The 144,179-nt window shown below is 39.6% G+C and overlaps 2 protein-coding genes and 1 long non-coding RNA gene across 16 annotated transcripts; 1 reads left to right on the forward strand and 2 right to left on the reverse strand.

Annotated features, from left to right (window-relative positions):
• Nucleotides 1–17,677: 17,677 nt before the first annotated feature.
• ISCA1 (iron-sulfur cluster assembly 1) lies at nt 17,678–30,963 on the reverse strand. 2 transcript variants are annotated; one of them, XM_040245023.1, is made up of 5 exons: nt 30,739–30,922; nt 27,206–27,310; nt 24,370–24,423; nt 20,623–20,728; nt 17,678–19,512 (listed from the first exon to the last, which is right to left on the reverse strand). In XM_040245023.1, exons 2-5 carry the CDS (start codon nt 27,224–27,226, stop codon nt 19,364–19,366), a joined length of 330 nt encoding a protein of 109 aa, XP_040100957.1. In that variant the 5' UTR covers nt 27,227–27,310; nt 30,739–30,922; the 3' UTR covers nt 17,678–19,363. The 2 variants fall into 2 exon arrangements, with proteins under 2 accessions (XP_040100957.1, XP_040100948.1); XM_040245014.1 differs by lacking the exon at nt 27,206–27,310 and having other exon boundaries at nt 30,739–30,963.
• A 670-nt stretch (nt 30,964–31,633) lies between these two features.
• Nucleotides 31,634–36,684, forward strand: LOC120866958. Its single transcript, XR_005721778.1, has 2 exons — nt 31,634–31,842; nt 32,262–36,684. It is a non-coding gene; the product is annotated as an uncharacterized LOC120866958 (long non-coding RNA).
• A 1-nt stretch (nt 36,685) lies between these two features.
• TUT7 (terminal uridylyl transferase 7) lies at nt 36,686–94,914 on the reverse strand. 13 transcript variants are annotated; one of them, XM_040244862.1, is made up of 30 exons: nt 94,727–94,914; nt 93,025–93,575; nt 88,656–88,837; nt 88,178–88,294; nt 87,509–87,686; nt 85,728–85,816; nt 83,877–83,928; nt 82,843–82,912; nt 81,944–82,070; nt 80,461–80,580; nt 72,872–73,024; nt 69,930–70,110; nt 67,406–68,505; nt 66,907–67,057; nt 65,734–65,820; nt 65,083–65,183; nt 63,248–63,305; nt 59,091–59,194; nt 58,381–58,470; nt 57,485–57,598; nt 57,233–57,310; nt 56,435–56,612; nt 53,841–53,888; nt 53,664–53,755; nt 52,346–52,461; nt 50,578–50,903; nt 47,842–47,891; nt 47,438–47,501; nt 46,212–46,298; nt 36,686–37,477 (listed from the first exon to the last, which is right to left on the reverse strand). In XM_040244862.1, exons 2-29 carry the CDS (start codon nt 93,542–93,544, stop codon nt 46,216–46,218), a joined length of 4,629 nt encoding a protein of 1,542 aa, XP_040100796.1. In that variant the 5' UTR covers nt 93,545–93,575; nt 94,727–94,914; the 3' UTR covers nt 36,686–37,477; nt 46,212–46,215. The 13 variants fall into 13 exon arrangements, with proteins under 13 accessions (XP_040100796.1, XP_040100759.1, XP_040100779.1 ...); XM_040244825.1 differs by having other exon boundaries at nt 47,842–47,906; XM_040244845.1 differs by having other exon boundaries at nt 47,842–47,906; nt 94,616–94,821.
• Between the last annotated feature and the right edge of the window lie 49,265 nt (nt 94,915–144,179).

A 144,179-nucleotide genomic window follows, 5' to 3' on the forward strand; every position in this document is an offset into this window, starting at 1 on the left:
CAATTAAATAAATTATAATTTTTTAAAAAAAGAAAAAATGATCTCTTTTTAAAAAATGGTACTTAATTTTTTTTTTTACTTTGAACTGTTTTTTTCTTCTGGCATTTGATTTCTGATGATGTGAACTGAATGATTATAGATTTACCTAGTTTTCCCTTGGGGAATTTGTAACAATATGTTGACATTTTATCTTGCACACATTGTCTCCATTAAAATTTATCTTATGATTAAAAAAAAAAAGAGCCTGAAGCCTGATTTGCCCTGACTGGTACCTAGAATCAGCCAAACCCGAATTCATTAACAATGGAATATATTATTCAGCCTTAAAAAGTAAGGAAATTCTGACTCAATGCTACAACATGGATGAACCTTGAAGACCCCATGCTAAGCGAAATAAACCTGTCACAAAAGGACAAACGAAGGGATGGAGCCAAAGCAAAAACAGTCGTGGATGTGACTGGTGATAGAAGCCAGGTCTGATGCTGTAAAGAGCAATATTGCATAAGAACCTGGAATGTTAAGTCCATGAATCAAGGCAAATTGCAAGTGTCAAACAGGAGATGGCAAGAGAGAACATCGACATTCTAGGAATCTGCGAACTAAAATGGACTGGAAAGCGTGAATTTAACTCAGATGACCATTATATCTACTACTGCGGGCAGGAATCCATTAGAAGAAATGGAGTAGCCATCATGGTCAACAAAAGCCCAAAATGCAGTACTTGGATGCAGTCTCAAAAACGACAGAATGATCTCTGTTCATTTCCAAGGCAAACCATTCATTACCACGGTGATCCAAGCCTATGCCCTAACCAGTAACACTGAAGAAGCTGAAATTGAATGGTTCTATGAAGACCTACAAGACCTTTTAGAACTAACGTCCCCCAAAAGATGTCTTTTTCATTATAGGGGACTGGAATGCAAAGGAGGAAGTCAAGAAACACCTGCAATAATAGGCAAATTTGGCCTTGGAGTACGGAATGAAGCAGGGCAAAGGCTAATAAAGTTCTGCCAAGAGAACGGGCTGGTCATAGCAAACACCCTCTTCCAACAACACAAGAGAAGACTCTACACAGGGATATCACCAGATGGCCAACACCAGAATCAGATTGATTATACTCTTTGCAGCCAAAGATGGAGAAGCTTTATACAGTCAGCAAAAACAAGACCGGGAGCTGACTGTGGCTCAGATCATGAACTCCTTATTGCTAAATTCAGACTTAAATTGAAGAAAGTAGGGAAAACCACTAGACCATTCAGGTATGACCTATATCAAATCCCTTATGATTATACAGTGGAAGTGAGAAATAGATTAAGGGACTAGATCTGATAGAGTGCCTGATGAGCTATGGACGGAGGTTTGTGACATTGTACAGGAGACAGGGATCAAGACCATCCCCATGGAAAAGAAATGCAAAAAGGCAAAATGGTTGTCTGAGGAGGCCTTACAAATAGCTGTGAAAAGAAGAGAAGTGAAAAGCAAAGGAGAAAAGGAAAGATATAAGCATCTGAATGCAGAGTTCCACAGAATAGCAAGAAGAGATAAGAAAGCCTTCCTCAGCAATCAATGCAGACAAATAGAGGAAAAGAACAGAATGGGAAAGACTAGAGATCTCTTCAAGAAAATTAGAGATACCAAGGGAACATTTCATGCAAAGATGGGCTCGACAAAGGACAGAAATGGTCTGGACCTGACAGAAGCAGAAGATATTAAGAAGAGGTGGCAAGAATACACAGAAGAACTGTACAAAAAAGATCTTCATGACCCAGATAATCACGATGGTGTGATCACTCACCTAGAGCCAGACATCCTGGAATGTGAAGTCAAGTGGGCCTTAGGAACATCACTACGAACAAAGCTAGTGGAGGTGATGGAATTCAAGTTGAGCTATTTCAAATCCTGAAAGATGATGTTGTGAAAGTGCTGCACTCAATATGCCAGCAAATTTGGAAAACTCAGCAGTGGCCACAGGACTGGAAAAGGTCAGTGTTCATTCCAATCCCTAAAAAAGGCAATGCCAAAGAATGTTCAAACTACCATACAATTGCACTCATCTCACACACTAGCAAAGTGATGCTCAAAATTCTCCAAGCTAGGTTTCAGGAATACTTGAACCATGAACTTCCAGATGTTCAAGCTGGATTTAGAAAAGTCAGAGGAACCAGAGATCAAATTGCCAACATCTGCTGGATCATCGAAAAAGCAAGAGAGTTCCAGAAATACATCTATTTCTGCTTTATTGATGATACCAAAGCCTTTGACTGTGTGGATCACAATAAACTGTGGAAAATTCTGAAAGAGATGGGAATACCAGACCACCTGAGCTGCCTCTTGAAAAATCTGTACACAGGTCAGGAAGCAACAGTTAGAACTGGACATGGAACAACAGACTGGTTCCAAATAGGACAAGGAGTATGTCAAGGCTCTATATTGTCACCCTGCTTATTTAACTTACATGCAGACTACATCATGAGAAACGCTGGGCTGGAAGAAGCACAAGCGGGAATCAAGATTGCTGGGAGAAATATCAATCACCTCAGATATGCAGATGACACCACACTTATGGCAGAAAGTGAAGAACTAAAGAGCCTCTTGATGAAAGTGAAAGAGGAGAGTGACAAAGTTGGCTTACAGCTCAACATTCAGAAAACTAAGATCATGGCATTTGGTCCCATCACTTCATGGCAAATAGATGGGGAAACAGTGGGAACAGTGGCTGACTTTATTTTTCTGGGCTCCAAAATCACTGCAGATGGTGACTGCAGCCATGAAATTAAAAGATGCTTACTCCTTGGAAGGAAAGTTCTGACCAACCTAGACAGCATATTAAAAAGCAGAGACATTACTTTGCCAACAAAGGTCCATCTAGTCAAGGCTATGGTTTTTCCAGTAGTCTTGTATGGATGTGAGTTTGGACTATAAAGAAAGCTGAGCATTGAAGAATTGATGCTTTTGAACTGTGATGTTGGAGAAGACTCTTGAGAGTCCCTCAGACAGCAGGGAGATCCAATCACTCCATCTGAAAGGAGATCAGTCCTGGGTGTTCATTGGAAGGACTGATGTTGAAGGTGAAACTCCAATACTTTCGCCACCTGATGCAAAGAGCTGACTCATTGGGAAAGACCCTGATGCTGGGAAAGATTGAGGGCAGGAGGAAAAGGGGACGACAGAGGATGAGATGGTTGGATGGCATCACCGACTCAATGGACATGAATTTGGGTAAACTCCAGGAGTTGGTGATGGACAGGGAGGCCTGGAGTGCTGCACTCCATGAGGTTGCAGAGTTGGACACACCTGAGCAACTGAACTCAACTGAAATAAATGCTATCTTTGTACCCTGAAAAGTTCACCTTTTAGCATGAAATTTTGAAATTATAGACTCTCAAGTTGGCAGGCAGAGAGAAACCTGTCTCATCTTACTTTTTTGTCATGTATAAGTGCCAGTCATTCAGTTGTGTCTGACACTTTGGAACCCCAGGGACTATACAGTCCATAGAATTCTCCAGGCCAGAATATTGGAGTGGGTAACCTTTCCCTGCTTCAGGGGATCTCCCCAACCCAGGGATCAAATCCAGATCTCCCACATTGCAGGCAGATTCTTTACCAGCTGAGCCACATGGGAAGCCCCATCATGTACAGACGTCTTCTGAAATATTGGAGGAGACATACTTTCCTCCTTCAGTACCTGGGGCTGCCCCCCTCCCCTGTGGAGGGGAAGCCTCCACAACTGTTACAACCTTCTCTGCCTGCTTTCAGAGGACACACACCATGTTTAACTCATTTTTACACAACACGTTTTACTTGCTTTTAGTGAATTACATGTGTAGGCTCTGGGGACCACATAGGTTTTGTCAACTCTGGAATTTCTAGGGCCTCAAAAAGTCCTAGCATAGTATAGGCACAGAATAAGTTTTTGTTTATTGATGGAATGAATGAATAAAGAGATTGAATACTGGAGAATAAGGAACAAGAAAACATTTGTTGGAGCACCAAATTAGTCTACTGACAATTTCTGCATGAGTGAGGGAAGTCTCACATATATAAATTGTTATACTTGATCAGGTTTCTGCTCATGAAGAATTTCACCTAGGTCAGTGGATTATATCATCTTTTGATGCTTCTCTTAAAATGACCCTAATTATTCATAAATAACCATCAACAGGCATACCATCAAAGGACAATTTCATAGGTAGAGAACTAAGAATTTATCATCATGGCTTAAAGAGCAACAGTAATAACTGGTCAATATGTTTAGGCCATCGAATCTTGATAAAGGAGATTAAAAAACATCACCAGACAAGAACAAATGGATTCCATTTATATGAGGTGCTCGCCTGGGTGCTAAGTTGCACCCATGTGTCCTGTCCAGCTGCTTTGCGGCCCCACAGTCTGTAGCTTGCCAGGCTCCTCTGTCCATGCCATTCTCCAGGCAAGAATACTGGGGTGGGTTGCTGTGCCCTCCTCCAGGGGCTCTTCCCAGCCCAGAAATGGAAACTGCATCTGTTGTTATGTCTACTAGTTATGGGCAGATGGGTTCTTTACCACTAGTGCCACCTGCGAAACCCTAATGTCACTGCACTTTACACTGAAAAATGGTTAAAATGGTAAATTTTATGTTATGTATATTTTACCACAAAACCTACCTCCTGTACCATCTCATGTGGCCATTCAAAGGACCACACAAGACTTTCCCAGGTTCTAGGTCAAGTGCATTAGGATAAGAATAACTTGTGGACCCTCCATGTTGCCTGGTTCTGCTGGTTAGGCAGGGGTGGCCAAGTCAGGGACCCCAGCTACCAAGGAAGCTACTAAGAAGAAATGAGGCTGGGTCCCCAAGATAGTGTTAGTATCTCAGAATACCTTAACGAAATCATAGTCAGCAGTTACAGAGTTAAAACTGTCAGGTGACTGTCCTGGCCTTTGAGTTCTGTCACTTCATGGGTATTTCACGCTAATCAGAAACGCTGAGCACAATGGTGAGTGTTTAATAAAGACAAACATGGGCACAAATGATCACTTAATACAGCCAGGTTCTTCCAGAGAGAATTGAAGTTTAAAACTTGGCACTCAAAGGTGGTCTGGGAGCAATAGCATGGCCTCCTCTTGGCAGGACTTCAGACCTTTGGAATTAGGGCTGTGTTCTGACAGATTCCCAGGTGACTTACAACCTTAAAGCTTGAGAGGAATTGCTTCAAGACACGAACTCCACGGAGAACAACAAAACAGGTACTTTCCAGTGAACAGTTTGGGGATTACTTGTTTATGGAAGTAAAACCATGAAGTAAACCTCTAAGCTATCAAAAACATAGCTTGAAGCTGGGAGAACAACTGCTGGACTGGTCCCTTGCCTTGGGGAAGGCTGAGTTCCACCCTATCAGCTAAGATTCTGTGGGAGTGAGGGAGGAAGTGGATATCACATATCCTGCAGTATCTTAATCCCCCACATGGGCTGTGTGTCTCCAAAGAGGCTGAGGGTAGGGTGGACCTCCAGCCCTACTCTCCCTCTGAATCCGCTGTGGCCTGCAGGGTCCAGGGGCTTCAGCTGCTACTCGATTAAAGCAGATTTCTCTCTACCTAGGAAGTCTCTTTAGAGCTAAATCAGCTACTTCCCAACTCAGGGATTGAACCCTGGTCTCCTACATTGCAGGCAGAGTCTTTACCATCTGTACCACCAGATGAATTCAGTTCAGTCGCTCAGTCGTGTCCGACTCTTCGTGACCCCATGAATCGCAGCACGCAGCCTCCCTGTCCATCACCAACTCCTGGAGTTCACTCAGGCTCACATCCATCGAGTAGTGATGCCATCCAGCCATCTCATCCTCTGTCGTCCCCTTCTTCTCCTGACCCCAATCCCTTCCAGCATTAGGGTATTTTCCAATGAGTCAACTCTTCGCATCATGTGGCCAAAGTACTGGAGTTTCAGCTTCAGCATCATTCCTTCCAAAGAAATCCCAGGGCTGATCTCCTTCAGATTGGACTGGTTGGATCTCCTTGCAGTCCAAGGGACTCTCAAGAATTTTCTCCAACATCACAGTTCAAAAGCATCAATTCTTCGGCACTCAGCTTTCTTCACAGTCCAACTCTCACATCCATCCATGACCACAGGAAAAACCATAGCCTTGACTAGACGGACCTTTGTTGGCAAAGTAGTCTCTGCTTTTGAATATGCTATCTAGGTTGGTCATAACTTTTCTTCCAAGGAGTAAGTGTCTTTTAATTTCATGGCTGCAGTCACCATCTGCAGTGATTTTGGAGTCCCAAAAAATAAAGTCTGCCACTGTTTCCACTGTTTCCCCATCTATTTCCAATGAAGTGATGGGACCGGATGCCATGATCTTTGGTTTCTGAATGTTGAGCTTTAAGCCAACTTTTTCACTCTCCTCTTTCACTTTCATCAAGAGGCTCTTTAGTTCTTCACTTTCTGCCATAAGGGTGGTGTCATCTGCATATCTGAGGTGATTGATATTTCTCCTGGCAATCTTGATTCCCGCTTGTGCTTCTTCCAGTCCAGCGTTTCTCATGATGTACTCTGCATATAAGTTAAATAAGCAGGGTGACAATATAGAGCCTTGATGTACCCCTTGTCCTATTTGGAACCAGTCTGTTGTTCCATGTCCAGTTCTAACTGTTGCTTCCTGACCTGCATACAGATTTCTCAAGAGGCAAGTCAGGTGGTCTGGTGTTCTCAACTCTCTTGGAATTTTCCACAGTTTATTGTGATCCACACAGTCAAAGGCTTTGGTATAGTCAATAAAGGAGAAATAGATGTATTTCTGGAACTCTCTTGCTTTTTTGATGATATAGCAGATGTTGGCAATTTGTACTCTGGTTCCTCTGCCTTTTCTAAAACCAGCTTGAACATCAGGAAGTTCACGGTTCACATATTGCTGAAGCCTGGCTTGGAGAATTTTGAGCATTGCTTTACTAGCATGTGAGATGAGTGCAATTGTGCGGTAGTTTGAGCATTCTTTGGCATTGCCTGTCTTTGGGATTGGAATGAAAACTGACCTTTTCCAGTCCTGTGGCCACTGCTGAGTTTTCCAAATTTGCTTGCATATTGAGTGTAGCACTTTCACAGCATCATCTTTCAGGATTTGAAACAGCTCAACTGGAATTCCATCACCTCCACTAGCTTTGATCATAGTGATGCTTTCTAAGGCCCACTTGACTTCACATTCCAGGATATCTGGCTCTAGATGAGTGATCATGCCATTGTGATTATCCGGGTTGTGAAAATCTTTTTGTATAGCTCTGTGTATTCTTGCCACCTCTTCTTAATATCTTTGGCTTCTCTTAGGTCCATATAATTTCTGTCCTTTATCAAGCCCATCTTTGCATGAAATGTTCCCTTGGTATCTCTAATTTTCTTGAAGAAATCTCTAGTCTTTCCCATTCTATTGTTTTCCTCTATTTCTTTGCATTGATCGCTGAAGAAAGCTTTCTTATGTCTTCTTGCTATTCTGTGGAACTCTGCATTCAGATGCTTATCTCTTTCCTTTTCTCCTTTGCTTTTTGCTTCTCTTCTTTTCACAGCTATTTGTAAGGCCTCCCCAGACAGCCATTTTGCTTTTTTGCATTTCTTTTCCATGGGGATGGTCTTGATCCCTGTCTCCTGTACAATGTCACGAACCTCATTCCATAGTTCATCAGGCACTCTATCTATCAGATCTAAGCCCTTAAATCTGTTTCTCACTTCCACTGTATAATCATAAGGGATTTGATTTAGGTCATACCTGAATGGTCTAGTGGTTTTCCCTACTTTCTTCAATTTAAGTCTGAATTTGGTAATAAGGAGTTCATGATCTGAGCCACAGTCAGCTCCTGGTCTTGTTTTTGTTGACTGTATAGGGCTTCTCCATCTTTGGCTGCAAAGAATATAATCAATCTTATTTTGGTGTTGGCCATCTGGTGATGTCCATGTGTAGAGTCTTCTCTTGTGTTGTTGGAAGAGGGTGTTTGCTATGACCAGTGCATTCTCTTGGCAAAACTCTATTAGTCTTTGCCCTGCTTTCATTCCGCATTCCAAGGCCAAATTTGATTATTATTGCAGGTGTTTCTTGACTTCCTACTTTTGCTTTCCAGTCCCCTATAATGAAAAGGACATCTTTTTTGGGTGTTTAGTTCTAAAAGGTCTTGTAGGTCTTCATAGAACTGTTCAACTTCAGCTTCTTCATTGTTACTGGTTGGGCATAGACTTGGATTACCGTGATATTGAATGGTTTGCCTTGGAAATGAACAGAGATCATTCTGTTGTTTTTGAGATTTCATCCAAGTACTGCATTTCGGACTCTTTTGTTGACCATGATGGCTACTCCATTTCTTCTAAGGGATTCCTGTCCACAATAGTAGATATAATGGTCATCTGAGTTAAATTCACGCTTTCCAGTCCATTTTAGTTTGCAGATTCCTAGAATGCCGACGTTCACTCTTGCCATCTCTTGTTTGACCATTTCCAATTTGCCTTGATTCATGGACTTAACATTCCAGGTTCCTATGCAATATTGCTCTTTACAGCATTGGACCTTGCTTCTATCACCAGTCACATCCACAACTGGGTATTGTTTTTGCTTTGGCACCATCCCTTTATTCTTTCTGGAGTTATTTCTCCACTGATCTCCAGTAGTATATTGGGCACCTACTGACCTGGGGAGTTCCTCTTTCAGTATCCTATTATTTTGCCTTTTCATACTGTTCATGGGGTTCTCAAGGCAAGAATACTGAAGTGGTTTGCCATTCCCTTCTCCAGTGGACCACATTCTGTCATCTGTACCACCAGGCAAGTGCAATCAGCTAATAAGAGAATACAATTTCTCTGTATTATTATATTTTTTGTTCTTTTCAAACAAGTTACTATGGTCCTTTGAGAGAAACACAGAAAATTTCCCCCAGATTTTAATGTGGGACCATAACCCCTTTCCTGATAGGAGAGACTGACTAGGGGGAGGGTCTTGTTCTGATGGGTGGGGCCATGCTTAGTAAATCTTTAATCCAGTTTTATGTTGAGGGGCTGGGCTGTGTTCCCTTCCTGTTGTTTGACCTGAGGCCAAACTATTATGGATGTAATGAAGATAATGGCAACTTCCTTCAAAAGGTCCCGTGCAGGCACTGCCGCACTCAGTGCCTCTGACGCTGCAGCAGGCCACTGCCAACCCACGCCTCCTCCAGAGACTCCTGGACATTCAGGAGCAAGTCTGGGTCAGTCTCTTGTGGGGTCACTGCTCTTTCTCCTGGGTCCTGGTGTGCACAAAGTTTTGTTTGTGCCCTCCAAGAGCCTGTTTCCCTAGTTTTGTGTAAGTTCTGGCGGCTCTTTGGAGGGGTTAATGGTGACCTCCTCCAAGAGGGCTTTTGCCATACCTAGTTCTACTGCACCCAGAGCTCCTGTCTCTGCAGCAGTCCACTGTTGACCCATTTTTCTGCAGGAGACACTCAAACACAGTTCTCTCTCAGCCTCTGTGGAGCCTGTGGGTCCTGGTGTGCACAAGGTTTCTTTGAGCCCTCTGAGCGTCTCTGGTGGGTGTGGGGGTTTGATTTTAAACATGATTTTGCCCCTCCTAAAGTCTTGCTGGGGCTTCTCCTTCACCCTTGGATGTGGGGTATCTCCTCATAGTCGCTTTGGTCTCTTTTGTTTGTTAAGGTGCTTTCCTCCAAGGAGTTGAGGATGTTCTATAGTAACGTTAGCAACAAGGTCAACTAGGATTTAGGAAGGAGGATCATTTGTTGTTGTTCAGTTGATCAGTCATGTCCAACTCTTTGCGATCCCATGGACTGCAGCACACCAGGCTTCTCCATCAGAGGGCAGGCGGAATGAAAACCACAATCACAGGAAACTAACCAATCTGATCACATGGACCACAGCCTTGTCTAACTCAATGAAACTATGAGCCATGCCATATAGGGCCACCTAAGACGGACAGGTCATGGTGGAGAGTTCTGACAAAACGTGGTCCACTGGAGAAGGGAATGGCAAATCACTTCAGTATTCTTGCCTTGAGAATCCCAAGCATGAAAAGGCAAAAAGATAGGGTACTGAAAGATGAACTCCCCAGGTCGGTAGGTACTCAATACGCTACTGGAGATAAGTGGATAAATAACTTCAGAAAGAATGAAGAGACAGAGCCAAGCAAAAACAACACCCAGTTGTGGATGTGACTGGTGATAGAAGTTGAGTCCGATGTTGTAAAGAGCAATATTGCATATGAACCTGGAATGTTAGGTCCATGAATCAAGGCAAATTGGAAATGGTCAAACAGGAGATGGCAAGAGTGAACATCGACATTCTAGGAATCAGCGAACTAAAATGGACTGGAAAGCGTGAATTTAACTCAGATGACCATTATATCTATTACTGCGGGCAGGAATCCCTTAGAAGAAATGGAATAGCCATCATGGTCAACAAAAGAGTCTGAAATGCAGTACTTGGATGCAATCTCAAAAACGACAGAATGATCTCTGTTCGTTTCCAAGGCAAACCATTCAATATCATGGTAATCCAAGTCTATGCCCAACCAGTAACGCTGAAGAAGCTGAAGTTGAATGGTTCTATGAAGACCTGCAAGACCTTCTAGAACTAACGCCTGAAAAAGATGTCCTTTTCATTATAAGGGTCTGGAATGCAAAGTAGGAGGTCAAGAGATAACTGGAGTAACAGGCAACTTTTACCTTGGAGTACAGAATGAAGCAGGGAAAAGGCTAATACAGTTTTGCCAAGAGAATGCACTGGTCATAGCAACACACCCTCTTCCAACAACACAAGAGAAGAATCTATACATGGACATCACCAGATGGCCAACACCCAAATCAGATTGATTATATTCTTTGCAGCCAAAGATGGAGAAGCTCTATACAGTCAGTAAAAACAAGACTGGGAGCTGACTTATTGCCAAATTCAGACTTAAATTGAAGAAAGTAAGGGAAACCACTATATCATTCAGGTATGACCTGAATCAAATCCCTTATGTTTATACAGTGGAAGTGAGAAATAGATTTAAGGGCCTAGATCTGATAGACAGATGCCTGACGAACTATGGACGGAGGTTCGCGACACTGTACAGGAGGGAAGGATCAAGACCATCCCCATGGAAAAGAAATGCAAAAAGACAAAATGGTTGTCTGAGGAGGGCTTACAAATAGCTGTGAAAAGAAGTGAAAAGCAAAGGAGAAAGGGAAAGATAAACCCATCTGAATGCAGAGTTCCAAAGAATACCAAGGAGAGATAAGAAAGCCTTCCTCAGTGATCCGTGCAAAGAAATAGAGGAAAACAATAGAAAGGGAAAGACTGGTTATCTTTTCAAGAAAATCAGAGACACCAAGGGAACATTTCATGCAAAGATGGGCTTGATAAAGGACAGAAATGGTCTGGACCTAACAGAAGCAGAAGATATTAAGAAGAGGTTGTAAGAATACACAGAAAAACTACAAAAAAGATCTTCATGACACAGAAAATCACGATGGTGTGATCACTCACCTAGAGCCAGACATCCTGGAATGTGAAGTCAAGTGGGCCTTAGGAATCATCACTATGAACAAAGCTAGTGGAGGTGATGGAATTCCAGTTGAGCTGTTTCAAATCCTGAAAGATGATGCTGTGAAAGTGCTACACTCAATATACCAGCAAATTTGGAAAACTCAGCAGTGGCCACAGGACTGGAAAAGGTCAGTTTTCATTCCAATCCCTAAGAAAGGCAAAGCTAGAGAATGCTCAAACTACCCCACAATTGCACTCATCTCACACACTAGTAAAGTAATGCTCAAAATTCTCCAAGCCAGGCTTCAACAATACATGAACTGTGAACTTCCAGATGTTCATGCTGGTTTTAGAAAAGGCAGAGGAACCAGAGCACAAATTGCCAACATCTGTTGGATCATCGAAAAAGCGAGAGAGTTCCAGAAAGACATCTATTTCTGCTTTATTGACTACGCCAAAGCCTTTGACTGTGTGGATCACAATAAACTGTAGAAAATTCTTCAAGAGATGGGAATACCAGACCATCTCACCTGCCTCCAGAGAAATCTGTATGCAGGTCAAGAAGCAACAATTAGAACTGGACATGGAACAACAGACTGTTTCCAAATTGCAAAAGGAGCACGTCAAGGCTGTATGTTGTCACCCTGCTTATTTAACTTCTATGCAGAGTACATCATGCGAAATGCTGGACTGGATGAATCACAAGTTGAATCAAGATTGCTGGGAGAAATATCAATAACCTCAGATATGCAGATGATACCACACTTATGACAGAAAGTGAAGAACTAAAGAGCCTTGATGAAAGTGAAAGAGGAGAGTGAAAAAGTTGGCTTAAACCTCAACATTCAGAAAACTAAGATCATGACATCTGGTCCCATCACTTCATGGCAAATAGATGGGGTAACAGTGGAAACAGTGACAAAATTTGTTTGGGCTCCAAAATCACTGCAGATGGTGATTGCAGCCATGAAATTAAAAGATGATTACTCCTTAGAAAAAAAGCTATGACCAACCTAGACAGCATATTAAAAAGCAGAGACATTACTTTGCCAACAAATATCTGTCTAGTCAAGGCTATGGTTTTTCCAGTAGTCATGTATGGATGTGAGATTTGGACTATGAAAAAGCTCAGTGCCAAAGAAATGATGAACTGCGGTGTTGGAGAAGATTCTTAAAAGTCTCTTGGACCACAAGGAGATCAAACGAGTCCATTCTAAAGGAGATCAGTCCTGGGTGTTCATTGGAAGGACTGATGCTGAAGCTGAAACTCTAATACTTTGGCCACCTGATGCAAAAAACTGAGTCATTGGAAAAGACCCTGATGCTGGGAATGATTGAAGGCAGAGAAGGGGATGAGAGAGGATGAGATGGTTGGATGGCATTACTGACTCAATGGACATGAGCTTGAGTATGCTTCGGGTTTGGTGATGGACAGTGAGACTTGGCATGCTACAGTCCATGGGGTCAGAGTTGGACAAGGCTGAGTGACTGAGGTGAACTGATAACCCCCTAATTGGGGGTTATATTTCCATAAACTCTTTCTTTGACTGATAATCCATGGGCTTATCTTGTGGCTCCATTGGTAAAGAATCTGCCTGCACAAAAGTATACAATGGAAAAAGACAATTTCTTAACAAGTGGTGCTGAGAAAACTGGTCAACCACTTGTAAAAGAATGAAACTAGAAAACTTTCTAACACCATACACAAAAATAAACTCAAAATGGATTAAAGATCTAAATTAAGATCAGAAACTATAAACTCCTATAGGAAAACATAGGCAAAACACTCTGACATAAATCACAGCAAGATCCTCTATGATCCACCTCCCAGAGTAAAGGAAATAAAAGCAAAAATAAACAAATGGGACTTAATTAAACTTCAAAGCTTTTGCCCAATGAAGGAAACTATAAGCAAGGTGAAAAGACAGCTTTCAGAGTGGGAGAAAATAATAGCAAATAAAGCAACTGACAAAGAATTAATCTAAAAAATACACAAGCAGCTCATACAGCTCAATACCAGAAAAATAAAAGACTCAATTAAAAAATGGCCAAAGAACTGAACAGAAATTTCTCCAAAGAAGACATACAGATGAAACACATGAAAAAATGCTCAACATCACTCATTATCAGAGAAATGCAAATCAAAACCACAATGAGGGACCATCTCATGCCAGTCAGAATGGCTGCTATCAAAAACTCTGCAAGCAATAAATACTGGAGAGGGTGTGGAGAAAAGGGCACCCTTTTACACTGTTGGTGGGAATGTAAACTAGTACAGCCACTATAGAGAACAGTGTGGAGATTCCTTAAAAAACTGGAAATAGAGCTGCCATATGACCCAGCAATCTCACAGCTGGTGATACACACCGAGGAAACCAGAATTGAAAGAAACACATGTACCCCAACATTCATTGCAGCACTGTTTACAATAGCCAGGACATGGAAGCAACCTAGATGTCCATCAGCAGATGAATGGATAAGAAAGCTGTGGTACATATACACAATGGAATATTACTCAGCCATTAAAAATAATGCATTTGAATCAGTTCTAATGAGGTGGATGAAACTGGAGCCCATTATACAAAGTGAAGTAAGTCAGAAAGAAAAACGCCAATACACACTATATTAATGCATATATATGGAATTTAGAAAGATGGTAATGAAGACCCTACACGTGATGGTAGAGACACAGATAAAAAGAACAGAATTTTGAACTCTGTGGGAGAAGGCAAGGGTAGGATGATTTGAGAGAATAGCATTGAAACATGTATATTACCATATGTGAAATAGATGGCTCGATGCATGTTCAGTGTATCCATTGAACAGTTCAAGTTTGATGCATGAAACAGGGCACTCAAAGCCGGTACACCAGGACAACCCAGAGGGATGGGATGGGAAAGGAGGTGGGAGGGGTGTTTGGGATGGGGGACGCAAGTACACCCATGGCTGATTCATGTCAATGTATGGCAAAAACCACCACAATATTGTAATTAGCCTCCAATTAAAATAAATAAATGAAAAAAGAAAGAATCCACCTGTAATGCAGAAGACCTGGGTCTGATCCATGGGTTGGGAAGATCCCTTGGAGAAGGGAAAGGCTACCCACTCAAGTATTCTGGCCTGGAGAATTCCATGGACTGTGTAGTACATAGGGTCACAAAGAGTTGGACATGACTGAACCAATTTCACTTTTTCACTTTCCCATGGGTGAGAGGGGCTAGGACTGTAATGCACTGAGCATGCACTCTAAGCTGATGCTGCTTATCTGCAGTTAGCTCAGCTGCTGCTGTGCTGCTGTGTCCCTTCAGTCATGTCCAACTCTGTGCAACCCCATAGAAGGCAGCCCACCAGGCTTCGCTGTCCCTGGGATCCTCCAGGCAAGAACACTGGAGTGGGTTGCCATTTCCTTCTCCAATGCATGAAAGTGAAAGGTGAAAGTGCAGTTGCTCAGTCGTGTCTGACTCCTTGCGACCCCATGGACTGTAGCTTACCAGGCTCCTCCGTCCATGGGATTTTCCAGGCAAGAGTACTGGAGTGGGCTGCCACTGCCTCCTCAGCTCAGCAACTCACCCCAGTTCTGAGCTTGTTCTAGAGAAGGGAAACAGGCTGAGAGAAGTTACTTACCCTGTGCTAGGTCTCAAGACTACAAAATGACAGAACTCATGATTCAATCCAGGTGTATCTCACTCCTGACGTATGTGCACACCAGCCTCCCACAAATAGCACAAACTAAGCATCAGTATCACGTTTGTGTTTATTCCACCCTGAAGCTGTCTCTCTGGCCCGAGGCGTGTCTGTCTGAGGCACAAATCTGATGCTGGTAGTTAAAGATGGTAGTTAAACAGCTTTGCAGGCAGTGAGTGTCCTTACAGCTGTTAGATGGCAGGGGAATTATCCAGCGCTTAACATCACAGGCTTCTGCATTTCTTGATCTCAGCCTCCAAAACAAGAAAGGCTGTTTTTTTCAAGATATGTCTTGCTAGTGAAATCTAGGAAGTTCTGGAAACCTAAGGGACATCTGATCTTGCAGGGATTCTTCCAACCCTATTCTACCCTTTCCTCCTTGAGAGGGGAAAAAGAAACCATTCTTGTTGGTCCAGAGACAGAAGGAATTCCTCAAGGGGTATTTTAGACACAGTGGCTTGAGCCCCACAGTTAACCTCTTGTTCTGGAAGACTGACTGGGCTTCTAAACTTGATCTTCTAACCATGATCAACCATCAGCTCTGCCTCCCAGTGAAGCTCCCCCCATAACAGCTGATGACCTATGTGTCACACAGGGTGCTACCAAGTGACCACACAGGACGCCCAGGGGCTGAAGCAGCGCTGGGATGAATAGGATGCAGGAGAGACAGGACAAGATATGGCTGTAGGAGTTATTCTGCCAAAAACCATGTGCTTGGTGCTAAGTGAATATCAAAGAAAATGGCAGTACTCCTGTCTTCCAGAACCTTTCATTACCGTGCAAGCAACAAACCAAAACTCAGACACCAGCACAAACACTGCTAATGTGATTGCCCAAGTCACCAAATGATAGCCTGTTGGGCTTGGTGTTAGTGGAGTGCCTCCCACTGCCTTCCTCACACTGGCCCCACCCTCAGGTCTCATTTGGGGTTTAGCAGTAGCTTCCTCCTGCCTGCCTTCCTCATGTAGCCTTCTCCATCTCCACAGGGCAGCCACGGTGACGCTTCACAATGTAGTCATTTTCATGACCCCCTTGGGAACGCCTTAGCAGCTCCCAACACCCAGAGAATCTGGTCAGTCCCAGGTCCTGGGGCCCCCTGCCTGTCTCCTGCACCTTGTGCCTCACAGTCTTCTAAGTGCTTAGTTTCCTAGTGTGCTTTTAACCCTTTACTTTTGTTCATTCTCTTCTCTCTTTCCCCTCTAAGACTCAGCTCAGGTGTCATAACCTCTTAGATACCTTTTTATAAGTGTACCCGCAATCTTGGTTCTTATCACGTGTGAAAAAGTGGAAGTGTTAGTTGCTCAGTCATGTCTTTGAGACCCCATGGACTACAGCCTGCCAGGCTCCTCTGTCCATGGAATTCTACAGGCAAGAATATTGGAGTGAAAAAAAAAAAATACTGGAGTGCGTAGCTATTCCCTTCTCTAGGGATCTTCCTGACCTCGAACCCAGGTCACCTGCATGGCAGACAGATTCTTTACTGTCTGAAGTAAAGTGAAGTTGCTCAGTCGTGTCCGACTGTGACCCCATGGACTGTAGCCTACCAGGCTTCTCCGTCCATGGGATGCTCCAGGCAAGAATACTGGAGTGGGTTACCATTTCCTTCTGCAGGAGATCTTCCCGACCCAGGGATCGAACCCGGGTCTCCCGCATTGGAGGCAGATGCTTTAACCTCTGAGCCATATCCTTAAATACCTTTTTAGAAGTGCATCTACAATCTCAGTTATCATGTGTAGCATGACCTAACTGTGGGGGTCATGGGGTTATGGGGTTGGAGTCAGATTGCTGTGGCTTGTGGTCCTGACTCAACTACTTACCATGTGACCTTAGGTCAACTATCAATATTTTATCCATGCTATACTTCAATTTCTCATTTATGAAAAGACAGTCATCAGAGTTACTTTACTGGGCTGTTGTGAAGAGTATGCTAATCAGAACAGTTTCTGGCAAGTATGGAATAAATACTATTAGCCTTTATCTACTATTTTACTTACCCTATTCATTGGTGTCTGTCCAATTTGTCAATGCTGAGATCTTTGCGATCAGACAGGTTATCTGTGAAGTTTCAGGGATGGGAGAGACCAGGGGCTTACAAATATGTCTGAAGGTAACTGCTAAGCAGCTTTGTGTAGGAGATGAACATAAAGCTCAAATGACAGAGTTGGAAAAAGCATTCCATATCAGGAGTAATACCACATGAGAAAGTAAGGAACAAATCTGCGTGGGAGGGTGTAGGCAGCAGTTTGGATGAAGCGAATGACCCTTATAATGAAAAGGGGAGAAAGACAATGCAGAAGAGAGGATGAGGATGAGGACTCGAGTCCAGAGCAGTCTGAAGCGGTCTGTCAACAGCCTTGCACAAGGAACCCAGCTACTGAAAGAGTGGATGGAACAGAATTGGGTGGGGAAAATCCTGGAGGCAGGGAGACTGGTTAGAAAAATCCAGCGTTACTTACTAGTAGCAACAATGGCTCTACTCCCAAATCCTGCTGTCTTAAAAGAAAAGGCAACTTTATGATCACAAAGAGGCTACTTTTCTTTTTTTTATTGGCAATTCAATCTCTACATATATACAGTATTGCATAAATTATAAGTGGGTTGACAATTATAGTAACAATACGAAATCATAAGCAGTTACATGAAGCTGCTGCTCTAGGTTTCGGTGCATTCTGCGCCAGGTACCCTAGTAAATATGACAAACAGAAAGGAACACGGCTGCTTCAAGCATAAAACGGGCTTTCAAAAGCGGCAAGTATGTCATCTCATAGAACACTCATTAAGTCAAATCCAGGAAAATCGATAACTAAAGGACAAAAAGAACACTGTTTAAGAAAGGGTGGCGATAAAAATGTTAGGTTAAAATATCAGGCTTAAACTTTTAACAACTGGACTTAGGATCCACAAAGTGTACACGTGCTGGGAATGACAAGAAAAGATCCCTGTGTTCTGCTTCACAATCACTACCGCATTCCAAAAGCACAATTCTGGGTTGCTACGGTGTCCTCTTCCCTGCTAGTATGAACTACTAGTTCCAAGTCCTAGTGAAATAAGATGGTAATTCACACAAATGGGTTTTAAAATAAGACTCTTCTCACCCCAAATAAAATAAAGCTAAATATGCTCTCCAAATTACAAGGAAATCTAATCAAAATGCTGACCAGATAAAGAAGCTATATCACCCATTTACCTCCACTGACTGCCTCGGAGCACAGAGCTGGTGTGGCACCTCCGAGAGAGGAGATGTGGGTGGTCCCCGCTCTGCCCCAGTCCGGCCTGCAGTGCTGGGGGACAAAGCCCATCAGCATCCCTGGGGTTTTATTCCCCAGATAAGGAATTGAGTGAGTGGGTTAGATGGCTTTTCAGAGAACTTTCTGCTACTTTTTTTTGGCCTTGCCATGCAGCATTTTGGGATCTTGTTTCCCTGATCAGGGATGGAACCCATGCCCCCTGCAGTGGGAGTGGGGAATCTTAACCACTGGACCACCAGGGAAGCCCCTTAAAGAGACTTCAAGAGAAAGGATCTAAGTCAGCTTGAGGTCTCACCTCTGGGCAGACACTTAAGAGTGGCAAAAGAAAGGGACTTAAAAACAGGTGGGTGAAGTATTTACCTTCTGATTTCATCACTGGGAACTATTCGGCACTATAGTTCACGGAAAGCTTTGTCCAGTATTTTAATCTAATGGCTGGGGATGCTATAGGGTGATAAGCAAATGAGGCATCTGACGCTGAAATTCTGGATAAAAAATGTAGGAACACGATGCCAAGTCTGGGTAGGAAAACAGTGCACCATCACAGGATGCCAGCAGTCTAGACTTCTTGCCTCTGAATTTCTAGTCATCAGTCTTGGTGGGAAATGAAAGATCCACCAAGGCACAGCTGTTAAGAATATGTTTTCTGAAATCCTCCCAGGAAGGCCACTTCTATGGGACCAGTTCTAACAGAAAGGATGCAGGAAGGAGAATTTAACTTTTTCTTTACAGATCAGAAAGATGACCCAAAGAGAGCAATGGATTCTCATTTTCTGTCCCGTATAAAGAACAAAAGTATCAGTTCTTCTGGAATCTAACACACTGGCTTCATTTTCAAATGCATCACTTTATTTTTCTTGGAAGGCAGCCATGCATTACACACCTTAAGCACGTGTCAGTCACATGGTTTCTTCAATAAGCCCCAGAGCTTCCACAGCTCTCCTGGGGCCCGAGCAGTCCTGAGGAGTCAAATGTTAAAGCTTTCTCCACAGCCACATGTTCCTTTGATGTTTGGGTTATTGAACACAAACTCACTGGATAATTTGTCTTCAACAAAGTCCATTTCTGTTCCTAACAGTGTTAGCTGTGCTTTCTTCTCGATGAACACTCTGACTCCTGAGGGAGAAGAAAACGTTGAGTCATAGAACATGAGTCATGCCCACCCTGGAACCTGCTGATTCAAAGCACAACTGAACTGTAAATAGTAACCACGAACAGAAGTCACATAAGACGCTTTTGAATCTGTCTCATTTCCTTTAAGGAATGCAGTGCTCAGTTTCCTGTCTGTCCCCTTTCCTACACAATAATTTATGTCAAAAACAATTGTATTAGGCTAGACAGCTGTACACAAGCTAATTCCATGACAATTCTATGTAAAACTGGAATTTGCCACATGATGAAAATCTGTATATTCTCAGTAAGAGTGCTGTAAAGATGCAGTCAATAAAATTAATGAAAATCCTGAAATGACATCTGTGCACACAAAAAACTGCCAAGCCTTGAGAAACACAAAGGACTATGATACAATGGACTGATTTAATAAGATGAAATCAGAGTGATCAGGACAAGTAGTTCTGTTTTTCTACTTATGGATTGGAAAACTGATAATAACATAACTTCCTAGTTACTATGTAGGTGGAGGTGGGTATCCTCATAAATACAAATGGGTTAAAAAAGCTGTCTTCCTTATAAGAAACTGAGTCAGATACAAGATTACAGGATTAAGACACTTTTATGCATTGATTTTAAAAATAATATTTACTTATTTGACATAGATGCTTCATACCAAAGTGGTCGGTTCATTCAAGTGGTTGAAGTTTTATCATCTTAAAATCTTTAGGCACACAATGATAACCTTTCATAACTGAAACAAGTAAGTTTATCTAATAATCTATCAACTGGTTACTAAGAGCACAGCTCTGGGGTAAACTTGATTGGGTTCAAATGTTCACAAGGCCATTTCCTAGCTGTGTGACCTTACGCAAACATATTTAACCTCTTGGTGCCTCAGTTTCTTCATCTGCCAAATGGGGGGTAATATAGAACTATTCTCATTTAGTTGCTGTGTATAAAACAGTTAACATATGAAAGCTTATCAAACCACGTCTCCCTCCTAGTGAGCATTAGACACCATTCTTACTATCATCATCATTACTCTTCTGGCTTCAGAAGGCTAACCATTTTAGGTAGAACAAAGTGCCCAGAAAAAGTTTGTTTAAAGCTCACCATCTTGAATAACTTCTTCATCAGAGTCTCCTTTTGTCTTTGTATATTCTAAAGTGTAGGAAAGGCCATTACAACCCCTGGTTCGGACACCAACTTTCACACCAACCTGAAAAGGCATTGTAAAAATAAACTTGGTTTTGAAGTAGCACAGATTAAACAATTATATTAATGAAAGCCCTATCTGACATTCATTTCTTCAACAGCGAAAGATAAATATTAGATTTCTGTTATAAAATGTCCCTTTAGGAAGCAGAATGAGAAGCTAGCATATAAAAATCTCAATTATCTACACATATCACTACAATGTTGGCAGGGATCTGAAAAAGAATAAAAACCAATTATATACAAAGAAAAAATACAAAGGGAAAACTGCCCCCCCAAATTACAGTCATCACTACCACAAAAATGAGCTATGTGTTTCTTCCTGTTTTCTTTCAGCCTATGTCATATAAAATCTAATTTTTTTTTTTTTGCTACACCATACAGCTTGTAGGATCTTACTTCCTTGATCAGGGACTGAACCTGCACCATTGGCAGTGAAAGCCCAAGGTCCTAACCAGTGGAGTTCCAGGGAATTCCCTAAGCATAGCTTTTATTAGAAGTAGAAACAAAAGATTTTATTCTGTTTTTTTTTTCCACTTAAAACATTTCTCCATGTAATTAACTTGTATAATTACCATTTGCAATTAATGCCTTTATAATATTCCACTATACCTAAACCCAAGTTTACTACTTAACGATTACTATTAGCCATTTGGTCTGGGAATGACCATTTTTAAGGGAAGAATTTTAATTCCAAAAAGGAATAATCACCTTTGCTTTTTTAAAGGAAAAAAATATCCAATGGCAGAGATGACTATCTAAGAAAATTGGACTTTCTCAAAAATGTTTTTGCTCCACCTCATCAAGTGAGCTGCTCCCAGAAGCTTCCCTGTGGTTGGGTTCACCAGTGTTCAGAGGCCACCACCTGGCAATCTCACTTTGCCCCTATGTGACATGGGGCCGTAATTCTGTAAACATTCTCGACTACCAGAAAGCAAAAGATTGCAGTCAACACAGACAAAAGAAATTTAAAAAGTGATCAAAGAGCACTTTTAAAATACTAATGTCTGCTTCTATGTAATTTTCTAGCATTTCCCCAATTTCTATTCTGGGGTCCCATCTTCTTTTTCATGTGTGTTTATAGCATTATTATAAGAAGTATCATTTCAGTAAGCTGATCTTGTTTCCCTGAAAAGCAGTAACATGTGCTTGCTCCAGTAAAGTAACTATAACGTGGGAAGACATCTGGTGAAGAGCGTGAGTTAGATGCTAAGCCAGCTGGGGGTTCTGATGAACCACACCGTTCAGAGCACTCTCTCCTGTCTTCAAACAAGGAGACAGCAGCCTTACTCATACCTTCAGAGTGACAGCTTTGAGAATCTGTGAGGAAATTTCACATACTCAACATGATAAATAAATCGCCTGACTGAAATTCTGGAGCACGTGTCATAAATATTTAACTTAGCTTTTATCTTTACAACAGGAAGACTCAAAGTAGCAGGAAGTTCAACCATCAGGAATAGATTCAGGCACTTTAGGTAACTGGAGTTTGGAAAAGGAACTGTTTATGCCACAAATAAAAGGGTTGAGCAGACACTTTTCAAGTCTGCTCAACCCTTTTCACGTCATGAACAAACATTCCTCAACACTACAAAGCAAAATTGTGTCAACTGGTCAATTTATGCTCTGGTCTTTAGTCTACCCAAATTGAGCTGGAACACTGATACACTTTAGATTTAATAATTCTTAGGAGGAACATGCTAGAATTGCCATTACACTGTAACACAGATTGTGCAAAAGAACCCAGAAATTACTCTGGTGTCTAATCACCAAATATTAATTGTCTTGGAAGTCATATCCCTTAGATAATTAATGATGCACTAAGATGATATGCATACCCCTTGTTGAACAATTCTACATCTAAGAATATAGTCTACACAGATGAACTAAGCTGCACCTACAGGTCTAGAGCAATGGGCATGCTACAGACAGCAAATATATGCTGAATAATATTTGTGGCAGCATCGAAAGAGAAGAACCCCAAAGACCTTTTATATGAGAGCCTGGCTAAATAAACTTGTTCAGTGGAATATTCTGGTCTATGCAGCCATGAAAAAGAATGAGGACCTTTACATAAGGACAGGGAAGGATCTTCAAGCTGTATCATCAGGGGCAAAGCAAAGTGTTACCACAGCCTGCATGGTATGTTTTCACCTAGGTAGGAAAAGACACACATGCAAACGTAAGAAGCAAAGCCCAGGCTGGTGGCTCCCCTCAGGGAATTACTCAGTAATTCTGGCAGAGGCTGCTTAACATCCTGCAATTCACTCTCAACAAAGAACTACCCAGTCCAAAACATCACCGGTGCTGAGGCTGAGAAACCCTGGTCGAGGTATAAATAAACTACAGATGTCTCTGTAAGGACACAAAGAGGCTGCCTCTTAGAAGGGAGACTGAACAAAGAATGTGGGGTGAGAGAGTGACTTCCTTTTCATAATGACCTGTGTTATTTGCATTTAATAATCATGAGCATATTTCACTTTTTAAATAAAAACCCCTAATTAATGAAAGTATACTGTTTATCACTTTCATCAAGAGGCTTTTTAGTTCCTCTTCACTTTCTGCCATAAGGTGGTGTCATCTGCATATCTGAGGTTATTGATATTTCTCCCAGCAATCTTGATTCCAGCTTCTGCTTCTTCCAGCCCAGCGTTTCTCATTATGTACTCTGCATATAAGTTAAATAAGCAGGGTGACAATATACAGCCTTTACATACTCCTTTTGCGTTTGGAACCAGTCTGTTGTTCCATGTCCAGTTCTAACTGTTGCTTCCTGACCTGCATATAGGTTTCTCAAGGGGCAGGTCAGGTGGTCTAGTATTCCCATCTCTTTCAGAATTTTCCACAGTTTATTGTGATCCACACAGTCAAAGGCTTTGGCATAGTCAATAAAGCATAAATAGACTTAAAGCTCAACATTCAGAAAACGAAGATCATGGCATCTGGGAAACAGTGGAAGACTTTATCTTTTTGGGCTCCAAAATCACTGCAGATGGTGACCGCAGCCATGAAATTAAAAGACGCTTACTCCTTGGAAGAAAAGTTATGACCATCCTAGACAGCATATTCAAAAGCAGAGACATTACTTTGCCAACAAAGGTCCGTCTAGTCAAGGCTATGGTTTTTCCAGCAGTCATGTACGGATGTGAGAGTTGGACTGTGAAGAAAGCTGAGCGCCAAAGAATTGATGCTTTTGAACTGTGGTGTTGGAGAAGACTTTTGAGAGTCCCTTGGACTGCAAGCAGATCCAACCAGTGCATTCTGAAGATTAGCCCTGGGATTTCTTCGGAAGGAATGACTCTAAAGCTGAAACTCCAGTACTTTGGCCACCTGATGCGAAGAGTTGACTCACTGGAAAAGACTCTGATGCTGGGAGGGATTGGGGGCAGGAGGAGAAGGGGACGACAGAGGATGAGAGGGCTGGATGGCATCACTGACTCGATGAACGTGAGTTTGAGTGAACTCCAGGAGTTGGTGATGGACAGGGAGGCCTGGAGTGCTGGCGTCCTGGATTCATGGGGTTGCAAAGAGTGGGACACGACTGAGCGACTGAACTGAACTGATACTGTTTATCTCAAGATAAAATTATTGTGGAAACACAACTTCAATTTGTTAGTAAACATTTGTCTGATTGGTTTTACTTACATGTTCAGGCTTATCTTTAAGAAGTTGTTTTATCTTGTTTACTGCTGAAGGTGTCTGAAAAAAGAAAAGGTTATTAAGTTGTAAGTTACAAATTTTATGTTCTTCAAAGCATTGTATTGCCTAAGCTTTAAGAATTCAGGACTAATCTTTAACAAATTCATGTGATGAATTTATGTTCCATTCTTGCCAAAGTACCTTTTGGATTTTATAGAGGCAGATGAACTCTACTCAATAAAAAGCACTTTAAAATTTAAATAAAATATCTACTAGCAACATCCTCTTCATCCCTCCTTCCTCTAGTCTGGTCAAGGAGGGCTCCCTGTCATAATCTCTATGGTACTATCTACCTAGATCACAAACTTAATTTTTCTGGTCAGCATATACTTTGTATTTCTACATTATGCTCAGCAAAAGGCACTCTGCCTGACACACAGAAGGCACTCAATACGCAATGAATGACATTAAGCACTGCACTGGGAGAGACAACTTTCAGGCATTTTCCCTGTTGATCATCATTAACTCTGTTGCTCATTCTGCTTACCCTAAACCTATTCAGAGCCAACACATGCATACTTAGAGAAAAAAAGTAACACAGAATAATAACATATCAAATAACATAGAGTATGCCTCTCATGCCAGTCCCACCAAATGTTCAGAGATACCTAAATCAGCATCTCAGGTATCTAAACGACCAGAACTACGCTAGTCAAAGATACAAAGAAGGACACCCAAGTTTTCAGGAGAAATGCTGCTTAACTGAGCCTAGTTTTCTCAAAATAAGAAAATGTCTCGATGTCCTTACTACATGTGTATAGATAAACTTCCTTGAGGAAAAAACTTTTCCAGGGAGAAAGCCTGTCCCAGGGCATTCTTGGTCTACTTCTTAGCTGTGTCTTAGCTCAGTACTTGGCTTAAACAGGGATAAAAGTCCCTCTTCCTCAGGATTGTGAAGAGTAAATGAGCAAATTAATGAAGAGCATCTAGAACAGTGCCAGGAACAAAGAGCTCAACATAAGCCAGCTGATACTACAATGATGAGAGTATGTCATCGTGAAGAGACCTCTTTCCTGCTTTTTGTTTTCCTAGCTCCTCCAGTGGCCATGCTGTGCTGGTTCTCTGATTTCCTACACATGCACTTCCCTTGTTTATGAAATTGAGTGGACATTATGACCATCACCGTGGCCATAACTCAGGCCTGTGCTGGGGGAGCAGACTCGATGGATGGCCCGGGACGGGGCTAGACCAGAAATGAAGATGCTGAAGCAGAGTCTGGACCCAAGAAAACTCATGAAACCAATTTAGAAGGTTGAGACTAGCATTAAAAAAGCAACCCCCTCTCTCCCCACCAAAATAGAAGATAAACCAATGCACTGCACTTGATTCCGTTTGTGAAACTTTGACTTCAGTTAATATATGCTGTGTACATATTTCTTACTGTGTGTCATTGAGAAAAAAAGTTAAGTTAATCACAGTGGGTTAAGGTTTAAAAAGGCCATTTCCCACGGTTCTATCAGAACAGGAGCCAACAGAGCAACAACTTGGGATGGAATGGGGGTGGGGGAAAGAAGGAAATGCTGAAGAATTATGGATTTTTTTTTTGAGATTACAGTATGTCAGCTTCAAATAGTTACAGAAATAGTAGTGAAAAAAATTTTAAGTGCTTATTTACCCTTCTAAATGACTGCCAGTAAAAACTAGCTTTCCAAAACTTTCTGGTCAAATTTCCCATGTGAGAGAAATTAACCTAATTACTATCAAATTACAATCAACAGATTTTCAGAAATTAAAAAAAAAAATGGCACAGCCACAGGAAAATATTTGCTGCAAGTCCAAACTGCTGTGAAATCTTGGTTTATAGCTGGTGGCTTGGAGGTGTGCCGCTGTGTGATATAAGATCGTGGCTTGGAGGTGTGCCGCTGTGTGATATAAGATCCGGGCATACACACTACGCTGCCCCTACACCCTCTGGTGTTTCTCTTCATCCCAACCAGAGACTGGACCTGGGCCAGTCTTTGGCAGTGAAAGGACCAAACCCTGACCACTGGAGAACCAGGCAACTCCTGAGGCCTGTACCTAACTTTCTCACTTGTCTAATTTGGCTTTACAAAAGTAACAGGTTTCCTTTTTTTCTCAACTCCTGGTAGAAAACACTTAAGCAGCAAACAAAAACAATTCAGAGACAGTGGTTCACTTATCACAAAGTGGCTGATGTTCAACATCTCATACTGAAAGGAGCTTGAGGGAAAAATAACCTGTGTGTTGGGGAACTGTTGTTACAGGAATCAAAACGTGTCTTAACTGTCTAGCGTCAGGCAGAAACCAAATGTACCCCATTGGGAGGAGTGTTACTAATGAGGATGGATAACCTTGCTGAGTACTCAATTCAGGGGAAAGAATCTTCCAAGTGATAGATTTTCAGAACAAGTTGGAATGTCTAAACAGGAAACATTTGGGACTTAAGATCCTTCCAGGAAATAATATAAAAACTTCAGAACAACATGCTGCATGCCTAATGGCTCTCCAATTTCAACATACTCCCCCAAACAATTAAGAAACCCACACCTGTCCAAGAAATTTATGTATAATTAATGAGTCTAATTCACCTGAGATTTGGTCAGTGAATTAAAATCTAAGCAGCCCCTGAAACTCAATGAAATATAATGATGTCTTTCATACGTGTATCACAGAACAAAACATTCTTTCAAGTGAGAGTATCTTTGAGTGAGATATTTTGGCCTTAAAAAAATAAGAGAGTTCCAGTCTGTTTTTGTTGTCGAAATTACGGGAAAAAGCACTGTAGATGAAAAAACTTTTTAACCACTTCATAGCAACATACTTTTACTTTATCCAATGCCATAGGGTTTCTATTCCTTGTAGCAGAAACTTTCCATCCTCAATACTGTATTTCCTTAGTCATTCCCCAGGCAATTTTCATTTTTTGCTGTTTAAGGAAACAAGATTAAAACCCAAAGTTAACTCCATACGTATACTACATATGAGCCAACAGCTACAACCTATTTTAGTTTCATAATAAATCTGACATTTTACAGTTTAAAAGATGGCAGATAAGGGGTAGCCAATGAATATATTACAGTATACTCTGTTTAATTCATTTTTTAACAGCTATGGCATTATGGTGCTGTTTCCCTTTTGCTTTTTACTATTCCTGTGTCTGCAGGTAATCATTGTATCTATTCACAATTTGTAGCCTACTTTTGAAAGTTTAACATGCTTATTTGACACATAGTATAATAACATACATATATTCACTGTTTGCTGAGTACTTTCCAGATGCTTAATGGTTTATATGCATCGTTTTATTGTTCCGATTTTGTGATTTATGTATTAAAGTTTAAATATTCAAAAAGTTGCACAGGACTACCAAGTCAAGAATGAAGAATTATGACTCCCAAACCTTAAAAAAAAAAAAATCATGATTTACAAATCTCACCAACAGGATTTACCCTAATGTAACTGACCTTTCATTGATATTCAGGCTACTTCCAATTGTTTCCTGTGTAATGCCCCTTAAACTATCTCCATATACAAGTCCCATAGCCACTGTTCCAAAGGACTTTTGGGCTAGTCCTTCAGTGAACAGTTCCTTGAGCCCCCAGTGTATTTAACTTATATTGTTTCCATGCCCTTCTCAACCAGGTGCAGCTAAAAATTAAGCCTTAAGACACTCACTGTATATAATAAATTAACCTCTCTCCGGAGCATCAAGAATGACGCTATCTATGTGCCATTAATCTTTACAGCTTTAGCTGAGCTTTAGGCCAGCTGTGGGTATATCTCTAACAGTAAATTAGAGCTGCAATGATTCTAATTTGTATAATGGAAATAAAGGGCTCTGCCAGCAGTGGGGGTTTCTCAGGTGGCACTAGTGGTGAAGAACCTGCCTGCCAATGGAGGAGATGTAAGAGACGTGTTTTCGATCCCTGGGTTGGGAGGATCCTCTGGAGGAGGGCCTGGCAACCCGCTCTAGTATTCTTGCCTGGAGAATCCCATGGACAGAGGAGCCTGAGGGCTACAGTTCATAGGGTCGCAGAGTCAGTCACGACTGAAGTAACTGAGCATGTACGCATGCCAACAGTGGAATGTTAAAATCTTCAAGTTCTTTGGTTAGCCAGAGTAAAATTACTCTGGCTCCTGTATGTTCAATACCTTTCAATTCCTGGGTCTGCGGGAAAGTAGGGGAAGGGGACATCATCCGCCCTGGATGTTCTCTGCAGGTGTCAAGGGTACTGCCTTTGATGTGGTGGGTTGAAATCTTACGGTATTCTATCAAAGACCTACCCTGGGCTGCATAAAAGTGCCTGGGACTAGTCTTTTAAGTCCTTCTCCAGCAAATGGCCAACTTCTGGATTAACATCAGTTACTGCTGATAATTTGGCGCTGAAAACACGGAATCATACTTGCTGACCCGTATAGCACTTCTCCAAGGTTGCAATACATCTAATTCTTGTCAAAAATACATCTACGTTCAAAACTTACATATTTAGCTAACATTTCTGTCTTCTTACCAGTTTTATTATCTCATTAAATTTGCTCTTATCTCTCACTTGTTAGTCCTTTGATGATTTCATCCCTTTTGCACTTAAATGAACATGGTGTTAAATGTTTGCAAAAACACTTGAAAATTAGGCAGACATTAATACATGTGTTAAGGCCAGTGTGTTAAGACTAGGCAACACATGCCAGGATTAAAATGACTGCAAGCCTGCTACCACAGACCTCTGGTGGAAAGCAACAGGGGTGTGCTTTGGCACCAGATAAGATCACTGGGAAAGGGACTGAAGTGTACTAGAGAGTTAAGTCGGATAAATTCACACAATGGACTCCTGCGTGCTAACTGGAAATGTTGATATAAGGCAACAGAGTCCTTGTGAACTGAACACTGATATGATAAAGCAGTGCTGGTGACAGAACTGGCCTGGTAAGCTAGAACAAGTAATCGGGTATAAAGGAGCAAGCATGGACTGTGAGCTAGGTTATCATTCCCAGTCATTTCTAGAGGTGCCATAGGCCTGGCCCACGACTGTGTCCCCGGAGGGTGGGAAATGTAGGTCTTAGACTTAATGGCGTATCCTTCAGAAATGAAAATGGGCTGGTGGCACAGAAAAAATGAATGTAGAATACAGGATCACCTCTTTACGGAGCTAAAACAGTGACCCATTATGAAAACAAATTCTCCCACCTGATCGTGACTTTATTGTTTCGCTAAATCCTAATTTTCCGGCAGCAAGCCTTCTTATGGCATCAGATTGAACGAAATCCATGATTCATTCTCATCTTTTTTCCCAGTCTTCAGGACATGCTTGCGCAAAGGCTTCTTAACCAAGAGTTGTGTGTGTGTGTGTGTGTGTGTGTGTGTGTGTGTGTGTGTGTGTGAGAGAAGAATGCTGAGTATAAGTTTTCTTATGAAATTAATCTTTTAAAACCTCAAATAGTGACTGCTTAACGGGAAAGGAGTTTTCCTTTGGGGCCAGGTGTGTGTAGGAACTACGGTTCCATAATACTGTAAATGTATTAAACGTCACCGAATCGAACGCTTAAGAATGGTTAATTTTCTGTGAATTTTCCCTCAGTTAAAACAAAACTGGGCAGTACGTCAAGGAACCTGCATGCACAGTTAATTCTGTTAAGGAGCTACAGCACGTACTCTGGTCCCCTTTGAGTGTGTTTGACCTTTCACCCTGAGTACGTTGGAAACTCACTCAGGGTAGAAACGTATCCTTTTTTGTTCTTTCTGAGTCACCACGACCTAGGACTGCTGGAGGCACAGAATATCTCAAAGCCTCTTCCACCCCAGACATCAGGAAGGAACCCTTTGTGCACTGCAGCCTAGATCTCCGCAAGGGGGGTGGGCTTTGTTGTCTGCGCTCTCACCGGCGCTCACGCACACCACTGAGGTCCTCAGGCTGGGCTCGACTCGGCTCCTCCATAAGGGCCTCAAGCTGATTCATTCACCCGTTACGCCTGGAACCTGGCACATCAACCTCTAAACCACCCGCGACCCCCAGCAATGCAGCCCTTGCAAGAACCTGCGCGGCCCCAGGGTCCCGGAAAGCCGCGCTGGACGGCCGGTGGCCACGCTCACACCGCCCCTCCCCCCTCCGCACGCGGCAGCGCGCGGCCTGCTGGGAAACGTAGTTCCCGGGCCTAGGTTCCCGGAGCCGCGCCCGCCCGCGCTTGTTTATCTCAGCAGCAGGGACGAGTAGGCGGTGAGGGCGATGCGGCGGCTGCGGGCCGGGTCTAGGGCGCAGTCGTCGGGCCGTGCAGAGCCCCGCCACCCTGACTTCCCACCTTGTGGGGGGCAGAGGTGAACCAATGTCACCGGCCCGGCCACGCGCCCCAGCCACTCACCAGGGTGAGGGCGGCCCGGGTGGGCTGCAGCTTCCTCTTGCTCACAGCCCGGACAGTGGCCCGGACTAACGAAGCCGACATCCCGCCGTCCTGCCGCCCCGGTGTTTAAGGCTGGAGGTCGGCCATCTCAACCTCTCTCCATGGACACCGCGGGCGCTCTGACGCCACAAGCTCCGGCGCGCGGAGCCCTAGGCTCCGCCCCTCGAGGGCCCGCCCTCGCGATCGCTATTGGGCGGTCCGTGTGAGTGACGGGCGGGGGGCGGGGCGCGATGCTAGGGCCTCGGTCACGTGACGCGGGGCGCAGGGGTCAAAAGAAAGGTCGTCACTTTGCCAGCCGGGTGTCTTTGCTCGCAGTCTCTAGCAGCCCTGGGGCAAGTGGAATGAGCTCCGCCTTGTGGACTCTGGGGGCGCGCGGTACCTCGCCCTGCCCTCTGGACAAGGTGCGGCGCCGCGGATTAAGAGCTCAGAGAAGTCCACAGGCCGGGGAGCTGCAGTTTTCAAGGACAGAATGGATCCGAGACCCGGGCAGCTCCACACATTCCCGTCTTCCTTTTTGGTTCAGCAAGGCAGTTTTTAGGAGCGTAGGATTACTGCAGATCAATAAACAACAACCCTTCCGCCTTCCCCAAGCTGCTCGGGAGGTTGAAAGATGGTACTAATGCAAAGTTCGCTTTAGGCTGGAATCCAGTCTTACTGTAAGATGTGACTGGGCAGCTCGGGGGATACTCTTTTATAGCGAGTATCAGTCGATAACTTTATTGAATACCTGTTGCTTGTCAGATTTTGTGGCTCCCTTTTAATCCACAAATATTTCCCGAGCCCCAGGGACTATGCTGCTGCTGCTAAGTCGCTTCAGTCGTGTCCGACTCTATGCGACCCCATAGATGGCAGCCCACCAGGCTCCCCCGTCCATGGGATTTTCCAGGCAAGAGTACTGGAGTGGGTTGCCATTGCCTTCTCCACCCCAGGCACTATACCCGGGCATTATTAACAGGAAGCCGGGTAATCGGAAGAAGGAGAGAGATCGTGGTAGGAAGTGCAGCAGCGGTTGCAGACGGGAGGAAACCACCGGGTAAGGAGGCATTTCTCGTGGAAGTGCTAGAGGTAAAGGGGGAAAGGAGGGTGTGTGGAGTGGTGCTGGGGAGGATGGATTCTTGAGCAGCGTTGTTTTTTTTAACTTAAAAATGCCGGGCCAGGGCTGGAGTTTGGGCTAGGAGAGGGCTCCCGCTCGTCCCTCACTGTGCGCACCACCGCGAGTGGAGTGTGACGTGTTTATTAGAGCCCAGTTATATTTCATCCTTTAGATCCTACAGAATTGGCTAGTTAAGAATTCATTAAGCGATTGTCTCTCTACTATTGAGATGCAATCGCACTGGCCATAAGAGGATGGTTATTTTTCCAAGCCCCGCTATACACAGAAGAAACTGGGATTAGGCAATGGTAGCGTGGAATTTTGGCTCATCTTTGACTAGGTGGGTGATCTAGGTCAAGGCATGTTCCTTCTCATCCCCTTTCTCCTACAGGTATGGTGAAAATTAAACGAAAAGCTCTTGGAGGAGTACAGGGCATACAGCAGCACTCCATAAACTGTGCTAATGGGTAATGCATACTGGAAGATGCCATAAATACTTTATATTGTACAATACCATTATACATTTGTCTAAACCCACAGAATGTGCTATGCCAAGAATGAATCTTAAACAATGGACTCTGGGTGATAATGATGTGCCCGTGTGGGTTCGTGGATTGTTAACAAATGTCCCACTCGGGTACAGCATGTGGACAGTGGTGGAGGTTGGGGCACTGCACCACACTTAAGGGAACTCTGCTTTCTGCTCAGTTTTACCGTGAACCTAAACCTGCTCTAAAAAGTAAAGTTGGTTAATAAAAAAGTTAAAAAAAAAAAAAAAAAAAAAGCCTTGCCATGCTCTCCTCCAGGGGATCTTCCTAACCCAGGGATCAAAGTCCCATCTCTTATGTCTTCTCCTGTATTTGCAAGTGGTTCTTTAACACTAGTGCCAACTGGGAAGCTTTTTTAGGTTGGTGCAAAAGTGTTTGTGGTTTTGTATTATTGAAATCTGCCATTTGATATTGGGATACATTCTTAAATAAATGTGGTTATGTTACATACCATTTTAATGTGCATTTCTCAATTTATGTTTTTTGCTAATGACTTACTTCTTGCTGATTTTAGACTATGGAAATGATGTTAGGCAAAAAGCAAATCTGACTTTCTTGAGTTCAAAATGGGTCGTAAAGCAGTAGAGACAACTCGCAGCATCAATACCACCTTTGGCTCAGGAACTGCTAATGAACATACAGGGCAGTGGTGGGTCAAGAAGTTTTGCAAAGGAGACCAGAGCCTTGAAGATAAGGAATGCAGTGGCCAGCAATCAGAAGCTGACAACGACCAATTGAGAGCATTATCGAAGCTGATCCTCTTACAATTACATGAGAAGTTGCCCAAGAACTCAACATCAATCATTCTATGGTCGTTTTGCATTGAAACAAATTGGAAAGGTGAAAAGGCTCAGTAAGTGGATGCCACAGGAGCTGACTGCAAATAAAAAAAAATCGTCTTTTTGAAGTGTCGTCTTCTCTTACTCTATGCAACTGTACCGAACCATTTCTGGATCAGACTGTGACGTGCGATGAAAAGTGGATTTTATACAACCAGCGGTGACTAGCTCAGTGGTTGGACCTAGAAGCTCCAAAGCAAGCTTGCACCAAAAAAAGCGTCATGGTCTGTTTGGTGGTCTGCTGTCAGTCTAATCCACTATAGCTTTCTGAATCCTGGTGAAACCATTTCATCTGAGAAATATACTCAGCAAACTGATGAGAGGCACTGAAAACTGCTACATCTGCAGCCACTTGCAGCCAGCACTGGTCAACAGAAAGCACCCAGTTCTTCTCCATGACAATTTATGTCACACAGCCAATACTTCAAAAGTTGAACAAACTGGGCTATGACGTTTTGCCTCACTGACCATATTCACCTGACCTCTCAGCAACCAACTACGTCTTCAAGTATCATGACAACTTTTTGCAGGGAAAACACAACCCGCAGGATGCAGGGAATGCTTTGCAAGAGTTCATTGAATCCCAAAGGATGGATTTTTATGCTACAGGAGTAAACAAACTTATTTGTTGGCAAAACTGTGTTGATTGTAATGGTTCCTATTCTGATTAATTAAGATGTTTGAGCCTAGTTATAATAACTTAAAATTCAAGGTCCAAAATCACAATTACTTTTCCACCAACCTAATATTTAATACATTACTCAGTTTTTATATACTATCACCAACTCAATGGACATGAATTTGTGCAATCTCTGGGAGGTAGTGAAGGACAGGGGAGCTTGGTGTGCTACAGTTCATGGGGTCACAAAGTGAGACAGAACTTAGCAACTGGACTGAACAGCTCAGTTTTTAACTTGTTGGCTGTTTTGCATGTACATACTCAATCACATAATCTACTTGTCAGTGGATGAGGTATACCTCATGTTATTTGAAACTGCTGCAGATCCCTGAAAGAAACTGACACGTTAGAAGAGTGTCTTCATGACTATGTAAAAACTGTGTGCTTATCTCAGAGCAGCAGCTGTTCTGTGGGGTCAAAATAAGGCATGTGTTTGGAAGTGGTTGCAAGGTATAACCACGTCTAGATTTCCACTAATAGGTTAAAAACTTACAGTGGGGAAATGTTCAACACTGCACTTCAGGATTTAATTTTAGGGTTCTATACATTAAAGTGTCCTCTGGGTAAGACTGCCCTGGATCTTCACTACTGTGGAAGGGCAGGTATGATTTCCATTTTGCAGGCAAGGAAAATGAACTGCTTAGAGGTCAGGGGGATTTTCTACACTCTTCAGCTAGAAAAATGGCAGAGCCAGAACCTAATTAAGCCGAGAATTCCAGTCAGTGCAAAGTTGCTAAATTCTTGACTGCTGCTATCCAAATAAGCTGGCTTTAGAAGAAAAAATAAGTGCTGAGCATATCTTTGCAGTTTTAGAGAGGTTTGTTAAAGTCTGTTAGCTTTTTCAACAATTTTCTGTCTGTAACATGAACCCTATTGACTTACCTACACAGGAGTTTTTCCACTAGGGTAATATATTTATTTATTTTAAATAAATTGAAGTATCTCAGAACACCTTAATAGTACCTCTGACTGTGCATACTGCTGCTATTGTGAACACTCAGCAAGAGATTAAAAAGTGCAGACTGGGGGTATGAAAATGGATTTCAATATTTTTGTTTGTTTTTGAGAGGAAGAGGAAGGGAGAACCCTGGTAGTGGGGCAGTTTTGGAGCTTGTAACAGACAGGTCAGCTGCATTTGCAAGATAGCCACGCCCTGGAAACTGGACTCAGCATGGAACAGATGTAGCTGTCCCCTAGCTGGGGTGCTGAGAAGGGGCTGGGATCAGCACCCAAGTAAAGGGAGTGAAGAACCAAGGGCAACACATTATCCAGGTTTGCTGGCAAGCACTCATCACTGTCCCAATGATTCAGTGTGAGGACTTGAAAAAGCTATCAAATTCATTGGACAGAATCTACTCTAGGAATCAGAATAAAATGTAGGGAACTTTTAAACATTCTTAAAAGGATATATGAAAATATGGCATCCTGAAAAGGAAGATAAGAAAAAACTAAAAGACAGGAACAGGTGGTAGGTTAGGTAAGTTCAAGAAAATTAAAAGTACAGTAACAAAAAATTGATGTGAGAAATGGCAGAATGACACTAAAAATTAAGCCAGTCACATGGAGATCAAGCTTGACAAGTTTTCCCAACAGAAAGGAAAGAGATGACTGGGAGAGGCATTTGAGAAAAAAAAAAAAATTTCTGAGCAATAAAATTATGAAAAAGATATATTCTAAAACAAAACTTAGGTGGGGAGAGACACTGGATTCACTTCTGTTTCAGACAAAAGTTAATGTCAAACCTTTGTTTGATACAAAAGATGTAAGGAGAAATAAACACAGAAGCATCCAAATAGAAAAATAAAATCTATAAGGGAACAAAAATAAGATTGGCTGTAGTCTTCTGTGACTATGCCAGAAGACAACAGAATGGTATCAAATCTTTTCAAAGACAGTGACGAGAATTTTATGTCCAGTTGACTTTGCAGAACCACGCAGCCAAAAAATAAATTTGTGCACGCGTGCAGGCTAAGTGGCTTCAATTGTGTCAGACTCTGTGACCCTATGGATTGTAGCCCACCAGGCTCCTCTGTCCATGGGATTCTCCAGGCAAGGTTATTGGAGTGGGTTGCCATGCCCTCCTCCAGAGGATCTTCCTGACCCAGGGATAGAACCCGTGTCTCCTGCACTGCAGGCCGATTCTTTACCCACTGAGTCCTCTGGGAAGCGCCCCTCCCCTCCGCCCCAAATAAATAAAGTTAATTTTGATATGATTCTTCTGTAGCTGGAAAATGTCTTCAAGGAATCTGTTTAAAAGAAAAGCATACAGGTATGCTCCTTTCAAGCCCTCTTCTATCTGGGAACGCTTGCCCAGCAAGCACCCCCAGCAGCCCTCCCTATGCATTCATGCCCTTAAGTCTGTGTGACTCATCTGCACACTCACGGGACTTGGCAGGCACTGGCTGGCAGTGAACACCAGACAGCACGAGCACATGCAGATGGAGCGTGGAATAAAGGGGAGCAGAGCTGTACTGCCCTTAATCCTTCACCTAGTTTCCTCATGAAATTTAGGACTCTCATTGGAAAGTAAGGTGGATAAAATTACAGGTTGAAATCTTGATTTTATTTCAAAAGGATAATCCGAGGCATGGTTCTGACCACTTCTGAAGGGCTCATGAATTAGAGAAACAGTTCCATGAAGGCTCCAGTCAGATCAAAATGATACCAATCAAACTTGTGATTGGCAGAGATAGCCTCTTTAATCATCAGGGATTTTAAAAGTCATCCACCCTGATTTTGGAGTATCATCAAAAGTAAAAATTACTTTTATTTTGTCATTTTTCCTTTGCACATGTTTTTAGCAGCAAACAGGACTCTTGTTTTCCTTACTTCATTTTTATGACCACAGTAGTTATATGTCAACTTAGAGAGGGAAAAAACCAAAAGCCCTTCAGTGGCACTGCTCATCTGTAGGAGGCTCACACCACAGGTACTCATGTTCACGTTATCAATTCTACAAATATCAATAAAATAAGGTTTGTAAATTGTAAATACAGCAGTAGCAGTTCACACGTTTTGACACGCTTTCACACAAGGATTCAGTTGACAACAATAAATATAATTTCCCCTCTTTAAAACAAACAAAAAGGATTTATAAAGGAAAAAAAGGATTAATTTACTTGGAGTTTATCAGCCCACTATTTTTAGTGTGCTTTGAAATAATTAAAAAGCTTGAAATTGTATTCAATGAATACTGGCCCATAGTTACATTTTTTTTTTTAAACCTGTCTTAAATACATACATCATGGCTTTCTATTAAAATCCTTAAATCTATAGGGATCTGTAGTAGGTAAGACTATTTTAAACATTTTCTTCCTCATTAACAATTTCATTAAGTTAAAAAAAATCTGACATTTCCCTTAAATGTTAAGTTGAAGCCTGATCTATGCTGCTGTGTCCTGTGAAATGAACCTAATTTTCAAAGTGAATAGGAACGCCTGAGTGGCCATTTAGAATGCGGCATTTTCCTTCCCTCATGATTCCTGCTGGGTCCTCTTCGCTGAGGCTTTTCCCTGAGTCATATATTTACTGGAAAGGCTACCTAGAGGAGGGGAAAAAACAAAACCCAACATAAATGAAACAGGCCTCAGTTTATCGTAAACGCTATACAATTACTTCTTATGGTTAATTATTTACAGAAACCTCATACTTGTCACTTGTTTTGAATCAAGTCATCTGGCTAGATATAAAAAGGTGTAACAAAAGCCTCGTCATATTCTTTCTAAATGCAGATGAGCTGCTAGAGTGACGTCATGTTATGACATGCATGTTCACTACATACTGGTACAGAGGCCAGGAGAACTTTTTAAAGCTCTGCTTTGCATCTGCAACCAAACAGAATAAACTCCAAAGAATTCTTTGGTCAGAAATAAATATCTCGAGTCATTCCTCTGCAGACATGAAGCTGTGAATGGTGACATGGTAGCCACAACTTATTGATTTAAAAGAAAAAAGGAAATTTATTGTATTTACAGCTGCAGGACAGAAATGAGGACTGCTGATTACATGCACACCACAGAACAGTTAATAAACTTTGTTCTGGAGTCAAAACAAATAGTTCAATGAAACAAGAAAATTGACAAATTCTTAAATGACTACTTACAAGAAAGTAGTATCTAACAAAGGATATACACACATTGATTATACACATTTCAAACCAATGCTACAAAGTATGGACTGTTCAATAACTGGTATTGTGTCAAACAAGTAATTTTGGAAGGAAAGGGATAGATAAGTTCCCTTCCTCACATACTTTTCCTCCTCACCTAATTTCAAATGAATTAAGAATTAAATATGAGAGAGTCAAAGTATAAGAAGTAGTGAATATTCTGCAGTGGGGAAAGAATTTCCTAAATATACCACATTATGCTTTACTTATTAAAAGGGCTTTCTATTCTTAGCACTAAAGAAATTACAAATCCACAGAAAAAAGACAAACACTAATAGACAGCTGGTGAAAGAAAAAGCAACATATGAAAGAGAAAAAAAAGCATGTAAATAGGTAAAAATTAGTATCAGTGGGTATTCAAAGAAATGCAAAGTGAAACAAGGTGTTAATTCTTAACCACTAACTGCTGAAAGAGCAGAAGGACAGGTAGGTGTGCACAAATTTTGCTAAAGGAATATTCATATAAACTATAGAAACCTTGTAAAGTATGCAAATAACTCAAATGTCCAAAACTTGTGATATGCCTAATTATATTATAAACACAATAACATATTAGGTATGCAGAGGATAATTAATAACATGAAACATGAAGGTTATAAATCCTCATGAATAGTATTTTCATTAAAACTAAAAATTAACAAAAAAAAAACACATTTGAAAAACACCACTAATCAGATATATATTGCCTCATTTTGCTTATCTGTAAAATGAAGACAATAATACCCATCCCCTTGGAGTTATTGTGAAGATTAAATAAATTAATATAGGTAAAACAACTGCACAGTACCTGACACATAGAAAGTGCTCAGTCAATGCTAACTATTATCATTACATTGATGTAAAAAGATGGGAAGATTTTATCTTCAAAACTCAAACAGTTAATGCTCTAAAATGGAACAAGTATAAATGGCTTTTACTTTCAATTTGCCTAAACTATGCTTTCTAAAATGTCCAAAGTCAACTTATTAAGTATGCAAACAAACTTATGCCCCCTCAAAAGCAAACTTTCCAAAGCAAGATATCCTGAGAGTCAACTCACAGTGAAAAATCAGTGATGTGGCAGGAAGAATCGAAGCACTCTATGAGTATAAATACCATATTCATACCGCATAGAGTCTACTGATCAAAAATATCTGTCTTTGACATTCTAAACTGCATGAAATACTGAGGAAAGGCTTTTCACTTAAGGGACAAAAATTTATATCGGTACCTCATACTCTACATACAACTAGATAGAATAAAGATCTAAATAAGAAAAATAAAGTTTTAAAGTTATTAGAAAAAAAATATAGATGGATATCTTTACAACTTCAGGTGAGGGAACAATTTCTGAAAGACAACCCTAAAATCATGAATCACATGTTCATGAAAACCGATCATCTAATTATCTCAAAATTAAAAACTGAAGTGGTGTAAGACAAGATATACTGGAGGAAAATATTTAGAATGTATGTAATAATAAATACATGGTCTTCACAGCCAGTAAGCATATAAAAAGGTGCTTAGGATCACCAGGGTAAAGAAAAATATCCATTAGAACGCCACGGTATTTTTTTCACTCATATTGTATGAATAAACACTGTTGATGTAAGTGGCAACTGTTTCAGCCAATGAGGGGGTATCTGACAGTATCTAACTAAGTTGAAAAGGCACATATGCACATATGAAAATGCTCTGCGACACAACAAATTGATTTCTAGGAACTCAAATCCTATAGAATCTCTCAAATATGCTCAAGAAGACTCACACAAGAGTGTTCACTATGACACTGCCTGTAACAGCAAAACACCATAGTCTTAAATGCTCATGTACTAGGTGATTTTACATAAAGTATTCTGTATTCATATGATGCAATACTGTAAAGAGAGACTAAATCCATATACAACATATATAAATTTCAAAATCATTGTTAGATATAAAAATCAAGTTGTAAAACATTCATATTATACAGTGTGAGTCATTTAAATTTAAAAATTCACCAAGGATATGTATACTAAAGGATATATATGTTAAAGGATACATATGTAAGAGTTTAAAAAAGAATGGGTACCTGAATTCTTATTAATAATAAATGACTGAAAATAAAATATGAAAAAATAAAGCCAATTCTCTAGCAGATGAGTAGTTGTTATATTATTTAGATCTTAAAAAATTTTTTCGCCCCAATGTTAAGAAACTGTTCTAAGAATAATACTTATAGTTTTATTATTTATCATGTAAACATGTAATCCCTTGTATACATATATATATATATATATATGGGTGTATGTGTATATATGTATTTAAAAATCTCAACATACCTGAAGAAGCTTCATGTAAAAAAATTCACACATACAAAGATAAAACTATGGGACTTCCCTGGTTCAGTGGTTGGGACTCTGTGCTTCCACTGCAGGGTTTGATCCCCTGGTTGGGAACTAAGAACTTTGATCCCCTGCTTGGGAACTAAGAACTTGCATGCCACATGGTTAAGAAAAAAAGATAAAAACTACTATAAATAAAATATGAATTTTTATGTAATCTGGGGGAAGAACATGAAATTCTTAAAAATGTGTAAGCATGACTTGAAATTACCATAAAGTTGGCTAGATTAAACTACTAAAACAAATGTATGCATGGCAAAATAAATCATAAATGAAGTTGAAAAAATAATAAACTGGTGACGAAGGATACTATAACATATTTGACAAAGCATGAATAAATTTCTAAGTAGAAAGAACTAAAGACAAAAATGAACACTCAAAAATACCAAGATGTAACATGAAAAAACACAAATGAAAATGTGGGAAATTGTTAACATTCAATGGTAATAACAGAACTTCAAGCAGACTGGCAAAAAAGACTATCTTCAATGAAGCAAAGATATGGAAAAATTGTGACTGACTCTCTGAAACTGTCCACAATCACAATGTGGCATTATTGGTATCACTGTCAAAATATGGTTGCTTTTAAACCTATTATTCTTCTCAGTGGAAATTTATCCTGAGGAAATAACTAGACAAATATGCAAACTGACATTGCAGTGTTTTATATAGACAGTGGTCTTCAACCTTGGGTACATGGTATTAAGCTATTGCTGAATAGCTTAAGAGGACAAGTGGGTAGAGTTTTAAGAGAGCTGACCACAGTGCTTCAATTTTTATCTGAGTTCTTTCTGAGAATGTCTTTGTGGACCAGGCTTTGGGGTGGTTCTCAGGAATCATACCACTTTCTCTCTACTCTTTCACAAGACAGACAGAGAGAGAGACACGTGTGTTCTAACCATTCACCTCTTAATGTGGCACATTATCGGAAGGTGAAAAAAAAAAAAGCCTTGGGAAGCAGAGAAGCACACAAAATGCTGAGATCTGTAGCAAAATGGGAATACATCTAATAAAAGCCCAAATTTTTAGCTTTCATAAAATTACACTGATAGCTGATGACCATCAGAATAACTTCTGATGATACGATTTATGTGATTTTTTGGTAATTTGATTAAAAAGGAATGGAAATAACTGAGTGGCACTGCTGTGTCTCTTCCCTTCCCAGACTCCAAAACCTATTTCTATCCCTTTTAATTTGCCATTATAAAGACTAATGAGGCTTCATAATGTTTATGAAGTATAAACAAAATGATTAGGAATAGAAATGATTCACTGTTTCATTCATGCAGTAAGTAGTACTACTCCGAAGATAAGTGAATGCATGGGATAAAAATCTCATCTAATTAAATGACAGTCATTTTCAGTAAGTAAACATAGGAAGCAATTTTTAATCAAAATTTGTAACATTGGTTTCGGTCAATTATATTCTTCTAACAACTATAAAAACAATTTAGAAGACATTTTTACACTTTGAGATTTAACAAAAAGCTGAAAAATTCAATTTATATGAACACTTTTGTGGCCAGTCAATAAAATGCTTGAAATATATATAATAAAAATATATCATCTTAAGATAAAATTCCATGGAAGTGAAACAAAAGAATTCAAGGAAAAAAAAAAGATGTAAAATTTCTGCAATAATATTTATATTTCATTTGATACATTTAAAAAGACTGATTTAAAAGTTCTGTTTTAAAAATGCCAATATTTAAAAAAAAACCTCCAGAAATTATATGTTTTGCAACTATGATGAAAAACTGAAATGTCAACTTAAATACATACAAGGAAATATATGGGTGGTTCAACATTTTGGGAGTATGCAAGCAAAAAAGTTTTGAAGACACTGATATAACAAACATTTGAAGAGAACTAGTTCCATTAATAAAGAATAGTTAAATATATAATATATGTTCATATACTGGAATATCAAGAAGGGTATGGAAAACAATGATCTATATATTCACTGATAATAAGATCTTCCCATATGGTTTTCAAAAAGTGCTTCTATTATTTTAAATTTACTATCATAAAGACCACTGTGCTTTTGTTTTAATAAGTAAGCTATAACATTCTGGTCAAGGAAAAAAGTATACATTATCATAAAGGAGAAAAGATATTCACCAATCTCTTATAGCATCTCCAATATTTAAGATTTCAAACCCTTGGATTAAAATGGAATAAACAAAGATACAGAGGTAGTTTCTTTTGAAAAATAATTTTCTTTCCAATAAACAGTAGCAGATTAAGCAATAGAAAAATGTTAGTTTCTTGAGATTCTCATATCGAACAGTTTATGACTATGGTTCTTCAATCTCCACATGCTCTTCTTTTGTTAAAAATTTCCATTATATATTTGTCCTAGAAGTTAGACAGTCAGCATAGTTGGAGACTTTCTGTTATCTACAGCAATAAGAGTAATAATAATTTATCGAGTGATGTGTGCCAGATATGGTGTTAAGGGCTTTACATATATGAAACTAATCCTTACAGTTGCCCTGTGAGCTATTAGCCCCAATTTATGGACAAGGAAACTGAGGCAGAGAGGTCCACTAACTTGACAGAGGTAATGGAGCTAGTAAATGACTGGGCTGGATGTCAAACTAGAGTAAGTCTGACTTTAAAGCTCTTTTTCTTGATCACTCTCCCACTCTTCTTTACTCTGTCAAAATGAGTCCACCTCTAATCAATAAAATTTACTGAACATCTAAGGCACTGTTAGCTGTGTGTATGTGAGGGAGGGAGGAAACAAGAGCAAGGAAACTTGTGGAATCTTCTATCTACTGCTGTCTAATTTGAGAGTCAGGAACTATATGTAGCTTAGTGGAATGGAGGAAGTATCAGGAGAGGAAAGAGAACTTGGTTGATTGTCAGATGTGGGTGGCTGCTTTAAGCACAGCAGCACGAGAAAGATGGTGCTTTTGCCAATTTTACAAACCTGGAGCTCAGAGGAGCTCACCTCTTTCTTCTAAGGTCAATTCAGCTATTGCCGAAGAGCAGGGGCTCTACACACTAGCAGCTTCTCCTTAGGAAACCACCCATGCATCACAGATAAATAAAGTTTGTGAAAAGAAAGAGCTTTCTGGAAACTTAATCCTATTTAATGTTGAGACATTTCACATAACAACATACATAACTTGTATAAATTTTTCATGGATAAATTTGACAGTATTAACAATTGTCATTAACTTGAGTTTATTAGAAAAGATGGTTTTAACCATCTATAATTTTTTTTTCCTGGTAGAAAGCAAACCTTATTTATTGCAAATTTTTTTTTTCTGTAGTAAGCTTAAGTTTTATGGTTACTCAAAAGATTTATAAATATGTAAATCTTTCACTCAGAAGATAATTTATTGAAATCCTAACCTACTGTCAATTGGTATTGCCATTTCTAGGTATATGTCTAACATCTGTACTTTTCCCCACTTAAGAAGTTATATTAACATTTTACTTTCAAGATGCGTAAAATCTTTAGCAGAAGCAATGCTGACAGATGTCCTGCAGAACACCAAACACCATTGGCCCACCAACCTCTACTCTCACATCATGCTGGTACTGTTCTAAGTGCTTTTACATAGATTTTGCAACAGTCCTACAAGATAAGTATTATTATAATCCCCTTTAACAGATGAGGAAACTGAAGCAATGGAGGATAAGATCACAAAGCCAGAAATCACACCGTGCAATCTGACGGCAAAGCTGATATTCATAAACACCTTATCTTTGACAAAACAAATCTCAACTAAGTAAGGACCAGTATTTTCTTAAGTGTTCTGGAAATGCCTATTCAAGGCTGAAGTTTGTAAAAGCAAGTCTTTTGGCTTCTTTACATCTGGTAACTATGTGACCTTCAAACTCTCAGAGGATCTATGGGAAATAACCCCACAAACTGCAGAGGAGTCTGTCTCCAAAACACTTTCATTTGCTTAAGTAGCTTCCAGAGCAGCTTGTCAAATCTCCTCATCCATGTGTCATGGCTACTCCCACTGTCAATCAAATCCTCTCAGAACAGACCTCATTCTCATTTCACTCTATTTCATTTTGAGGGTTTTCCCAGTAGAACTTTTCTTATTTTTAAGTCCATGCATTCCAATGAGAACAATTACAAAACCTTCCCAGGAAAGAGCTGCTCTTGCCTGTTCTTACAGAATCTCCTATGTCTTCACCTTTCATGGACACCATGTTCCCCTCTTGGGTAAGGGTGACAATTCTTCGAAGATTTCTGTTTCTCTTTGGGATATTCTACCTCAGTCTGATTGTAGAGAAACTTGATGCCATTTCGAATGTTTTTCCCAATATTAAAAAAGCAAAACTGTAAAATATTCACATATTATAAAAATAAATGCCTATTTCTAAGTAGATCATTTTATATACTTGAGATAATTCATCTTGGTACTAACAAACAGAAGTACTTAAATAATTTAATAATTCAATTTATTTTCCTTGTTAACATTTGAAGTAGAGACAACCAAATGCCCTTCGCCTGGAGCTTCCTTAGCTTTCCCAGGGTGAGACCACTGTGCCCTGGCTTATTGCAGCCTGGGCTGGTGACAGCAGGGAAGAGCTCTATCTGCCGTGGGGGCTGGGGAAGCTGCCGAAGCTCTGGAGGCACTCTCTCTCAGAAACTGACACCTGATTGGACGGCTTAGCCTCTTCATTCTTTATAACTAACACAGGCAGCTCTCCAATCTACAAGCAAACATTGTTTGCACCTTAGCAATAATATACAACATGTAAAAGCTGACCACAAAATAGGCAGCTTGTTTTACATTATATATAAAACCGTCAGGTTTTTATCAAGGAAGCTTTAAAATTTCAAAAACTTTTCTCATCAACTATACAATCAATTTAAAGAGTACACATGCTCTATTTTTTTAAAAACAATTTCCCTTCTTTAATCCTACTTTATTGAAAATTAGAGAGGGGAAGAGAAAGAGATACTAAACAAAACTAGTTAAGTGTCTAAAGGCCAGCTGTTTGCATCATGATTTATAGTTTCATCCCCTTAAAAAAGCTGAAAAAGTGATTCATTATATGTTAAAGTTACTTTGATTTTTCTTTTACTCCTCAAATTTCTCCCTTCTATTTCAGGATTAAAACTACTCTTGAAACACCAAGAAAGGCCTTCATAGCATCCTATTTTCTCCTCCCTTTTAGCATCTTTCCTTGGGCCTGGGGGGACTGGGTAGGGATGGGGGCCCTGGCACTATGCAGCCATAGCTGAGGTCAGGTACCCTACAATTCTTCAAGCACTTCTCCGCACAACTCCCTACAATCAGGTTTTTATGCCCCCTATTTCAAAGAAATGGCTCTTTTCAAAGTCACAGTGAGGGACTTCTGTGTTGCCAAATAAAATGCAGCATTCTCAGTCTTCGTTGAACAGGCCTATCAGAAGCAATTTGCACAAAGCCAACTGCCCCCTCTTTGAGGCACTTTCTCCATTAAAACTCCATTAAAAGATCAAACTCGCCGCTTCTCCATCCCCACTGTTAAACATTCTTTTCTGCGGGTGTGTTTCTGTCTCCTTGGTTTATTTTGCCTAAGCCTCTACATGCTTTTCTATCTGCATGTATTTCCTACGTGACTGCAGTCAGATCCAGGGCTTAACTACCATCAATTACATACTGATCATCCTCAAATTTGTATTTGCAGATGGGACTTCTGCTCTAAATGCCAGGCTCTTTCCTATATCTACTTGGCTATTCAACACCTCTACCACAATATCTAGCAGGTCTCTTAAAACTTACACATTTAAAGCTGAACTCTATGTCTCCCCATAATCTGTTCTTCCTGATGGTTCCTCAGCACAGGAAATTCAAACTTCACTCTTCTAGCTGCTCAGAACGAAAAATCACAGTGTCACCTCTGAGTCTCAAAATCTCATGATTTTCTGTCATGTCTTATCATCCAACTCATCAATGATCATGTCGGCACTACCTTTAAAGTCTCCAGGAACATGAGCAGACCTCACTTCCTCCATCCCTTCCACCCCTGTCCAAGCTGTCCTCATCTCTCCCCTGAACTACAGAAGGAGCCTCCTTATTGGTTTTTCACCCTTGCCTCCTCAGCAGTCATAGTGAACCTTTTAAGACAATTCTACCACTCCTTTGCCTCCAACAGCTGTCCATCTCATACAGAGGAAAAAAACCCATCTCTACCACTGAGGAAGGAGCTGTGTGACCCACAGTCGTGTACCTTAACCTCACCTCCAGTTACCCTCCTCTGCCTCATCCGGCTTAGTGTCACCACTTGGGACAAAACTGTTTTCAGCTCTGTTGTAAGAGTCTAAATCCAAGTTCTTCCTTTTACTTTCTTTGCTGAAATGTTACTTTATCAGAGGCTGCCTCCTTCTTAACATTCTCCTTTTCCTTCTTTATATTTCTTAACATCTGTGGCCGTGTGAAATATGTCTGTCTCTTTTCTGACAAGAAGGCAGAGTAAATGAGAGAAGGGGCTTTTATCTTCAGTATTTAGGCCCACACCCCACACTTGGAGGGGGTGGGTGGGTGGGAGGTGTGGCTTAATATTTGTTGAAGGAACTAGTAAATGACATAGTTGAGACAGAGTGTTCAGGCCCACAATTACTTTCTTTGGTGGCAAATAATCTCCATGAGGAGAATATACTGCTGACAAGACAGTGGCAATTTCAAAGCAGAAACAAAAAGTGTAGAAGAGAAACAAATAATTGGAGACTATGGTTCCTATTCAAGAATGGTGAAAGAATCACCTAGAAAATTAAAAAAAAAAAAAAAAAGAAAAAAAAAAACAGGCTTAAGCCTAACCCTCAAAGAATCTGATTTAGCAAATGAAAAGTGGGGGCAAGGCAAGTGTATTTTCAAAAGCTCCCCAGGTTATTCTGATGTCCAATCGCTGTTAAAACCACTTATTCAAAGGAAGTGCCTCAAAAGGCATGTGGTACACTATGCAGTAAATAAAACAACACACATTTGTTTTTTTTAAAAAACCCACATACCTGACTGGGGACTCAAAAATATAGATGTTTTTTGTTTCTTTTGGTCTTCATGTAAAAGCACTGCCTAAAAAACGAAATAGACTGGTTTACAAAGTCGAAAGGAACAGCATCCGCAACAGTCTGAAAACTGTAACCAAATCCAAGGAGAGCTGAAATTAGGCATGTGGGTGGCAGAACTTTGCAAGTTAATCGACAAGCAAGACACATCTGCAGGACCCCAAAAGGCACGCCCGGCAGCCAGTGCACAGCAAGCTCACTGCACACGGCACCTCGGGCACAGCAGAGGAGCCACCTGAACTACCCAGCCCCTCCCGAGCAAATGGCCCAGAGCTGCCTGTGCTCAGAGTGTTTGCAGGAGAGGCAGAGATGGGAGGGTTTCCTGCTCAGGTCTGAGCTAGGTTTACCTGAACAAATGTGCCAGATGGTCTCAAAGAAGGGGATCCAAATACACAATCTGATTTAGACAGACCTGAGAAAGAAATGAGCACTTTTTGTTCCTACTTTAAATTGAAAGCAGTGGCCCTGTTTCAAACTTTCACAGAAAGATTTTCTGTTGAGACAACAGAAGCTCTACTCAAAATATTATGTGGACAAAATTCTAATGTATTAGAAGAAATGAGATGGAAGAACATAATCTTTAGACAGAAGCTGATTATTTTTAATTGCTATTGGAGGAAATTCACCATACTTTAGCCCCACTCCTCTCTTAATTCTTTTTACTGTGTGTGTGTGTGTGTTAGTCACTCAATCGTGTCTGACTCTGTGTCCCTATGGACTGTAGCCTGCCAGGCTGTTCTGGAATTCTTCTGGCAAAAATACTGGAGGGGGTAGCCATTCCCTTCTCTAGGGGATCTTCTTGACCCAAGAACTGAACCCAGGTCTCCTGCATTGCAGGCATATTCTTTACTGTCTGAGATACCAGGGAAGCCCGCCTCTCCTCTTTTTGTTTTACATTATGACTACTTGATTTAATATGAAAACATGGCAGTCTGAAGGAAACAAGATTCCAGTGTTTTCTGTATATTTGATAATACCTCATCCCTGTCCCAGGACATCCCCTGTCCCTCTTGATTGGCTGCTACCCTCTAGATGGCCAGGATCATTGCTCTGTTTTAAAAATTTTGGTAGGATCTTAGTTCCCTGACTAGGGTCTGAACCCAGGCCCACAGCAGTAAAAGTGCCAAGTTCAAACCACTTGACCACCAGGGAATTCCCTACTTTTACTATTTTGAGAGCTTTACTTATTTTATTTACTCCACTTACTACTGGCAACTTACAACTTGCCACTAGCTAGAAAGAAGAGATCCATCCAAGCTGGGGGAGTGCAGGGGCATCCCTGCACCACTTTGTTGTATCAAAGAGGAAGGCAATGCCCATGTACTTCCTGCTCGGAGTAAAAGCAGACAGCTGTTCTGAAGGGTAGCCTACAAAAGGAATTTTGATGAGACTGTATTACATCTTACCTACATATACTGTTTACAGTTTCCTCATCTGTAACTGAGGATATCAAAATAACACCAGTTAATGGGGCTCTGGTGAAAATTAGATGAGTTTACCGATGTAAAGTACTTAAATAGTGCCTGACCCACTGAAAGTGCTCAATGAACATTAGCTATTGCTTTTATTTTAATTTGTTTTAAACATTTTACCCTTATAACATCATTTTATTCTGCTATATGTCCCTTGTGAGGGCAATAAAAGTTTGAATTCCTTAGAAGTAGGACAAGCTGAAGCTGTAAAAACATTTCATAAACATTTACATTCTATTTTAAAATTGATAATAAAACAATTTAAGAACTTACTTTTCATATAAAGCTCATTTAAAAAAATAAGGATGGCTGATCTAAAACTTTCCTATCTTAAAAAAAGAGATACTATATTGCTGATAGGGTATCATAAAGTGGAAGAGAGGTATCAGTGTTCCAGGAACGACAAGGACTAGAGTGAGTATTTTAAGGAAACTTTCAGTGCTGACGTTTTTTATGCTGTCCATAAACACTTAATAATTGAGGACACAAACAGGGTCACTACTTTAATAGAAAACATTATTTCTCAGGGTTTCATTTTTATGCTAAATAAATTTCATCCACTTTCACAGGTTTGCTCTGAGAAAAGTGAGAGTGTATAAACCGCCTTGTAAACTGTAACTTACCCTCCCCTCTTCAAGGTACCCTTACTTTTAATAGTCTGTTAAAAATATGCCCCAAATGGATGCTTCACCCATTTCACAGAAAAAGCAAATTAAGATCCAACAACTCACAGGGGCAAGATCTATGGATGATGTTCAACTACAGACAGAAAATACATTTTTCCTTATTGTAAGAGTGACCATGCTCACTGAAGAAAATGATGAAATGCAAAGGTAATTCTCTGCAGGTAGAGGCACCGTTAACTGTATCACCCTTCTTCTACTCCCCTTTTTAGGCCTGTGAGCACATGTGTTTAAACAATGTAAGTGAAGTATGGTGTCCTGAGATCACTTCAGCTATGCCTACCCATGGCTCTTCCATTTCAAAAGTGTACATACTGAGTTGGGAAAGCTCAAGTAAGTGGTAGCTTGTTTTCTGGTTAATTAGGTCAGCAGTCCCTAACCTTTCTGGTACCAGGGATTAGTTTCATGGAAGACAATTTTTCCATGGACTGGGTGCTGGGGGGTGGTAAACGGGGGGCAGGAGGGTGGTAGTTCGGGAGGTAATGAAATCCATGGGGAGTGATGGAGAGCAGCACATGAAGCTTCATTTGCTCACCCACTGCTCACTTTCCACTGTGCAGCCCGGATCCTAACAGGTCACAGATCAGTACTGGTCCATGGCCTGGGGGGTGTTGGGGATCTCTGTCTTAAGTTACATTTTTTAAGTACTGGGGATTACTAGGTCTTCAATTCATTGATAATCTTATCTGAAAAGTCAACCAAACTTATCAGAGTCAACCAGACTGACAAGCCTCTTAAAAAACCAGGAACAAGTGTTTAAAAACACATAGAGAATTGTAAAGATGGGGGAGGTGGGTTTACCTTCTGAAAAACAAAATCTTACCCAGTAAATAGATCTGTACATATAACTAAAATAGTTAAGAACCCTAAAAAAGAGATTTCCCTTGAGATGTGAGTGCAAACATCAAGGCATGATGGGCATCCATACCTGAAGAGCCTTTAAATTGAGGGCATTCCTTTTTAATGTGCCCTTCTCTTCCACAAATAAAACAACGTTTTTCTCTTAAGTCTTTGTCCTCCTGTCTCTTCCACTTTTCCACTGGTGGCCTGAGGATTTTCTCTCTCCCTGGCTCAGCAGCTGCCCTCACTGGTTTGGCTTTCTGAGGTGTGCACTGCATGGGTTTATCTTCTTTTGTTGATATCTCTCTCTCTGTGTACTTGTTTTGAATTTCTTTATCTTCTTTGCTTCTTTTGTCTTTGTTCTCAGGGTATCTTTGGTTCAGGGTATCTTCCTGATCTCGCCGTCGCCTCACTCTGTAGAAGATATAATACTAGTAGGAAAAATCTGAACAGAAACCTAACAAAGTATTAAGACCCCTCCAGGTTTAGGAGACAACTAGATACAGAAGGCATCAGAGGGAAAAATAAGAATTTTAGTCCATCTTCTCTATTAACATATTTTTGACTGGGGGATTTCTGCAGAAACTATCACCTGTGGCATTAATATGTCTCTGGTCAATAATGTATTAAGAAGTACCTTCAGAGCTTAAGGGTGTAATTGTTCATTTTCACAATTACTCTAATGCTGTGAAATCAGTTTTTGCAATTAGCAGAACTCCTTAATTTAATACCTACTCTGGTACTGATGTAATGAAACTCAAATTATCTTTGGAACGATTTCTTAAAACTTTCTGGCCCACCAGGGGTCACTAAGAGTTGGACACGACTGAGCGACTTCACTTTCACTTTTCACTTTCATGCACTGGAGAAGGAAATGGCAACCCACTCCAGTGTTCTTGCCTGGAGAATCTCAGGGACAGGGAACCTGGTGGGCTGCCGTCTATGGAGTTGCACAGAGTTGGACATGACTAAAGTGACTTAGCAGCAGCAGCAGCATTCTTTACTAGCACTGGAAACTTGAGACATAAAACTTTAGGTTCACAACAGAACAATGGTTACAAGGAGTTTTGCGCTCTTAAACTGTCAAAATTATTTTTTCCTTGCCCTACAGAATCAGTGGCTATTATCTGAATAAAAAATAAAGTAATAAATAAGAGCCTCAAATTCCAGATGGTGATTTAAGTACCATGTTTTTAAATGAGAATATTATCGTCCACTTAAAAATACCACCACCACAAAACAAGAATATGTCCCAAGCAAGCAACCAACCAAAAACACCTCCCTCTGCCTTCCTGAAAACATTATCAGAAGAAAGCATAATGACCAAATCGAGTAGGTCACCACAACAATTATTAAGAATTAAAATGCATACAAGTGAAGGGTCCTATAGTGCAGTACAGTATTACTGAGTCTAAATTCCCACACAGTACACCCGTTATTGTATATCAGAAATATAACTGAGATCCTAAAAAAAAAACCCATTTTACTTTTCAATGACTGAAATGATTCCGGACTTCTCACTGCTGTAAAATGGAAGAATTTCAGTTTCCTCTTCTCTCTTCCATCCTTGTTGGAGAGTGTAATAACCCAATGATCAAGGGGTGATTAGGGATGTGCCCAAAATTAGGAAAAGGGACGAGGCCTGGAAGACTGTCTCCTGTACACTCAAGTTAATCCTAGCCATCTGACTTAAAGTCAGGTTTTAAATCACTTCATTTTCCTTGTAAAAAATCTCAAAGTTATCTGAGAACTTCTGGGTTTAATATAAGTTTATTTCCTGGTACAAGACAACCTCATTTGAAAACTGGTGCAGTAAGAAAATAAAAACAAAACCACCCTTCTGAATGTTCACTTACTTTCTCCTCATAGGACAGTCCTTCATGAAGTGTCCAATTTTCCCACAAATGCGGCAACATCTATCATTTGGGGCCAGTTCTCCTTCAGTTAGTACATCTGGATCAAAAAAGTACTCCTAGCAGAATATAAATGCATAAAAACCTAAACTACTAATATCAGATCCAAACACAAAAGCTAACCAGTATCAATCACGGATTTTATATCTCAACATTGACAAATCATTATTTTTAATAATTATTATCATACTGTTTAAATCCAAAAATCTAAAATCACTAAGAGGTATAATTCCGGATAGGTTTACCTGAATTCATTTTGGTTCATTCCTTTTCATTGTGCAGAACACTTTAACCCTACCTTTTTCCCCAGCACAACTCTGAACAAGAGCATTACATATGCCTGTGAGTCAGCTTCCTAGGACTTGGGGAAAACTGAGGCTAGGTACAAAAACTTTATTTTCTCATAAAAAGAAAAGGCTAAAACCTAAAAAGAAAGAAGCTACGTGTTGTTGCTTTGCTGTGGCTTCTGAAGCAAAGTATCAGAGGAAAGGAAAGACAATGGCCTGGATTCTAGCCTCCTTACCACTGTAATGAAGCTGGGTACCAGCAGAGGTGGCATCACCTGGGGGTTTGCACGACATGCAGTCTTGGGGCCCACCTGAGACCTCCTGAATTAGAATCTGCATTTTAACAAAATCCCCAGGTGATGTGTTACAACAAGTTTCAGAAGCAGGGTATAGAAGACTGCCACAGCAATATCTAGCAAAAACTAGATGCAGAGATATAATCAAACGCTGAACATGCTAACATACCTGATAACTTAAGGTTCATTTAAAAAGTCTTAATTAGGAAAATTAATGCATGAGACAACCCCCTTTATTTTTAACACGAAACACTCTAGTTCCTAGCCCCTTCCCCTTTTCTCACTGAAATGAATTTTTATAATGTAATTTTGTTTTGCTTTTATTGAGTGTGGTTCCATAAAAACCTGAGTATCAGGTTATATGATGACAGATTTTTAGCAAAGGGAGCACTGTGTCTCTCCTAGCTTCATTAAAGTATTTATTACTCTTTGCAAGCAGACTGGAAAATTTAGATTTTCCTAAACCTAGGAAAATCCACCCAAACTTCACTTCTGGCTATCTCTCCCTGTGCTGCTGACAAATGGCTTCAAAATAAGCTATGTTTATGAAAAGGCTTTAATTGTGGCTAGACTCACCAAACCTTCAAGTATTTAGGTTATTACTCAAGTAATGTATACAAATTACGTGCTTAAAAGGCTTTTGGAACTGGTTTTTTGGTATTTCCAACAGCCACTTACCATTTTTGAGGGGTAGTCCTTTGGAAATCCTTTCACTGGAATCCCAAATACTCTTCTCCCATTAATAAATGCTTTCATTATAAAATTTGTCACTTAGAAAAAAAGAGTAAAGTCTCAATTAAATGGATTAACAGGAAAAGAGAAAGCATTATTATTTATAAACAAAGCAAAACTTACTTTTCCTTGATAATCCAGCTCCAAGATTATGATTCAAATCAAATGGATCTAAGTAAAGAAAATTAATGAAAACAAAAAAAAAGATAAATAGGAAATACCACTATTTATACATTAAGTGAAGTCTATGTAACAAAAAGAAAGTGTTACATACTTAAAAGTATTAAAATGAGTGCCTTTTTAATGAGCTTCAAGTCTATAATACAGCTAAGTGCTATTATTTCTAAATATATGGAAAGTTTTTCCCTAAAATTATCCATCAAAAATGAGGATATTGCTTTATATATGAATTCTTAAAGAGTCCTTCACATTATGAGAAGATGCTTCATTTTGGACAACAAAATACTATTTGGAAAAGACATTAGTCTGGTATCACCAAATCATACTAGTTTTAGAGGCATATAGAGGACACAAATACATTTAAAACATTTTACCACTGAATGTTCCTGCTAATTAACAGCCTTACTAAAAATCATTTTGGAAAATACACTTATTGGGACTTCCCTGTTGGTCCAGTGGTCAAGAATCTGCCTTCCAATGCAGGGGACTAAGATTAGATCCCTGGTTGGGGAATTAAGATTCCACATGTTGCAGGGCAACTAAGCCTGGATACCACAACTGCTGAGCCCACACACTACAACTAGTGACGCCCTAGAGCCCATGCTCCACAACAAGAGAATCCACCACAATGAGAAGCCCTTGCGCTCTCTGCAGCTGGGAAGTGCCCTGCAGTCTCCAGAACTAGACAAAGCCTGTGCATGGCAACAAGACCCATGCAGCCAAAAATAAACAGATAAATCTTAAAAACAAAACCAAACGAACAAACAAAACAAAACAAAACCAAAGACAAGCAAAGGGAAAACAAAACAAAACAAAACCTTTTTTGAGGATCATCTCATTACTTAAGAAAATGGAGGATGTATACAGTACATATAAGAGGAGTAAAGAAGTAAAAAGAGGCATCCTTCTGGTTGTCTTGTTATGCTTCTAATGTACAGTAACTGGGGTATACCATTTGGGATTTAGAGCCATTATGAGTTTACTGGAGAGAAGCATCCTTCACTTAGTTTAACCCTATACTAATAATTGGTATAAGGTTACCTTTCTAGAAGGTTTGGTCATGCTTTCCTCTGGTGACTTTTATGTGTGTGCTATGTGGAAGTATTTTTGGTGTTTGCTTGGTGTAGCAGAGATGCTACAATATTAGTTACTGTACAAACACTACAAACTACCACCACTGACATTTCTCGATTCTAGAAAAACTAGTCAGAAGTCTTCCTTCTAAGACAGCCTATTACTAATGGCTCATTTATAAATAAAGTTAAAAGCAAAAGGTAATGAGGCTTCAAAAAATTTTAAAAAAAATTAATAATTGGCAGACCATAAGAATCCACTGTGATAATGGAAAGGTTTAAGACAAACTTCTGTTTTTAGCTACGGGATACTAAAAAGTTATAACCATATCCATAATCCATGGTCATCTGAATTTAATTTTGTAAGTAGTCATCGTATTTTAATAAAGTCAATAAGAAGAAGTAATGACAATAGAACATCTAAAGTAACACATTATTTAGGTGATTACAGTTAAAAAAATTACAGAAGACTAAAATCAACAAAATGTTTCTTAAGCATTGTCAATTCCATTTTTAAGCATTTAAACTCCATTTTGTCTTTAAAATTAAAATCCCACAAATTGATCACTTACAGGTGGAATCTAAAAAATAAAACAAACAAATGAATGTAACAAAACAGAAACAGACTCACAGATATAGAGAACTAGTGGTTGCCAGTAGGGAAAGTGAAGTGTGGAGGGGCGAGATGAGCTATGAGATTAAGAGACACAAACTACTATGTAAAAAATAAATAAGCAACAAGAATATACTGTATAGCACAAGGGATACAGCCAATATTTTATAATAACTTTAAATGTAGTATACTCTATAAAAACACTGAAACACTATTTTGTACACAGGAAACTAGTATAACATTGTAAATCAACCATACAAATCAATACTGAACAACCACTGAAAATAATTTGGTGTATAGACAGAATAGAGGATCAAAGTAAAACCATTCAGTGTAAAAAGCAAGTCTCAGAATAATGACCACAAATATCTAAAAGAAAAAAGTTTACATATATATAAATTTATCTGGGTACATACAAATATATATAAAGTTAATACAAAAAATCTACAAAGATAAAAACAAAAATCCCCCAAATTGGAAATAAACAATCAAATACAAACACATATGGCCCATGAATCCTAGCATTCAGCATGGGCAAACTAAATGACAAATTTTGGAAGCTGGCTTATCTCTATAGCAACCTTATTCTCCAGAACTTGTTAAACAAAGATAAAGGACTTATGGTGAACAAAGATTTTTTGATTTGTAAGAAATCCCACACGAAGGCATCAGTCATTAAAAAAAAAAGGAAACAGACAAGTCTGCCTGACATGGACAGTAACGGGGCAACTGCTAGGCGCGTCCTGATCAGTGGCTCACGTGGTTTGGGAAGAGCTCTGCAAGGACCAAGAATACCCTCAACAGTTCAATCTCTACATTCTATTCAGTTTTAAGTTAGATTTTATTAGTACCTTCAATAACAATGTATTTTGATGTCCACTGTTTCTTAAAAGTTGTAAGCAGACTTTTTCTCCTGATGCTAATTACATGTTCTTTAAAATCAAATTCCTCTGTGTAGAAACGAAGAAGTCCCAACCATAGCTGCCCAACAGATTCTGTATTTTTTCCATATTCTGGCCAATATTTGGGCTAGAAATAGAAGGAACAAGAGATTTCATGCTCTATAGTAAAGTGTTAATATCAATAGTCATTTGTATCTTAGGGAATAAATCTGGATTTATTTTAATTAACTAGAGTTTAAATATATAAAAACAATTATAAAACTTTTCTGTTTTAAAGTATCATTTACATGAGTTTATTAATCTCTAACCTATGACCCAGAGACAGAAAATGCTCTGGGTTTTAAATGTCAAACCTCAGAATGCATGTTTGTAGAAGAATCTAGAAATAAATTTTAGAGCCTTGGTGATACCTAGTTATTATACTTCTGTAACTCAAGAGTTTTTCTAAATTCTGTAGGAAATCACAGAGCAAATTATTTGTTCATTTGGAGTAAAGCTACTTAACCATTTTGAATTATTAGTCAGTAAAGAAATCCTGGGTACAGTCCCTAGAAACTCACCTGGCTTAAAAAATATTTTCAACTTCAAAGGAATCATCTGTATATGCTAGGTTTTTTTTTTACTATCACAATATAAATAAATATAATATAACAAGTGATAATATAATTGTTGACCATCTACACTACAGCACAGAATAGCTAACTTTCAGTCAAGGATGTAAAAAATCTTTACTATTAAAATACGTACCAGTTCATCTATTTGATCAAAAAAATAAATATTCCAGCCATCAACAAATATTTCAGGTTTCTTTTCACCTTTGTATATCTGAAATTAATTTTTAAACTATTAGTATGGATTACAAACTTAGCGCATTGATACAAAAACTTGTAGGAAAATAGTAAAAATTTTAACTACAGAACCACAGAATTTTAGAGAAGGAAAAGGGCTCAAAAATCATCCAGCTCTACAGATGACAAATACAATTTCCTTTACTAATACCTCTTGAAGGACAGGAATAACTGGTGGATTCCTCTGCTGGAGAAAATATAGCACCATGAGCGTATATGCGTATGACGATAAGCTGCCTCTAGAAGCATCGCCAATATCGCACATCTGGGGTAAGGAAAAGGAGGAACAAATGAAAGATCACCAATGTCTTCTGCTACACTTGCAGCTATTCTATTGTCACTAAAAGTAAGGTGCTTCTAGAGGGCACTAAGATAAAAATCATACCTTTCAAATGCTAATATATGCCAACAAAACCAAATAAGACCACCCCCCACAAAAAAAATCAAAAAGTAAAACAAACCCCAACAAAGCTGTGGAACTATCAGCCACAAGCAATATTAGGTTATCATGTAAAATTAAGGTAACATTTTAGTTTGTTCAGTAGGGCTTCTCAAATAGTTGGCTATGGTTCTTTAAAAATATAGGCCTATGTTTTCTTTTTTCTTTTTTAATTGAAGTATAGTTGGTTTACAATATTATATTAGTTTCAGGTGTGTAACACAGTAATGCAATATTTTTACAGATTATACTCCATTTAAAGTTATTACAAAACAGGGAACTGTCTGGTGGTCCAGTGTTTAGGACTGTGTTCTCACTGTGGAGGGCCCAGGTTCTATTCTTGGTCAGTAAGCTAAAATCCGGTGAGGCCAAAAGAAAAAGTTATTACAAAACAGTGGCTACATTCCCTGTGTTGTACAACATATCCTTGTTGCTAATTTACTTTACATATAGTAGTTTGTGTCTCTTAATCCCATAATATCCCTGTCTCCCCTACTGGTAACCACTAGTTTGTTTTCTACATGACTGAGTTTGTTTCTTACGTTTTCAACAAGGTTTAAAGATGTAAAGAAATTTCCTGAGGAAATCTCAGGAGTAAGCATACCTACCTTTGTAAATACTTTCATAGTATAGCACAAATATTTCACTCTGGGATCAATGGCTGCATAAGCAGATAAGAGTCTTGTGTTATGAAGGGCCTGTTAAAAGGGAAATTATACTACCTTAAAAAGTTTTAAGGTGAAATATTCTGAATAGGTTTACAGTGTAATTCATTTTTAAGATGAAGACATTTAGATCGAAACTAATATTTTTCCCCAACAGAGTAGCTTTACTAACTTACTAGATAATAATTACAAGTGACATCTGATCTCAGGCCACCTTAGTCTAAACATTCCTAGAAAATATGGGCTATAAAAATAATCAGTTGCCTTTAACTCAACATAAGATCTGTATCCCTGCCTAGTATTCATATTAAATGTCCTTAGGGGCCAGAGAGGTTCCAGAGAGCCTTGAAAACAAACCAGGTCTGAGACCAAAGACACACACACACCCCCTTTCCAAAGTTCAAGCAAACAAACAAACAAACAAACAAACAAACACCTGCCACTCTGACCTCATTTTAATGAATACTAATATTAACTCAATTCTGTTATATCTCCAATCTCAGAACACTGCCAGACACTTAGTAAGCACTAATAACTACTAAAAGAATGAATATGATGAAATGAATGGCTTAATTTTACTTAAAGACTGAGTAAATTAAGAGATACTTCCTCCCCTTAATCTCCATAAAGAAAAAGTCTAGGGAAAATCTTACCAATGTGTTATACAAACTGATGTCCACTTCTAGCCCGCTTCTCAAATGGAAGAACTTTACAATTGGCACCTTTGCTGTTGTAATAGGCAAGATGTTTCTCAGTCCTAGGTTGGGAAACAAGATAGTGTTATTAAATCCAGCAGCAGAGGGTCTAAGTTGCTCTTATGTTCCAACATAGAATGAAGTAAACCTGGCTTTGGCTTGTCTCAGTGAGTCACTAAGACTAGTCAAAGAATTCTGTTATTAACAAACAAGATTCTTTTGGCAAAATTTACATTTGTTAAACACATGAATATCTGAAGTACAAGAATCAACAAGGCAGCCACTGCCCTTTAGGAACACACTGGATCTTGTGTATGTGTATAGAGCTGTCAGTGGGATAAACTTCAAAACAGAGGAAACTACTACAGAATCTGGACTATGTGCACCCTACCTATTCTCTGTATGACTACATACATTATATGAAGAAAAGCCCTACATCATATGAGTAATCATCTGAATGCCCAAAACAAAAGTTACTCATCATGGAGCTAGAAGCTATGTCAGTATAAGAAAAGAATCAGTGTCAACAGGAGAGAAGGATATTGCCTCAGCTAGATTTTGAAAAACTACAGGCAAAAAAAGAGAAGGCTGAGGGAATTTACCAGGCAAGGAAAACTGCACAGGGAAAGGGTAGCTGCCTGAAACAAAACGACAAGCTCAGGAAACTTCCACGGAATTGTGCAAGCTACAGAGTAGACTTGAGGGAAAGAAATAATGAGTAACAGGAGAAGTGGTAAAACTGAGAAGAGCCCAAGTATGGAACAAATATATCCTTGGAGGCAAAGAGATGCCAATGAACTGGCAAAATCTGGGAAGAATCACTGACCATTGGAGGCACCCGGAAGAAAGACAGGATGACCATTATAAAAACTGACCTGGGACTGAACTACAATGGTGGCATGGGAATGCAGAGAAGCAGCAAGACATGTTTGAGAGCATCTCTAACTGGATGGGTTGGGGAAGAACAAGTAGGGAAAAGGAAGGCTATAACAGAAAGAAGATTCCCTGAACACCCAGATTCCTTTACAAACATCACCATCTAAGACCATTCACCCTTACCCAAAAGATGACACAGACCCAGAGAAATGAACATGCTTAGGAATATGCAGTTGGTGAATTGTGGAGTGGGAATTCAAATCTAGGTATGTCTGACTCTATTGAACCTAGTCTAGGACAGGCTAATTATCACTTCATTCATTTCGGTGATTCCAAGGATATCAATGTCAACAACCAAGAAAGAGGATGTAGAAGGAAGAACAGCTAGTGGCGCTTGTAGCAGAAGAGAAGTGGAAGAGAGAAAGATGTGTTTATTCTGGTGCTGAGGTCCGAGCTCCTTTTTGAGAGTTAAATGGTGACATCTAGAAGGACAGATGCCTAGTGATCTGGAATTCAGGAAAAAAAAGTATGCAGATGAAAGGAATTTCAGCAGAAAAGGTTTGCATGGGAGACAGAAGTCTAACTTATACTGATGGGGAGAAGGGGCAAGGAAGCTCCTATTTACTGAACACTCAGCAAGTCAGGCCTTGTACTGTATTATTTTTCTTAATCTTAAATCCTATTATTGTTGTTCCTGCTTTGCAGATGAGAAACTGAGTGCTTGCAATGAAGGTGAGTGACTTTTTGGAATCACAGAGCCAGCAAGCAGGGACCCAAGATTTAAAACTAGGGAGTCTGATTTCAGAAGCCACCATTAATTACTTTGCTACGGTGGCTTTAAATTAAGTATCCTTTTTTTCCCATCTCCTTCCTAGATGGAGAAATTCTAGAATTTGACACTGTTAATTCACCATTATGACATTTATAAACCTGTCCTCTAGGATTTACTCACAGTACATCATCCTGGTTCCTATTTTACCATTCCAACAGCTCCTTTTTCAGTGTCCTTCCTTAATTTCTACACTTATAAATTAAAGCTTGGTCCTCAACCTCTCTCATAATCCCATGGAATTGTTTTATTCTTGGTCGCTTCCTTTAAGGTTTTCAATACAAAACTGTTTCATTTCGTTCTTCAGTCTTAACTGGCAACTCTATGTTTCTAACTCTACTTTTCTAACTGCTTACTGGACTGTTAACTTAGAAATTATAGCTTCATGGCAACTATCACTCCACACTGGTGTTCTCTGCAAACATTCCCATTCCCATTTCTTAGTTCAGATATCAGCCTGAACCCATGTGTTTTCTCCTTGCAGGTTCTGAATCTAAGAAATCTCTCTTTGGAATCTCTCATATTCTTTTCCTTTTAGGATCACTGGCATCTGGTTAAGATCCTTCTGCCCTGTCCCTTAGACTGTATCTTCCGTAAGAGCATACCAATGGCCTAAAAAGTTCTGCTTTGATTGTGTTTCTTCTCTCGAACACAGTTCACATTTTCCTACTAGTTCCCACTTGAAATTACTCTCAAAATGTATCAATCTTCTCATTGTCCTACAAAATCAATTATAGTGATTCTCATAGTCACATCCATGCATCTTCGGAATGACTTCTCATCTTATCCTTTTCAAATCATGTTCATCAATATCATGAGATCAGAACAAGCCCATCTCTTCCATGAACCTCCCTTACCCAACTCTTTCCCCAAGTCTCTCCTCAGAAGTTATTTAATACTTACTGTAGGCTCTACAAGTTATTTTAATAAATGAATACCACCATACATTGTTCCATACCCTATGAGAGTATCTTACCTTTGAGATCTGAAAGTTGTCAAAGGAAAGACCTGTAGACTTATTTTTCTATCCTACCTACATGCCCAACACAGTGCTGAGCACATAACAAGCAACCAATAAAATATGTGGGAAAACTGCTTTCTTAATCATTGCTTTCTAGCTATTATTCAATTTTTGCTCCATGCAATCTGTATTACATTATAATCTGTATATAAAAGTCATTTTCAGTGTAAAAATGACCTATTTTTAACATGGTTCATTCTTAGAAAGTATAGGTTTTTTAGGAGAAAGGGAAGTGATGTCTGCAGCTTAATCGCAAATGGTCCAGAAAAAAATTACAAGGAAGCAAGAGATAGGATGATAAATCAAATGTGGTAAAATGTTAACAACTGGTGGATCTGAACGAAGGGCAGACAGAATTCTTTGTACAATTTTTGCTGATTTCCTTTACATATGAAATTATTTCAAAATCAAAAATCAAAACCTACCTCACTATGAAATACCTAATAGTCATGGCAACGTAGCAATCTAGTTTCTTTGCATAATCTTCAAAAACAAAAATAAAAAAGCATATAGTTTTGAGAGGTAAAATTCCCATAATGCTTATTTCAATGACCATAAAAATGATATCAAAGCACATTAAAAAAAATACTGATGCTCTAGGTTACTTTTCATTAGGAATAAGACAAAATTAAGATTTTGGCCCTTATTATTTAAAATCACATGGTGTCCTCTTTAAACTCCTGGAAATCAAAAATGCAAATAAAAGGGGTACTCCAGGTGCACGACCATGCTGTGGATTTAAATCTACTCTTGACTAAGATATAAGAAAGCGTTTGATGGTCCATAGATTTTAAGTTTCACAAAGGCAAGGACCACATCTTGCCCATTTTCATTTTTAACTCTTAGCACAGACGTTTGATGTACCACATTTTAAAAGACTCTCACTGTTAACAGCATCCACAGCTACCTCTGACAAAGAGAGGCAGAAGAATATGTTAATGGCATTTCAGCTCTGTGCACAATTACAAAACCTGGACACTTTTTGCAGCTGTAAATACTTGTTCAGGGTCATGCACAACTTGCTGAACAGCTGAAAGTACAATCTATCACCCCAGTCCATAGTGCTTTCCACTATACTTCACGTCATGGCCAGCAACCTCTACCTATACTTTGACTTACACTATGTTGATAAGGCAAAATGATTCCCAAAGTTTATTGTGTGTATAGTATACATTTTGTCATGCAATAAAACCAAGGCAACAATATGCATACAAATTATAACCAATTCCTCAGTTTTTCATACTTAACCACATAGATTTTTTTCAAAGACACCAATGCTATAAATGTTATATGAACCACTACACTGTTTCAGTCATTTGTAAATTTTAAGTATGCAAAACACTAATAAAAAAGATGAGAATATTTTTTAGATAAAGCTTATAGAGGTACCTGAATGCTTTTTGAGGACTCTTGCCAATTCTTCAATAGTTCTTACACAGTCCAACCCCTGCAAAAAAATGGCACCGACTGAATCAAAAACAGAAGACAGGTTCCTAACCCTGTTCTCGTTTCATTTCCACCAGAAATAACAAAATTAAATTAAATTTGATTTACATTCATTTTTCTTTTTTAGGTGAGCATTAATCCCTACTCATAGGAATCTTAAGGATATGGAAACCCTCATGCACCCTACTTACTAACTGCTCTTAGAAGAGCAGGAAAGGCTGAAATCGGTGTCCCCAGAAAAGTCTCTGAACCACCAAGAACCTCCAATTTTTTTCCTCTATGTGACAGAATTAATAAGAGAGAGCTTCTGAGGCTTGTCTTATTCATTCTGGGTAGATCTTCATTATAGCTTAATTAAGAGCTGATGAACTGCTTTGGGGTATGATTAAGCTCAGATTATTTCTCCATAGGACTAGTTGAACATATAACACACAAAAAGAAAGTTATACAGCAAATATGAGTAATATTTCAAATATTTAAAAACATTTGGGCTGACCTTTTTAACATTAAGTCCTTTTGTTGGTTAGTTGGTTATATACTTCCCAGAATTTGGAATTTAATTTAGAAATGCCCTCACAACTAGTTTATTAATCATGTAAAAATTCAATGTCAATGATGTATAATCAGGTCATTCACATACTGGACCCAATTGTCCTTATCCACCTTATTCACCATAGTCATGCCAGATAACCTGTGGCTATTTTCTTAAATCAGATGCATCCTCAAGGGACAAAACCCTGAAACTCAGAAAAGGCATAAGAAGATCCAGAGCAACAGCAGCACCACTGATTTGGATGTGCAGCATTTGGACTACTGTTGTAAATAAAAAAGGGGATGGATTTAGTACTTGTTAAACTTTACACCTTTTCACAGTATTTTATATTTGACAAATGCCATCAAGGAGGCAAATCTTTTCTGCCTTGTGGGCCATATGGCCTGCTGCAAGGACTTAACCCTGGAGTTAAGAGTGAAGGCAGATGTAGACCATACATAAATGAAAGGGTATAGCTGAATGCCAATAGAACTAACATTAAAAAAAAAAACAAAAAAAACAGGCAGTAGGCCGTAGTTCACTGACTCCTGACATACATGATCCAAGCTGAGGTGCACAACAATCTTCTGAGCCAAGGGAAATCTCATTTCCATATTAGAGATAAGAAACCAAAGATGGACAAGCCTGTCTTGAATCCAGTTTAGCACTCTTTTATCCCTGTACCATGGGCTTCCCTGGTGGCTCAGCTGGTAAAGAATCTGCCTGCAATGCGGGAGACCTAGATTTGATCCCTGGGTTGGGAAGATTCCCTGGAGAAGGGAAAGGCTACCCACTCCAGTATTCTGGCCTGGAGAATTCCCTGGAGTGTATAGTCCATGGGGTTGCAAAGAGTCAGACACAACTGAGTGACTTTCACTTTCATCACTATATCACACTGGCTGCCTTCTAAAACTTCATAGAAAACCTTAGGTGGGTGTATTTATGCACCTGAGTCAGCCTAGTAGCTATGCCAGAGGGACACTGGAAAGGCTAGTTTGGCTTTCTAGAATTCCCAGATGTCGCTTTCATATCCAGTTTGTATTACAGGTTGGAAGCACAAGCCTTTCTACTCCTCACATTCACCTCTATAAACTTCTAATGTATTTATTTGCCCAGACAGATTGTGCCAAATGGCATACTCCATATGATATATCCTGATAAATTTGGAAAATACTATGCTGAATTGTGAATCAAGACTATCAAAACACACGCCACAGCAAATGCAAGTTTTATGTGGTTACTGTACCTCAGCCGTTTCAAGTCCGTTAATTGTCATGCAGACATCAAGGTCACTCTGTTTGAACCCAAATCCATTTTTGGAGGAGCCAAACAAGCTCAATTTAGTTCCTGTTAGGGATATATGAAAAGTAACAACTAACCTGAGTACATTTAATTTTCTGACCAAAGCAACTCTCTTATGAATCAAAAATACTCAGTTATTAAGTGTTCTATAATAATCTTATAATAATTATTTTCTTTTATTAACTAGTCTTTTATTATAAATTACTTCCTCTCAAAATTTACTATAAATAAATACAAGCTATAGAAGACACAAAAGATTATCAAATGTCACTTTATTCTTAGATGCAAGGACATTTCAAGGAAAATGTGGATCACCTCAGCACTTTTAATAATGTAAGCTTACTACTTTCTAAATAAGTTCACTTTTTTAGAGGTCTGAACCTTGACTCTCAACTAATAAATGAAGTTCACGTGTATCTGCTAAGTGAAATACTACATTGCAACTGTGTTCTCTGTTGGCAAACTAGGACTGGACAGACCTAAAACCATCCTAGGAACATCACAAAACAAAGAAGCCCTGGTCCCCACCATCACTGCAAGACTGCTTTCTTATGCTCAAAGTTAATGTTCTTATTAAAGCTAAACAATTATTTACCTGGAAACTCCTGCCTTATGAAATTTTCTAGGTTTTGCCGAATATGTTCACGTGCCTGATCTTCTAGCACAGTTGGAGAAAAATCCTCTGTTTAAAATAAACAGATACATTCAGAAACAAAGATTGTTCACATTCTCTGAAAAATATTTTTCAATAAACCTAGTTAGCTAAAAAAAACAAACAAAAACCAACCAAACCCTAAATTTTGTGTCTTCTCAGTAGACAGTATTAAGCAACGTACAATAAAGATGCCTTTTTCTTAGAGTCTATCACCAAGAACTGTTCCTGAGATGGAAACCAGTCTGCACAAGGGTTCTGTTCCTGGGTTTCACAGAGGCCCAGAGCCTGATAAAGGCAGAGCGTGAACATACAGTTTGTGAGTATGTATTTATACATATATATAAAACACATTTTATAGGTGTGTGTGTGTGTGTGTATATTCACATTTTCCCCCTAAGGAGAATTAATAGTTTTCTTTCATCACTTACTCTCTCCAAAGAGATTTGAAGAACAAATCTCTGATTAAGAACAAGTGACTTATGGCACAGCCAGACATCTTAACCTGCAACAATGTGATGTGTCATAATCTTTCACTCTTAGCAGCTGCATGCCTCTCCATCAAATGGTTTTCCTTGTAGAACTTAAACCTCTGCACACCAACACTTCCCCAAACTGATGTTCCTTAAAGGTTATTAACTAACTTTAATTAAAAATCTAAGCTCAAATTTTAGAAATGTTAGATAAAAGAGTTATTAAATAAGCTTATTACCTAAACATTTCCAGGAGCCTTTATTATCTAATATGCCCTGAAAATCTCTAAGGGAGGGGGCAGGATATACAGTTATTTACCCTTGACCTTTGGAATACTTCTTGTCACTAAATACTATTAATGGCAGTTACCTAGAAAAGCATTTCAAGGAACACCAGTCAGGAAATGATAGTACTCCAATCATAAGCCTTAAAAGATTCTCCTTCCCTGTCTTTCTTTAACAAGTATTTATTGCATGTCCCAAATGGAACACGATACACAGAGTACTATGGATACTCTGACAAATAGACAAAGCAAAAGACTTACCCTGGATAATGAAACTAATGGGTTAGTGAATCAGATTAACTCTTGAGAAAACATCAATTTAATATTTTGACAAATAAAAAGAAGTGTTAATAACTTACTGTAACACTGAATGCAAACTTGATCTAAGATATTTGAAAATTTGGGTGTTAATGGTGGCAAAGGTTCCAGCTGGATTCTTTTGAAGTCTTCAGGACAGTCCTTCTTTAGATGACCCTCTCGTTTGCATAAACTGCAAACTACTGTAGGAGACTGTAGGAAGATGGCAAAGCAAAACAAGATTTAAATAAAGGAGCCTTGAATCTTTTTTCCAAAGCACACATCCTCCACCTCACATTCCAAAGGAATGAAAATATAGTGACATGGCCACTCCAAACACACTCAGGAGAAAAAGGTAGTTATTTTGACTACCAACAGCATTTCTTTTCTCCTCTGCAAATTCCCAAGAGATTAATGAGGGCAGTGGACCGAGTGGCTGCACTGGAGTGAACTACTACTCAGACAGGTGACAGCCCTGGTTTAGTACATGAATATCCAAAGTACATGCATTAAAACTCTTTCAAATCTCCTAGTTCCATGTATAGAAGTGGCACTGATTACCTTGCCTTTGGTGAAGGTGAGTTTATTAAATTCATAGAAGAAATCAGACTGGTCCACAGTTGAATTTTCCTCACATACACTTTCTTCTTTAAGGCTGATTTTATTAAGTTCCACTAGTAGATTTCCATCTACATGGTGTTTTCCACATTCTTTCAAGTCTTCATACTTAGCAGATCCATCTAATTCCACATCCTCTTCAGACAGGGCATCCTCATCCCCTGATCCAGTGAAGGTGTTGTCTAATTCATCTCCATTAGCAATGTCATCTTCATCTTCCCTTCGGGAAATGGAGAGCCGGGGTTCTTCTTCCTCCTCCTCGTCCTCCTCTTCCTCATCAGAGTGAAGGATTCCTGATATCTGGCTCTGTCTTGAAGGGGTAAAGTGGCTTACAACAGCATCTCCAAGTTCACTGGTACCTTCTATGCTTTTTTCATCAACATCAGCCTTGGCATAGGAAGTAGGAAATTCATCATACTCTTTAGCTATAGGATTTCTGAAACCTTCTAGATCCAAAGTGGTATCTATCTCCTTATTTCCTGGGCTGCCACAGGTGACAAGCGCTCCACACTTGCTACTACTTAAAGCTTGATCATCAGCAGTCAAAGGATGCTTGCTTTCCTTTCCACTTTTTTCTTTCTTATTTTTACTTCCTGTTTCTTGATGATGTACTTCAATGTCCTTAGAGTCACCAGAACTGACTTTTGCCTTAATACAGTCAGAGTTTTCCAGGTGAACACTGATGTGTGAGTTTCCCATTTTCTCTGCTGATGGGCTTTCAAAGTTTTTAGCAGTCTCTTTAAGAGTAAGTGGCTGTGCCTTGCAGGTGTTTACAGTTGAACTGGCAGCACCAGAACCTTGAGCCAAAACTAAGTTTTTGAGTTTATCACCTTTCGCTTGTACCTCTGGATCGTGTTTTGCTATTTCTTTAGAACATTCAGAAGTACAGCTGACAGTACTCAGAGGCTTTGGAAGACTGGATTTCATAACTTTGTGTGGAAGAGCAAAATATTTATATGTTGTCCTTAAACAATGAAGTATATATTCAAACACAGGTTGATTATTTAGGGTCCTTGCCACATTTCTTTTTATAGAGTAGGGATCTGTAATGAAAAAAAAAATCCACTACTTCACACGTTTCTATTTTACATTTTAAAAACCAACCTGCTACATAAAGACAACAAATAAGTAACAGTACAACTTATCATGTATCTTATGTGCTTTTTTTAAAAACTGGGGATGGGAAGTAAGAAGATACAGTTTTAAAAACAAAAAGAAATGCTTTCTTAAACATCTGCTCTATGAAGAGAACCCATTCTATTCAAAACCATTACCCCTTCCCTACTCTGTCCTGTTACTGTGGAGGTAAAAAAAAAAAAAAAAAAAAAAATGTCATCAGTGTGGCTCTCGTGCCCTCGGGAAGCGGGGTCTTCCCTCCGGGCTCTGCTGAGTGCTTTGCCTCCCCACTCAGCCAGGCCCTGTGGTTTGTAGAGCTTACCTCCACTCTTCTGCCCTGGGAAGCCCCATCACTGAACTGGCTGGACTGAATTCAGGGGCGAGAGGGAGGCACCAGGAGGAGACACCACTTCTCTCAATCTTTTCTCCTCCCCTAGAACTCCAGCAGGTTAGGCAATTGGCCAGAAGAGCTGAGCCAGAGAAACTGCAGGGGAGGGTTTAAAAATGTGAGATCCCCATGACTGCACACAGAATTTATGCAAAATGCAAAAAACCCTCTTATGCAATATAAGGCTTGAAAAAAAATCAAGCAAAAATAAGAGAATTCCATTTAGGAGGTTCTTTAAATTATTTTAAGGAGGAGAATTAAGATTTCTAGAGGGGTTCCCATCTCCTGACTTTGTAAAGCTGACAGGAGCTCGTCCATTTAGAGGAGTCTACAGGGCACACCAGTATGTCTTTCATATAATGGTTTCAGCTAAATAAGACTTAACTCATTTAAGAGCTAAGTGTTTTTAAAGAGAAAGGTGTTTTTATGAATAAGTTCTAAATATTACTGCAGGTATTCCAAAAATAAACTCTCTCCATGGAGAGAAATTTAATGAAGAATGCTGTTTTGCATGAGAAAAGGTATCTTCCTCAACCTCTGAAAACTAAACCACATCAGTAACAATTCATCAAAGGACTGAATCTAAAGATTCAGAAATGAGAACAGCAAAGAGGAAAGGGGGATTTACATGTCACTTGGAAAAGACTTTTTAAGCATTTAAAATTATTAAGCAATTTACAAAGAAAATAAGGACACAGACGGCTATTCCTTTTAGTTGCATAAATAATTAAGATTTTTTATCACAGCACTTAAAAAACTCAGGATGAACAATTTGGTCCCTGGGAAAGATCTACTGTAATGCATGCAAGATTCTTGCTATCTACTTCACCTCTGGGGTCAGGCCTACCTTACATGTAGAAGCTGAAAAAAGACTGAAATAAAAAGCATGCTGTTAGACTGATACCTTAAAAAAAAAAAAAGGCAGGGTGGGGATGGGGATTAAAGACAAATATTTTGAGATACCTTCAATGGCAATGCGTTTTTTGGGCCAATCCTTTGATTCACGAGATATCGATTCTTTGACACGGATACTTATCACTAAATCAGCCAAATTAAATTCTAAAGCATAGAATCGAAGCAATTCCACCCAGAGTTGCCCAACTGGTACTGAAGGCTGCTGTTTTGAATCAAATATTAATGATACCTATTAACAGCAAAGAGAAAATATACAGGTTATTTCAGATGTCAGTACAATCTGAAAAATCAGCGATCTTCAAGCATCAAATTAAATATATCCGGAAAACCTTAGCAAAGATATGAATTGGCAATCTATCTTGATAAATCAGATTCTAGGTTCTATCTTGATTGTGAGAAAACAGCATTCCTTCACTGAATTCCGGGATTAAAGTTATGTTAAAACCTAGTCAGTACTATAGGAATAGACAGGCAGCACATAACCAGGCAGCATTTCTAATTTTGAAATCTTAAGGGCAGGTGGTGAGAACTGGGCTTCACTGCTACTCCTCTCAGCACTGAGTTCTCCCTGTTCCTGCTGCCGGAGGGCGCCTTTACGCCATTAAGACACAGAAATGGACTGCAGTTGTTTGCACAGAGTAGAAGGAAAAATGCTCCTCTCACTTGCTCTGAGAAGCTACATTAAGTTCATTGGTTCTTCCAGCAGCAACTGATTTTAAAGTCGAATAAATAACCCTTGATTTCAGAAATTAATACAAGTTTTCCACTCACAGACTCATGATAAGATGTGACATACTGTGATACAATACAGTGGAAAGTTCAAAGGACTTAGAAAAGAAAAAGAGGGTCCAAAACTGACTTTATCACTTCACAGGTTTTGACCACTTCGTGACTTAGCTTCTTCATTCTTGGACTGGGAGTATAACTCAGAAGTGAAGAGAACTGGCTTTTGAATGGGACATGCTAAGCTTTCAAATTGAGCTCTTTCATTTACTAGCTGTGTCTGATCCTGGTGATGGTATATAAGCTGTCTAAGCCTCGGTTTCCTCATCTGAACAGTGAGGATCATAGTACCCACCTCATAGGGCTGTTGGGAGGACTGAGTGAGAGAGAGTCTGTTAAGAGCTTAGCACAGTGCCTGGCACACATGTTCAAAAAATGGTCGCTATCATTATCTGCAGAGTAGGGATGATACCACCTATAACACAGGATAGTTATGAGGATTAAATCAGAAACAAGGGAAAGCATCTGGTAGACTGGTTGCTGTCTGTATTATTTCATTTAGGTATAGTCTTTTTAAATACAAGAAATCCATTTATCATTGAAACCATGTCACAACTGTAAGATGCTCTTAAGAGGTAATTAATTCAACTCCCATATGCTACAAGAGAGGGAACTGAAACCCAAAGAGTTTATGTGGCTTGCGTGGCAAAAGAACAATGTCTCCTGATTCCAGGCCAGTGCTCTTTCACCACACTATGCAATGTCAACACTGTCCAGACCTCACTTAATTTTAGAAGTGGCAGCATGATTAATCTCTGCAATTAGCATTCAAATGCAAAGATAAAAGTATTTAAGTGGTCTTTCAGCAGTAGCCTTTCCTTGTATGGTATACAAATTTGCCTCCAACTGCACTTTAGTATATCAAGCTTCAAAATAAGTGGTGTGGTCATAGATTTATTCAGTAAATCTCAACACAAAGGTTCTGTGAAATAAGATAAAGTCATCAGGTGGATTTACAAACTAAACCTGATTAAAAATGTAGTTGTTTTGGTCCCACAAACAGCAGTTGAGGACATGGAGAAAACCCCAGAAATGGAAAGTTCCATTAGATCTCACCTCTTTACCCATATATTCAACATCTCACTGAAATGACTTCACAATATCATAACATGGAACTTAAGAGACCTGACATACCTAGACTAGTGGTACTTACATTGTTGTTTTTGAAAAAAAAACCATGGAGAACACTGTGTTTTTCAAATAAAGTAAGACTAGTAGCTAGCATTTATTTACTAAGTGCTTACCATATGCTCGGCACTGAGTTAAGCATTCTATAAATCGATGACCCTATGAGAAGGTACCAATATCATCTCCATTTACAGGTGAGGAAACTGGAGCACAGAAAGATTAAGCCACCTGCCCAAAGACACATAGCTAGAAGTAGGTGAGCTGGGATACAAATTCAAATATTCTGGCTCCACAGCCTGTGCTCTTAGCCAACACTGGAACCCCAAACAGACAAATGACACAAGTGGTGTGTTCTGGTGGCAGCTCAGGTAGGGTGCCACCACCATTCTCTTCCCTTCAACAAAACCAAGAATATGTGATTCACCAATATCTCCCCATTTTAGGCCAGAGTAAACAAGGACCATAGGAGTGACATGACCTGTTTGTGAAGAGCTGGGATTAGAATCCCAGTCTCAGAGGTATTTTGTGGATATTATTGTCATTTTATCCCAAAGGGATATGGGAAAGCTCACGGAGTCAAGGACTGTTTACCAATTTGGGTCAGAATCCTACTGTTAGGTTGCTTAGATCTGTTGTTTGAAATTCTAATGACAGCTTGCTCCTTGTTCATAAATTCTCCTTCTCACTACTAACGTATGAGTAACGACAAGTATACTACCATAGGCTTATTCACTGTTATTTTAGCAATTTGAGTTTAGTTAACTTTTCTTATATTTAAACCTCATAATATAACCTAAGACCTAAGCTCTTGGAGGATAGATAGGAACTTATTTTTGAATTCTCAGCCTCTTTCACAGTACCTTACACAGAGAAGAAACCACGTAACTGTGGATTCAATGATTTGCAATTTTACCTTTTATTCCTTGTCTAGTCAAAGAACTGAACAGACTAGAAATTAAACAGTTATGAAATAGTTAAAGATAGTTGAGGAAAGAAGAGAGGAAGACTAACTCATAAACTTCACAATTAACAACTGATTTGAAAATAAATGGTAAGACCAGACATGAGAGAGAACAGACCTGTCCCCTTTTAATGGCCATTTCCTTTGGTGCTTCCTCTTTCGTTGAATCCACATCCCCTGCAACATTATCAGTGTATTCCCAGACCACAGAGTCTTTCTCAATTTCTTTAAGGTTGAAATTTCCTAATTTGTTTAGTGAGAATCCTTCAATCTAGGAAAAATTAAACACACATTATAAGGCAGAAATGATTTTAAAACAATCAGAGCATGTTAATCCTGGAAGAAATGAAAAGTGACACAGTTCACTCAAAATATGAAAGGCATCTTTTATCAAAAGATTATCTTTGAGACATCTGTAAATTTAAAGAGAAAAAAAATCAAGGTTTTGATTTGCAAAAGAAATGGTGATTTTTGGAAATAGTGAAGTGAAAGTTGCTCAGTTGTGTCCAACTCTTTACGACCCCATGGAAAAAACAGTCCATGGAATTCTCCAGGCCAGAACACTGGAGTGGGTAGCATTTCCCTTTTCCAGGGATTCTTCCCAACCCAGGTCTCAGGCATTGCAGGCGGATTCTTTACTACCTGAGCCACAATGGAAGCCCTTTTGAAATATTTTTTCGTAAATAGTCTAACAGACCATGTCCTAGGCCTAAGGCCATGGTTCTGGTGTAAAACCACCTAGGCCCAAACCTCACTCTCTTAGGCACTAGCTGTGAGACCTTCAGTAAGGTCCTTGTTTTATGTCTCAGGTTCTTGTAAAAAGGGGTAACACTAGCATCTCCTTAATGGGATAGTTATGGGAAAAATAATGGACATAAAGCATTCAGACAGGGCATGGCATATAGTAAGTGCTAAATAAACATAAAGCTTTTCTTTGGACATGGTTAAGATGCTAAAGAAAAGCATAGGCTCAAAAGGTCTAAGAAATGTGGAACAAACGTGAACAGATTTCTTTACTGTAGGTATAGTGGGATTTTTCACAGCCTTTAAACATACTAACGTACATAATGAATTATGGGTTAGGGTATGACTGTAGTAGCCTGATTCTCCAATGTATTTTCACATTAAATGGACAACTTCTGTGGTTTACCTGACAGAACAATCCTAAACCGTAAGCTCCCCTGCTCATAAAAATTTCCTTCTAACTCAGGATGAAATGTGGTTTTTTCTAGGGCCTACATGGTACTTCCCAGGTGGCTCAGTAGTAAAAAAAAAAAAAGAGTTCATTTGAAATGCAGATGTGGGTTCAATCCCTGGGCTGGGAAGATCCCTGGGGGGAGGAAATGGCAACCCACTCCAGCATTCTTGCCTAGGAAATCCCACAGACAGTGGAGCCTATAACCCTTAGTAATTGTTCTGCAACTCTTCGATATTCTGTTCCATTTCTTATTCATTCTTTTCTTCATCCTTGCTAACCCTTAGTAATTGTTCTGCAACTCTTCGATATTCTGTTCCATTTCTTATTCTTTTCTTCATCCTTGCTTTTCAGTTTAAGAAGTTTCTACTGAGTAAAGCTTACTGATTTTTTTTTCCTCTAGAGCCCTAAGCATATTAAGTCATATTGTTAAAACTCCTGGTGAAATAATTCCAGTACTTGCTCTGTTTCTTCAAACTATGACTTTGCCTTTTAGTATGCCTTATAATTTTTTTGTTGAAAGCTGGGTGAAACCCTGTGGTGTGCGGTTTTTTCCCTTTATCTGGCTGGAGTCAGGCAATGTACTGTTTGTTGTAGCTGTAGATGTCAAGGGGCTATAACTTCTGTTGGTATCCTTGTTTTTGTCTCCTCTACTGTTTTTGGGTTTCCCAAGAGACTTCTTAAATGAAATCTTTCTACTGTAACCTCATTATTACACAGGAGGCCGAATGATGCTGCAGTAAGCTGTGAAGAGAGGCGAGATATCCTATAGTTCTATGAGGTCTCAGTCTTTTAGTGAGACTGGATCCTGGGCTCAACCGTCACTTTGTGTTTCTCAGTCCTGCCAATCTGAGGTGAGACTGGGAACAACAGAAGGTTGGAGTCGGCTATTTTTCGTTGCCCCAGGTCAGTCAGGCCCTGATAAAACTCAAGGTGGCTCAGTTCAGTTTAGTTGCTTAGTCGTGTCCGACTCCTTGCAACCCCATGGACTGCAGCACACCAGGCTTCCCTATCCATCACACCAGGCTTCCCTATCCATCACCAACTCCCAAAGCTTGCTCAAACTCATGTCCATTGAGTCGGTAATGCCATCCAACCATCTCAGCCTCTGTCATCCCCTTCTCCTCCGGCCTTCAATCTTTCCAGCATCAAGGTGTTTTCCAATGAGTCAGTTCTTCACAACAGGTGGCCAAAGTATTGGACTTTCAGCTTCAGCATCGTCCTTCCAACGAATATTCAGGACTGATTTCCTTTAGGATCTCCTAGCAGTCAAGGAACTCTCAAGAGTCTTCTCCAACACCACAGTTCAAAAGCATTAATTTGGCGGTGCTCAGCTTTCTTTATAGTCCAACTCTCACATCCATACATGACCACTGGAAAAACCATAGCTTTGACTAGATGGACCTTTGTCAGCAGAATAATGACTCTGCTTTTAAATATGCCATCTTGGTTGGTCACAGCTTTTCTTCCAAGGAGCAAGTGTCTTTTAATTTCATGGCTACAATCACCATCTGCAGTGATTTTCGAGCCCCCCCCAAAATAAAGTCTCTTACTGCTTCCACTGTTTCACCATCTATTTGCCCCCAATCCCTCCCAGCATCAGAGTCTTTTCCAATGAGTCAACTCTTCACATGAGGTGGCCAAAGTACTGGAATTTCAGCTTCAGCATCATTCATTCCAAAGAACACCCAGGACTGATCTCCTTCAGAATGGACTGGTTGGATCCCCTTGCAGTCCAAGGGACTCTCAAGAGTCTACTCCAACACCACAGTTCAAAAGCATCAATTCTTCAGCACTCAGCTTTCTTCACAGTCCAACTCTCACATCCATACATGACCACAGGAAAAACCATAGCCTTGACTAGACGGACCTTAGTCGGCAAAGTAATGTCTCTGCTTTTCAATATACTATCTAGGTTAGTCATAACTTTTCTTCCAAGGAGTAAGCATCTTTTAATTTCATGGCTGCAATCACCATCTGCAGTGATTTTGGAGCCCGCAAAATAAAGTCTGATGCTGTTTCCACTGTTTCCCCATCTATTTCCCATGAAGTGATGGGACCAGATGCCATGATCTTTGTTTTCTGAATGTTGAGCTTTAAGCCAACTTTTTCACTCTCCTCTTTCACTTTCATCAGGAGGCTCTTTAGTTCTTTGCTTTTGCCATAAGGGTGGTGTCATCTGTGTATCTGAGGTTATTGATATTTCTCCCAGCAATCTTGATTCCAGTTTGCGCTTCATCCAGCCTGGCATTTCACATGATATACCCTGCATATAAGTTAAATAAGCAAGGTGACAATATACATCCTTGATGTACTCCGTTCCCAATTTAGAACCAGTCCATTGGTCCATATCTGGTTCTAACTGTTGTTTCTTGACCTGCAACAGATTTCTCAGGAGGCAGGTAAGGTGGTCTGGTTTTCCCAATCTCTTTAAGAATTTTCCAGTTTCTTGTGATCCACACAAAGGCTCTGGCATAGTCAATAAAGCAGAAGTAGATGTTTTTCTGGAACTCTCTTGCTGTTTTGATGATCCAATAGACGTTGGCTATCTGATCTCTGGTTCCTCTGCCTTTTCTAAATCCAGCTTGAACATTTGGAAGTTCACAGCTCACATACTGTTGGAAGCCTGGCTTGGAGAATTTTGAGCATTACTTTGTTAGTGTGTGAGATGAGTGCAATGGTGGGGTTGTTTGAACATTCTCTGGCATTGCCTTTCTTTGGGACTGGTATGAAAACGGACCTTTTCTAGTCCTGTGGCCACTGCTGAGTTTTCCTGGCATATTGAGTTCAGCACTTTAACAAGGAGGTTCAGTTCAGTTCAGTCGCTCAGTCGTGTCCGACTCTTTGTGACCCGATGGACTGCAGCAAGCCAGGTCTCCCTGTCCATCACCAACTCCCCGAGTTTACTCAGAATCACGTCTATTGAGTCAGTGATGCCATCCAACCATCTCATCCTCTGTCATCCCCTTCTCCTCCTGCCCTCAATCTTTCCCAGCATCAGGGTCTTTTCAAATGAGTCAGCTCTTCGCATCAGGTGGCCAAAGTATTAGAGTTTCAGCTTCAACATCAGTCCTTCCAATGAACACTCAGGACTGATCTCCTTTAGGATGGACTGGCTGGATCTCCTTGCAGTCCAAGGGACTCTCAAGAGTCTTCTCCAACACCACAGTTCAAAAGCATCAATTCTTCCGCACTCAGCTTTCTTTATAGTCCAACTTGGCTCTGGTAAAATTGTTTCCCTTGAGGGCAGGCTTTTACCTAAGACAGCAGAATGTTCTAGGCAATGTCAAATTGACAACCTTTTTCCTGGATAGAGGATTTTTCTTGGATCTTTACCCTGAGAACCTGGTGGGTATTTCTGGAGATAAAACTCATGAAATGAGCACCCTATGAATGGGCCCTCTGCTGTTTTTCCACTTTCACGCTTATCCAAACTGAACTTTCAGAATCACAGTTTTCTTAGCCTGGTAATGGTTCCAGAGGCAGGATTCTGTTCCTGGGTTTCTGCTCTGACAAGTTATATACCTGCCTGTCTCTCCAATTTGGGGGCCAGTGGTTTTCTCCATGACCCCACTTCTCTGAAGGATCTAATAAGAGTTGTTGATTTTCAGCATGCTCAGCTTTTTTCTTTTTGTGAGGATGGAACGATAACTTCCAAGATCCTTATATGGTGCACTGGATTGATCAACAATCAGAGATGTGCTGAGTGGCCAGAAAGAATTAAGGGTTCCACTTCTCTGTATTTTCCCTCTTTGTTCTTTTTCCCCTTATTATTTGGTGGCCCTAGGTCCTCTGCCCAGAAAGAGGAGTGGCTTTTCTACTAGTAAAGCCTTTACGGTAAAGCCACTGAAAAACAGGAACTCACTCTGTGTTGGTCATTTGCTTAATTTTGGGCTTCTCTCTAAAGTCTGTCTGAGTTTTTCAGTCTCCAGAGCCTTCAGGTTGTTATTTTATGTGTTTTGTTGAGAATTTACAGCTGTTATTTCCAGAAGGATCACTTGTTTAGGAGTTCAAACCTCCACCCAATAAGAGGAACTTGACTTTCTACTGAAGAGGAAAAGGACCACATCTATTCTCCTGCCTTGTTCTAGGAGTTCCACATTCATGATCTCATTTCAAAATTTCTCAGACGAGTCTTTCCCCAAGGCTCAGAGATTAAACAACTTGCTCAAGGTTATAAGGATTTTAGTGGCAAATCCTGGGTGACTTTCAGGGCTGGCAAGCTTTTAACACTTGACACTACTCTTCTTTCTACTGTATTATCTGGCATTCTTAAAGTGAAAATAATTGTTTCCTAAGAGTTAAGTTTATATAATCTAAAATAAGAATGATTCAAAAAAATATTTACTTGGAGACTAGTAAAATATTGTTGTAGGGGATAAAAGAGGCTAAGAAGACAGAGTTACAGCTAGTCATCATTCACAACTCACATACCAGTATCAAATGATAATAAAATGGAAATTTTAATTGGGAGTAAAAGGTCAGAGAGACAGTCTCCAACATGAAAGAGATATGAGTAGGTTGGGAGAGAATGGCCAAAAGATTTTTGGAAACACAGATCAGAGCACAGAAATATGATACTCTAAACTTCTTGACAAAGAATCTAATCTTATTCACTCATGTATTACTTTCAGGGCTTAGTACAATGACTAACATACAGAGTGATTTAAAGATTTTGAAGAAAACAGTTTGGATACTTTCATACACATAATTTTGAAGTTTTCAATAGATTTTCTACAGAAACAGTGATATATAATATCTGGCATGAACAAGGCACTGAATTTCTTTTCTGTATTTTTGCTGTATTTTTTTGATTAATACTCTAGCAGAAACCAGCACACTGATACCTAACTAGTTTAAAAAAGTGAAGACTAAGATCACTTTGGGTCAGGCAGTAGTCTGCCTTATTTGATATATACAGTTCAATCCAGTGTTTGACCACTATATACTTATTTTTGTCATTATATTTTCAAAAATAAATGGCATAATCAAAACCAAATTTTGTCATCTTAGAGAACTTCTGGTATCACTGCCAAGGAAATAGTACACTTGGCTATAGACAAAGGTGTTCACGTTTCTCTTAAGCAAATCCTGAGGAGATCCCCATCACCAGAAGAGAAGTGCTCTTCTTCCCGTGCATCTTCACATCAGTGACAGATGCCCCCTTCAGGGAAGAGGAAGACACAAGAAAAGGCAGATTTCACTAAGACAGCAGTGATAAGGCAACACAGCCAACCTCTTCTCAGGCATTTTTTTGGCCCAGGAGTCCAACTGGTTTGGTTGTTATCTTAAACTCCTATCTCTCTTGGATCAAAGTGAAAAGAAAGTCTTTTTCAAAGACTTTCGTATCAGACTTAGCTCTGATGAAAAGGGTTATTTGTCAACTAAGGGTTGACTTTGTTCTCTCACCCTTTTTTTCACCAGACAGACTAGCAAGGATACCCTGAATTTTTTCGTTTCAGTACCACAAGCACAAGGAGAACTCTCTTTAGGCAACTGGGTCACAGCACAGCAGACTGCATTCCTAAAGCCAGGACAGTGTTTCTGCTTCAGCCTTTGTTCTCAGGGCCTGCCTGATAAAGGTCCTTGCTTAATTCTCGTCACATTTAGTATATAAGAAAAAAATTCCCTAAAATCTTATTTTTTATATATATATAAGAACTACGGCTCTGGAACATCTCCTCATTAAATGATGAGAATCCTGCATATGGTAAGAAAACAAGTAGTTAAAATACTGGATGTATCACAGTAAGCTTTTACCAAGTGAAGCTTTTTATAAAATAAGGATACACATAAGACTTTTATCAAGGAATTTCACCTAGGGATTAAAAGTGAGGCATTTCAAGAGAATGAAAATAACTTCATTTTGACTTTGAGATGGCTCCTTCTTAAATTTTACTATTTGAATAAATCAGCTCAACTTTAATTTATCCAGAAAGAAAGAGTGGTCACCTTCAGTGGTCACTGAAGTCTTATTCATCTTAAAGATTACAGCAAAATATTATTTAAGAGGTGACTTCTAAGTTCTGCATCTGTGGTATGAGTAGCAATCTCAGCACTTACATTTTCTTTTGTTTCACAGGAACAGGGTAGAAAGAGAACAAAAAGACCAGTAAAAGAAAGTGATAGCGAACTGAATGCTTTCTACTGCCTGTCTGGAGGTGATACATAAATTCAAGTATCAAATTATAAAACTGTACCCAAAGAATCGTGTAGCAAATGATAATGTAGGTTCACATTCTCTTGTCTGTAAACCTCAAGATCATGTGCTCCATAAATTATAAGTTTCTTCAGTTTAGAAAAGTAACAGTCTCCCTAGCAGAGTATATGGCAGCATCTTGTAGCCACATACATTAATATTTCAGCAGTGAGAGGCATGAATTTTCACAATAATAGGATAAATAAATTCATGTCAGTTCTGGTTAGGTTTTTGGACTTTGAAATTATGCTCAAGGGATTGTGGCTCCATAATAAAATCAATATTGGATACATAAGCAAAAAATGTTTTATACCCATGATCCTAGGTAAACAGGCAGAAGGGGTTCTTTCCTTTGTTGAAGAAAGAAAATGGCCATCAGAGCAAACACATAAGGTGGTAAACCTCCTTCTTCAGGGTGATCTATACTGCAAAGCTACAAATGAGAGAAAAGAGGATAAGCATTCTTTTGTACCAACTTGTCATTTATGCAATTTGGTCTAAAATCTGTTAATTCATTTCCATTTATCACGTGATTTACTCTTCAAAATGAAACTCCACAATGACAAAATACCCAACTTCCTTATACTTGTGTTGTAAACACATATTGTGGTTTTCAGTGAGTTTCCACTTCAAATTTTTCATTTGTTAACTAAACTCACTTGTGAAAGGCTCTAAAAATCTATTTATTTTTTGATATCCATGGTAAATCCATTCACTTGGTTCAAAAACTTGTTAATGAAGTCAAAATAATGATTTAATCCCGAATGTAAGCCAATTGGCTTTGCTCAGTTTAATATGACCCCCTCATGCTTAGCTGCTACCTCGAAAATGCATGCTTTGGTCAGAAACGTAATTAGAGGAAAGAAAGCAGACAAACCAATTAGCACTAGCAGAAAATAACAACTTAGTGATAAAGTAGGAGGCTGCTTTCAAAGCATACCATATTGTGATTACCAATTCACTCAATTAAGAGTGGGGCCTCCTCTGTCTCTGTTGCATCTTCGACTCAAGCAACAGGAATTATTTGTTGTCACTGCCATGTCCTAATCCATAAAGCTTTTTGCTTTTTTCTATACAGAATCTCAAGTTTATAATCGTGATGGGACCTTACATTTTGGAGAAATGTGATGCTCTCGTGTTCATCTGAGCATTTCATTAGGATACCATGTTTAAAATACTGTAGAAATGTAAAGCAAGATCAGATAGTAGCTTTCATTTTTTGGGAATCTTTGGGTACATTATTGGGGCTTCCCAGGTGGCTCAGTGGTAAAGAATTCACCTGCCAATACAGGAGATACAGGTTCGATCGCTGGGTTGGGAAGATACTTTGGAGGGGGAAACAGCAACCCACTCCAGTATTCTTGTCAAAATGCCACGGACTGAGGAGCCTGGAGGATTGCAGTCCATGGGGTTGCAAAGAGTCAACATGACTAAGCAAGGGTTTATTACTGGATGGTATAAGAGGCTTTATCTCAACTCTCCTGTATCTGAGACTCACTTCAGGAAACTAGATAAAATGTAAATGTGTAGGCTATACCTAGATTTGACCTACAAATCTAATTTTTAATAAGTATCATAAATCATTGATTGTTTGAACAATATGCTATAGTCAAACAGAAACAGTTAAGTTTTTCTTTCTATATTCATTAAAATTTCTAATACTCAATATGCCAACTCTCTTGATGTCTATAAATATGCATCCAAACATTTAAGATTAAATGAACCATGTAAAAATCAAAGTGTACTGCTTAGGCATACATAGAATGTATTCATTTATTTAAAGAACTCAAACCTACCTTTGCCCAGTACCTAAATGCAATTACCAGAGGAACCAGCTTTGATTCTAGTTTTCCAAGGGCAGTTAAATGATTTGTTGTCAGACAAGCATTTTCATTTCCTGCACTCACTTTACAAAGAAGACCACTGGTGGGGGGTAGAGGGTGACAATGAGAAGAAAAAAGAGAAAGATAAAGTGTTATACAGGTATCAGGTTTCTTTTACACTACCACCAACTAATTTACACTGATAATAAATGCCTTAAAAATGAAAATAAAAAACTCATTAAACCTTTATGGGTCATTTAAATAACTGGCTTAAAAAAGATAGGGCAGCTATTTTCTGGGTAAACTTTATTTTTTAAGAACTAAAACTGTCACATTTTCTTATATTAAAACAGTTTTTAGGGGGAAATGCAAAGAAGTATAAAATGTTTCAAATGGGAGTATGAATTAATCTTAGTAGGAGCAAAAGGGTTTTCTCTAGCTGGAGGAATCTGCTTGATGGTGACTCATTACAGCCTACAAACCACCCATCTACAGTGGGAATGGGAGTGTTTCCAGATGGGTGAAGTCATACCAACTGTTTTCAGTACTGTTTAAAATGCTGCTAAAAAGAATGGCAAATAAAGGTGATCAGAGCAAGTAACTATTTGATAGTTTTTTGTTTTTTTTTTTACTGAAATGGATCAAAATGCTTCCTTTCTATATTTTTTCCTTTTAAGTACTTTTCTTCTTTTTAAAATAAAATACCTTTTCCTCTTGGGTTAAACACCAACAGTAGAGAGAGAAAGCTAACAGCAAGCTTATGAAATTAACCACATAGGAGCTTGTAATTCTAGAAACTGGACATTAAGATGTAGTAAAGTACAAGTGCTTTTGGCAAGCTGATACTTAATAAACAGTTTAAAAAAAGAGACCTTTGCTTTTCTCTGCACACCACCACTGGCACCCGAGCATGGAAATCTGCATCAACATCAATAAAAGAGTCTGAAAAAGAAAAGAATATTACACAGATTAGTTAATTAAGCCTCTGTTTAAAAGCACAATTAGATAAAGTACAAGTACCAGCTGCGTATCATCTGTTGGGTCTTCTGAAAGACCATTATGCAATAAAGCTCATAAGAGATGATTATGAGATAAAAATGACTTGAAAAGGAAAAAGTATTATATTCAAGAATCAAGTAATCACATTAATTTAAAACTCTTATTTTACAAAATTAATGTCTGATTAGAAATGGCTACATTATTGAACTAGAACATTTAAATGTTAGGTCACTAAAATCATTATAAATATGGATAGGACAATAAAAAACAAAACTGCTGCAAAAGCTACTAAAACATGTGGGATCAAAATACATACTGACTGAAGTAAGAAGAAAAGTTTAAACATTTCATTCAGTCAAAACAAAAAGGATGGGAAAGACTAATTCAGGGATGAGACAATTTAACCAGGCCTACGGAAAGCACACAAGCTGTCAAGTCCCAGTTGGACATTACTTTGGACGTATGATAACATATCCGGGAATAATTATTTGTTGATTCATTAATCTGAGTTGAGTCACACTATTTATTATTCATAAAGTATTAATTTGAGCCATGGAATACAGATGAACATCCTTTGGTTTTAACTTCAAGAGTAAATTTTACATATTTTGACTCTTATCAGTCTTAGGCTAGGGCCTGTATAATCTTTACAAGTTGTGACATTATCACCAAGCAAAAAGCTTTACTTCCAAAATAGTTATTTTGCATAGTAGAACAACTAACAAGACTCCAACTAACCTGCTAATAATTCATGGGCATTTGCTTTAGTTTTTTGCTTGGCTATTACTCATATAAGTAAATAAAAAAACATGACTTCCTATTTTCAAAGCTTGAAAAATAAGATATATTTAAAATTATAGACAAAAGAAAAATTTAACAACCAAATGTGGAAAGAATTTGGCCTTACCATTGTTCTTTAAACATTCTTGGACAAGTAAGAGAACATCTGGCTGAGACATCTAGGAAATAAATCAATGAATACATCAAATAATTCATAAGTACTTTGGCTTCACTGAGGTAACACACAGTCATCTGAAGTTACCCAAATGCCTCTCCAAACTAGAAAGCACCTTACTACCTGAGTAAAGGAACTAATCATTGTGCTAGGTGCACAGTCAGACACAGAGAGATGAGCACTGAAAGATGATGACTGTGGGCAAAAAGAGACTGACTACTCAGTTAACTCCTGATTCACTAATTCATGAGTTAATTAGCCTCTCAGCAAATCTCCAAGTTGTGGCTGCTGCTGCTGCGTCGCTTCAGTCGTGTCCGACTCTGAGAGACCCCAGAGATGGCAGCCCACCAGGCTCCCCCGTCCCTGGGATTCTCCAGGCAAGAACACTGGAGTGGGTTGCCATTTTCATCTCCAATACATGAAAGTGAAAAGTGAAAAGTGAAAGTGAAGTCGCTCAGTCGTGTCTGACTCTTCGCAACACCATGGACTGCAGCCTACCAGGCTCCTCCAACCATGGGATTCTCCAGGCAAGGGTACTGGAGTGGGCTGCCATTGCCTTCTCCGAAGCTGTGGCTAGAAGCTGTCAAACTGTTAATACTATACTATTATTCTGTGAGACTACTTCAACAGATTGCTTACTGGTGTTCACTTCTTTCTGTCTTGCCTTTCTCTAATCCTTGCTACACTGGGAACCAAAACCACTTAAAACCATGCATTAGATCCAGTCCTGACCCTCCTTAAAACTCTCAGTCTGGCTACTTAATGCCCTTAGGTCAAAATGAAATTCCAGCTTCCTGTATTTGGGGATCCAGGCTACATCTCTATCCTAATCTTATGCTCCTCTTTCTCTAGGTCCCTTCACAGCCCTAACAATTTTTCCTTTAGCTCCTTGAACAGGCCATGCTCAATGCCTGCATATGATGTGCCCTCAAGCCAAAACACTCCTTCACTCTCTCCATCCCTTTTCATCTTTTAGAGTTCAGCTTAAATGTTATCCATTCAAAGGGGCTTCAGGACTGCTTGTTTTCTGTCAGAGAACCTTGTTTTTCTGAATTGCTCTTATTATAATTAACTATCTATACATAATTACTTATCTCCTTCACTAGGTATGAATTTCATGAAGAAACAATCATATTTTTTTGGCCTCTAGAACCTAGTATAGTCTTGGCATATCACACAGACTTGAAGAATGAATGAATGACATGAAATCCAAATAACTGCCATGCTGCTAAAATATTAATTAGAATTTAAGGTTAAAAGAAAAGTAAAATCTTGGTCAACTGACCAGGTAGCTATAGCAATTGGGGATGGCAAGGAATGAGAGAGTGTGAAATACAAAATTTGGGGAGGAGGTCAGAAATCTTTATGTCTGTTTTTAAGCAGTAACCCAAGTAAATGGGCATAAACCATTTGCAAATTGACCTGCAGGAATCGCCAGTAAGTAAACGAATAACCTATTAAAGTGCCTTCCAGTTTTAAAGTTCTGACTCACCAACATCTTTCTGAACCATGTTTAAACCAGAAATCTAGGCTGGGTGCAGTTCTTCAAAAGTGTAATTATTTTTACAAGGTGGGTGTATGTAAGAGGAAACTCTTTAAAAGTGAAGGCATACAGAAGAACATTAAAAAAATTTTTCAGGAAAAAATTATACTTTTAAAAACAAAGTAGTTTTAGGAAAAAAAAATTACACTTAAACTGTCCTCAAACATCTAAAATATATCCACATATAGCTCACATTTAGAGGAAAAAAATAGAATTTCCATACCACTCTGTGAAAATTCTAACATTTATTTTGTACTTACAATGGCTGGAAATTGAATGTCAATGTTTATATCCGAATTTTTGAAACCCAATCTGCTACAGGATGACCCATATAATCTCAGAGAACAATCTAAAAGAAAAATTTTTTTTAATAAATAGAAGTCATTTACAAAATCACATTTCTCAAAAGTTAATGCAAGACACTGCTATTTCAGAAATGGAACCATCAATTAAAACTACACACAAAAGAAAAACAGTATTGAAGTCTGGCACAATGAAAGGACACGAATGGGTGACTCTTTGCCTTTGCTTTCACTTTTATTTTATTTAAAAGGGAAGACTGCATTGAACGCAGTTTACTTTAATAGCCACTCTTTTCATACCAGTTGTAAAATACATTAATACTTCCTTTATTCACATTTTGCAGAGAAAATACTAGCTAAAATGATTTTTAAAATATGGAAGTCGAAAAGAGATGTCTAACTTTGTTATATGTTTATAAACCTAGGAGTACACTGAAGAGTTAATGCAGATACTTCATTCACCTTTTTGAAACCATACACAGGTATAATTTAGTATAAAGATCATGGTTCAGTAAAACAATAATCACAAAAATCAGCATTACATTATTTTCAATATAAATACTCCTTATATTATGAACAAAAAGTTTAACATAATACAATCTTTTCAGGAAAACTTTAGAAAGTGTTTTATCACTGATATAACTTAAAATGTTAGGCAGCAAGTGAGTCACTCTTTAGAGGAAAATGTGTGTATGGGTACCACGTGTATTTATTTTATGGCATTTTCCCCCCAATGTTTTACTACTGTTGGGCCAAAAAAAGGAACTTTATATCTTTTTTCTTTCCCAGGATAAGTCAAGTAATTTATTTGGGTTTTAACAATTTTTCCAAGACAAAGTACACTCAATTTTACAATGGAAATCTATGACAAAAATCAAAATTACAAATGACATCTCAGGAGCTTGTCTACAACATCAAAGATGAGATACCTTATATAAGGAAATGAACAGATTCTTGTTATTTTTTCTGAACACAAATATATGAATATGAATCATACTATACGAATATTTCAGTAAAATGAATAGTTTGATGGGTAGTACAATGATAAATTCAAATAGTGATTTCAACCCTGGCTGTGGATTAGAATCACTTGTGGAGCTTTCTATAAAAAAAAAAGTCTTTCATGGCTCCAAAGACACAACTTGGAAACATCAATTCAACAGTGCACAAAATTTATTATACATCAGTTTCAAAGCTCATTTTAGATGGTGCAATTCTTTTAAGCATGGTTAAACAGAACCTTTTCTAGAAAGAGATAACTTGAAAATGACTCCAGGACACTTTAACTCAAAATATTCTGTCAATGTACATAGGTAGAAAGATGTGGTGATCATTTTGTAATGTATAAAAAATATTGTTATCACTATGCTGAAACTGATATACTGTAAGTCAATTATACTTCAACTAAAAAAGGAACTGAACTGAGAGATGGAAAATAGAAAGGTAAACAAAACACATACACAAGAGTCCCATGGTGCTCTAATAATATGGGACATGTAAATGAACACAGTGAAATTCACAATTATGACATTAACAACATATGTAAAAGTCTTTGCTACCCTAGGGTAAGCCAGGAAAAACAAAAACATAAAGATCTGCAGTACAAAAACATAAAAAACAAAAAATTGAGAGCTTTAGAACATGGCAAATTGATTTCTATTAGGCAAAAATTACTAATGGTAAGAAAAATGAATGGGGTATTTTAGGTAGCTAAAAAGAAAAACAAATCTAGAAAATACCTGGTAACTTGTGTTGGAACACATTTTCCATGATACGTTTAATTTCTAGTCTCTGTTCCAAGTTCTCATTGTGTAAGCCAAACTCCTGTACCACTTTGTCAATGGCAATACCAATTGCATTTATCTGGGAGGGTGTAGGCGGGGGTAACGTGGTGAGCAACTCTTCCTCTTGCTTCTCCTTTTAAGATCAATGTTGAGATTAAAAATGACTCACACCATTTTTACCTTCTACCAGTCACTGAGACAACACCCTGCACAGTACCCTTGAATATTTTTCTCAGCCCTCCTTTTCCCTTTAGCTGTGTTAGTCTTCATCTTATCAAACACGCACACACTTCTTTATGCACATAAAATAGAGAGAAGGGAGGAATAAGGAAAAAGTGTAAGGAAAGAACATTAGAAACAATAATGGCATATTATTTACTTTGTTATTACTGGCATAAGGACACATATCTAGGTCCTAGCATTGGCTTCATTCGTCCTGATACTGTCCTAAGGAAATTCTCAAGACTACCCAGCAAAACATATCTGACCAGTATAAAGTATTCTGGTTGACATAAATTCAGTAATATAAATAACCAAATTATTAGTATCACAGTCTTAAGGAAAGTCATAAAGATGACAAGTAATAATTGACAAACATATGTGTTTAGGTTACATTACACTTACCTTAATGTTTTTCTTGTGCCTCTTCTCTTTGATATGCTTATGAGCAAATGCAATTGATTCAATTAAAACATCACAAAGTTTGCAGGTGTACTTCGCTGTAGGGTAGTTTCTTGGTCGCTACAATTTGAAGAGATTTACAGACATGTATATATTTGTATATAAATACATATTTAGAGAGACATGTAGACAGAAAGCTGTACAGAGACAAAATACAGGTAAACAAAAGCTGGCCAGAAGATGATTTCCTGCACACTTACTAAATTGTTAATAAATTACTGTCACTATCATTATGCTAATAATTGTTTTTTAAAAGAAATTCTAAAAGAAAAGAAACTTTATTAAATCAAACTGAATGTCACTTTTGATCTATAGTGTTTATATAAGAAAGTAGGATATATAATTCTTTAAAGCACATGTTCCGATTAGTAACATAGTTTAAACCAAAACAAGGATTTTAACTAACAAATAAAGCTGTTACCCTTTTCAGCCTGTCGATGCAGTCTCTTTTCAGCCGCTCCTCAGCCTGCTGTAAGCCCAGCAGCTCCTTCGTTGAAAGCACAGACTCATCGATCACAGGGCCTTCCAAGTCTCCATCCTGTTCATTTTCGTCATTTCTAGTTCTCCGTGGCTTCCGAGGTCTGGACCTCGGTTTCTTGTTTTCTTAAGTTAGGGGGAAAATATTATTGGCGATACTGAATAACCCCAAGCCAAAAGCAGAACTTACATATTTATTCATGAAATCACGTGATAGCTGAATGACACCTGAACACAGAGCAAAAGAGAAGGTACACCTCTCCCATGGATAAAAAGCTTAAATGCTCATTAAATACCTCAACATGTGGATACACTAATCCACAGAAGCCATCTTTTTGGAAAACAAAAGACTTCTACTTCAACTATAAAATCTGATTCTATCATTTCTTCCTAGTATACTGCTGAGTTTACTCAAGCAATAGTAAAAATTATTACTTGAAGCAAGTACATCAGTAATTCTAATGTAATTAATATATCATAATAGAACATATAATGTACATATATTTAATAATTTCTAATATACCTGTAAGGATAGCTGGTATTCAAAAGAAAACTGTCCACATTTGCTTTCATTTTTTGTAAGTAAACAACCCCACTGGAGTAAAGATGGACAGTATTATCTCCAAAGAACTGAGAAATCAACTTCATTCTTATCTGGAGTGAAAATCTATCACTGAATTGTAAATCGGGCAATCATAGAATTGGGCCCTCCCCCATGTTAACCTCAAGAAATTGAAGCCAAAATTTTATTTACTGAAGATAACTATTAACCATTTTATCTTTACTTTCATTTTAACTTCTTTGATGAGCCTGCACAGAGCACATTTCAAATTAAAAAACAAAAACAAATTAGCAATTGAAATAAAAGCTTTCTGCAAGTTCAGACTAATTCATCTGCTTATAAACTCTGCTGTTAGTTCTACAGTCCTTATAAGTAATAAACGAATCTGTTCCTTTTTTAAGACTTAGGACTTTTCAACCTCAGTAAACCTGAAGATGTTTGTGCAATTCATCTACAAAAAAAAAAAGTTCTAAATAGCTTCGGTAATTTCCATCAAGTTCTGAAAATGAAGTTGCTAGTACCATATAAAAGTAAAATGAAATTCATTTCCTCAATTAAAATTATGATTAAGTGGACTGAATAGTTTTTAAATGGCTTACCAAAAATTATTCTCTGAAAATATAAACCAACTGAAATGCTCTGCATGAAGCAGCTGCCATGACAAGTTTTCAGTGGAACTCATTACTTGTAGAGCAGGTACAATAAATCAGTTGATTGAAAAGAAATTATGTCGGGAAAGGGAGGTATAGGACTCTTTAATTTTTAAAAAAGCTATCACCAACAGCTCTGAAGGAAAAGCAGCATGCAATGTACTCAAACTACCCTGAGATGAATATAATGAAATTCTGCAAACAGCTTCGATATTATGATAAAGCAGCAATTAAAAAGATAAAGTATTAGGACAAAGTTTTTATTTTAATAGGAATCAAAATGGACCAAACAAAATAGTAAAAGACACATAGTTAAAATCAGTCTATTGCTTTTTAACACTCCCTCTATTCACAACTAAATTAGCACAATCTTTTAAGGGTAGTACTCCTGGTCTGCATAAAGCTTTGAGATAAGCAATTCTTTTAACTCAGAGGTATGTTTATTCTAATTTGTTTATCATTACAAACTCTGAATAACTGCATCTAACTTTAGTATCCCGGGCAGGAGTTTCTTAGGCAAAACTCTCTTTAAAGATTTACACTGACACACGTAACACAATCAGAAAAATCCACTCTTGGTTCACCAAAACAAAAATTGATATGCAACCAAATTACTTTTTCACTTCTCTCGATTACAAAGGCTTCTCGCTATATTTGCTATACAATTTTTCTAGAAAGAGTAACTTTAATTTCTCTCCAAAAGTACAGTTAACTTATTTTACAAAGAGAAGTGGAGGGCTGCAGAAATTTTGCCTGATGATGATAACTGCAGCTACCAATATTGAGTATTTTTTCATGCAACAGATGCAATGTAAGCACTTTAGGTGGCTTCAGATTAATCCCTAAAGTGATCCTATCATGGATGCTAATATTATCCCCAGGATACAGATGCACAAAATGCTGGTCCAAGAAAGTATCTTGTCCAGGCATACATGACTAAAGCAAATAAAGGGATTGGAAACAGAGATTGAGCATGGATGGAATTCTGAAATTCATCTAACAATACAAGAAAAAGCCTTTCTTGTAGGAAAGCTATTCGCATCTAAAATATAGAACTCCTTTTTACTTTGTAAAAAAAAAAAAAAAAAAAATTAAATTAACCAGAACTGACAAGGTTATACAAAATCTTAAACTGAATTTCATAGTCCTGCATGGTAAAAACAGTCAAATAAAATCTCACTGGAGGGAATTGAGGAAGGCAAAGCTGGGTATTGCTAAAACAAATTTCCATAATTACTTAGAGGAAGACTACCTGGCTTCTCCCAGGCTCTAGGTAGTAATATGTATTCTCTACATACAGTATTCCAAGTTTCTCATATTTTATTTGAATATGGTCCATTATTCCATTTACAAAAGACACATGAATTTGAATGGATGTTTCCAGCTAAGATCATTAATGGCACTGTCCCAGCTATATTAAGTTGGCAATCTAGGATATTTGAGGAATGAAGTAGGTAGGAGCAGTAAAGTGAACTGGAAAAGAGAAACTTAGTATCAAAAAACAAAGCAATGCTACGATAATTTTCATTACATCTTTTCATATCATTTAATAAGAACCTTTGTTATTAAGGTATTCAGTTCAGTTCAGTTCAGTCGCTCAGTCGTGTCCGACTCTTTAAGAAAATTTTAGGTCCTTTAATGAGAGTCTTTTAAGGATACTCTGAGTATCCTTAGGTTATAAAGTTTATACTTTAAACTGAACTTGTTGCTACAGTAAGTAATATTATGCCAAAGCTTAATATTTTCTTTGCGAAGATTTTTAAAGGAATAAAAACTGAACAGTCCTTAATTTCCAAACTGAAAGCAAACACCTGTAATTTCATATAGAGAAAACATTGGCATTTTGGATTGACTTCAACAAAAAGATAGTAAAAATGCAGGTCCCATTCAATATCACTTAAGGTTTCCTTTTAAGACTAGACAGCAATACAGAAAAACTGATTTTTAGTCTCTTATAATATCTGGTGGCAAACTTTTGACCTGTAAACCTTTCTTTTTATAATGCTGCTCAAAAGCAACCTTTTCTTAAAGACCAACAATTGGTAACTAAATTAAAATGTCCATGTCCCACTTGGACACAGTAACAAAGAACTACTTAAATATATACAAACTTCAAAAGCCCAGAAATTATGAATACATGTTCATTTCTGTCAGATTCCAGGTCAGTGAGGCTGAGTTCACGGCCAGAGCAGCACAGTACATGATTTCAGTTCCACTTCCTCATCTCCCACTTTGCGTAAACAAGTGGGGACAAATTTAACCTCACCGGAGACACAGCTACCTGCTCTGTAAAACTGTGCTTCTACCTTTGATACATCATGACAGCACTGCAATTCCTTCAAGTTCTTTTCAGCTTAAAGATTTACAAGGCTGTTTGATTCTTCTGTTTCTCTGCTACGTGGACAAAATCTATTTGTTTTTTGGAAGAAGGGATAAATAACAACTTTGGGGCAATTATCAAGCACATAGGATACTTAGAATTGGGTTTTGGTTTTACTGAAACTAAAAGGCAAAGCTTTTAACTGAATTTCCAACTTTTTAACCAATGTTTTTCAACCTGTTTGCCATGTTCACTTTTGAGGAAAAAAAAAAATCTTACACTCTCCTCCTCGAGACATTGATACTTCACACAAAAAAATGTGTATCCCTCTGTACCAGGAGATACATGCAGTCTATACTATGTTTTTATATCAAATAAGTTTTTTTTTAAGCTTTACATTCTGTCATTTATATTATGGATACATACATAATTCAAGTACAAAGTTACAATATATAATTTAGAAAACACATACATACCACTCAGAAATTATGATATATCCCTAGGGGGATATGATCACCCTCTTCTGTAAAAAGCACCAATGGGAAACATACTTTTACTAAGGCAAAACGAGCCTTGTGGCAAAGTTAACTTTTAAAGGGATCAATATATGCAGTGTGTTGAAGCTTCCCAAATAACATGATTATCCTTAAAATAATCACATTAAATAAGCCAAAACTATGAAAAATTGGAACTGCATTGCTGAAAATAATAAAGCTCCTCAGAATGAAAAATAAGACATTGCTGACTTCAGGGTTGTAACTTGACAAGTTGGAAACATTACCAGGGCTTCCCGCTTCCATTTCTGACATGGTGTCCAGGTTTGTCAGCTCTTTATGAAATAGTCGTCTTACAGTTCTGCAGCCTCTTCCATCTTGCCACCTATATCCATCTTCACTTTCCTGAAAAGAGTCTCTTCTTGGTCGGTTTATAACAGGGATTCTAGGTCCAGGTTTGTATTCTCTCCAACTGTCTGAATTACTGGCAAGTTCATCAGAAAGCCATCTCTTACTCTGATCTTTGTGGTTGTCATTGATCCAAGTGGGTTGACTGTAAATTGGGTTCTTAAATGCATATGGATTGTTAGAAACAGCATACGGTCCTTTTCTGGGAGTATTCCCATAGTTCCCTGGTGTTACTTTTTTTTTGGGAAGGCCTTTTTCCATTTTACTGCTATGGCCTTTAGCATAATCATCCATTATTAAATAATCTTGTTGGGGGTGACCCCTTCTGAAATCCTCATCATCTGTAGTCCCTCGCTCTTTAGGACGCCTCACAAAATAAGGTTTTGTGGCATCTCCCATGGTCTTTGACTTCAGTTTTCTTCCTCTTCACCTGAAAGGTGTTTTGGAGAAACATTAAACTATCAATATAACAAGGCATCATATCAAATTCACAAAATATCACACACTCATTGTACAGATGTATAAAAGCCTGCAAGAAACCCTTTTCCTAATTTCCATCACATTCCAATAATCAGTGCATTATATTAGAAGTGGGAGGCTTAGTTTTAGAATATCTTCATAGAAATTAGTATTATTTAATATGAAGATGAAAACTAAATGTCCTAAAAACTGTAATATTAAAAAGTCATTCATACCAAGCTGGTTGGCGTTTACCTATATAACGAAAGCTTTTTTCTTCAGAACCTCCCCCCCCCAAATAAACCAAATACCTCACCCCGAGCCTATACTTCAGAGAACTCCCCAGTCTTTTAAAAAAACAAGCTGGCAATTACTTTCAAGTGTTAATAGAGAGTAACCAAAACTTTGTGGAGGCAGTACATCTCTCGACTCCACTTTTCAGTCCCTTCTCGGTACCCTGGGGCCTCGGCTTCGCTCGCCACTATTCAGACCGATAGGCTTCAATCGCTTGGGCTACGGAGAGCCTGGGCTTCTGACCAAGGCTCCGCTCCGGTCAGAGGGGCTGGCTTTACGACCAAGGGTCAACTCCCGCTAACCACCCCAGTCCTCATTTCCCCACCCCAAACAACTTCGGTTTTGTCATGAAACAGCAATTCTCCTTCCTCGATCCCCAAGTGACCGCCCCACCCCCGATCTGCCTCAGTTTCCATCCTTTGAGTCGGAGACGGAGAAACAGGAGGCGTCTCCGCACTCCTGGCCACGAAGCCACCGCGGGGACCAGGAAGCAGGAAGTGACCTGCCTCCTCGATGGGGTTCCGGGGTCCCTCCCAGCCGGACAGGGGGTTGAGGGCGAGTGCCTCCACCCCGATCTCTTTTCCTCCAGTCCCCGCAGGGTTTGACACAAAGTGAAGGTGCGGACTCAAGCCTGAGAGCTCAGTCCTCGCCGGCCTGGGGGATCCCTGGTCCTCGCAACTGAGGCGAGGAGGCCGGCAGAGGATGGAGTCAACGTACCTCTCGGGCCAGGCCCGCCCTCAACTCTGGAGACCGGAGAACCCACCGGAGAGCCACCCCGGACGCGAGTCTGAAAGGGACACAGGGGAAGAGGCGCCCAGGAACACTCACCACCTCCGCCGCGGCCCCCCGCCTCTTCCTGTCCCGGCCGGGCTCCCTCTCCGTGTTTTCCTTCAGCCCCACTTCCGGCGCTCAGCGCTGTCTCATTGTGCGCGATTGGGAGGCGGCGGTGCCCCCGCCCGAGCGCTCTGTCGCGCACGCCGGAAACGCCCGCCTCACCCGGAGGGCCGCCCACCGCCCCGCCCCTCCCGCTTCCGCCGTCGCAGACGCTGCTGCGCCCCCGCGTTTTGTGGGTGTCGGGCGTTCGGTCGGGTTCGGGGCTTCGGCTATCAGTGCTTGTTCGCTTGGAGGTGTCCTTACCTCGCTTCCTCTTTCTCCTGGATCTCGAAAGCACCGGGAAAGCGTTCGGAGGAAGCATCTGGTTCTCCACGGGGAGACGCGGGGCTCATGGTCTGGGCGCAGCAATACGCCCGGGTCGGCTCGGAGGCTCGGCTTTACCCCTGGATGCTTGGGGTTGTCTGTGAGCAAGTTCAGCCTGGGTCTGAGGCCTCGTAGCGCTTGCTGTTTTTCTGATAATTCGAATGATTGACCGTCTCTGTGAAGTCTTAGTTACCGACTCTCTAGAAACGCTAACGTTTAAGCGTCCACTGTTCACCCAGGTCTCCGTGTGGCTCAGGGAAATGCTGTCCCTCCCTTAGATTGTGCGGGTTAGTTTCTCTTAAAAACAAAATCTTGTTTTGAAAAAAATGTATAATCGCATAGAATGACCAAGGAGGGCATTCATACGTGAATTTTTGAACGGAGAATTTTCTGATGGAATTAGCAACCAACCTGTATTCCTTTTTTCCCCCCTCTGTCTCTTTTCTGTTGAGTTTACCTTCCTTGCTATCTATCTGCCGTGTTATAAATACTTTGAAAGCCTCGAGCAACTAATTAGGGAGTGTCTAGAAAATGCGACAGTTTTAATTTATCTGCTTTTTAAGAGCATTTAAATTTAAATCCATGAGATTATGGTCTTAATCCCCACACGTTCGTACTGGCTGTTGCCAGGCAACGTTGTGAGTGCTTTACCAATAATTACTCATTTAATCCTCACGACAGCTCCACTGGGAAAATATCATTATCCCCATTTTAAAGGTGGGGAAATAGTGTTCATGGTGAAGTAAATAGAGCCACTGGAGTCCAAACACTAATAAGACAGTCTGTTCTTAACCACTGTCTATACTAAATGTGATTTAAAACAGGTGGGTACAACTTTTGTATAATGCTTTTTCTAGATGCTTTGGTTCTGAAAATACCTGACAAGCCAAGGATCTGACAGGCAGACAGTGACCTTTTATAAAGAGTCCAAAGGGAGTGTGATGATACATGACTGCCTTTATTACATGGGCCACCACACCTAGTCGACTAATTCTGTATGGAAGAACTGGTTTAGGAAAAGTTGGTCTTGACTGTTTAGAGTTCTGGAGGAGAAGTAGAGGATACATCTTTTTAAGGGTCTAAAGTACTTTTTATTTGCATTTTTAAGTTTGGTTTGATTACTTTGGGGATGTTATATGGAGGGAATACTGAATTTCTTTGAATCTTTGAGGGCTTCCCTTGTGGCTCAGCTGGTAAAGAATCCGCCTGCAATGTGGGAGACCTGGGTTCAATCCCTGGGTTGGGAAGATCCTCTGGAGAAGGTAAAGGCTACCCACTCTAGTATTCTGGCCTGGAGAATTCCATGGACGATATAGTCCATGGGGTCGTAAAGAGTCCTACATGATTGAGCAACTTTCACTTTGAGGTGATTGCTTCATGGTCCAGACATGTTTCCAACAATTTGAATTAGCATTGTGGGGGTTATCTGGTTTAGAGGTCATTAACAAATTGTAAAATCTTTTAGGTAAATTATTCCAGGATCTTATATTTATGATATAAGAAGTTGTGTAAAGTGAAAGAATTTTATTTCTAGTATGTGTTTTTAAACCTTGGGAAAATTGGTGAGTTGGTATATGCAAATAATTAAAACCTAGACTGTGCTGTTCCAAAATCAGTCATTTATTTAGGATCATTCATCCTTTTCATTTTTTCAACAAATGTTGAACGCCTGATAAGTGCCTGATTATATGGAAATAGTCTCGGTTCTCAAAGTGTTGAAAAATACAGTAAAGGTACAGAATGCCCTGAAATTGACAATTTAGCAATTTGCTTAGATGAATGTACTCCTCCCACCCCACCCCGCAAGAACCCCCACAAGTGAGCTAATCTTACCCTGGGCTCTACTTCCCTCTGGGAACTATGGGGAAAATTTTTTTAACTTATCAGTTAACACATCTCAGGTCTTTGCTAATTTAAGTCACATCTTTGATGATTTGGTTTCTTGGGTATATGCCCCATAGTTCACATTTCTTTCTCTCCTCCCTTTGCATGCCATGTGGGGTTGTGATGATCTGGAGTCATAATGATTGAAAAGAAGTGTCCCTGGATGCATATCCACAAGCTCATTCAGGGGTTTTCTTGCTTCTCTGGTCTTTCCAGTTTCTGTTCTTTGCCCTGTTGCTGGGTATCTGATACTGAAGTGTGATACTCAGGGACTCGTGGTTAGTTCACCCAGCTTAGTCCATCTCCAGTGGTTTGCCAACTTTAACCCATCTTGCACTTGATGTCATCATGCATCTCTCCTGAGATCTAGCTGCAAATTCCAGGAGATTTTCAATGTGTGTGGTCAACTACTTCTTCCTAATTGGCAGTCTCCTGGCTGCTTTGGAACCAGTCTGTTGTTCCACGTCCAATTCCAGCTTGCTTCCTGACCTGCATACATGTTTCTCAAGAGGCAGGTCAGGTGGTCTGGTATTCCTATCTCTCTCAGAATTTTCCACAGTTTATTGTTCCACACAGTCAAAGGCTTAGGCGTAGTCAATAAAGCAGAAATAGATGTTTTTCTGGAACTCTCTTGCTTTTTCCATGATCCAGTGGATATTGGCAATTTGATCTCTGGTTCCTCTGACTTTTCTAAATCCAGCTTGGACATCTGGAAGTTCACGGTTCACGTATTGCTGAAGCCTGGCTTGGAGAATTTTGAGCATTACTTTGCTAGCGTGTGAGATGAGTGCAATTGTGCGGTAGTTTGAGCATTCTTTGGCATTCCTCTCCTTTGGGATTGGAATGAAAACTGACCTTTTCCAGTCCTGTGGCCACTGCTGAGTTTTCCAAATTTGCTGTCGTATTGAGTGCAGCACTTTCACAGCATCATCTTTCAAGATTTGAAATAGCTCAACTGGAATTCCATCACCTCTACTAGGTTTGTTCGTAGTGATGCTTTCTAAAGCCCACTTGACTTCACATTCCAGGATGTCTGGCTCTAGGTGAGTGTTCACACCATCGTGATTATCTGGGTTTTGAAGATCTTTTTTGTACAGTTCTGTGTATTCCTGCCACGTCTTCTTAATATCTTCTGCTTCAGTTAGGTCCATACCATTTCTGTCCTTTATCGAGCCCATCTTTGCATGAAATGTTCCCTTGGTATCTCTAATTTTCTTGAAGAGATCTCTAGTCTTTCCAATTCTGTTGTTTGGAACAACAGACTGGTTCCAAATAGGAAAAGGAGTATGTCAAGGCTGTATACTGTCACCCTGCTTATTTAACTTATATGCAGAGTACATCATGAGAAACGCTGGGCTGGAAGAAGCACAAGCTGGAATCAAGATTGCCGGGAGAAATCTCAATAACCTCAGATATGCAGATGACACCACCCTTATGGCAGAAAGTGAAGAGGAACTAAAAAGCCTCTTCATGAAAGTGAAAGAGGAGAGTGAAAACGTTGACTTAAAGCTCAACATTCAGAAAACGAAGATCCTGTCATTTGGTCCCATCACTTCATGGGAAATAGATGGGCAAACAGTGGAAACAGTGTTAGACTTTATTTTGGGGGGCTCCAGAATCACTGCAGATGGTGAGTGCAGCCATGAAATTAAAAGACACTTACTCCTTGGAAGGAAAGTTATGACCAACCTAGATAGCATATTGAAAAGCAGAGACATTACTTTGCCAACAAAGGTCCGTCTAGTCAAGGCTATAGTTTTGCCTGTGGTCATGTATGGATGTGAGAGTTGGAGTGTGAAGAAAGCTGAGCGCTGAAGAATTGATGCTTTTGAACTGTGGTGTTGGAGAAGACTCTTGAGAGTCCCTTGGACTGCAAGAAGATCCAACCAGTCCATTCTAAAGTAGATCAGCCCTGGGTGTTCTTTGGAAGGAATGATGCTAAAGCTGAAACACCAATACTTTGGCCATCTGACGCGAAGAGTTGACTCATTGGAAAGACTCTGATGATGGGAGGGATTGGGGGCAGGAGGAAAAGGGGACGACAGAGGATGAAATGGTTGGATGGCATCACCAACTCGATGGACGTGAGTTTCAGTGAACTCTGGGAGTTGGTGATGGACAGGGAGGCCTGGCGTGCTGCAATTCATGGCGTTGCAGAGAGTCGGACATGACTGAGTGACTGAACTGAACTGGCTGCTTTACCATCTGTTTTCCTTGGTATTAAGAATCCAGAAACATTTTGACTCTTTTCAGGGACACATGGAATCTCAAGATATGCCCGAAAGTGCCAACTTCAGCTTCCTCTGCTTGACTTTAGGTTCCCCACAGCCCTGCTCTGCCAGGGCTTTTTTTGGGTGTAACTTGCCAAGAGGCCTCAGCATTCACTGAGTCAGAAATGTGACAATATCCTTGGCCTTATATACTTGCCCCTAGAGCCTGCAGCTCTCCCATTGCAACTGAAAATTGGGGGTTATCTGAGGGTGCAGAATTTGTCTCTAGGCCATCTTCGTCTTTACAGACTCAACTCACAAAAGATACCAGAAGCTGCTGCATCTCCTTGCCAACTATCCCAGCACAGATGAGGTCCTTTCTTCCAGCACTGGACACAAGGCAGTGATGGAGGGAAATTAGCTATGTCTTCAAAAGGTCATAGAGCTGGTTGGTGTGTAGGTCTGTGGCAATGTTAGTGATACCAAAATGGGAGAGGAAGAAAGGAAACTGCTACTGACTGTGTAACCACTGGGCTGAGCAATCAGTACTGTGTCTGATTTCTCACAGTTCCACTGTTCCTGAATTATGCCAGGAAACAGGTTCAAAGGGTAAAGTCATAGGTGTATAGTAACATGGCTTAACTGGCCTATTTGCAATGTGACCAGAACCTTTTTGGACTTTAGCACTTAATTTTTTTTTTTTTTTTTACTCTACCATGCACCAAGCTTCTCCCTGCTGACTGAACCCTGATACTGAGAGAGTCATTTCCTAGGCAGGTTGATAAGTCTAGGGGTCTCCAAGGAGAGAAGGGTCTGGAATTCTCAAGGAGAAGGAAAGGATAAACTATTTTTTCCTCTACATTCCTTAGGATTATATAACAATGTATCTCAGCCTGAGTACAGTCTCTGGATTAAACCTTCTGGCTAATCCTGTTATCTTAAAATGTAAATTATGGGAGTAGGTCTGGTATTTCAGTTCAGTTCAGTCCTCAGTCGTGTCTAACTCTTTGCGACCCCATGATTCGCAGCATGCCAGGCCTCCCTGTCCATCACGAACTCCCAGAATTCACTCAAACTCACGTTTGGAGCCCCCCAAAATAAAATCTGACACTGTTTCCACTGTTTCCCCATCTACTTCCCATGAAGTGATGGAACTGGCTGCCATGATCTTTGTTTTCTGAATGTTGAGCTTTAAGCCAACTTTTTCACTCTCCTCTTTCACTTTCATCAAGAGGCTTTTTAGTTCCAGGATTGTATAATAATAATGTATCCTGCCTGAGGACAGTCTCTGGATTAAACCTTCTGGCTAATTCTGTTATCTTAAAATGTAAATTATGGGAGTAGGTCTGGTGAGGTCTTTACAACCTCCAGACATTCTTTGGATTAATTGGAGAGTATATAACTCCATTGCTAACACTAGCAAGTGGGTACCCCTTCTGATGTCTATGTCAGAAGCTTTTTCTATCTCCTTTATACTTTAATAAAACTTTATTACACAAAAGCTCTGAGCAATCAAGCCTTGTCTCTGGCCCCAGATTGAATTCTTCTCCTCCAGAGGCAAAGAATCCCGGCATCTTTGCATGATTCAGCAACAACCTTTCAATACCCCCAGGAGCCAGTGTTTCTGAATTCTCCTTCCTTGAGACCACTCTCTGAAACTGCAGTCCGTCGTCTTGGGCCATGGCTCCAGCTCTGCCTCTACTTTGATTTTCGGCAAATTATCTTCCCTCATGGTCTTCAGGTTCCTTGACTGTAAGCATGAGAAGAAACGTGATGCCAACCATCCAGTCAGTATTGGCTGATTTTGAACAGCTCAGTTCTCATTAGTAACTAATTTTGAGGTGTGTATTTTAGTATATATATATTAATAATGACTTGTCTTTATTGATTATTTTAAATCTGACAAGATTGCATTTATGTATTTTGAGGTTTATTTTTAGATTATCTTCTATTTATGATATTAAAATTTTCTCTATAGCTGTGATATAAAATCTTTTTTTCAAATATATGAGTTTAAAAAATCTTATCCATTTAAAGAAAACGTAATAATTATTGAGGGATGTCAAAAATCATAAAGATGATATACATATGATTGAACTTTGGGAAGTACTGGACCCAGTGATGGAGAGAGAAAATGCCCAGAATTAAACACTGAGGCTGTCCAACATTTAGACATTAAGAAAAATAAGAAGCTGATAAGACCAAAGAAGGAAGAGAATTGGTGATAAGAGGGCTTTTAAGAGAGTGTAATGAGCTGTTCTGGCCTGATGGATGCCAAATGTACCAAAACTGCTACGTCCTCTTAGGAGGGGAAGATCCCTAACCAGCCTCGGTCAAGACATTTAATAACATTGGGTGCTGTGCTGTGTTGTGCTTAGTTGCTCAGTCATGTCCGACTCATTGCGACCCCATGGACTTTCCAGGCTCCTCTGTCTATGAGGATTCTCCAGGCAATAATACTGGAGTGGGTTGCCATGCTCTCTTCCAGGGAATCTTCTTAACCCAGGGATTGAACCCAGTTCTCCTGCATTGCAAGCGGATTCGTTACCATCTAAGCCACCAGGGAAGCCCAATGTTGGGTGGGGTTAACAAAAATTTCCTGAAGCAGTCCCTGCCAAGTAACATCTATTGTTTTGCAACTATCCTGTCCTGGGCTAAAGAGGTAGAAACTGAGAAGGGAGGAAAATGAAGGGGATGGGAAAAGTATTTAGAAGTCAAAGTTGGTGGAAGTGTGGGAAAGTTTTGCAATGCAGTGAGAAAAATGAAGCCTAAATTAGGATTGTACCAACAATATATAAGGATAAAGTATAGCTTGAAGAGTAGTCTTCATTAAAGAAAATGGAGTAGAGTTTGATAAAAATAGTAAAATTTATTAATGGCTCTAATCTTGAACTGTCCTGCTGCTGCTGCTGCTAAGTCGCTTCAGTCGTGTTTGACTCGGTGCAACCCCATAGATGGCAGCTCACCAGGCTCCCCTGTCCCTGGTATTCTCCAGGCAAGAAAATGGAGTGGGTTGCCATTTCCTTCTCCAAAACATGAAAGTGAAAAGTGAAAGTGAAGTCGCTCAGTCGTGTCCGACTCTTCAGGACCCCATGGACTGCAGCCCACCAGGCTCCTCCGCCCATGGGATTTTCCAGGCAAGAGCGCTGGAGTGGGGTGCCATTGTCTCCCTGAACTGTCCTAGTATTCTTTAACTGTTGTACTTTATCCCCTAGGCATGGAACAGTCTAAAGTGCTTCTCAGGGTGGGGCTGCCAGATAAAATACTTGGGACATACTTATATTAAAACAATTTCTTGTTTAGCTGAAATTCAGACTTTACTGGGTGTCCTGTATTAGTTAATTTTTTTGTTGCTAAATTTGTCTGTCTCCAATATTTTCGGGAGGCTTTCTGCTAGAGCTTAAACTCTAGGCAAAGATCCATCAAACTGGAGTTACTTGTTGGTGTCACATTTTCTTCCTTTCTTGCTGTTCCTCTTTTCTTCCCTTGTACATATGTATATTCTTTAGCTGACCTATTTGAGTGTTAGTTGCAGATATCTGGATGCCTTGGCCCCCAGACTTAGCATATATCTTTTAGAAGTGAGGATATTTTCCTATGTAACCACAATGCAGTTACCACTCTCATTATTATTGATGTAATACTACTTTTTAAATATGCAGTCCATATTTCAATTTTTGCAATTGTTCCAGTAATGTTCTTCAGCATTGTTTTATTTTTTTTTTGTATTAAAGATTTGAGAAAGGATCATACATTGTATTGGATTTATTTTCATGTCTTTTTAGTATTCTTTATTGTAGTACAGGTTGACAGTATTTTTTTCTTCCTTTTTTAGTATTTCATTCATAATATTGATATTTTTGAAGAGTCCAGTCCCATTATTTTGCAGATGTCTTAAGTGTTTCCCCGTGGTTAGACTTAATGTTAAACATTTTTGGCAGGAGTGCTGCATAGATGAGGTATCACACATCTTGAGTGTCACAACATCTGAGTGATGTATCACACATCTGAGCGTGTCACAACAGAGGAAATAAGACATGAATATGTCCTTAATGATGATAAGTTGGATTATTTGATTAAGGTGTTATCTACTGTTTTTCTCCATTATAAAGACTCCTTTTCCCTTTGTCATTAATAAGTGACTTGTGATGGAATACTTTGGGCTGTGTGAAGATCTTGTTTCATTGTATTTCACCCAATGGTTTTAGTATCTATCATATATTACTGTGGTGGTTATGAAATAGTGCTTTTCTATTTCTCTCATCTCTTTTATCTTTATTGGCATTCTTCTCTAAAGGAGGGCTTTCTCTTCTAATCGCTTCAAAACAAAAACAAAAACAAAAAACTAACTGTGGACTCATGGATTCTATTTTATTTAGTGTGTTATAATCCATTCCTGTCATTATTTACCTTGATGCTCATATTGTCCCAAATTTGGCAAGTGGCAGCCCCTTAAATGTGTTATTATATCTCTGACCTATCTTCCTCAGTTTGGGGTACTTCCTTAATTTCTGGCACAAGAAAATGCTCCATGCTCACCTTGAAATTAGGAATTTTCCGAAGGGCTTGGAGAATGGTGTTTAGAAAACACGCCCTTGTGTGCTCATTGCTCTGAAGTGAAACTGCTATTAGGTCCTCTCAATGGACAGTACTAGAGACACTTAAAAATCATGAGTTCATAATGATGCTGTAATTGATACCCAATCTGATGGAATTCTACCTCCATTTCATGTTTGTTCTCCCACAGTGAACTCCCTGCTTCCTTAGAACATCACTGTTTACTCATTTGCTCATTTCTACAGTATACACAAAACAGTTTCAGAACTGCTTCATCAGCATTATCCAAAACAAGCTTACCAAGGTCAAGATTTTTTGTCCTTAGAATATATCCCACTGAAAGTGTATAGTTAGAATAATTTGTTATTATGTTCAGATGTTTTTTGGATTCTTTTTTTCTTTGTAATTGTCTTATTAACTTGGTTATAATCAAGCTTATTCATTCGTTTCACTTTCAGGTCCTCTTACCCACCCATTCTTGTTTATTTTTTTAATATATAAAATGTTAACATGGTTCAAAATTTGAAACTACATAAAAATTATATTCAGACAGGTCCTGTCCCCTTTCCATCTCTTCCATTTCATTTCCCAATCCCCATAGATAATCAAACTTGTTTCCTGTTAATCTTTTCTGTGTTTATTTTTTGTAAAAAGTAGTGATACATGTACCCTAACATTCATTGTAGCACTAATTACAATAGCCAAACATGGAAGCAACCTGAATGCCCAATGACAGATGAATGGGTAAAGAATATGTAGCATACACACACACACACACACACAAACAGAAATATTACTCAGCCATAAAAAGGAGGAGATAATGACATTTATAGTATCATGGATGAGCCTAGAGATTACCATAAAAATTAATCAGAAATAGACTTGCAGACATAGAAAACAAAGTTATGGCTACCAAAGAGGAGAGGGGGAAGTGACAATCAGGATTTTGGAATTAACGTATACAATTATTTGTTTTGTTCTAGTTACTAAATCATGTCTACCCTGCCAGGCTCCTCTGTCCAAGGTATTTTCCAGGTAAGAACACTGGAATGTGTTGCCATTTCCTTAGGATATCTTCCCAACCCAGGGATGGAACCTGTGTCCTGCATTGGCAGGTGAGTTCTTTACCACTGAGCCACCTTGGAAGGCCAACTACATAAAAATTAACCAACAGGGTCCTACTACATATTTGAACAGAACTTTGAACAGAACTATGCTACAATCAAATGAGACAAAATTTTCAGTCTCTCTGTAGTTTTATGTGGAGAAGGCAATGGCACCCCACTCCAGTACTCTTGCCTGGAAAATCCCATGGATGGAGGAGCCTGGTGGGCTGCAGTCCATGAAGTCGCTACGAGTTGGACATGACTAAGCGACTTCACTTTCACTTTTCGCTTTCATGCATTAGAGAAAAATGGCAACCCATTCCAGTGTTCTTGCCTGGAGAATCCCAGGGACGGTGGAACCTGGTGGGTTGCCGTCTATGGGGTCACACAGAGTCGGATCGGACACGGCTGAAGCGACTTAGCAGCAGCAGTAATTTTATGTACAAAAGAATAAGTTTTATAAGGAGCTTGAGGGCAATGACCTTCAAGATGAAGCTTCATTTTGTAACAGTATTGCAAAACAGTTTGATAGGTTAAAAATAAAACGTTTTCTGATTTGAGTAAGTTGTGTATTTGCTTTGCAGTTTGGTGAAAGGTTAATAATAATCTACTTGGTGTTACAAAAGGCTCTCACTTTAATTCTGTGAGGTACATTGGGCAAGAGTTATTGCCCTATTATATAGATGAGGAAATTGAAACTGAGTGAGTTTTGGGAACTAATCCAAAGCCATGTGACTAATAAGTGCCAGGGTCAGAACTAAAATCTCAGGTTGTTTGATTTCTAATTCAGTATTCTTTCAGCAACTGATGACTAAATACTGAATTATGAATTTACACACTTGGAGTTTATGTTTTGATGATGACTCAAAATTGGGAGTTTTTCCTTGTATGTTGATGGAAAGTTCATTTAAAAATACCAATGATTTAAATGAAATTACTGGGTTAACAATTAAATGTTTACTTTTCTGATATGGGGTGTGCTGTTACACATTGATTGGTAGTCAGTAGGAATGATGAGATAACTGGAAATAAAGTATAAATGTGTTTCATTTGCCATTTTCAGACTTTCTTGGGGATTTCTGTCGATTTCCCTTTGACTGCCCTTAAAGTAAAGACATACCATCACACAATCCACAGGCCCCAAGGAACCTGTCTGGTCCTTCCCTGCCTTCTAATGCCATGCTGCCCATTTTCCTGGGCTGTCTGCCCTAGCCACACTTTGCCTTCTTTCAGTCTTCAAACCTGCCACCCAGGGCCTGTATACGTACTTGTCTTCCCAGGGTGCTTTTCTCTCCTTTCTTCACCCAGTTAATGTCTCCTCACTCAATGCTCACATCAGTAAGATCTCTTGTTCAGGGAAGCTTCTCTGACTTCTCTGGCTGGGCCAGTCTCTTATCTTCTCTCATAGTGTCATGTCCTCTTCTTTATAGGTCCCCTCATAGTCAAAATGTTACCAAAGTCTGTGCAATTACTTGATCAATGTCCATCTCTGCCACTTGTGCACAAACACGAGGAGAACAAGAACTCTGGTTTTGTTTCCATGGTGTTCCACAGCCTGGTGCAGTGCCCAGCACATAATAAAGAGTTCAACCAGTACTGATGTATCAGTGATGGTGTGCACAGTTGCATGCATGCATGAACCTGGGCACTTCCCTTGGTTGATGCACCACTTTCATACCTTCCCATCTTCCCTGGTGGCTCAGATGGTAAAGCGTCTGTTCGCAATGCAGGAGACCAGAGTTCGATCCCTGAATTGGGAAGATCCCCTGAAGAAGGAAATGGCAACCCACTCCAGTACTCTTGCCTGGAAAATCCCATGGACAGAGGAGCCTGGTAGGCTACGTTCCATGGGGTTGCAAAGAGTCAGAGGACTGAGCGACTTCACTTTAACTTTTCACTTTCATTTTCTCTAGGTCTTTTTGACTTTTGCATATCTGCTCATGACATGGTCTTTAGTAGATACATGTTTGTGTAATCATGTTGCCTCTCTAGCTCCTGACTTTGCAGGTGTATTCTCTTTTGTAACTTCTCAACTCAGACATAAACCCCACGCATACCATAACCCACTCATAAGCTTTCACGGATTTAGCAGTCTTGGTGAGAATTTGAGGAGCTGTCTCTTCCACTGCTACCTACCCTTGCATCATTTCACTGACTCTTCTTTATTCTCTCTCTATCCCAGTTTCCTCTTCTCCTCCTGACTCTTCTTCTTCCACTCCAGCAGTGTAACAGGCATCTCACCCCATGCAGGGTCATTTAGCAGAAGCCATGATACCAACCAACATCTGTGACCCCCCAGACCCTTTCCCAACAAAGGTATACCTTGTGCAAGATGAAGTCTAGTACCAGCTATTAGTAAGTAATAACAAAGAAATACAATGTTGCTATGCTATATTAGAATATCATTTCTGGTCAAAGTTTGAAGACTGTCCAGTGCTCTAGCCTGTGGCATCTGGGGAGAGATTGGTGGAAGGGAGGATGAGAGGAAGTGAGGGTAGTGAATAACTCACACTTCCTAAAACGTTCTTTCTTGTTCAGTTGCTAAGTCATGTCTGACTCTTTACAGCCCCATGTACTGGAACACGCCAGGCTCCTCTGTATTCCACTAACTCCCAGAGTTGCTGAAATTCATATCCATTGAGCCAGTGATGGTATCTCACAGTCTTACAGTCTGCCATTTCCTTCTCCTTTTGCCTTCAATCTTTGCCAGCATCAGGGTCTTTTTCCAGTGAGTTGGCTCCTCGCATTAGGTGGCCAAAGTATTGTGCTTCAGCAAAAGTCCTTCTAATGAATATTCAGGTTGGTTTATTTTAGGATTGACTGGTTTGATCTCCTTGCAGTCCAAGGAACTCTCAAGAGTCTTCTCCAGCATTACAATTCAAAGCATTGGTTCTTTGGAACTCAGCCTTCTTTATGGTCCAACTCACATCTGTATATGACTACTGGAAAAACCATAGCTTTGACTCTATGGACCTTTGTTGGCAAAGTGATGTCTCTGCTTCTTAATATGATGTCTAGGTTTGTCATAGCTTTCCTTCCAGGGAGCAAGCATCTTTTAATTTCATGGCTGCCGTCATTGTCTTCAGTGGTTTTGGAGTCCAATAAAGCAAAATCTACCACTGTTTCCACTTTTTATGCTTCTCTTTGCCATGAAGTGATAGTTTTTTTAATGTTAAGTTTCAAGCCAGCTTTTCTACTCTTTATCTGTCACTCTCATCAAGAGGCTCTTTAGTTCCTCTTCACTTTCTGTCATTAGAGCGGTATCATCTACATATCAGAGGTTATTGATATTTCTCCCAGCAATCTTGATTCAGCTTGTGACTTATCCAGCCTGGCATTTCTCATGATGTACTCTACATATAAGTTAAATAAGCAGGGTGACAATATACAGCCTTGTCATACTCCTTTCTCAGTTTTGAACCAATCCATTGTTCCATGTCTAGTTCTAATTGTTCCATGTCTAGTTCTAATTGTTCCTTCTTGACCAGCATACAGGTTTCTCAGAAGACAGGTAATATGGTCTGGTATTCCCATCTGTTTAAGAATTTTCCACAGTTTGTTGTGATCCACACAGTCAAAGGCTTTAGGGTAGTCAATGAAGCAGAAGTAGTTGTTTTTCTGGAATTCCCTTGTGTTTGGCATGATCCAGTGAATCTTAGCAATATGATCTCTGGTTCTTCTGCCTCTTCAAAACCCAGCTTGTACATCTGGAAATTCTTAGTTCAGGTACTGCTGAGGCAGTAATGTTCCATCTTCCTCTTGCAATCATTTGAGCCTGCTGGAATTTTCAAAGTAGGTGTTTCTGCCATCCTCAGTTCTTCTTTCAAGTTTTGTTGCATTTCTTCATCCAAAGCGATCTTAATAAGCATGTCTTGTGTTACTGTCACTTTAGGGTCTGAGGTTTTGGTGCCTACCCTGAAGAGCTTTAGTTTTATTCTGTCCCAGGTGCTTGTAAGAGTGAGCCTTTATCTAGATAAATCAACAACAAACTGCCATCTCACTCCACTTTCAACCATTATGGAGCCTGTTTCATGTGCCAAGAGCTGAACTGTGGTGGTTACCTGCATTATCTCCTTATATCCTTACAACTGCCCTTCAAGATAGACCTGACCTGTTGGGGGCCAGCTGAGGAACTCCGCCCATGGCAAAGGTCATGAGGAAGGAGGCTTGGCATACACAAAGGCGTGATCAAGCCTCAGGAAACCCCCTGTTCCCGAGCATCTACCCCAAAACCAGAGTCTTGTTTTATGCTCTCGTCTACACCTCTGACTTTATGGGGGGCTCTCCCCCATAACCGTTTCTCTTGGAGAAGGAGTTAACTTGCAGCTCCAAGGCAATAAAAATTCTTGGGCGTGACAAGAATGTTTCAGCTTAAGGACTCCTCTGAAGGTTATTTAGCCCACCTGTATAGGTTTCTCCCGCCACGTGATTGTTTACAGCCTCCCAACCTGAGAGGCAGGAGATGTTTTAGACTTACTAAAGGCAAATTCTTTTGGGGAGTTAGAAATTATTAGTATAGTGGGTTGGTTAGGAATTATATTGGTGAAGGGTTTTTCATTTGTTGTGTCAATAATTGCTGCTAATTCCCTGCTCTGGGTGGGACAAGGATGTCTCAGGTCAAACCTCTCTGCTGACAGACTAGCTTGTGTGACAGGATTATCCATACTCCTGCCACATGATTGTTTACTACCTCTCAACCATAAACAGCACAGAGAGTTTTGGAGTATTTTGAGAGTCTTAATTAGCATAGGGCTTTTTCTTATCATTGAGTCAATGATTGCCGCCAGGCCTCCATATCCTTAGGCACCTGGGAATATATTAATCAATGTATTTGGAATATAGAAAAGGAATTATGTTTGCTGCTAAATCTCCATATTCCCTGCCCTTATAATGAATATAACCAACATATAGGAGAAATAAGTATTAACCTTTAAGCATATAGGAGAGATAGGTATTAACATTTAAGATTAATCCTGTTAACCTTGGGTTAAATAAATTCCTTTCTTGATTGTAACTCACTACACCCTCACCCTATAGGAATGCAACTTTATCTGGAGGGTAGTGCCTGGTTTAAGAAAAAACACCCTTGGAAGAAATAAGGTTTTTGGTTATCAGAAAGAAAGGATCATAGAATGTCAGCAGGTCTCACTCATGGCCAGAAGATGATGTAATATCCCAAGACCCCCATGTGACTCTGTATTCATCCCTATGTGTAACAAAAGATATATAAGCAAACCCCAAAATAAAGAAATCGGATCAGTTTCCGGAAAGACTGATTCCACCATGTCGCTTCTTTCTTGCTCCCATTTCTCTGGCTGAATTCAGCCTCTTTTCTCCACTAATTCTACTACACTATCCATTTCTAATCTCTCTCTGTATCTGTAATTAAATATGTATTTTTCCAAAGATGCCGACGCCGTGCCCCCACCTTTGAATCACCCTGGATCCACCGGGGCTGGACCCCGGCACCGACCATTACCCCCATCATATAGGGGCGGAAACTGGGACTCAGGGGATAGTAATCATGTTCTAAGACACACAACTATGAATAGCAGAGCCAGGTTATGAACCTCCAACTCACCCCAAAGGCTGTGAACCTAAATGTGAAGCTATTTACCATGGCTGGGGGAGGAGGGGATGAGGAATGAAAACCAGTATTTTGTTAGGTCAACAGATATGTTTACACTCTCCATATAAACAGTGAAATTTCCCCGTAGGAGTCACATCAGAAGAGGCAGTAAGTCCTAAAAGCACACTGGTGAACTTGACTGTCTTAACTGCTATTAGCTTTTTTTGTGCATCAGTGTCTTTTCTTTTGCCATCATCTTTTTTTGTTTGTCAATCAAAGTGTCTCAACCAAGCTCTCATCTGGAAAAACTGTCTATAGTTTTCTAGAGAAAAATCTGCTTCCCTTTTCACTTTTTTCTGAGGTCTCTTCCCACAAAAGGCAATATCCTTGAATTTGTATCATTCCTGGCATTAGTGAACCAGGGTCAGAAACCTGTGTAGGTTTTTAAGGTAATTGACTTCTTTCTCCCCACCTCACCCCCACACATGTACACACACACACACACACACACACACACTGCCTTTGCATAGTTATTATTAAAAGTATAGACTTAAAAACTCTTGGGTTCAGTTAGTCTATTAAAATGACTTCAAAATACATTGAGTTTGTGTAAGAGTGGAGTGGGGATCAGTTGCAGTGTCAAGATCGAGCACACTGTGAACCAGCTCTGGAGCCCACTTACAGACCACAAAGATTTATGCAACAGGATGGCTAATGACAGGCTCCCTTCTTGAAAAATGGAATGACTCAGAATACAGATGTTTCGCCTACCCTTGCATTTGAAGTTAGGAACTGGCTGTGGCAATTCCCAGGGAGTCTTTGAATCATCTGTTCTTATATTTTCTTATGCCATTGCTCTTTTTAGAACAATCTAGTACATGTCAGCTGAAAGAAAAGTTACTTGCAGAGAGTACTTTGCACATACTTTTTATGTGGGGATGGGGACACAGAGTTCTCTTTCTTCCTCTCCGTGTGGGAACATGGTGAAGAGAATGAGTTAGTAATTCTCAGAGAAATAGATGAGTTCTTATGAACCCAGATACCTGAAGAACTTCATGAAATGAAGTCATTTCATTTTAACTTTAGTCCTGGGGTGTATAAAGTGATGAAGACATGGTTATTTCACTTTAATAGATAAATCCTAACGCAAAGGCGATGAACCAGAGAAACCGGAATTTGCGCATAGCCTTGTGAAGCAAAAATAAACCAGGTACCTATTGTGAAATCATTTTTGGTGCAGTATGCCCCAGGGCTGTGTCACTCCTGGTATTTTTTTCCATCTATATAAGAGTGTCCCAGTCCAAGCAGATCCTGGATTTAGATAAACAGACAGTTTCTTTTTAGATAAATCAGATGAGGTCCTGGATTGTGCTAGCACAGGAGAAAAGCTTATTCTTCTATTTGTCAAGTATTTGTCTTTACTAAAGCATTCTGTAAGGCACTAAATCCTGGTTCCCACCATCTTTTATGACCCCCTTGTTTCCTGGGATTCTGGGAAGAGTGGTGGCGAAGGTGGTTGTGGTTTAGTCGCTAAGTTGTGTCCGACTCTTGTGACCCCTTGGACTGTAGCCTGCCAGGCTTCTCTGTTCATAGGACTCTCCAGGCAAGAATACTGGGGTGGGTTGCCACTTCCTTCTCCAGGGGATCTTCCCAACCCAGGAATTGAACCTGGGTCTCCTGTGTTGCAGGCAGATTCTTTACCATCTGAGCTACAAGGGAAGCCCCAGTGGAAGAAGAGGCAACAATATTAGTATCACAGAATTTTAGGTCAAAGTGTGCTTCAGAGGAAATACTCCTCAAATGTCCCTCAAATGTATGTTCATGAACTGATGATAATGAGATTTTCAGCATTTGAACAAAATGAAAAGCAAATAAAGTATATTTTGTGTAACGCAACATGTATTCAATTTAAAAGGAGATTAAAGAAAAGAATATCTGTCCTACTTTTCTAGTTTGGGAGGAATGAAACCTTCATCATCTACCTTTTCTTTGCTGCCCCCTTTTCTGTGAATGAAACCAGAATATGTCACCCCAAAATATGTCTCTTTGACAGGAAAAATTATTTTAAGCTGAAAGCAGTTAAGCACAAATGTAGGAAAGGCTCCACCTTTTGTGCCTAAAGTCAGGGTATAAATTCTCCTTTTACTGGAGATGGGCTCTTAGCAGCCCAGAGACACCAGAGAAATGTAGGAACAAACCTTACTCCACTAGGGCCCTCCCGTACAGTTACCTCCCCACAGCTTGCCACTTTTGAAGCCTAAAACTACTTTTGTCCCATTTCTCTAAAGACTGTTCTTTGTTGAAGTTGCTATATAATCTGGAGTTCTAAGCCATTGCTTTGAGTTACTCTTCTTTTAGGTTTCTCCTGACTGATGTGAGCTGCATGCTTTGTTTTTCTCTTGTTAATTTGTTGTTGTTGTTAAGAGCCCCAGCTGAAAACCTAAGATGGGTAGAGGTAAAGTTTTACTTCTCTTGCACCTGTCAGAGGAGAAGAGGCTAAAGAAACTGAGACCGAAGTGGGTCAGAACCAAAGTATCACTTTGGCCCTGGGCTGGGCAAGGGCTCAGTAACACTGTAAATCCAGTCCAGAGGGCAGTCTCCTTCTCCCTCCTTTGCAACCAGATTCAACCAGATCCTCTCCACAAGGCTAATCTGACTCATACCCAGTCACAATCAGAGGAGGTGGAGCAGAGACAGAATTATGGCTTGCTAGAGTGGGCCAGGCTTCCCAGGGGGCTCAGTGGTAAAGAATCTGCCTGCAGTGTGGGAGATGTGGGTTCAATCCCTGGGTTGGGAAGATCCTCTGGAGGAGGAAATGGCAACCCACTCCAGTGTTCTTGCCTGGAAAATCTCATGGACAAAAGAGCCTGATGGGCTACAGTCCATGGGGTCACAAAAGAGTTGGAAACGACTTAGCAGCTAAACAACAACATAATAGGCTGGGCTTAGCCTGCTTAACCACTGAAAGAGACATAGATGCAGTGAACTCTTACCCAGACCTCGCCCACCAGTGAGCCATGCCCAGTAAATGTCAGCTCATCTGTTGGTGCTTTTCCTTTTGGATGGCATGAGTGTGGAGTGGAAACTCTCTTTCCAGCATTGGCCTAGATGTGGAAATGTTGGAGGAAGATCCTCCATGAGTCAAAATGGAGAGTTCAAGAGGGCAGGGCTGGCTATAGAATTTACTGAAAGAGCCTCAGTGCTTTGACAGTTTCATTGTGTCTGGCATTACTGCATAGCTGAGAGTTGGAGAGAATCATAGAAGAGAATCATAGAATGGAGTTTGTAGTTCCACAATCAGATTAAGAGATTTTTCATAGTTAAAAATTTAAAAATTGTAAAATGTATATGAAACTTATAGACTTAACCATTTTTAAGTGCACAGTTCAGTGATATTAGGTATATTCACGTTGCTCGGTAACCATAACCATCATCTATCTTTAGAACTTTTTCACTTCTCAAATTGAAACTGTACCAATGAAACTATTGACTATGCCAAAGCCTTTGACTGTGTGGACCACAATAAACTGTGGAAAATTCTGAAAGAGATGGGAATACCAGAACACCTGACCTGCCTCTTGAGAAACCTATATGCAGGTCAGGAAGGAACAGTTAGAACTGGACATGGAACAACAGACTGGTTCCAAATAGGAAAAGGAGTACGTCAAGGCTGTATATTGTCACCCTGCTTATTTAAATTATATGCAGAATACATCATGAGAAAAGGTGGGCTGGAAGAAGCAGAAGCTGGAATCAAGATTGCCAGGAGAAACATCAATCACCTCAGATATACAGATGACACCACCCTTATGGCAGAAAGTGAAGAGGAACTCAAAAGCCTCTTGATGAAAGTGAAAGTGGACAGTGAAAAAGTTGGCTTAAAGCTCAACATTCAGAAAACGAAGATCATGACATCCGGTCCCATCACTCCATGGGAAATAGATGGGGAAACAGTGTCAGACTTTATTTTTGGGGGGTCCAAAATCACTGCAGATGGTGACTTCAGCCATGAAATTAAAAGACGCTTACTTCTTGGAAGGAAAGTTATGAACAACCTAGATAGCATATTGAAAAGCAGAGACATTACTTTCCCAACAAAGGTCCATCTAGTCAAGGCTATGGTTTCTCCAGTAGTCATGTATGGATGTGAGGGTTGGACTATAAAGAAAGCTGAGCACTGAAGAATTGATGCTTTTGAACTGAGGTGTTGGAGAAGACTCTTGAGTCCCTTGGACTGCAAGGAGATCCAACCAGTCCATTCTAAAGGAGATCAGTCCTGGGTGTTCTTTGGAAGGAATGATGCTAAAGCTGAAACTCCAATACTTTGGCCACCTCATGTGAAGAGTTGACTCGCTGGAAGAGACCCTGATGCTGGGAGGGATTGAGGGCAGGAGGAGAAGGGGACGACAGAGGATGAGATGGCTGGTTGGCATCACTGACTCGATGGATATGAGTCTGAGTGAACTCCGGGAGATGGTGATGGACAGGGAGGCCCGGCGTGCTGCAGTTCATGGGGTCGCAGAGTCAGACACGACTGAGCGACTGAACTGAACGGAACCAATGAAACAATGACTCCCTCCTCCCTCCGGTTGCTGACAACCACTGTTCTACTTTCTGTCTCTATTAAGTTGCTTATTCTAAGTACCAAATGTAACAGGAATCATGTATATTTCTTCTCAGTTCAGTTCAGTTGCTCAGTCGTATCCACCTCTTTGCGACCCCATGAACACACAGCACGCCAGGCCTCCCTGTCCATCACCAACTGCTGGAGTCTACCCAAACTCATGTCCATTGAGTTGATGATGCCATCCCACCATCTCATCCTCTGTCATCCCCTTCTCCTCCTGCCCTCAATCTTTCTCAGCATCAGGGTCTTTTCAAACGAGTCAGCTCCTCACATCAGGTGGCCAAATGCCCTATCAGTTCAGTTCAGTTCAGTTCAGTCGCTCCTTGTATATCTTCTTGTGAGTAGCTTCTTTCACTTAGCATAATGTCTTCAAAGCTGGTTTCTACTGTAGCAGGTCTTGGAATTTCCTTCCTTTTTAAGCCTAGATGGTGACTGCAGCCATGAAATTAAAAGACGCTTACTCCTTGGAAGGAAAGTTATGACCAACCTAGATAGTATATTCAAAAGCAGAGACATTACTTTGCCGACTAAGGTTCATCTAGTCAAGGCTATGGTTTTTCCAGTAGTCATATATGGTTGTGAGAGCTGGACTGTGAAGAAGGCTGAGCGCCAAAGAATTGATGCTTTTGAACTGTGGTGTTGGAGAAGACTCTTGAAAGTCCCTTGGACTGCAAGGAGATCCAACCTGGGATCCAACCTAGGATCCTCCTTCAGATCCATTCTGAAGGAGATCAACCCTGGGATTCCTTTGGAAAGAATGATGCTAAAGCTGAAACTCCAGTACTTTGGCCACCTCATGCAAAGAGTTGACTCATTGGAAAAGACTCTGATGCTGGGAGGGATTGGGGGCAGGAGAAGGGGATGACAGAGGATGAGATGGCTGGATGGCATCACTGACTGGATGGACGCAAGTCTGAGTGAACTCCAGGAGTTGGTGACGGACAGGGAGGCCTGGCGTGCTGTAATTCATGGGGTCGCAAAGAGTCGGACACGACTGAGCGACTGAACTGAACTGAACTGAATAATTTCACTGTATGTATTTAACTGACTGTTCTCTGTGGAAACTTGAGCCAGACCCTCAACCTGGCAGCTGGTACCTGTTGAACCAATAGTTCTAGGAATGGCTTAAAAATGCCAGAGTCCTAGCATCTTCCTGAGCGTAGAGCTGGGGACTGGGAGTTGTAGGGTACATTTTTATTTTTTCTGAGAGTTACTATATGGTTTCATTTCTGTGAAAATTAAGAACAGAGAAAATAATATACAGTGGTAGAATTTAGAATAGTGGCTACTCTGGGGGGATATATGGAATGGAAAGGGGCAGAAAGGTTTCTAGATTGGTGAAAATGTTCTATGTCTTGATCTGAATCGTGGTTACACGGATATATTCATGTATAAAAGCATAAATGACAATACTTGTCAGGCTAAATACGGAAGCACCCATGGGATCTGCGGCTCCTACCCTCCAGTCCTTGTCATCCAGGTGCAGATCTCAGTCCTGTGATCGGGCTCCTGTTTGGATGGATGGTGTTGCATGGACCTGTGGCTCAGAGAGCAGTGGAAGATGACCCTGCATACTGACATGGTCTCTGAATCACAGCACCCACATTTCCATTGTCCACCATCAACACCTGCTGTCTTGAAACACTCTTCAGGGCCAGGGACACCACCTGTGACAGTTCATACCCAACACACTAGTATATTATGATATCACTCATATATCACACATTGTATATCACGATGCTTAGGTCATGAGCAAAGGTGCCTCAGGTGACCTAAAAACCCCAATGTAACATACATTCTTTACCTCAACTGAGAAGCACAGAGCAATCAAGGAGATACAGGGGTGCCACCATTTCTGTGGTTCCTCTCTCAGGATCTATCCCTTGGGAAGCTAGCGTGTGGATGGTGCCTCTAACTTCTGACTTGACCCTAAAAGTGCCTTTTGTGCCACTGGGATCCAGGACCTTCTGTCTGTAACACTCATGAAAGAGACAGTTCTGCTGTCAGGATTAAGTTCTTGAGAAGATTCCTACCACAGAACAATTCAACCTCTCTGGATATGTAATCATTAATGTGCTGCTGCTGCTGCTGCTGCTAAGTCGATTCAGTCGTGTCCGACTCTGTGCGACCCCATAGACAGCAGCCCACCAGGCTCCCCCATCCCTGGGATTCTCCAGGCAAGAACACTGGAGTGGGTTGCCATTTCCTTCTCCAGTGCATGAAAGTGAAAATTGTAAGTGAAGTAGCTCAGTCGTGTCCAACTCTTAGCGACCCCATGGACTGCGGCCCACCAGGCTCCTCGGTCCGTGGGATTTTCCAGGCAAGAGTGCTGGAGTGGGGTGCCATTGCTTTCTCTGAATCATTAATGTAGGCTTAAGTTAATATTTGGGTGTTTTTGTGTCACAGGCTTTGTGTTATTTAGAGTATTTTAGACTTTTGTCTGATGTTCATTGCAGGACATCTGGTGAGTGATATTGAGCATTAAATGGAATATCATGTGGAATGGAAAACAGAAAAGGCAATGAATTTTGGCTTACAGTGTGTGTGGCGTTGAAGTTATCTTAACATTCTGTTCTGACCTGTTTTGGGGTCTTCTGGGGCAGTAGCTGAGGTGCCCACTTTACAGCCCCTAGGGCAGGTGTGGAGAGCAAGGCCCAGCTTGTCTGGGCAAAGGAGACACTTATCTGATAGGCTGCGCTGCGTCTGATTTGGCATCAGGTGTGGTTGCTAAGCCCAGCTCCTCTAGAGATGCCAGCCGGTGTCCCCTTATTCAGCTTTGTGAGGCTCCCTGTTATTATGTGGGGCACTGGCACTTAAGCAACCCCCTAATAAAATTACTTTTGTGTCCTCATTTGGATCTCTGTCAGTTCTTCACTGGTTGTACTGAGGGTGAGAGGAAGGGTGATAGATGATTGTAGTTGTCGACATCTTTAATCTATTTTGAACATAAAGGGTTGGCAAGCCCATGTGAATCCTTAAAGTTAAAAAAATTTTCTTTTTCTAACTGACCAATGGACTCATTGTCTGGAATCCACTATCTTAAAAACCACACAGAACTACATGATTGCTTTACAAATGAGGAATCAGAAGCCTAAAGAGTTTACTTAACTTGCCCATGGTCACAGACGGTTGCCAAACTATGCTGGCAGTTTCATCCAAACTGTTTACAAGTCCCATTTGAGTTCTAGAACCCACTATATTCACCCACTAGGACTGGTAACACCGTGATAGTTGCTGCAGGACCCACAGTGGTCTGGTGGGAGGTGGGAGAGACCCCTGGCCCTGGGCTGCCGTGACTATCATGTCCATGACATGGGAGGCCAAGATGGAAAGGGAGAAATAGGGTAAATCCAGTTTCCCCTCCTCTAAAGCCACAAACAGTGCAGCTGAAAATTATGATGTGCGATCTGAAAGTAGCGTTAGCATCTGGCTGGCAAGACTTTCTTGTGTGAGCACTTGTTGAGTCAGCATCATTTTACAAGCATGCCTCAAGGCCCACATTTCCAGATCAGCCTTTGTGTATCTATCTAGTGAATATCCACCCACGAGATACTTGAAAACATTGTTTCATTGATTTTTGACTTGTGAATTCAGCTGCTCCTAATGTTTCCAGTTGGACTTCCTTGTGGCTCAGTGGTAAAGAATTCACCTGTTAGGCAGAAGAGGTGTGCTTGATCCCTGGGTCAGGAAGATCCCCTGGAGGGGGAAATGGCAACCCACCCCAGTAATTCTTGCCTGGGAAATCTCAGGGACAAGAGGAGCCTGGTGGGCTACAGCTCATGGGGTTGCAAAAGAGTCGGACACAACTTAGTGACTAAAAATGTTACAAAGATAATTTCTAGGAAGTGCTTATCTCCTCAGAAGGGAAATGTGAACTGCTATAGTGAAATACTGTGTGGCTTACGAAAAATAGTTAGTTTATTTCCCACAGCTCTGGAGTTGAAAGTCCAAGATCAAAGTGCCAGCGTGGTGGGGCAGACTTTCCCTGTGTCCTCACGTGGTGGAATGGCCGAGGGAGCTCTGTGGGGGTCTCTCATATGGGCACTAATCCCATTCTTGAGGACTCCACCCTCATGAGCTAAGCACCTCCCATAGGCCCCACCTCCTAATACCATCCATCACATTAGGCATTAAGTTTCATTATATAAATGGGAGAGGGGGGCAAAAATATTCAGTCTGTTGCAGGATGTGTTAAAAACTAGGTGGTAACCTGTGATGGAAAATGTGGTCTACCCAGGAGAACAGGTATCACTGTCATAAAGCAAAACAAATGTTATAAATACATCTTGTCCATTTCTAGAATGCTCCCCATGTCTTCATTTATTTAATAAATGTTTATTAAATCATGTCATAATGTAGCATCCATTGCTCTACACACTTGGGATATGTCAAAGAACAAAACAGGAAGAAAAAAAGGCCAAGATCTCTGCCCTCCTGGAACTTACATTTTAGTGCAGGAGGACAGCATGTGTAACAAATAATACCATTGTCCTGTGGGAAAGGAGGTGGGGAGGGAAAGGATGGAGCAGAGTTGGGGGGAGCAGGAGCCAGTGTGCGCTGGGGTGGGATATGGGGCCTCAGCGAGGCCTGAGCTCTCTAAACTGTCCAATGTGTGCAGGCCTGGCCCTGTGGTCCTTCCCAAGGCTGATCAGTGGATGATCACCTGATCTTGGCCCCCCTCGCCCTCTCCATTTCTTTCCTTTCCTCTTTATACCTTGGCTCTTTGGCATTTTCTCCTGTGCTTTCCCTCTCCCATTTTCTTTCCTGTGTCTACACCCCATCTTTAGTGTTATTTTTTCCTGTCATCTATGTCCCTATCTCATTCTTCTCTTTACTTTGAATTTCTCCTTTCCCTCTTTTCTCCACCCTCCTTCCAACTTGTCACACTGTAAAGAAAGAAAATACCATCTGAAAGGCACAAGTACATGATTGGAGTGAAAGGGCCAAACAGGCCACATGACGTTGGAAAAACAAAGCCTTATCATCTAAATTGTCTCACCGTAATGTGCTGCTGCTGCTGCTAAGTCGCTTCAGTCGTGTCTGACTCTGTGCGACCCTATAGATGGCAGCCCACCAGGCTCCTCCTCCCTGGGATTCTTCAGGCAAGAACGCTGGAATGGGTTGTCATTTCCTTCTCCAATGCCTGAAAGTGAAAAGTGAGAGTGAAGTCGCTCAGTCGTGTCCGACTTTTCGCGACCCCATGACTGTAGCCTACCAGGCTCCTCCATCCATGGGATTTTCCTGGCAAGAGTACTGGAGTGGGTTGCCATTTCCTTCTCCGCACCATAATGTGAAATATAGTCTAATTTTCCAAGTGTGACTTTTTTCTTAGAAATGTTACATGATGCAAAGCAAGAAGACCATGGTGGGTTTAGTTCCCAAGAGATTATTCTGCACTAAAACAGGCTTTGAATCCAGACAAGCAAATAGTACACATTCAATTTCTCTTTTTACAGAGCCCAGAATTCTTTTTTCTCAACGCTAGGTGGCAGTAGAGTCAAAGAGAAACATTCAAAGCAGTTTAGGTGAATTTTTCCATAAGGCTGGGATGAAGATGGGGACCAAGACAAATAGTATAAAGAGAAAGTTAAATTACTACAGAGGTGTGATATGACACTCTGACATGTCACATGCTCATTCTGGAAAAATATGTTTGGGGCCATGTCTCTTTACAGAGTAAGTAAAGCATTAGAAACCTGTTAAATCTAACTCCTAATTCATGATGTAACTTTTGGTTGGCAAGGTGAAGATTTTGAGTTTGCCTTTAAAAATAGTTCCTGGGTTTGTTAATATATATGGGTATTTTCGACTCTTCTTCCCGCGAGATCAGTTAGGTCTCAGAGGACATTTAATGTGAACATTGGAAACCCTGAGGAAATCAGCTCTTCAGTGGTTTTCAAATATTTTAGTAAGAAATTTAAGAGTAATGTACTGAAGATTCTCAAAATAGCAATAAAAATAACTATACAGAGTGGAGATAATGCAAATTTGTTAAACTGTTAGTAGTTGGTGAACCCAGGTGGAAGGTATATGATGTTCATTGGTTATATTGCTCTTGTAACTTTTCCAGAGCTTTAAAATTTTTCAAAGAATAGAAAATAGAAAACACAAAACAAAACAAAAACAAACTAGTGTAGGTAGAATGTTCAATAATTGGGAGATAGTTAAAACATCTTAAAACATTTGTTCAATAGAATATATGTCATATGATAATTGGAGAAGGTAATGGCACCCCGCTCCAGTGTTCTTGCCTGGAGAATCCCATGGACAGAGGAGCCTGGTAGGCTGCAGTCCACGAGGTCGCTAAGAGTTGGACACACTGAGCGACTTCACTTTCACTTTTCACTTTCATGCATTGGAGAAGGAAATGGCAACCCACTCCAGTGTTCTTGCCTGGAGAATCCCAGGGACGGGGGAGCCTGGTGGGAGGCTGTCTATGGGGTCGCACAGAGTCGGACACGACTGAAGCGGATAATATGTGAAAATGGTTATGACTAAATGGTGAATGAAAATGGCAGGCTATAAAACTTTATATGGAGTAGGATCTCATTATAGTTGCAAGAAACACACATTCCAGGAACTAAAAATAAAAGCTACTTTACCACGATGTTAATCTCTAGGTGCTTATACTGTGGAAGAGATTTATTTTCATTGTGTTTTTATGTATTTGCATTTTCCCAACTTTTTATTATGGAATTCTTCAAACATTCGGAAAATTTGAAAGACTAATACAATGAACACCCCCATGTATTCATAATTTCAACAATTGTTAGCTCTCTCATATTTGCCCTAACTGTGTCTATCTGTATGTATCTGTGTGTCACAGTTGGCAAACTAAAGTCAAGGCCAGTTCTGGCTCATTACTTGTTTTTGTACAACCCTGAATTAATGAAAGTTTATTACATTTTTAAGCAGCAACATTTTAACTAGTTACACAGTTGCCTCCAAAACATCCTTGATTTTGTCTTTTGATTTACAAAGCCTAAAACTGTTACTATCTGGTCCTTTACAGAAAATGTTTGCCAGCCTTGGATCTACAGACACATGTATATACACGCACACACAAGCAGAGTTTTGCTGAATCATTTGAAAAGCAAGTTGCAGACATTATAACATTGCTCCCTCAGTTACTTTATTAATGCATCTCCTAAGAACAAAACAGTACTTACTTAAATGTAACATTGTTATTGTACCAAGAAATGAACAATTATTTTATAATACCATAGAATACCCATCCATATGCAAATTTGTGTAATTGGATTTGCAAACTTCACAAAATGAAAATGCATAACTTTGTAACACTAAAAAATTTCTTTAAAAAATCAGATGTTGTTAGAGTAAACATGAATTTTTAGCATTAATTTATACAAGGGATTTAAGCAATTTTATATGAAGGATTTAGGAAAATTGCTCTATGTAGCTATTCCCTTGGGCATTTCATGTCAAAATTTAATGTGTTTGCAGGTCAAATACAGCTCATATTCTGCAAAGCATTCAGTGTTGGTGATCATGTTATTGTTTCTACAGCTGTAGGTAGGAAAAGGTATGATGCTATGAGATTTTTTTCTTTGCATTTAAAAATATAATTGCTAATATCTCTAATAATTTTTGAAACTGGGTGATTGGTGTATGGAAATTTGCTATCCTATTCCCTCTTCCATTTTTGTGTATGTGTAAAGCTTTTGAACTGTGGTGTTGGAGAAGACTCTTGACAGTCCCTTGGACTGCAAGGAGATCCAACCAGTCCATCCTAAAGGAGATCAGTCCTGGGTGTTCATTGGAAGGACTGATGCTGAAGCTGAAACTCCAATACTTTGGCCACCTCATGTGAAGAGCTGACTCATCGGAAAAGACCCTGATGCTGGGAGGAATTGGGGGCAGGAGGAGAAGGGGACGACAGAGGATGAGATGGCTGGATGGCATCACTAACTCAATGAACATGAGTTTGGGTAAACTCCAGGAGTTGGTGATGGACAGGGAGGCCTGGCGTGCTGCAATTCATGGGGTCGCAAAGAGTCGGACACGAGTGAGCGACTGAAATGAACTGAACTGAAAAGTTTCCATGATAAAAAAATGTATGTGTATACACATCACTATAGTAATAGGCTTGACTTGCGACCTACATCTGCAAATTTGCTTTTAAAATATGTCAGAATGCTAAAACTTAGATGTGAAAATTGTGTGTGTGTGTGTGTGTTTGAATGAACCTTTTATTTTAGAATAGGAAACATGGTCGTTATGGCAAACAAAATATAGAAAGATTGGCTTAAAAATTTGAATGGATTTTGAGAAAAGGCTACTTTGGGAGCCTTTTTTTGTAAACATTTCATTTTTTGTGGGATGTGAATCATGTGTTGGAATCACCTGATTTAGCTGTGGTATAACCAAGTCTGGAGGTTTTGGGGGACACTCTGTTTTTAAACTTCCCCACCACCAATCATGATTATGGTTACATGAGATTCGTGTCTTAAAAAAAGAGATCTGTGTCCCAAAGCTCTGGAATTATTTAAACCATGTACTTTGGAAGCTCGTCTTTGTTCTGTTTGAGCCATAATGTTATGTCTGCTTTTACCACAATCATATGGATAAGGAACTGTCAGGTCAGGCCCTTTCCCATCATGCCACAATGTAGAATCTGCTTTACAAAGTCAATGGAAAACTCTCTTCTTGCTTTATGAAGAGGTCAGAGATAAATATTCCAGTGCATTTTTTAAAAAACAATGGAGATAATCTTGTTGATTTTTTTCATAAGAAAAAAGTATTCATAAAAATTTGGGAGAGAGTTATAGTGGGCCCTTGAAAATACTTGTGGTTAAAAGTGTGGTGCTATTATATTTTTGCAAATGTGAAACATTCAGATTTCTAATGTGCTCAATGAGATACAAAGAGAAAAGTTGTTAATTATGGAGTGTTAAATTCAGGGCAGCCTGATATACTTCAATTTGCATAATAAATATTCACTCTTTTGGAAAGAAATTGTTACAGAATATTTTCTTCCCATTGAGTAGGACATGTACTCCTTCCCCTTTGTATGTTTTCTTTATTATATGATAATCCACTTTCCGGCACTTCTTTATCATATCAATAATAAAATCTATATATGTTGGGCTTTGTGTGGGTTCATGAAGAAACTTCATCTGTTAATGTCATTTCTCCAACAAATGGCTTCTTTTCTTCATGTTTTCATCTTTTATTTTTATTACAGTATTGTTTGTTATTTTCTACAGTCACCAGGAACACTGAATTAGCAATACCAAAGCATTACTCTTAGGAAAAATACAGGGTCCTAACAATCTCTGGTCATAATATTTACACAACTAGGTAAATTGGTCAATACATAAACTTGTTTTATGTATGTTTTCGTTTAAGGAGATTTTATTTAATTTATTATTGTTGATTTATTAAAATTGAATTCACATTGATAGCACTAAAACTCATGCCTGAAGGAAGCTTATCTGACACATATTCTTTCTCTGTAAGGTACATCACAGCCTTCTTGCACTTTGGAATACTGGACAGCCCTTCTGCACTACGCTCGGGGGTCATTTTAAACAGTGAAAGCATTAACAAAAAGCAAAAAGTTGTAAAAAACATGGCGCTACATAGACCAAGGAAAGGACACAGTTTGTATTATGAAAGCTGAAATAAGGCAGCGCCCTCTTAAACTGTTGTGAGGAAAGCATATATGGTAATACTATGCTTGGCAAGTAGTAGGTTCTCAGTTAAGTACCCAGGATTGGTGCAGGGATGGGTAGCTTCATGGAGAAAGCCTTGAGCTGAGCCTTGACGTGTGAGAAAGGTGTCCATGGTGCATGCTGGTGGGAGGAGGCGCACGACACATTGGGCTTCTAAGCCCTTTGTGGTTCTGTACCTTATATGCCCCCTTGTAGTTAAGCATGGTGCTGGGAATATAATAGTTACTCAGTTAATAAATGTTGACAGGTTGGAAGGGCCCCTTTTGATCTCTTTGTCATCTGTTGCTTTGCTAAGCCACCTGTTTTCATAACAACACATATCTTTGGCATGTTATACACCAGTCTTTGGAGATTTAGTCTGTAGTAGTTGAATAACAGAAGGTACATACTTCAACCAAGAGTTGTATACTTCCAAACTGATTTTGAGTGAGAATGTGGCTGGAAAATGAAAGACAGGGAGAAAGAAGATAAGAAAATAGGTGTGTGTGGGAGAGAAAGAGAAAAGTGACATGTATCATTGTGGGTGAATCTTAGCAGTATAATATTAAGTGCAATGGTGATTTCCCAAAGAATATATGCTAACATATCATCTGGAGAAACAGGGCACCTAATGTCACCAGTGAGGGGCCTCTGAATGTGATTTACTGAGAAAAACATAGCACATAGCATCACTTCTGTGATATTCCTGCCAAAATATAAATCCCGAATGCAATAGAAAGGAAACATTAGGAGAACCCAAATTGAGTGATGTTAATAAAATACCAGACAAATATTAAATGTCATGAAAAGCAAAGAATGGTGAAGGAAATGTTTGAGATTAAAGAAGACTAGAGATACACAACTGAATGCCATTGGAATCTGAATCAGATTTTTGTACTTGAAAAAATTGCTATAAACACTATTGTGGGGACAGTTGAAAAAACTTAAAAATGGAGTGTTGCTAAAATATAAGTATAGAATCAATGTTACATGCTCTCATTTGTGGTTATGTAGGAGATTTTCCTTGTTCTTAGGAAATACACACTGGTATGTTAGGGGGTGAAGAGGCAAGATATATGCAGCTTATTTTCAAATGAGTTGGAGAATAATAACTCTATAAACAAATATATAAGTCAAATATAAATAAAGTATATCAGGGCTATATGGGGAGTTCTTTGTGCTTTCCTTGAAATGTTTTTGTAATTTTGAACTTATTTCAAAATAAAAAGGAAAAATCTATAAAATAAAGCTAAAACAAAAAAGTAGATATAGCACTATACCTTCCATAGGCTTAAGATACTAGAGTAAGATGTTCTAAAGAAGAACTACATGTAGAAACAATAAGACTGTATTAAAGGAGGGGATGATGGCCAGGATTTGGTATGGCCGCCATTCTGGGTTGGGGAACCAAGGGGTAGGATAGAAGGCTACCAAATGTTGTCCTGTAGAATACCGTGAGATCCCCCTTTTTTGTTTCAGCAGTTTTTAGATTCACTGGTGCTTATTACATTATTAAAAATGAGAAATTAGAAAAAGCACGAGCCAAAAAAAAAAGAGGGCTGTACATAGAATGTGCTGAGAGTGTCATGAAACATATAACATGATCAATCTATTTGTTTTCATCTGAGGTCAGTTTAGAAAAAAAAAAAAAAGCAAAACGAAAATGGTAAGTGAGAGAGAGGGCAGAGGGAAAGAGAAATGGAAAAATCAAAGAGTCAGAAAAGAATGGGACATAAGGTCTTTTGAGGGAAAAGAAAAAAAATAAAGCAAATCTGAAGAAATGAGTGAGAAAAGACTGAGCTTATTTCTGAGAGAAGAATGGGTTGGAAGAAATCGAAAGAATGAGAACTGGGAATGCTGAGGCAGAAGAAAAACCTAAATGGCATTTCTGAACCACAAGAGGGACACTGTGTCTCCACAGAGGAGTGTCAGCCAAAGGGCCAGATTCCAGGAAAGGGTGATGTGGTTAAAAAACACATTGAGGCTTGGTCTGCAGAAGGCTGACACTCAGCCAGCTGGGCTTTCCCAAAAACTTGGAGAGTTGCGGTCAGTTCTGGCTTCTTCAATACTCCAAGCTATTAGTTAGGAGAAACCGCTAGGTTAACCTGTGGCCATAATCACCTATGATTATGCCTAGATATTTGCTGTAGGCAATTGAAGGCACTCCTCTGGGAGCTGCCATCTTGTGTCAGCCTCTGGTGTCTGGCGGAAGTAGTGCACGCTGGAAGCACATAAGGGAAACTGGGAACTGTGCAAAGTGCAGATGCATTTATCAAGGAAATTTGTCACTCACAATCATTGTCCTGTGGCCTTTGAACGCTCAGTGATGACAGGCCACCAAATGACTCTCCTTATCAGCATTGACATAACCAGAACACTCTGGAAATACACAAGCTGTCTCCAGGTTTAGTCCTTCCTCTGTTTTGCTCTATGATCTTTGGAAAGAAAACCAACCAAAGAAAATGCCTCTGTTGGAGTGGGAAAGAGCTGATTCATTTTGCCCTCGTGAGGGAGAAAACAAGGACTTTAACTCCTGCTTACCTAGCCTTTGGGGCTTTCCTGGTGACTCAGACAGTAGAGAATCTGCCTGCAATGCAGATGTCACGGGTTCGATCCCTTAGATCCCCTGGAGAAGGAAATGGCAACCCACTCCAGTATTCTTGCCTGAAGAATCCTGTGGACATGGGAACCTGGCAGGCTACAATCCATGGGGTCACAAAGAGTGACTGCTCCTCACCTTGGATCTGTTTTTGTGCTGAGCTAATCACAGCCCCCTGAACAAATGGTGATTTCCTCTTGTCACTCCCTCCATTCACTTGAAATGTCCTATTTCCCTATTTCTCTAAACCTGAGGAATGAATAATTTTCTTTGAACTTAAATAAATGCTCTGTTTGAGTGGTACTTCTTCCATAAAACTCCTATATCCTGTGCCCCTGACCATCCCACTTACGCACAGGGTCTCTCACCCCTTGGGAACCCCTCTTGTGTTCTTTGGATGTCTTTCAGAGTTAGAGTGCTTCACTGCATTGATTTACATATCTTCTACTTCTGTCCTTTGAGGACAGAACATTAATATCAATACCCAATGAATGTTGAGCAGCTCTATGATGAATAAGGCTACGTTAGTGCTTTACACACCTTTGCCTCATTTAAGCCTCACACAGCCCTAGAAGGTGGTTACTATTATCATTAATCCTGTCCTTAGAGAAAACAAGCCTCACAGAGGATAAGCTATTCATCTAAGACCATAGCATTATTAAGCCATAGAAGTTGTATTTCAACATAGATAGTCTGACTTCAGAGTCCTCCCTTGATAATTCAGTTCAGTCACTCAGTCGTGTCCAACTCTTTGGAACTCCATGGACTGCAGCATGCCAGGCCTCCCTGTCCATCACCAACTCCCAAAGTTTGCTCAAACTCATGTTCATTGAGTTGGTGATGCCACCCAAGCATCTCATCCTCTGTCATCCCCTTCTTCTCCCACCTTCAATCTTTCCCAGCATCAGGGTCTTTTCCAATGAGTCAGTTCTTTGCATCAGGTGGCCACAGTATTGGAGTTTCAGCTTCAACATCAGTCCTTCCAATGCATATTCAGGACTGATTTTCTTTAGGATGGACTGGTTGGATCTCGTTGCAGTCCAAGGGACTCTCAAGACTCTTCTGCAACACCACAGTTCAAAAGCATCAATTCTTTCTTTTTAGTCCAACTCTCACATCCATACATGACCACTGGAAAAACTATAGCCTTGACTAGACAGACCTTTGTTGGCAAAGTAATGTCTCTGCTTTTTAATATGCTGTCTAGATTAGTCATAACTTTTCTTCCAAGGAGTAAGCATCTTTTAATTTCATGGCTGCAATCACCATCTGCAGTGATTTTGGAGCCCCCCAAAATAAAGTCTGCCACTGTTTCCACTGTTTCCCCATCTGTTTGCCATGAACTGATAGGACCAGATGCCATGATCTTGGTTTTCTGAATGTTGAGCTTTAGGCCAACTTTTTCACTCTCCTCTTTCACTTTCTTCAAGAGGCTCTTTAGTTCCTCTTCACTTTCTGCCATAAGGGTGGTGTCATCTGCATTTATCTGAGGTTATTGATATTTCTCCCGGCAATCTTGATTCCAGACTGTGCTTCATCCAGCCCAGTGTTTCTCATGATGTACTCTGCATATAAGTTAAATAAGCAGGATAACAATATACAGCCTTGATGTACTCCTTTCCCAATTTGGAACCAGTCTGTTGTTCCATGTCCAGTTCTAACTGTTCCTTCCTGACCTGCATACAGATTTCTCGAGAGTCAGGTCAGGTGGTATGGTATTCCCATCTCTTTCAGAATTTTCCACAGTTTGTGGTGATCCACACAGTCAAAGGCTTTGGCATAATCAATAAAGCAGAAATAGATGTTTTTCTGGAACTCTCTTGTTTTTTCGATGATCCAACGGATGTTGGCAATTTGATCTCTGATTCCTCTGCCTTTTCTAAAACCAGCTTGAACATCTGGAAGTTCATGGTTCATGTATTGTTGAAGCCTGGCTTGGAGAATTTTGAGCATTACTTTACTAGTGTGTGAGATGAGTGCAACTGTGTGGTAGTTTGAGCATTCTTTGGCATTGCCTTTCTTTGGGATTGGTACATCCCATGATAGTACAGCCTCCTGAATAATCATGAGTTACAGGTGGATCAAGATGTTGAGCATTTCTACCAACTCTATGTATTTCCATGCTCAATGTAATCATTTGTTGTTGTTTACTTACTAAGTTACATTTGACACTTCTGTGACCTCATAGATGTAGCCCATCAGGCTGCTCTGTCCATGGGATTTCCCAGGTAAGAATACTGGAGTGGGTTGCCATTTTCTTCTCCAGGGGATCTTCCTGACTCAGGGACTGAATCCATGTCTTCTGTATAGCAGGTGGAATCTTTACCACTGAGCTACCTGGGAAGCCCCCAATGTAATCATTATGTCTAATGATTATGGTGAATATTCATGAAATCTAAGACATGAACTTTGCCTCAAGTAGCTTGAACCACTTGAGAAACTCCAACAAATATATGGAGCGTTTCCTGAACAATGTGAAATAATAGACACTCATAAATGTATGTATTTGTTTAAATGTATGTATTTTTGGCACTTCTATATACAAGGCATCTTGTGTAAATTCCAAAGGCTAGAAAGAAAAATGAAGTAACTATGATATCCCAATTTTCTGGGATGGACTGGATTTTTAAAAATGACAGCTCTATTAAAATACACAATATACTCATATACCATAAAATTCACATACACCATAAAAATCACTCTTTGAAAGTCTGCAATTCAGTGGTTTTAAGCACATTCACAGAGTTCTGCAACCATTCAGTTCAGTTCAATCACTCAGTCATGTCCGACTCTTTGCGATCCCATGAACTGCTGCACGCCAGGCCTCCTTGTCCATTAGCAACTCCCGGAGTTCACTCAAACTCATGTCCATCGAGTCAGTGATGCCATCCAGCCATCTCATCCTCTGTTGTCCCCTTCTCCTCCTGCCCTCAATCCCTCCCAGCATCAGAGTCTTTTCCAGTGAGTCAACTCTTCTCATCAGGTGGCCAAAGTATTGGAGTTTCAGCTTCAGCATCAGTCCTTCCAAAGAACACCCAGGACTGATCTCCTTTAGAATGGACTGGTTGGAGCTCCTTGCTGTCCAAGGGACTCTCAAGAGTCTTCTCCAACATCACAGTTCAAAAGCATCAATTCTTTGGCACTCAGGTTTCTTCACAGTCCAACTCTCACATCCATACATGACCACTGGAAAAACTATAGCTTTGACTAGACGGACCTTTGTTGGCAAAGTAATGTCTCTGCTTTTGAATATGCTATCTAGGTTGGTCATAACTTTTCTTCCAAGGAGTAAGCGTCTTTTAATTTCATGGCTGCAATCACCATCTGCAGTGATTTTGGAGCCCCCCCAAATAAAGTCTGACACTGTTTCTACTGTTTCCCCATCTATTTCCCATGAAGTGATGGGACCAGATGCCATGATCTTAATTTTCTGAATGTTGAGCTTTAGGCCAACTTTTTCACTCTCCTCTTTCACTTTCTTCAAGAGGCTTTTGAGTTCCTCTTCACCTTCTGCCATAAGGGTGGTGTCATCTGCATATCTGAAGTTATTGATATTTCTCCCAGCAATCTTGATTACCACTAGATAATTTTCGAACATTTTCATCACCCCAAAAGGAAATCCTTCACCCATCAGTGGCCATTTTTCCTTCTCCCTGACAATTCACTGAGCCCCTGACAACCACTAATCTACTTTCTATCTCTATAGATTTGCCTATTTGATAAATGGATTTCATGTTTATGAAATCTATTCTATTTGCAGAAATGGCCAAGCTGATGATCTTAAGAGTCATGGAAAATCAAGAGACTCAGAACAGCCAAAGTATCTTTAACAAGTACAATATGTGACATTTCATGTCTGGTTTCTTTCACTTAGCATGATGCTTTCATGTATATGTCAATATTGTTGTTATTGTTGTTGTTTAGTCATTCAGTCATGTCCGACTCTTTGTAACCCCCTAGTTTTCTTCTAAAAGTTTTATGGTTTCAGCTCTTTAGGACATTGATCCATTTTTAGTTGATGCTTGTGTATTGTGTGTGGTAAGGGTCCAACTTTATTCTTTTGCCCATGAACATCCAGCTGTCCAAGATCATTTGTTGAAGGGGCTATTCTTTTCTGAAAGAATGGCCTTGGCATTCTTGTTGAAAATCAGTTGGCTATAGATATATAGGTTTATTTCTGGTATATAAACCAGACAGTACAGGTATTGGTTTACTTATCCAACTGATCTATATGTTTAGCTTTGTTCCAAATATCATTGTTTTGGCTATTGTATCTTTGCTTCCTGCAGTAAAAGCACAGAATCCTAACCACTGGACCACCAGGGAATTCTTTGTAGTAAGTTTTGAAACTGGGCAACATGTGTTGTTTAATTTTATTTTTTTCCAATGTTACTTTGGCTGCTCTGGGTCTCTTGTGTTTCCATTTGAGTCTTAGTACTATCAGTTCATCAATTTCTGCAAAACAAGATAGCTAGATTATGAAAGGGATTGTGTTGAACCTGTAGATCAGTTTGGGGAGTTTTGTCACCTTATAATAGTAAATCTTCTGATTCATGACTTCCGGATATATTTCAATTAATTTAGGTGTTTTTAAAGTTTTTAAATGATGTTCTGTAGTTTTCAGTGTATGATTCTTGCACTTCTTTTATTAAGTTCATTCTAGAGTATTTTTCTTATTGTTATTAATTAAAAATTTTTTAAATAAATTGATTTAGTATTTGAATTTTTTATTGGGCAATAATTGCTTTACAGAATTTTATTGTTTTCTGTCAAACCTCAACATGAATCAGCCATAGGTATACATATATCCCCTCCGTTTTGAACCTCTCTCCCATCTCCCTCCCCATCCTACCCCTCTAGGTTGATACAAAGCCCCTGTTTGTGTTTCCTGAGTCATACAGCAAATTCCTGGTGCCTATCTGTTTACATACAGTAATGTAAGTTTCCATGTTACCCTTTCCCCCTCTCCTCCCTTCTCTCCATGTCCATAAGTCTATTCTCTATGTCTGTTTCTCCATTGCTGCCCTGTAAATAAATTCTTCAGTACCATTTTTCTAGATTCCATATATGTGTGTTAGAATAGAATATTTATCTTTCTCTTTCTGACTCACTTCACTGTATATAATATAATAGGTTCTCGGTTCATCCACTTCATCAGAACTGATTCAAATACATTCCTTTTTATGGCTGAATAATATTCCATTGTGCATATGTACCACAACTTCTTTATCCATTCATCTGTGGATGGACATCTAGGTTGCTTTCATGTTCTAGCTATTGTAAATAGTCCTGCAATGAACAATGGGATACGTGTGTTTTTTCAGTTTTGCTTTCCTCAGGTTATATGCCTAGGAGTGTGATTGCTGGGTCATATGGTGGTTTTTTTCCTAGTTTTTTTTTTAAGGAATCTCCATACCATCTTCCATAATGGCTGTATCAGTTTACACTCCCACCAACAGTGCAAGAGCGTTCCTTTTTCTCCACACCCTCTCCAGCATTTATTGTGTGTAGACTTTCTGATGATGGTCATTTTGACTGGTATGAGGTGATATCTCATTGTAGTTTTGATTTGTATTTCTTTAATAATGAGCGATGTTGAGCATCTTTTCTTGTGTTTGTTAGCCATGTGTATGTCTTTTTTGGAGAAATGTCTGTTTAAGTCTTTTTCCCACTTTTTGATTGGGTTGTTTGTTTTTCTGAGATTGAGTTGTATGAACTGCTTGTATATTTTGGAAATTAATCCTCTGTCAGTTGTTTCATTTGCTATTATTTTCTCCCATTCTGAAGGTTGTCTTTTTACCTTGCTTATAGTTTCCTTTGCTGTGCAAAAGCTTTTAAGTTTAATCGGGTCCCACTTGTTTACTTTTGTTTTTATTTCCAGTACTTTAGGAGGTGGGCCATAGTTGATCTTGCTTTGATTTATGTCATCGAGTGTTCTGCCTATGTTTTCCTCTAAGAGTTTTATAGTTTCTTGTCTTACAGTTAGGTCTTTAATCCATTTTGAGTTTATCTTTGTGTATGGTGTTAGGAAGTGTTCTCATTTCATTATTTTACATGTAGCTGTCCAGTTTTCCCAGCATTATTTATTGATGAGACTGCTTTGCCCCATAGTATATTGTTGCCTCATTTGTAAAAAATAAGATACCCATAGGTGCATGGGTTTATTTCTGGACTTTCTATTTTGTTCCTCTGGTCTATATTTCTGTTTTTGTGCCAGTACCATACTGTCTTGATGACTTGTAGTATAATATGAAGTCAGGAAGGTTGATTCCTCCAGCTCTTAAAGTCAATTTTATGTAATATTAATATAGGATTCCAGCTCTCTTTTTGTTACTGGTTGCATATTATAACATTTTTCCATTTTTAAACTTCTAATATATTTGTGTCTTTGAATAAAATGTCTCTTGTAGGCACAATATAATTGGATCATTAAAAAAATCTAGTGAGTTTGATTGGAATGTTTAGTCCATTTGCATTTAATACAATTACTGCTAAGTTAGGATTTATGCTGGCTCAGAGGTTAAAGCGTCTGCCTCCAATGCGGGAGACCTGGGTTCGATCCCTGGGTCGGGAAGATCCCCTGGAGGAGGAAATGGTAACTCACTCCAGTATTCTTGCCTGGAGAATCCCATGGACAGAGAAGCCTAGTAGGCTACAGTCCATGGGGTCGCAAAGAGTCGGACATGACCGAGCGATATCACTTTCACTTTCTTTTACTTTCTATACATCTTATATCCTTTCTGTTCCTCTAATTTCTCTATTGCCTTCTTTGTACTAAGTAGACAGGTTCTAGTATCCCATTTAAATTCTCTTGCTGTTGTTTCTCTTACTATGTTTTATGCATTATCATGTATGGATGTGAGAGTTGGACTGTGAAGAAAGCTGAGCACTGAAGAATTGACCCTTTTGAACTATGGTGTTGGAGAAGACTCTTGAGAGTCCCTTGGACAGCAAGGAAACCCAACCAGTCCATCCTAAAGGAGATCAGTCCTGGGTGTTCTTTGAAAGGAATGATGCTGAAGCTGAAACTCCAGTACTTTGGCCACCTGATGAGAAGAGTTGACTCACTGGAAAAGACCCTGATGCTGGGAGGGATTGGGGGGAGGAGGAGAAGGGGATGACAGAGGATGGGATGGCTGGATGGCATCACTGACTCGATGGACGTGAGTTTGGGTAAACTCCAGGAGTTGGTGATGGACAGGGAGGCCTGGCGTGCTGCGATTCATGGGGTCGCAAAGAGTCGGACACGACTGAGCGACTGAACTGAAATGAACTGATGCATTGTTTTATTAGAAGTTGCCCTGAAGATTACAGTTAACATCTTAGCATAAAACAATCTAATTTTTATTAATAACCAGCTTACTTTTCACAGTATATAAAACCCTGCTGATGGATTGTATTTAATGTAATGTTATTCTTTTCAAAACACATGAGTTGTTAAATATGATTTATTTTTATATTCTTTTAACGTTTCTTATATTATTCCATGTCAAGTCATGTATGTCTTGCCTCAAAGAACTTTTAATTTAGTTGAGGAAAAAACAGAGATATATGTCAAGTCCAGTGACAATGAAATATTTAAATATTAATTTAAGACAATAACAGACATGAGTAACAACTAATTTATTGACCTACAGTTGTACACCTACACATGTCTACATAGGAAATGTGTAGTGGCTTAATAATAGGACGTTTCAGGAAAATCAGAGTTGGTGTGAAGATGATCAAAGAAGACTTTAAGGAGCTGGAATTTGGTCTAGTAGGTGTGGAGGTGAACAAACTCACTGAAATGTGAGGAGAATGAGAGGGAACTCTCTAAGCTGTCTTCTGTCTTTTCAGTGATACAGGGGATGAGGCTATGTTTACTGTTTGTCTGTAGCACCCAGAACATTGCCTGACACATTATAGGTCAGTAAATATTGACCAGATGACAAAATGAGTGAATTTGGTTGAATACATCAGTTAGGGGTGTAACTGCAACCTTGGAAGAGAGATGATACATTCTGAAACATCACCTTTGGACTATTTGCTAGGTAATTGATCAGAGGGAAATCGCCTATTCATTTTCAATTATTAGGGACACTGGAAAATTTTCACTTTTACTTCAATTCTGTACTCTAAACTCTTTTCTGGGAGTTCAGAAAAATTGAAGGTAGATACTTTTGTGTCTGTAAATTTCAGTGATAGAAGAATGGGGTGACAAAAGTTCTGCAAATATTGAGAAGAGAGATAATAAGAAATACGTGGGAACATTGCTTTGAAAAATCTGAAATGGCTCTATTATGACTTTCCTTTCTTTAATTCACTTTCTAGTCCTTGACTCTCCAGGGTCATCAGCAGCAGAAAACTTCAATAATTGCGCAAATATCAGCAAAAATACATGAATAGAGTTTATTTTTAAGGGTTTGAACATTGTTATGTTAACTCTTTAATTAGATAAATCTTGTATAAATCTTGTATATTTATAGATTTTATGTTGTATACAGCTTTGGTTAAGGTTAACTTAAAGTTAACTTTAAAGAAACTTGCTTCATCCTTCGATTTCTTGGCCACTGGAGAAAGGAATCTAGCTAAAGCCTGAGAGTTGAGGTTAAATTTTCTTTAACTGCAATTGCTTTGCTGACTTTGCTGACAAAGGTCTGTCTAGTCAAAACTATGGTTTTTCCAGTAGTTATGTATGGATGTGAGAGTTGGACTATAAAGAAAGATGAGCACCAAAGAATTGATGTTTTTGAACTGTGGTGTTGGAGAAGACTCTTGAGAGTCCCTTGGACTGCAACGAGATCAAACCAGTCAATCCTGAAGAAAGTCAATCCTGGATATTCATTAGAAGGACTGATACTGAAGCTGAAACTCCAATACTTTGGCCACCTGATGCGAAGAACTGAGTCATTTGAAAAGACCCTGATGCTGGGGGAAGATTGAAGGTGGGAGGAGATGGGGACGACAGAGGATGATATAGTTGGATGGCATCACTGACTCGATGGACATGAGTTTGAGCAGGCTCCGGGAGTTGCTGATGGACAGGGAAGCCTGGTGTGCTGCAGTCCATGGGGTCGCAAAGAGTGGGAGCGACTGAGTGACTGAATTGAACTGAACTGCAGTTGCAAAGCCAGTAGAGGGTGCAGTGTGCCTATCCTTTGATTTCTGGGATTGCAAATAGGTTGGATATTTGCAATAGGTTGGATACTCCTCAAATAGCCTAGATAAACAAGACTTCGTTTCATCTAGAGAGAAAGGAGCCTAGGACTATGATTTGGTCCTTGGTGATCTCGATTTTATGTTCAGGAATTAGCAGATATATATAATTGTTTTATTACTATTGGAGAATGCTGAGGAGGGTGCTTTATGAAGACTGTTTTTCTGGTTTGCTTCCCTGGTGAAAAGTCATTTGAGCATTTTGTACCAAGTCCACGAAAAACTGGCCTGATTAAACTCATCAACCAGATTAGATTCTGGGTATCCAGGATTGCTTGCGTAATGGGTTGGGCATTTTTGCTAATCCTTGAAATCTTTGATGTGGCTGCTGACTGGGAGCTGGGATGCATTCTTCTCCTCTGGCTCATCAGCTTCCATTCCGTGAGTCTCCAGTGTCTGTGCTACTTTATCTCCACAGCTGACTTAGCAGAGATAGGACGCCTCCTGTTCTCTCCTTTCTTGCCTGACTCACTCCCACAGTGTTATTCTCCCCTAGCAACAGGGTGGTGGGCTGAGCAAATGAGGCAGCCCCCCCACCCCCACCCACCGCTTGCCAGCTCACCCCCTTCTGAAGCTGTCTGTTTATGTAACATTTTGTTCATTCTTTCTCCATCAGATTCTCCCGGTTTCCAGGTACTTATTCAGAGGGGTTCATGTGAGGGCTTTTCTTTCGCTTTGCTTATCTTTCAGCATGGAAATGAATGCGGTAATAGTATTATCAGTCCATCTTTTTTAGCATTTCTTGGGGATCTTATGCTTTTGACATTCACTTTTTGTCTTGTGATATCTCTTGTATTTCTTGAGCAGGTGTTTAAATCTCTCCTTTTAATTTAGCTTTTTTTTTTTTCCCCTGGTTTATGCTGTCTCTCTGCATCCATCTAGAAGGTGAATTAATACTTGTGGCTGAAAAGAAGCTTTTTTGACCTAGGATCTTGGTCTTCTACATGAGCGTTAAGGCCTTTCTCATTTGGCTAAAAGTATTTCAGAGAAAAAAATATAGAAATTCAATACTAATCAGTCATTCAGTCCTCTACCCTTTAGAGAAAAGGGATGTATACTTTTGGGGATCAACTTATTCTCTCCTTCTCTTTTAACAGGTTTTGGTAAATGTTCAACTCCAATAATATGTTAACATTTTCAGAGTTGATCCAGGTTAAAAAGTAAGTAGACTCTGTTTTGTTCTCCTTCTCCTTGGTTCTTTCTCACCATCACCTTTAGCCACTGCCCCTCTCTCATTTCTTTCTCCTACCAGGTCAGAATCTGCCCTCTGCTTGTTTCAGGTCAGTATGCTTGCAAGAATTCCAGTTTACTGCTTGGTTAATCACTAATCACTCTCATGTGACATGCTTTGTGAGATAGACTAACTGTTGGCTATTCTCAAAGTATAGCTGTAGTGACAAAATCATTACAAATGTCTTTGGCTACTGTATTCAGAAAATATCTTAAATATATAAGAATTTGGAAAGCAGCTTTATCCTTTAAAGCAGTTTTACTCAATACTGCAGTTGGCTCAGAGATCAAGAAGGGATCTGAGTCTGTCTAATCTGTCTAATCCCCAACACCAGGATTGTCATGGAAAAGTTAAGGTGTTTGTTTGCTTGTGTTTTCTTTTTTTTGGCCATGCCGCATGACTTGTGGGATCTTAGTTCTCTGATCAGGGATTGAACTGAGGCCCTGGCAGTGAAAGCACTCAGTCTTAACCACTGGACCACCAAAAAAAATTCCTGGAAAAGTTGTTTTGAGGGTTGCTGAAGTGAAATAGGTTTGGAGAAGGACAGAAAATTAGAGGTTAAGGTTATAATAGAGGTGGAAGAACTGGGACAGAGAACTCAGAATAAGGGACCATATTTTGTGAGGACTGCAGGTATGTCTTGTGTCAAAGGGAAATAAAGGCAGAGGGTTGTAGAGAGTGAGGATTAAAAACAAAGTTACCATGTCTAAAGAGTTATTACTGTCGACTTGGGAGTTTCAGTTCGGTGAAGGAAATTCATCATTCTACCCTGAGATATAGAACTCTTACTGCCTTAGTTATTATTTTGTCTGATGTTTATATAGCTACTTTAGCTTTCACTTGTTGTATGTATACTTAGTATATGTATTTCTAGGCTTATCAACCTTTCATTTTAGGTACTCACTTACAAACTATATAACATGGCTTCTGATTTTTTTTTTTAGTTTTGTTTTCATTTAGTCCATTTAGCTTTACTATTTTGTCTCCTTTTCCCCTAACTCTCCCTCCTTTCCTTTTTTTTTAAAAAAATTCTTTCTTGACATCCTTTCAATTTAGTTGTTTTATTTTTATTTTTTAATTTTTAAATTGAAGTTTAGTTGATTTATAAGTTGTGTCAGTTTCAGGTGTACAGCAAAGTGGTTCAGTTATACATGTACATATATAAATATACACATATAGTTTCTTTTTCCGATTCTTTTCTCTTCTAGGTAACTATAAAATACTGAGAATAGTTCTCTGTTATATATAGTAAGGTTGGTTATCTATTTTACATATAGTAGTGTGTATGTGTTAATCCCAAACTCCTAATTTATTCCTTCCCTTTCCCCTTTAGTATTCCACATATAAGCAATATCATATGATATTCGTCTTTCTCTGTTTGGCTTACTTCACTTCGTTTAATAATCTCTAGGTCCTCAAAACAAAAAAATCCAATCAGAAAATGGGCAGAAGATCTAAATAGATGTTTCTCCAAAGAAGACATACAGATGGCCAAAGGACACATGAAAAGATGTTCAACATCACTAATTATTAGAGAAATGCAAATCAAAACTACAATCAGTTATCACCTATATCACCAGTTAGCACTAGTCAGAATGGCCATCACCAAAAGTTTACTAATAATAAATCCTGGAGAGGGTGTGGAGAAAAAGAAACCCTCCTACGCTATGGGTGGAAAAGTAAATTGGTACCAACTATGGAGAACATCTATTTCTGCTTTATTGACTATGCCAAAGTCTTTGACTGTGTGGATCACAATAAAGTGTGGAAAATTCTGAGAGAGATGGGAATACCAAACCACCTGACCTGCCTCTTGAGAAATCTGTATGCAGGTCAGGAAGCAACAGTTAGAACTGGACATGGAACAACAGACTGGTTCCAAATAGGAAAAGGAGTACGTCAAGGCTATATATTGTCACCCTGCTTATTTAACTTCTATGCAGAGTACATCATGAGAAATGCTGGACTAGAAGAAACACAAGCTAGAATCAAGATTGCTGGGAGAAATATCAATAACCTCAGATATGCAGATGACACCATCCTTATGGCAGAAAGTGAAGAGGAACTAAAAAGCCTCTTGAAAGTGAAAAAGGAGAGTGAAAAAGTTGGCTTAAAGCTCAACATTCAGAAAACGAAGATCATGGCATCTGGTCCCATCACTTCATGGGAAATAGATGGGGAAACAGTAGAAACAGTGTCAGACTTTATTTTTTGGGGCTCCAAAATCACTGCAGATGGTGACTGCAGACATGAAATTAAAAGACGCTTGCTCCTTGGAAGAAAAGTTATGACCAAACTAGATAGCATATTCAAAAGCAGAGACATTATTTTGCAGACTAAGGTCCGTCTAGTCAAGGCTATGGTTTTTCCAGTAGTCATGTATGGATGTGAGAGTTGGACTGTGAAGAAGGCTGAGCACCAAAGAACTGATGCTTTTGAACTGAGGTGTTGGAGAAGACTCTTGAGAGTCCCTTGGACTGTAAGGAGATCCAACCAGTCCATTCTGAAGGAGATCAGCCCTGGGATTTCTTTGGAAGGAATGATGCTAAAGCTGAAACTCCAGTACTTTGGCCACCTCATGCGAAGAGTTGACTCATTGGAAAAAACTTTGATGCTGGGAGGGATTGGGGGCAGGAGGAGAAGGGGACAACAGAGGATGAGATGGCTGGATGGCATCATGGACTTGATGGACGTGAGTCTGAGGGAACTCCGGGAGATGGTGATGGACAGGGAGGCCTGGCGTGCTGCGATTCATGGGGTCGCAAAGAGTCAGACATGACTGAGCGACTGAACTGAACTGATGGAGAACAGTAGGCAATTTCCTTGAAAAAGTAAAAATAGAACCACCACGTGATCCTGCAATCCCACTCTTGGGCATATATCTGGAGAGAAACATAATTTGTAAAGATACAGATATGTGCTTCCTAATGTTCGTTGCAGCACTGTTTACAATAGCTAAGACATGTATGCAACCTAAACGTCCATCATCTGGTTATTTGAATGAATGAATAAAGAAAATATGGTATATGTATATTGGAATGGAATGCAATGGACTATTACTCAATCATAAGAAAGAATGAAATAATTCCATCTGCAATGACATGGATGTTTGTTTTTGAATTTTTTTCTAATTCTGTTTTTTTTTTGCAAGTTATGTCTTCTCTATTTTTATGTCACTATCAAAGCTACTTTAATGTATATGCTTATCAAAGTTTAAATTAATCATATCCTTATTGTTCTCTGATAAAAGAGACCTCAGAATGCTTAAACTCCATTCTCCTTCCTCTTTATATACTACTGCAGTTGTATTTTATCTCTAGAATGTTTTCTGCCACAAACCAGAATATTATCATTGGTTTAGACAGAGAATTTTAAAAAATTTACTTGCCTATTTACTACTACAATATCTTTGCTCACCATTTGTTTTTACATTAAATCCTTTTGATGTTAGATAATTCTATTGTCTGAGGTATAGTCCTTATAATGTTTCAGTTATCTGAAAATGTCTTTATTGTACCTCATTCTTGAAAAGTATTTTTCTAGCATTTTATGAAGATTTTCAAACATACAGCAAAGCTGAAAGAGTGTTGTAGTGAATACCCATATCCTTACCTAGATTCTACCATTATTATTTGAAAAGGGATATTTACTGGAAATAGAGTTCCAGTTTGCTGGTTATTTTCTTTCTTTCAGTGGCTTTTATTCTGACTTCCAGTGGCTGGATATCAAAAAGTTAGGCATCAACCCTAATGCCAATTCTCTGTAGATCTATCTACCTTCTGTGGCTGTTTTTAAAAAATTCTTTCATCTCAGCATTGTTCAGTGATGTGTCTAGTGTGGTTTGCTTGGGTTTCACTGAGCACCATGATCTGAAGGCTGAAATCTGTCAGCAATTCTGAAAAATCTTATCTCTTTAAATATAATTTCTTCTTTATTCTCATTAGTAATTCCTCCTGCAGCTACTTTAAGCTGACTCCTCCACTTAAGATTCTTTGGACTGTCTAAAGCACTAAGAATTAGTACTGAAAACCCCACTGAGGACCACCTAGTGAGTCTCACTCCCAGGAGAGTTTTCCCTTCTCTCCCTTTCCTTAGCTTCAAAGATGGGGTGGGCAGGTTTACATGCTGTCCTCTTCCTGTGTGGTGGAGTTTAGCTCTTTTTCACTCTCACTAGGTAGGTGATACCCTGTGGGGCCTCAACTTTATGCAGGGATCTTCTGTCACATTCTTCACCTTGGCAGAACTTGGGCTTCACCACCTCTCTCTCTCTGCACCACTCTCCTCCTAGAAGACACAAAAAGGGAAACACAGTGGCTCTAGGAATGCACCAGAAACTTCAGGTAATGGCAGATCTGGCATTTCCGTCTTCCTTAGAATTGGTACAAGTTAAGTAACTCACACATAGAGATTCTGGGTGGATAAAATAGGATAAAATAGGACCTGGCTAGATAAAATAGGCAAAAGCATCATGACTCATTTCAATGCATGATGATCAGAAAATTAAATCCAAGGAAAGCTCCTTCCAATCAAATGTGGGACCATCTGTAGACATAGATTCTCGGATTTAGCTCTCAATTACTTGACCTCGTCAACGGTGATGAGGAAAACATAACTTTTAGAAATGATCACTAATGCAGAGATTACAAATAATCATTCATACAGCAAAATAGGGGCTTCCCAGGTGGTAAAGAATCAGTTTGCCATTGCAAGAGATGTAAGAGATGCAGGTTTGATCCCTGGGTAGGGAAGATCCCCTGGAGGAGGGCACAGCAACCCACTACAATATTCTTGCCTGGAAAATCCCATGGACAGAGGAACCTGGCAGGCTACAGTCCATGGGATAGCAAAGAGTCAAACACAACTGAAGTTACTTAGCATGCATGTACAGAGAAATGGAGCTCCATAAATACCAGGTTAATTTGAAATGTTCATTTCTATTCCAGGTAAGCTTTCTAAGCATATGGAAACTTCTTTTTTTCATATCAAGTTGTTTTTTGGGGAATCAGATGTACTCTCAGGACTTTTTTTCATTCTAATTGTTACAACTGTGTTTATACTAGCTAAAACTATGCATGTTATTTATAGCAGAGGTTATTTGTGTCACTTTATCAATCATCATCAATACTTGATAGTTTCTGTAAATATTTCAGGATGTAAATTAAATATCCCTTGCCACTTGACTACATTTCTTTTGGTAGCTTATGCCAACTATGTTTTGACCATATCTAAAAAACTTATGCTGTAATTTGTTCTTTTGGAATATATTAGGTATACTTTGGCAGTTAATTAAAAGAGATATGCTTCATGAAGATTTAAGTATTTACATTCTTATATCATCTTAATATATGACTCAATGGAAACACACACTTATGTACAAAGAAGAACTGTAAATGGATCTATGCTTTTTACATTAGGAGAGTAAAGCAAATGATGAAAGTGTACTACAGTGCTGGGTTACTATTTATACTTCCTAAATCATGTAACTATAGTGGATTTTAGCTACATTTCTCATGTAACAAGTTGGTAATTATGAAAACAATGGAAACAGTGACAGACTTTAATTTTTTGGGCTCTAACATCACTGCAGATGGTGACTGCAGCCATAAAATTAGAAGACACTTGCTCCTTGGTAGAAAAGCTATGACAAATCTAGACAGTATATTAAAAAACAGAGATATTTCTTTGCCAACAAAGGTCCATATTGTCAAAGCTATGATTTTTCCAGTAGTTGTATATGGATGTGAAAGGTGGACCATAAAGAAGGCTGAGAGCCAAAGAATTGATGCTTTCAAACTGTGGTGTTGGAGAAGACTCTTGAGAGTCCCTTGGACTGCAAGGAGATCAAACCAGTCCATCCTAAAGGAAATCAACCCTGAATATTCATTGGAAGGACTGAGGTTGAAGCTCCAATACTTTGGACACCTGATGCAAAGAGCTGACTCATTGGAAAAGACCCTGATGCTGGGAAAGGTTGAAGGCAGGAGAAGGGGACAACAGAGGATGAGATGGTTAGATAGCCTAACTGACTCCATGGACATGAATTTGAGCAAGCTCCGGGAGAGGTGAAGGACAGGGAAGCCTGGTGTGTTGCAGTCCATGGGGTCGCAAAGAGTTGGACATGACTGAGCGACTGAACAACGATTATTTTTATAACCATTATTGTTTGGCTACAAACACAGTTTGGCAGTAATATCTTATTTTTTTAAATGGTTTGTATATTTAACATTAGATAATTCTTACTGTCTTTTACTGTTTCATCTTGTGAGGTATCATCCTTGTAAACATGTTCAATAAAAGTGAGAAGCAAATATGTGAACAAATATATGAGACTCATTGAACAAAGTGAAGCTCTTAAAACATTAACAAATCTCTTAATGATATCTAATTTATTATCAGAGAACCATTTAGACATTGAGCAATATGACTGAA

The sequence above is a fragment of the Oryx dammah genome, unplaced genomic scaffold, assembly GCF_014754425.2.
Source record: "Oryx dammah isolate SB20612 unplaced genomic scaffold, SCBI_Odam_1.1 HiC_scaffold_1, whole genome shotgun sequence".
NCBI classification, from domain to species: domain Eukaryota; kingdom Metazoa; phylum Chordata; class Mammalia; order Artiodactyla; family Bovidae; genus Oryx; species Oryx dammah.

Bases quoted from the DNA above. Each gene is read 5' to 3' on its own strand.
- TUT7 (XM_040244825.1), bottom strand. From the start codon at position 93,544: ATGGGAGATGCCACAAAACCTTATTTTGTGAGGCGTCCTAAAGAGCGA. The intron at 83,929-85,727 runs GTAAGTACAAAA...TTTATTTCCTAG, and splicing joins ACATTCAATTTCCAGCCATT to ATGTCTCAGCCAGATGTTCT. The intron at 56,613-57,232 runs GTACGTATTTTA...TTCTATTTCTAG, and splicing joins TTGATCAAATAGATGAACTG to CCCAAATATTGGCCAGAATA.
- ISCA1 (XM_040245014.1), bottom strand. From the start codon at position 30,819: ATGTCGGCTTCGTTAGTCCGGGCCACTGTCCGGGCTGTGAGCAAGAGG. The intron at 24,424-30,738 runs GTGAGTGGCTGG...TTCTTTTTTCAG, and splicing joins CCCGGGCCGCCCTCACCCTG to ACACCTTCAGCAGTAAACAA. The intron at 19,513-20,622 runs GTGAGCTTTAAA...CTTCTCCCTCAG, and splicing joins TGAAGAAGTTATTCAAGATG to GAGTCAGAGTGTTCATCGAG.